Source organism: Dama dama, unplaced genomic scaffold (assembly GCF_033118175.1).
Source record: "Dama dama isolate Ldn47 unplaced genomic scaffold, ASM3311817v1 ptg000036l, whole genome shotgun sequence".
Classification (NCBI taxonomy): Eukaryota; Metazoa; Chordata; class Mammalia; order Artiodactyla; family Cervidae; genus Dama; species Dama dama.
The window spans coordinates 1,683,194-1,827,372 of NW_026870878.1; positions in this window are offsets into that span (position 1 = coordinate 1,683,194).

Sequence of the window (144,179 nt, forward strand, 5' to 3'; positions counted from 1 at the left end):
GCCGCCGCCTGTCCCGCTCCCTCCCCCTCCTCTCGCAGAAGCGCCTTTGATTCCAACAGCACCAGTATATGTTCCATCTAGCCTAAAAAGGCCAGTCCTTTCACCACTACAAATGGCTGTGAAAACAGCCCGAGAACAGGGTGAAAATCTTGAGGGATATTCTATGATTTTTCCTGTTTTTCAAGATGCTAATCATCGGAGGTATCATGAGCCTCTGCCTCTTAAACAACTGAAACAAGATTGCGCCCAATACGGGCCTACTGCACCATTTTCTCCAGCCATAACTGAAAGTCTTTCATCTCAGGACTTGCCTCCTAATGGTTGGAAGGCAGTTGCGCGAGCCTGTCTCTCAGGAGGTGATTATCTCTTGTGGCGCTCAAAATAAGGCGAGGTCTGTAACATCATTGAAGACCGTAACCACCGCAATGGGCTGCAGGTTACTTTTGACATGCTAATGCAGGAAAGACAATTTAGAGACCTCAATCAACAACTGACCCTTCCTCCCCTAAAATACTAAACGATGAGGGGCGAGCTGCTCTGGCCTTAATTGAAGAGGCCCTCTCTCAGCATTTTGCTACCTACTGTGATTTTTCTCAACCGTGGGGACTATATGTGTTTCCCTCTAAACATACCCCGACGGCAGTGTTATATCAAAATGCTCCCTTACAGTGGATCCATTTACCTGTATCGCCTTCAAAAGTTCTTACTCCTTTTTTTGATTTCATTAGCCTCCTCGTTGCCAAAGGAAGGCGTCTTTCCAGAGAAATGTTGGGAGCCGATCCTGCTTACATTTATGTGCCCTATACCAAAGAACAGCAGGAATGGCTTTTTCAGTTTAATGACTCGTGGGCTTTGGCCTTTTCCTCCTTTACAGGTCAAATTATTAATCATTTACCTTCTGATAAACTTTTGCATTTTGCCAGCCAGCATTCATTTATTTTTCCAAAGAATGTTTCTAATGTTCCTATTCAAGAGGCTCTTACGATCTTTACTGATGGATCCTCCAATGGAACTGCTGCCTTTGTGGTTAATGATACCCCTTTCTCCTGGCAGACGAACTATACATCGGCTCAAGAAGTAGAACTTTCAGCCATCCATAAAGTATGCTCACGATATTCCTCACAGTCTTTTAATTTGTTTACTGATAGCAAATACATTGCTCATGCTTTGCAATATATAGAAACTGTTCCCTTTATTTCTACTGTGAATTCTAACATTCAAAATTTGTTACGTTCAATTCAGTCTCTGCTGCAACAGCGCACCTTATCCTGCTTCTTTGGACATTTACGTGCCCACACTGGGCTTCCTGGACCTCTATCTATGGGAAATCAGATGGCTGATTCTCACACTAGAGTTTTTCTTTCACAGGTGGAAGCAGCACAGCAATCACATGCGCTACATCACCAAAATAGTAATACTCTTCGTTTGCAGTTTCAAATTCCTCGAGAGACTGCACGACAAATTGTTAAATCTTTTTCTGTTTGCCCTAAGTTTCTTCCAGTTCCACATCTTGGCGTTAATCCTCGCGGGCTTCTACCGAATCATCTTTGGCAAATGGATGTCACTCATGTCCCTTCCTTTGGTCGTTTAAAGTACGTTCATGTATCTATTGACACCTTTTCAGGATATATTGTGGCATCCTTACAGACTGGTGAAGCCGCAAAACATTCTATCTCACATTGTCTTTATGCTTTTTCCATTTTAGGCACGCCAAAGATTATAAAAACTGATAATGGCCCCGGCTATGTCTCCTCTGCCTTCAAAAATTTTTGTTCCTCTTTTTCTATCACCCTAAAAACAGGCATTCCTTATAATCCACAGGGTCAAGGCATCGTAGAACGTGCTAATCAAACTTTGAAACTACAGCTTCAAAAAATACAGAGGGGGAAGCTCTACCCCCTTCTACCCAGAAATTACCTTAATCACGCTTTATATATTTTAAATTTTTTAATTTTAGATAAAGAAGGACATTCAGCCGCGCAGAGATTTTGGGACCCTCAGATTTCCAGCATAAAGCCGATGGTCTTGTGGAAAGACCCGCTGGATAATAACTGGCATGGCCCAGATCCCGTGTTAATTTGGGGGAGGGGTCAGGTGTGTGTTTTTCCACAGGATGCCGAAGCACCGCGCTGGCTCCCAGAAAGGCTGGTACGCCAGACGGAGGAGATTACTGAATCAGCAATTAGGTCAGCTGACTTTACAGCAGAGGAATCTTCTCCCGACAAATCAGCAGATGCATGAGTGTTAATGCGTACTTATATTACGAAAATAGATCTGTTTCTTCTCCTAATGATTTTAATCGATTTGAGGGTGACTACTACCAAGTTTGGGATGAATATTTCTGGATGACCCCTGAAAAAGGACAGCTACTGACCCCTGCTGACATTTGCTGGGAGCAAAAGACTCATGTACCAACATTTGGAGGCCGAGAATTTCCAGGATATCACATGAAACATATGGGACTATTGCCTACCCACAAATGTAAGACTGTAATGGATGTAACGTTTATTGTCAACAAGTCTGTTATTTGGCCAGGGACAGATTGGGAAAATAGCCCTGGTATAAGATGGGTAGCCCCAAATAACACTCGATGGATTTGTGGATACACCCTTTGGCCCTGGTTCCCTGTAGGATGGGTGGGGAGATGTACCCTAGGGTTTGTGTTTGCCCCTGGGAGAATTCATAAGCAAAAAATTAGTCAACCTGTTAATTTACCTTATGTTAAAGCCCGGTGGTCACGCTCTGTTTTTCATTGGTATGATTATTTAGCCTCAATTTTCGTGCCCTCTTTAGGAGCCACTGATATTATGCTCAGGGTAGAGGCTTTGAACAATTTTACAAAACAAGCTTTGACAGATACTAGAAGAGCTTTAGAGGCTCTTAATGAAGAACAAAAACAGATGAGAAAAGCCGTTCTACAAAATCGTATGGCTCTGGATATTCTAACAGCCTCTCAAGGGGGAACATGTGCCTTAATAAAAATGGAGTGTTGTGTATATATTCCTGATTATTCCTCAAATGTTTCTGATGCTTTAGAAGATATGAAACAACAAGTAGCCGCTATGGATTTTCCTGACTCCAGCATTTGGAGTCAGATATCTGCCTGGTTTCATAGTGGTTGGTGGAAATCTATAATTTTTATCATTATATGCATATTGTTATTGCTGTGTTTTGGCCCTTGCATTTGTCAATGCATATCTGAGATGATAAATAAAAGATTGCTGATGTTTTCCCGTTTGCAAATGCGGCCATTTCCTTCGAGGGAGATATAATGGCCATTAGTCAAAAGAAAAGGGGGAGATGCGGGAAGCCGGCCTGACTGCTCAGGACCCTTCTCGGCCCTGAGAGAGATCAAAAGGTCAGTCTCTGTCCCGCCACCCCTGATTTGTTAAAGTGCAAATTGGCCTTTCTCACCTCCCTCAAGGAAATCGCTGCAGCCACCATTTGCCCATTTTCCTGACTCTGATAAGATTATCGGGCTCCTGTGAATGGCTTATGTCTAGGTAGTCTTTACCTGATTGGAAGACCCTGGTGCCATGCTCTGCTGGAGTTAAGATAAAACTCCTGAGCTAAAACTAGTGTCTGCAGTTCTGCACGTATGCAAGTCTTTGATCTAAAATTTGGTGAATCCTGTTAGTATATATATGTATGTTACCCCTCAATAAAGTCGTCGGAATGAGTCACAAGCTGACTCCGTCCCTCTCAACCCCATCTTTCTTAGTCTTTTATTTCTCAGGTGCTGTGGTGATTGCGTCCTCGACCTGTTCATCTAGCCGGCAGGCCCGGCAAGGGTTTTGAAAAACATGAAGAGCTTCAAAAGGTTTGAAAAATATGAGGAGCATGAAACGGTCTGCAATATAGGAGGAGAATGAAATGGTGTTGAAAAACATGAAGAGCTTCAAAAGGTGTCAAAAATATGAAGAGCTTGAAATGGTCTGAAAAATAGGACGAGCATGAAACGGTGTTGAAAAACATGAAGAACATGAAAAGGTGTGAAAAATATAAAGAGCCTCAAAAGGTGTCAAAATTATGAGGAGCATGAAACTGTCTGAAAAATATGAGGAGCATGAAATGGTGTGAAAAATATGAGGAGCACGAAAATGTCTGATAAATAGGAGGAGCATGAAACGGCGTTGAAAAACATGAAGAGCTTCAAAAGTTGTCAAAAATATGAGGAGCATGAAAAGGTCTGAAAAATATGAGGAGCACGAAACTGTCTGAAAAATAGGAGGAGCATGAAACAGCGTTGAAAAACATGAAGAGCTTCAAAAGGTGTCAAAAATATGAGGAGCATGAAACTGTCTGATAAATAGGAGGAGCATGAAACGGTGTGAAAAATATGAGGAGCACGAAACTGTCTGATAAATAGGAGGAGCATGAAACGGCGTTGAAAAACACGAAGAGCTTCAAAAGTTGTCAAAAATATGAGGAGCATGAAAAGGTCTGAAAAATAGGAGGAGCATGAAGAGGTGTTCAAAAACATGAAGAGTCGGGAAAGTGTGAAAAATATGAAGAGCTTCAAAAGGTGTCAAAAATATGAGGAGCATGAAACGGTCTGAAAAATAGGAGGAGCATGAAGAGGTGTTCAAAAACATGAAGAGCCTGAAAAAGTGTGAAAAATATGAAGAGCTTCAAAAGGTGTGAAATATATTAAGAGCTTCAAAAGGTGTGAAAAATATGAGGAGAATGAAACTTTGTGAAAAATAAAAGGAGCATGAAATGATATTGAAAATAAGAAGAACCTGAAAAGGTGTGAAAAATATGAAGAGCTTCAAAAGGTGTGAAAAATATGAAGAGCTTCAAAAGGTGTGAAAAATATGAGGAGCATGAAACGGTCTGAAAAATAGGAGGAGCATGAAGTGGTGTTGAAAAGCATGAAGAGTCTGAAAAATTGTGAAATATATGAAGAGCTTCAAAAGGTGTCAAAAATATGAGGAGCATGAAACGGTCTGAAAAATAGGAGCAGCATGAAACGGTTTTGAAAAACACGAAGAGACAGAAAAGGAGTGAAATACATGAAGAGCTTCAAAAGGTGTCAAAAATATGAGGAGCATGAAATGGTCTGAAAAATATGAGGAGCATGAAGTGGTGTTGAAAAACATGAAGAGCCTGAAAAGGTGTGAAATATATGAAGAGCTTCAAAAGGTGTGAAAAATATGAGGAGCATGATACGGTCTGAAAAATAGGAGCAGCATGAAACGGTGTTGAAAAACACGAAGAAACTGAAAAGGAGTGAAATACATGAACAGCTTCCAAAGGTGTCGAAAATATGAGGAGCATGAAACGGTCTGTAAATTAGGAGGACCATGAAGCGATGTGGAAAAGCATGAAGAGTCTGAAAAGGTGTGAAAAATATGAAGTGCTTCAAAAGGGGTCAAAAAAAAGAGGAGCAAGAAACGGTCTGAAAAATAGGAGGAGCTTGAAACGGTGTTCAAAAACATGAAGAGCCTGAAAAGGTGTGAATTTTCTCAAGAGCTTCAAAAGGTGTCAAAAATTCGAGGAGCATTAAACGGTCTGAAAAATAGGAGCATGAAGCGGTGTTCAAAAATATGAAGAGCCTGTAAAGATGTGAAAAATATGAAGATCTTCAAAAGGTGTGGAAAATATGAGGAGCATTAAAAGGTCTGAAAAATATGAGGAGCATGAAGCGGTGTTGAAATACATGAAGAGCCTGAAAACGTGTGAAAAATATGAAGAGCTTCAAAAGGTGTCAAAAATATGAGGAGCCTGAAACGGTGTGAAAAATAGGAGCAGCATGAAACGGTGTTGAAAAACACGAAGAGTCTGAAAAGGAGTGAAATACATGAAGAGTTTCAAAAGGTGTGGAAAATATGAGGAGCAGGAAGCGTTGTTGAAAAACATGAAGAGCCTGAAAAGGTGTGAAATATATGAAGAGCTTCAAAAGGTGTCAAAAATATGAGGAGCAGGAAGCGATGTTGAAAAATATGAAGAATATGAAAAGGGGTGAAAAATATGAAGAGCTTCAAAAGGTGTGAAAAATATGAAGAGGTTCAAAAGGTGTGAAAAATATGAGGAGCATGAAACGGTCTGAAAAATAGGAGGAGCATAAAGCGTTGATGAAAAACATGAAGAGCCTGAAAACGTGTGAAAAACATGAAGAGCCTGAAAAAGGGTGAAAAATATGAAGAGCTTCAAAAGGTGTGAAAAATATGAAGAGCTTCAAAAGGTGTGAAAAATATGAGGAGCATGAAACTTTCTGAAAAATAAGGGTAGCATGAAATGGTGTTGAAAATTTGAAGAGTCTGAAAAGGTGTAAAAAATATGAAGAGCTTCAAAAGGTGTGAAAAATATGAGGAGCATGAAACGGTCCTAAAAATAGGAGGAGCATGAAGCGGTGTTCAAAAACATGAAGAGCCTAAAAAGGTGTGAAAAATATGAAGAGCTTCAAAAGGTGTGAAAAATATGAAGAGCTTCAAAAGGTGTTAAAAAGATGAGGAGCATGAAACGATCTGAAAAATAGGAGGAGCATGAAACGGTGTTGAAAAACATGAAGAGCCTGAAAAGCTGTGAAATATAAGAAGAGCTTCAAAAGGTGTCAAAAATATGAGAAGCATGAAACAGTCTATAAAATAGGAGGAGCATTAAGCGGTGTTCAAATACATGAAGAGCCTGAAAAGGTGTGAAAAATATGAAGAGCTTCCAAAGGTGTGGAAAATATGAAGAGCTTCAAATGGTGTCAAAAGTATGAGGAGCATGAAACGGTCTGAAAAATAGGAGGAGCATGAAACGGTGTTGAAAAACATGAAGAGCATGAAATGGTGTGAAAAATATGAAGAGCTTCAAAAGGTGTCAAAGAAAGGAATAGCATGAAACGGTGTTCAAAAAGATGAAGAGCCAGAAAAGGTGTGAAAAATATGAAGAGCTTAAAAAGGTGTCAAAAATATGAGGTGCATGAAACAGTCTGAAAAATAGGAGGAGCATGAAACGGTGTTGAAAAACATGAAGAGCATGAAATGGTGTGAAAAATATGAAGAGCTTCAAAAGGTGTCAAAAAAAGGAATAGCATGAAACGGTGTTCAAAAAGATAAAGAGCCTGAAAAGGTGTGAAAAATATTAAGAGCTTAAAAAGGTGTCAAAAATATGAGGAGTATGAAACAGTCTTAAAAGTAGGAGGAGCATGAAAAGGTGTTCAAAAACATGAAGAGCATGAAAATGTGTGAAAAATATGAAGAGCTTAAAAGGTGTCAAAAATATGAGGAGCATGAAACAGTCTTAAAAGTAGGAGGAGCATGAAAAGGTGTTCAAAAACTTGAAGTGCCTGAAAAGGTGTGAAAAATATGAAGAGCTTAAAAGGTGTCAAAAATATGAGGAGCATGAAACGGTCTGAAAAATAGGAGGAGCATGAAGCAATGTTGAAAAACATGAAGAGTCTGAAAAGGTGTGAAAAATATGAAGAGCTCAAAACGGTGCCAAAAATATGAGGAGCATGAATCGTTCTGAAAAATAGGGGGAGCATGAAGCGGTGTTCAAAAACATGAAGAGCCTGACAACGTGTGAAAAATATAAAGAGCTTCAAAAGATGTCAAATATATGAGGAGCATGAAACGGTCTGAAAAATAGGAGGAGAATGCAGCGATATTCAGAACCATGAAGATCCTGAAAATGTATGAAAAATATCAAGAGCTTCAAAAGGTGTGAAAAATATGAGGAGCATGAAACGGTCAGAAAAATAGGAGGAGCATGAAGAGGTGTTCAAAAATATGTAGAGCCTGAAAGGTGTGAAAAATATGAAGAGCTTCAAAAGGTGTGAAAAATATGAGGAGCATGAAACGGTCTGAAAAATAGGAGGAGCATGAAGAGGTTTTCAAAAACATGAAGAGCCTGAAAAGGTGTGAAAAATATGAAGAGTTTCAAAAGGTGTGAAATATATGGAGAGCTTCAAAAGGTGTGAAAAATATGAGGAGAATGAAACATTCTGAAAAATAAAAGGAGCATGAAATGATGTTGAAAATATGAAGAACCTGAAAAGGTGTGAAAAATATGAAGAACTACAAAAGTTGTGAAAAATATGAAGAGCTTCAAAAGGTGTGAAAAATATGAGGAGCATGAAACGGTCTGAAATAGGAGGAGCATAAAGCGGTGATGAAAAACATGAAGAGACTGAAAACGTGTGAAAAATATGAAGAGCTTCAAAAGGTGTGAAAAATATGAAGAGCTTCAAAAGGTGTGAAAAATATGAAGAGCTTCAAAAGGTGTGAAAAATATGAGGAGCATGAAACGGTCTGAAAAATAGGAGGAGCACGAAGTGGTGTTGAAAAGCATGAAGAGTCTGAAAAATTGTGAAATATGTGAAGAGCTTCAAAAGGTGTCAAAAATATGAGGAGCATGAAACGGTCTGAAAAATAGGAGCAGCATGAAACGGTTTTGAAAAACAAGAAGAGACAGAAAAGGAGTGAAATACATGAAGAGCTTCAAAAGGTGTCAAAAATATGAGGAGCATGAAATGGTCTGAAAAATATGAGGAGCATGAAGTGGTGTTGAAAAACATGAAGAGCCTGAAAAGGTGTGAAATATATGAAGAGCTTCAAAAGGTGTGAAAAATATGAGGAGCATGATACGGTCTGAAAAATAGGAGCAGCATGAAACGGTGTTGAAAAACACGAAGAAACTGAAAAGGAGTGAAATACATGAAGAGCTTCCAAAGGTGTCGAAAATATGAGGAGCATGAAACGGTCTAAAAAATAGGAGGAGCATGAAGTGGTGTTGAAAAGCATGAAGAGTCTGAAAAATTGTGAAATATATGAAGAGCTTCAAAGGTGTCAAAAATATGAGGAGCATGAAACGGTCTGAAAAATAGGAGCAGCATGAAACGGTGTTGAAAAACACGAAGAAACTGAAAAGGAGTGAAATACATGAATAGCTTCCAAAGGTGTCAAAAATATGAGGAGCATGAAACGGTCTGAAAAATAGGAGCAGCATGAAATGGTGTTGAAAAACACGAAGAGTCTGAAAAGGACTGAAATACATGAAGAGCTTCAAAAGGTGTCGAAAATATGAGGAGCATGAAACGGTCTGTAAATTAGGAGGACCATGAAGCGATGTGGAAAAGCATGAAGAGCCTGAAAAGGTGTGAAAAATATGAAGTGCTTCAAAAGGGGTCAAAAAAATGAGGAGCAAGAAACGGTCTGAAAAATAGGAGGAGCATGAAACGGTGTTCAAATACATGAAGAGCCTGAAAAGGTGTGAATTTTGTCAAGAGCTTCAAAAGGTGTCAAAAATTTGAGGAGCATTAAACGGTCTGAAAAATAGGAGCATGAAGCAATGTTCAAAAATATGAAGAGCCTGTAAAGGTGTGAAAAATATGAAGATCTTCAAAAGGTGTGGAAAATATGAGGAGCATTAAAAGGTCTGAAAAATATGAGGAGCATGAAGCGGTGTTGAAATACATGAAGGGCCTGAAAACGTGTGAAAAATATGAAGAGCTTCAAAAGGTGTCAAAAATATGAGGAGCCTGAAACGGTCTGAAAAATAGGAGCAGCATGAAACGGTGTTGAAAAACACGAAGAGTCTGAAAAGGAGTGAAATACATGAAGAGCTTCATAAGGTGTCGAAAATATGAGGAGCATGAAACGGTCTGAAAAATAGGAGCAGCATGAAACGGTGTTGAAAAACACGAAGAGTCTGAAAAGGAGTGAAATACATGAAGAGTTTCAAAAGGTGTCGAAAATATGAGGAGCATGAAACAGTCTATAAACTAGGAGGAGCATTAAGCGGTGTTCAAAAACATGAAGAGCCTGAAAAGGTGTGAAAAATATGAAGAGCTTCAAAAGGTGTGAAAAATATGAGGAGCATGAAACTTTCTGAAAAATAAGGGTAGCATGAAATGGTGTTGAAAATTTGAAGAGTCTGAAAAGGTGTAAAAAATATGAAGAGCTTCAAAAGGTGTGAAAAATATGAGGAGCATGAATCGTTCTGAAAAATAGGGGGAGCATGAAGCGGTGTTCAAAAACATGAAGAGCCTGACAACGTGTGAAAAATATAAAGAGCTTCAAAGGATGTCAAATATATGAGGAGCATGAAACGGTCTGAAAAATAGGAGGAGAATGCAGCGATATTCAGAACCATGAAGATCCTGAAAATGTATGAAAAATATCAAGAGCTTCAAAAGGTGTGAAAAATATGAGGAGCATGAAACGGTCAGAAAAATAGGAGGAGCATGAAGAGGTGTTCAAAAATATGTAGAGCCTGAAAGGTGTGAAAAATATGAAGAGCTTCAAAAGGTGTGAAAAATATGAGGAGCATGAAACGGTCTGAAAAATAGGAGGAGCATGAAGAGGTTTTCAAAAACATGAAGAGCCTGAAAAGGTGTGAAAAATATGAAGAGTTTCAAAAGGTGTGAAATATATGGAGAGCTTCAAAAGGTGTGAAAAATATGAGGAGAATGAAACATTCTGAAAAATAAAAGGAGCATGAAATGATGTTGAAAATATGAAGAACCTGAAAAGGTGTGAAAAATATGAAGAACTACAAAAGGTGTGAAAAATATGAAGAGCTTCAAAAGGTGTGAAAAATATGAGGAGCATGAAACGGTCTGAAATAGGAGGAGCATAAAGCGGTGATGAAAAACATGAAGAGACTGAAAACGTGTGAAAAATATGAAGAGCTTCAAAAGGTGTGAAAAATATGAAGAGCTTCAAAAGGTGTGAAAAATATGAAGAGCTTCAAAAGGTGTGAAAAATATGAGGAGCATGAAACGGTCTGAAAAATAGGAGGAGCACGAAGTGGTGTTGAAAAGCATGAAGAGTCTGAAAAATTGTGAAATATGTGAAGAGCTTCAAAAGGTGTCAAAAATATGAGGAGCATGAAACGGTCTGAAAAATAGGAGCAGCATGAAACGGTTTTGAAAAACAAGAAGAGACAGAAAAGGAGTGAAATACATGAAGAGCTTCAAAAGGTGTCAAAAATATGAGGAGCATGAAATGGTCTGAAAAATATGAGGAGCATGAAGTGGTGTTGAAAAACATGAAGAGCCTGAAAAGGTGTGAAATATATGAAGAGCTTCAAAAGGTGTGAAAAATATGAGGAGCATGATACGGTCTGAAAAATAGGAGCAGCATGAAACGGTGTTGAAAAACACGAAGAAACTGAAAAGGAGTGAAATACATGAACAGCTTCCAAAGGTGTCGAAAATATGAGGAGCATGAAACGGTCTAAAAAATAGGAGGAGCATGAAGTGGTGTTGAAAAGCATGAAGAGTCTGAAAAATTGTGAAATATATGAAGAGCTTCAAAGGTGTCAAAAATATGAGGAGCATGAAACGGTCTGAAAAATAGGAGGAGCATGAAGTGGTGTGGAAAAGCATGAAGAGTCTGAAAAATTGTGAAATATATGAAGAGCTTCAAAAGGTGTCAAAAATATGAGGAGCATGAAACGGTCTGAAAAATAGGAGCAGCATGAAACGGTGTTGAAAAACACGAAGAAACTGAAAAGGAGTGAAATACATGAATAGCTTCCAAAGGTGTCGAAAATATGAGGAGCATGAAACGGTCTGTAAATTAGGAGGACCATGAAGCGATGTGGAAAAGCATGAAGAGCCTGAAAAGGTGTGAAAAATATGAAGTGCTTCAAAAGGGGTCAAAAAAATGAGGAGCAAGAAACGGTCTGAAAAATAGGAGGAGCATGAAACGGTGTTCAAATACATGAAGAGCCTGAAAAGGTGTGAATTTTGTCAAGAACTTCAAAAGGTGTCAAAAATTTGAGGAGCATTAAACGGTCTGAAAAATAGGAGCATGAAGCAATGTTCAAAAATATGAAGAGCCTGTAAAGGTGTGAAAAATATGAAGATCTTCAAAAGGTGTGGAAAATATGAGGAGCATTAAAAGGTCTGAAAAATATGAGGAGCATGAAGCGGTGTTGAAATACATGAAGGGCCTGAAAACGTGTGAAAAATATGAAGAGCTTCAAAAGGTGTCAAAAATATGAGGAGCCTGAAACGGTCTGAAAAATAGGAGCAGCATGAAACGGTGTTGAAAAACACGAAGAGTCTGAAAAGGAGTGAAATACATGAAGAGCTTCATAAGGTGTCGAAAATATGAGGAGCATGAAACGGTCTGAAAAATAGGAGCAGCATGAAACGGTGTTGAAAAACACGAAGAGTCTGAAAAGGAGTGAAATACATGAAGAGTTTCAAAAGGTGTCGAAAATATGAGGAGCATGAAACAGTCTATAAACTAGGAGGAGCATTAAGCGGTGTTCAAAAACATGAAGAGCCTGAAAAGGTGTGAAAAATATGAAGAGCTTCAAAAGGTGTGAAAAATATGAGGAGCATGAAACTTTCTGAAAAATAAGGGTAGCATGAAATGGTGTTGAAAATTTGAAGAGTCTGAAAAGGTGTAAAAAATATGAAGAGCTTCAAAAGGTGTGAAAAATATGAGGAGCATGAAACGGTCCTAAAAATAGGAGGAGCATGAAGCGGTGTTCAAAAACATGAAGAGCCTAAAAAGGTGTGAAAAATATGAAGAGCTTCAAAAGGTGTGAAAAATATGAAGAGCTTCAAAAGGTGTTAAAAAGATGAGGAGCATGAAACGATCTGAAAAATAGGAGGAGCATGAAACGGTGTTGAAAAACATGAAGAGCCTGAAAAGCTGTGAAATATAAGAAGAGCTTCAAAAGGTGTCAAAAATATGAGGAGCATGAAACAGTCTATAAAATAGGAGGAGCATTAAGCGGTGTTCAAAAACATGAAGAGCCTGAAAAGGTGTGAAAAATATGAAGAGCTTCCAAAGGTGTGGAAAATATGAAGAGCTTCAAAAGGTGTCAAAAGTATGAGGAGCATGAAACGGTCTGAAAAATAGGAGGAGCATGAAACGGTGTTGAAAAACATGAAGAGCATGAAATGGTGTGAAAAATATGAAGAGCTTCAAAAGGTGTCAAAGAAAGGAATAGCATGAAACGGTGTTCAAAAAGATGAAGAGCCAGAAAAGGTGTGAAAAATATGAAGAGCTTAAAAAGGTGTCAAAAATATGAGGAGCATGAAACAGTCTGAAAAATAGGAGGAGCATGAAACGGTGTTGAAAAACATGAAGAGCATGAAATGGTGTGAAAAATATGAAGAGCTTCAAAAGGTGTCAAAAAAAGGAATAGCATGAAACGGTGTTCAAAAAGATAAAGAGCCTGAAAAGGTGTGAAAAATATTAAGAGCTTAAAAAGGTGTCAAAAATATGAGGAGTATGAAACAGTCTTAAAAGTAGGAGGAGCATGAAAAGCTGTTCAAAAACATGAAGAGCATGAAAAGGTGTGAAAAATATGAAGAGCTTAAAAGGTGTCAAAAATATGAGGAGTATGAAACAGTCTTAAAAGTAGGAGGAGCATGAAAAGGTATTCAAAAACTTGAAGTACCTGAAAGGTGTGAAAAATATGAAGAGCTTAAAAGGTGTCAAATATATGAGGAGCATGAAACGGTCTGAAAAATAGGAGGAGCATGAAGCAATGTTGAAAAACATGAAGAGTCTGAAAAGGTGTGAAAATTATGAAGAGCTTAAAAAGGTGCCAAAAATATGAGGAGCATGAATCGTTCTGAAAAATAGGGGGAGCATGAAGCGGTGTTCAAAAACATGAAGAGCCTGAAAACGTGTGAAAAATATAAAGAGCTTCAAAAGATGTCAAATATATGAGGAGCATGAAACGGTCTGAAAAATAGGAGGAGAATGCAGCGATATTCAGAACCATGAAGATCCTGAAAAGGTATGAAAAATATCAAGAGCTTCAAAAGGTGTGAAAAATATGAGGAGCATGAAACGGTCAGAAAAATAGGAGGAGCATGAAGAGGTGTTCAAAAATATGTAGAGCCTGAAAAGGTGTGAAAAATATGAAGAGCTTCAAAAGGTGTGAAAAATATGAGGAGCATGAAATGGTCTGAAAAATAGGAGGAGCATAAAGCGGTGATGAAAAACATGAAGAGACTGAAAACGTGAGAAAAATATGAAGAGCTTCAAAAGGTGTGAAAAATATGAAGAGCTTCAAAAGGTGTGAAAAATATGAAGAGCTTCAAAAGGTGTGAAAAATATGAGGAGCATGAAACGGTCTGAAAAATAGGAGGAGCATGAAGTGGTGTTGAAAAGCATGACGAGTCTGAAAAATTGTGAAATATATGAAGAGCTTCAAAAGGTGTCAAAAATATGAGGAGCATGAAACGGTCTGAAAATTAGGAGCAGCATGAAACGGTGTTGAAAAACACGAAGAAACTGAAAAGGAGTGAAATACATGAACAGCTTCCAAAGGTGTCGAAAGTATGAGGAGGATGAAACGGTCTGAAAAATAGGAGCAGCATGAAACGGTGTTGAAAAACACGAAGAAACTGAAAAGGAGTGAAATACATGAACAGCTTCCAAAGGTGTCGAAAATATGAGGAGCATGAAACGGTCAGAAAAATAGGAGGAGCATGAAGAGGTGTTCAAAAATATGTAGAGCCTGAAAAGGTGTGAAAAATATGAAGAGCTTCAAAAGGTGTGAAAAATATGAGGAGCATGAAACGGTCTGAAAAATAGGAGGAGCATGAAGAGGTTTTCAAAAACATGAAGAGCCTGAAAAGGTGTGAAAAATATGAAGAGCTTCAAAAGGTGTGAAAAATATGGAGAGCTTCAAAAGGTGTGAAAAATATGAGGCGAATGAAACATTCTGAAAAATAAAAGGAGCATGAAATAATGTTGAAAATATGAAGAACCTGAAAAGGTGTGAAAAATATGAAGAACTACAAAAGGTGTGAAAAATATGAAGAGCTTCAAAAGGTGTGAAAAATATGAGGAGCATGAAACGGTCTGAAAAATAGGAGGAGAATAAAGCGGTGATGAAAAACATGAAGAGACTGAAAACGTGTGAAAAATATGAAGAGCTTCAAAAGGTGTGAAAAATATGAAGAGCTTCAAAAGATGGGAAATATAAGGAGCATGAAACTTTCTGAAAAATAAGAGGAGCATGAAATGTTTTGAAAATATGAAGAGCCTGAAAAGGTGTGAAAAATATGAAGAGCTTCAACAGGGGTCAAAAATATGAGGAGCATGAAACGGTCCTAAAAATAGGAGGAGCATGAGGCGGTGTTGAAAAACATGAAGAGCCTGAAAACGTGTGAAAAATATGAAGAGCGTCAAAAGGTTAGAAACATATAAAGAGCTTTAAAAGGTGTGAAAAATATGTGGAGCATGAAACGATCTGAAAAATAGGAGGAGCATTAAACGGTGTTGAAAAACATTAAGATCCTGAAAGTTGTGAAAAATATGAAGAGCTTCAAAAGGTGTCAAAAATATGACGAGCATGAAACGGTCTGAAAAATAGGAGGAGCATGAAGTGGTGATCAAAAAAATGTAGGGCCTTAAAAATGTGTGAAAAATATGAAGAGCTTCGAAAAGTGTCAAAAATATGAGGAGCATGAAACGGTCAGAAAAATAGGAGGAGCATGAAGCGGTGTTCAAAAACATGAAGAGCCTGAAAACGTGTGAAAAATATGAAGAGCTTCAAAAGGTATGAAAAATATGAAGAGCTTCAAAAGGTGTGAAAAGTATGAGAAGCATGAAACGGTCTGAAAAATAGGAGGAGCATGAAGTGGTGATCAAAAACATGTAGGGCCTTAAAAAGGTGTGAAAAATATGAAGAGCTTCTAAAGGTGTCAAAAATATGAGAAGCATGAAACGGTCAGAAATATAGGAGGAGCATGAAGCGGTGTTCAAAAACATGAAGAGCCTGAAAATTTGTGACAAATATGAAGAGCTTCAAAAGGGGTCAAAAATATGAGGAGCATGAAACGGTCAGAAAAATAGGAGGAGCATGAATTGGTGTTGAAAAGCATGAAGAGCCTGAAAATTTGTGAAAAATATGAACAGCTTCAAAAGGTGTCAAAAATATGAGAAGCATTAAATGGTCTGAAAAATAGGAGGAGAATGAAGAGGTGTTCAAAAACATGTAGAGCTTGTAAAGATGTGACAAATATGAATAGCTTCGAAAGGTGTCAAAAATATGAGGAGCAGGAAACGGTCAGAAAAATAGGAGGAGCATGAAGAGGTGTTCAAAAACATGAAGAGCCTGAAAAGGTGTGAAAAATATGAAGAGCTTCAAAAGGTGTGAAAAATATGAGGAGCATGAAAAGGTCTGAAATATATGAGAGCATGAAGCGGTGTTGAAATATATGAAGGGCCTGAAAACGTGTGAAAAATATGAAGAGCTTCAAAAGGTGTCAAAAATATGAGGAGCCTGAAACGGTCTGAAATATAGAAGCAGCATGAAACGGTGTTGAAAAACATGAAGAGCCTGAAAACGTGTGAGAAATATGAAGACCTCCAAAAGGTGTATAAAATATGAAGAGCTTCAAACAGTGTGAAAAGTATGAGTAGCATGAAACGGTCTGAAATATAGGAGGAGCATGAAGTGGTGTTGAAAAACATGAAGAGCCTGAAATGTTGTGAAAAATAAGAAGAGCCTCAAAAGGTGTCAAATATATGTGGAGCAGGAAACGGTCAGAAAAATAGGAGGAGTATGAGTAGTGTTGAAAAACATGAAGACCCTAAAAAGGTGTGAAAAATATGAAGATCTTCAAAAGTTGTCAAAAATTTGAGGAGCAAGAAACGGTCTGAAATATAGGTGGAGCAGGAAGTGGTGTTGAAAAACATGAAGAGACTGAAAATGTGTGAAAATATGAAGAGCTTCAAATGGTGTCAAAAATATGAGGAGCATGAAACGGTCTAAAAAATAGGAGGACCATTAAGCGGTGTTCAAAAACATGAAGAGCCTGAAAAGGTGTGAAATATATGAAGAGCTTCAAAAGGTGTCAAAAATATGAGGAGCATGAGAGTCTGAAAAATGGGAGGAGCATGAAACGGTGTTGAAAAACATGAAGAGCCTGAAAAAGTGTGAAAAATATGAAGAGCTAAAAAAGGTGTCAAAAATATGAAGAGCATGAAACGGGCTGAAAAATAGGAGGAGGATGAAGTGGTGTTGAAAAGCATGAAGAGCCTGAAAAGGTGTGAAATATATGAAGAGCTTTAAAAGGTGTCAAATATATGAGGAGCATGAAACGGTCTGAAATATAGGAGGAGCATGAAACGGTGATGAAAAATATGAAGAGCATGAAAAGGTGTGAGAAATATGAAGAGCTTAAAAGGTGTCAAAAATATGAGGAGCATGAAACGGTCTGAAAAATAGGAGGAACATGAAACGGTGTTCAAAAATATGAAGAGCCTGAAATGGTGTGAAAAATATGAAGAGTTTCAAAAGGTGTCAAAAATATGAAGAGCATAAAATGGTCTGAAAAATAGGTGGAGCATGAAGCAGTGTTCAAAACTTGAAGATCCTGAAAAGGTGTGAAAATTATGAAGAGTTTCAAAAGGTGTCAAAAGTATGAGGAGCATGAAACGGTTTGAAAAATAGTAGGAACATGAAGCGGTGTTGGAAAACATGAAGAGCCTGAAAAGGTGTGAAAAATATGAAGAGCTTCAAAATGTATCAAAAATATGAGGAGCATGAAACGTTCTCAAAAATAGGAGGAGCATGAAACGGTGTTCAAAAACATGAAGAGCATGAAAAGTTGTGAAATAATGAAGAGCTTAAAAAGGTGTGAATAATATGAAGAGCTTCAAAAGGTGTGAAAATATGAAGAGCTTCAAAACGTGTGAAAATATGAAGAGCTTCAAAATGTTTCAAAAATATTAGGAGCATGAAAATTTCTGAAAAATAGGATGAGCGTGAAGTGGTGTTGAAAAATATGAAGAGCCTAAAAGGTGTGAAAAATATGAAGAGCTTCAAAAGGTGTCAAAAATATGAGGAGCATGAAACGTTCTGAAAAATAGGAGGAGCATGAAGCGCTGTTGAAAAACATGAAGAGCCTGAAAAGGTGTGGGAAATATGAAGACATCCAAAAGTTATAAAATATGAAGAGCTTCAAAAGGTGTGAAAAATATGAGGAGCATGAAACGGTCTGAAAAATAGGAGGAGCATGAAGTGGTGTTGAAAAACATGAAGAGCCTGAAAATCTGTGAAAAATATGAAGAGCTTCAAAAGGCGTCAAAAATATGAGGAGCATGAAACGGTCTGAAAAATAGGAGGAACATGAAACGGTGTTCAAAAATATGAAGAGCCTGAAATGGTGTGAAAAATATGAAGAGTTTCAAAAGGTGTCAAAAATATGAAGAGCATGAAACGGTCTGAAAAATACGAGGAGCATGAAGCAGTGTTCAAAACATGAAGATCCTGAAAAGGTGTGAAAACTATGAAGAGTTTCAAAAGGTGTCAAAAATATGAGGAGCATGAAATGGTCTGAAAAATAGTAGGAACATGAAGCGGTGATGTAAAACATGAAGAGCCTGAAAATGTGTGAAAAATATGAAGAGCTTCAAAATGTGTCACAAATATGAGGAGCATGAAACCTTCTCAAAAATAGGAGGAGCATGAAGCGGTGTTCAAAAACATGAAGAGCATGAAAAGGTGTGAAATATTGAAGAGCTTAAAAAGGTGTGAATAATATGAAGAGCTTCTAAAGGTGTGACAATATGAAGAGCTTCAAAATGTTTCAAAAATATTAGGAGCATGAAACTTTCTGAAAAATAGGATGAGCGTGAAGTGGTGTTGAAAGATACGAAGAGCCTAAAAGGTGTGAAAAATATGAAGAGCTTCAAAAGGCGTCAAAAATATGAGGAGCATGAAACGGTCTGAAAAATAGGAGGAGAATGAAGCGGTGTTGAAAAACAGGAAGAGCCTGAAAAGGTGTGAAAAATATGAAGAGCTTCAAAAGGTTTGAACAATATGAGGATCATGAAACGGTCTGAAATATAGGAAGAGCATGAAACGGTGTTGAAAAACATGAAGAGCCTGAAAAGGTGTGAGAAATATGAAGACCTCCAAAAGGTGTATAAAATATGAAGAGCTTCAAACGCTGTGAAAAGTATGAGTAGCATGAAACGGTCTGAAATATAGAAGGAGCATGAAGTGGTGTTGAAAAACATGAAGAGACAGAAAAGGTGTGAAAATATGAAGAGCTTCAAAAGGTGTCAAAAATATGAGGAGCATGAAAGAGTCTGAAAAATGGGAGGAGCATGAAACGGTGTTGAAAAACATGAAGAGCCTGTAAAGTTGGGAAAATATGAAGACTTTCAAAAGGTGTCAAAATTAGGAGTAGCATGAAACGGTGCACAAAAACATGAAGAGCCTGAATAGGAGTGAAAAATATGAAGAGCTTCAAAAGGTGGCAAAAAATATGTGGAGCATGAAACAGTCTGAAAATAGGAGGAACATGAAGTAGTGTTGAAAAACATGAAAAGACTGAAATGCTGTGAGAAATATGAAGTGCTGCAAAAGGTGTGAAAAATATGAAGAGCTTCAAAAGGTGTGAAAAATGTGAGGAGAAAGAAACGGTCTGAAAAATAGGAGGAGCATGAAGTGGGGTTGAAAATATGAAGAGCCTGAAAGGAGTGAATAATATGAAGAGCTTCAAAAGGTGTCAAAAATGTGAGCAGCAAGAAACGGTCTGAAAAATAAGAGGAGCATGAAACCGCGTTCAACAACATGAAGAGCCTGAAAAGGTGTGAAAATATGAAGAGCTTCAAACACGTCAAAAATATGAGGAGCATGAAACAGCCTGAAAAATAGGAGGAGCATGAAATGGTGTTGAAAAACATGAAGAGCCTGAAAAGGTGTGAAATACCTTAAGAGCTTCAAAAGGTGTCTAAAATATGACGAGCATGACACGGTCTGAAAAATAGGAGGAGCATGAAGTGGTGTTGAAAACATGAAGAGCCTAAAAAGGTGTGAAAAATATAAGTGCTTTCAAAAGGCGTCAAAATTATGAGGAGCATGAAACGGTCTGAAAAATAGGAGGAGAATGAAGCGGTGTTCAAAAACACGAAGAGACTGAAAAGGTGTGAAAAATATGAAGAGCTTCAAAAGGTGTCAAAAATATGAGGAGCATGAAACAGTCTGAAAAATAGGAGGAGCATGAAGCGGTGTTGAAAAACCTGAAGAGCCTGAAAAGGTGTGAAAAATATGAAGAGCTTCAAAAGGTTTGAAAAATATGAGGAGCATGAAACGGTCTGAAATATAGGAAGAGCATGAAACGGTGTTGAAAAACATGAAGAGCCTGAAAACGTGTGAGAAATATGAAGACCTCCAAAAGGTGTATAAAATATGAAGAGCTTCAAACGGTGTGAAAGTATGAGTAGCATGAAATGGTCTGAAATATCGGAGGAGCATGAAGTGGTGTTGAAAAACATGAAGAGCCTGAAAAGGTGTGAAAAATAAGAAGAGCTTCAAAAGGTGTCAAATATATGTGGAGCAGGAAACGGTCTGAAAAGTAGGAGGAGCATGAGTAGTGTTGAAAAACATGAAGAGCCTGAAAAGGTGTGAAAAATATGAAGAGCTTCAAAAGTTGTCAAAAATTTGAAGAGCAAGAAACGGTCTGAAATATAGGTGGAGCAGGAAGTGGTGTTGAAAAACATGAAGAGATTGAAAAGGTGTGAAAATATGAAGAGCTTCAAAAGGTGTCAAAAATATGAGGAGCATGAAACGGTCTAAAAAATAGGAGGACCATTAAGCGGTGTTCAAAAACATGAAGAGCCTGAAAAGGTGTGAAAAACATGAAGAGCCTGAAAAGGGGTGAAAAATACGAAGAGCTTCAAAAGCTGTCAAAAATAGGAGTAGCATGAAACGGTGTTCAAAAACATGAAGAGCCAGAAAAGGTGTGAAAAATATGAAGAACTTAGAAAGGTGTCAAAAATATGAGGAGCATGAAACGGTCTGAAAAATAGGAGGAGCATTAAGCCGTGTTGCAAAACATGAAGTGCCTGAAAATGTGAGAAATATATGAAGAGCTTGAAAAGTTGCCAAAAATATGAGGAGCATGAAACGGTCTGAAAAATAGGAGGAGTACGAAGCCGTGTTTAAAAACATGATGAGCCTGAAGAGGTGTGAAAAATATGAAGAGGTTCAAAAGGTGTGAAAAATATGAGGAGCATGAAAAGTTCTGAAAAATAGGAGGAGTATGAAACGGTGTTGAGAAACCCGAAGAGCCTGAAAAGAAGGGAAATATATTTAGAGCTTCAAAAGGTGTGAAAAATATGAGGAGCATGAATCGGTGTTCAAAAACATGACGAGCCTGAAAAGGTGTGAAAAATATGAAGAGCTTCAAAAGGTATCAAAAACATGAGGAGCTTGATTAGGAGTTCAAAAACATGAAGAGCATGAAACGGTGTGAAAAATATGAAGAGATTCAAAAGGTGTCAAAAATATGAGGAGCAAGAAACGGTCTGAAAAATAGGAGGAGCATGAAACGGTGTTCAGAAACATGAAAAGCCTGAAAAGGTGTGAAAAGTATGAAGAGCTTCAAAACGTGTCAAATGTATGAGGAGCATGAAACGGTCTGAAAAATAGGAGGAGCATGAAGCAGTGTTGAAAAACATGAAGACCCTGAAAAGGTGTGAAAAATATGATGAGCTTCAAAAGGTGTCAAAAATTTGAGGAGTATGAAACGGTCTGAAAAATAGGAGGAGCATGAAGTGGTGTTGAAAAAGATGAAGAGCCTGAAAAGGTGTGTAAAATCTGAAGAGCTTCAAAAGGTGTCAAAAATATGAGGAGCATGAAACGGTCTGAAAAATAGGAGAAGCATGAAGCGGTGTTGAAAAACATGAAGAGCCTGAAAAGTTGTGAATTATATGAAGAACTTCAAAAGGTGTCAAAAATATGAGGAGCATGAAACGATCTGAAAAATAGGCGGAGCATGAAGCAGTGTTCAAAAACATGAAGAGCCTGAAAAGGTGTGAAAAATATGAAGAGCTTCAAAAGGTGTGAAAAATATGAGGAGCATGAAGCGGTGTTCAAAAACTTGAAGTGCTTGAAAAGGTGTGAAATATGTGAAGAGCTTCAAAAGCTGTGAAAAATAGGAGGAGCATGAAGTGATGTTCAAAAACATGAAGAGCCTGAAAAGTTGTGAAAAATATGAGGAGCATGAAACGGTGTTCAAAAACATGAAGAGTCTGAAAAGGGGTGAAAAACATGAAGTGTTTCAAATGAATTCAACAATATGAGGAGCATGAAACAGTCTGAAATTTAAGAAGAGCATGAAACGGTGTTGAAGAACATGAAGAGCCTGAAAATGTGTGAAAAATATGAAGAGATTCAAAACCTGTCAAAAATATGAGGACCATGAAACAGTCTGAAAAATACGAGGATCATGAAGTGATGTTGAAAAACATGAAGAGCCTGAAAAGGTGTGAAAAAATGAAGAGCTTCAAAAGGTGTGAAAAATATGAGGAGCATGAAACGGTCTGAAAAATAGGAGGAGCATGAAGCAGTGTTGAAAAACATGAAGAGCCTGAAAAGTTGTGAAAAATATGAGGAGCATGAAACGGTCTGAAAAATAGGTGGCGTATGAAGCGGTGTTCAAAAACATGAAGAGCCTGAAGAGGTGTGAAAAATATGAAGAGCTTGAAAATGTGTGAAAAATATCAAGAGCTTCAAACATTGTGAAAAATATGAGGAGCATGATACTGTTCTGAAAAATAGGAGCAGCATAAAACGGTGTTAAAAACATGAAGAGGGTGAAAATGTGTGAAATATATGAAGAGCTTTAAAAAGTGTCAAAAATAAGAGGAGCATGAAACGGACTGAAAAATAGGAGGAGCATGAAGCGGTGTTGAAAAGCCTGAAGAGCCTGAAAAGGTGTGAAAAATATGAAAAGCTTGAAAACGTGTGAAAAATATGGGAGCATGAAACGGTCTGAAAAATAGGAGGAGGATTAAGCGGTGTTCAAAAAAATGAAGAGCCTGAAAAGGTGTGAAAAATATGAAGAGTTTCAAAAGATGTGAAAAATATGAGGAGCATGAAACGGTCTGAAATACAGGAGGTGCATGAAGCGGATTTGAAAAACATGGGAGCCTGAAAAGGTGGGAAATATATGAAGAGCTTCAAAAGTTGTTAAAAATACGAGGAGCATGAAATGGTCTGAAAAATAGGAGGAGCATTAAGCGGTGTTGAAAAACATGAAGAGCCTGAAAAGGTGTGAAAAACATGAAGAGCCTGAAAAGGTGTGAAATATATGAAGAGCTTCAAAAGGTGTCAAAAATATGAGGAGCATGAAACGGTCTGAAAAATAGGAGGAGCATGAAGCCGTGTTGCAAAACATGAAGTGCCTGAAAATGTGAGAAATATATGAAGAGCTTGAAAAGTTGTCAAAAATATGAGGAGCATGAAACGGTCTGAAAAATAGGAGGAGTACGAAGCCGTGTTTAAAAACATGACGAGCCTGAAGAGGTGTGAAAAATATGAAGAGGTTCAAAAGGTGTGAAAAATATGAAGAGCTTGAAAACGTGTCAAAAATTTGAGGAGAATGAAACAGTCTGAAAAATAGGAGAGGCATGAAGCGGTGTTCAAAAATATGAAAGCCTGAAAAGGTGTGAAAATATGAAGAGCTTCAAAAGATGTCAAATATATGAGGAGCATGAAACAGTCTAAAAATAGGAGGATCCTGAGATGGTGTTGAAATACAGGAAGAGCATGAAAAGGTGTGAAAAATATGAAGAGCCTTAAAAGGTGTTAAAAAAAGGAATAGCATGAAACGGTGTTCAAAAAGATGAAGATCCTCAAAAAGTGTGAAACATAGGAAGAGCTTCAAAAGGTGTCAAAAATATGGGGAGCATGACACAGTCTGACAAATAGCAGGAGCTTGAAGCGGTGTTGAAAAACATGAAGAGCCAGAAAAGGTGTGAAAAATATGAAGAGCTTCAACAGCTGTAAAAAATAGGAGTAGCATGAAACGGTGTGCAAAACCATGAAGAGCATGAAAAGGTGTGAAAAATATGCAGAGCTAAAAAAGGTGTGAAAAATATGAAGAGCATGAAACGGGCTCAAAAATAGGAGGAGGATGAAGTGGTGTTGAAAAGCATGAAGAGCCTGAAAAGGTGTGAAAAATATGAACAGCTTCAAAAGATGTCACAAATATGAGGAGCATGAAACGGTTTGAAATATAGGAGGACCATGAAGGGTTGTTGAAAAACATGAAGAGCCTGAAAAGGTGTGAAAAATGTGAAGAGCTTCAAAAGGTGTGAAAAATATGAGGAGCATGATACGGTCTCAAAAATAGGAAAAGCATGAAGCGGTGTTCAAAACATGAAGAGCATGAAAAGGTGTGAAATAATGAAGAGCTTAAAAAGGTGTCAAAAATATGAGGAGCATGAAACGGTCTGAAAAATAGGAGGAACATGAAACGGTGTTCAAAAATATGAAGAGCCTGAAATGGTGTGAAAAATATGAAGAGTTTCAAAAGGTGTCAAAAATATGAAGAGCAAGAAACGGTCTCAAAAATAGGAAAAGCATGAAGCGGTGTTCAAAACATGAAGAGCATGAAAAGGTGTGAAATAATGAAGAGCTTAAAAAGGTGTGAATAATATGAAGAGCTTCAAAAGGTGTGAAAATATGAAGAGCTTCAAAAGTTGTGAAAATATGAAGAGCTTCAAAAGGTGTCAAAAATATTAGCAGCATGAAACTTTCTGAAAAATAGGATGAGCGTGAAGTGGTGTTGAAAAATATGAAGAGAATAAAAGGTGTGAAAAATATGAAGAGCTTCAAAAGGTGTCAAAAATATGAGGAGCATGAAACGTTCTGAAAAATAGGAGGAGCATGAAGCGCTGTTGAAAAACATGAAGAGCCTGAAAAGGTGTGAGAAATATGAAGAGCTTCAAAAGGTGCCAAAAAAATGAGGAGCATGAAAAGGTCTGAAAAATAGAAGGAGCATGAAGGCATGTTCAAAAACATGAAGAGCCTCAAAAGGTGTGAAAAATTCGACGAGCTTGAAAATGTGTCAAAAATATCAGGAACATGAAACGGTCTGAAAAATAGCAGGAGCATGAAGTGGGGTTAACAACATGACGAGCATGAAAAGGGCTGAAAAATATGAAGAGGCTCAAAACGTGTGAAAAATTTGAGGAGCATGAAACGGCTGAAAAATAGGTGGAGCATGAAGTGGTGTTGAAAACATTATGAGCCTGAAAAGGTGTGAAAAATATGAAGAGCTTCAAAAGTTGTCAAAAATATGAGGAGTATAAAACGGTCTGAAAAATAGGAGGAGCATGAACTGGTGTTAAAAAACATGAAGAGCTTGAAAATCTGTGAGAAATATGAAGTGCTAAAAAGGTGTGAAAAATATGAAGAGCTTCAAAAGGTGTCAAAAATGTGAGGAGAAAGAAACGGTCTGAAAAATAGGAGGAGCATGAAGTGGGGTTGAAAATATGAAGAGCCTGAAAGGAATGAATAATATGAAGAGCTTCAAAAGGGGTCAAAAATGTGAGGAGCAAGAAACGGTCTGAAAAATAAGAGGAGCATGAAACCGCGTTCAACAACATGAAGAGCCTGAAAAGGTGTGAAAAATATGAAGAGCTTCAAAACGTGTCAAAAATATGAGGAGCATGAAACAGCCTGAAAAATAGGAGGACCATGAAATAGTGTTGAAAAACATGAAGAGCCTGAAAAGGTGTGAAATACATTAAGAGCTTCAAAAGGTGTCAAAAATATGAGGAGCATGACACGGTCTGAAAAATAGGCGGAGCATGAAGTGGGGTTGAAAACATGAAGAGGCTAAAAAGGTGTGAAAAATATAAAGAGCTTCAAAAGGCGTCAAAAATATGAGGAGCATGAAACGGTCTGAAAAATAGGAGGAGAATGAAGCGGTGTTCAAAAACACGAAGAGCCTGAAAAGGTGTGAAAAATATGAAGAGCTTCAAAAGGTGTCAAAAATATGAGGAGCATGAAACAGTCTGAAAAATAGGAGGAGCATGAAGCGGTGTTGAATAACATGAAGAGCCTGAAAAGGTGTGAAAAATATGAAGAGCTTCAAAAGGTTTGAAAAATATGAGGAGCATGAAACGGTCTGAAATATAGGAAGAGCATGAAACGGTGTTGAAAAACCTGAAGAGCCTGAAAAGGTGTGAGAAATATGAAGACCTCCAAAAGGTGTATAAAATATGAAGAGCTTCAAACGGTGTGAAAAGTATGAGTAGCATGAAACGGTCTGAAATATAGGAGGAGCATGAAGTGGTGTTGAAAAACATGAAGAGCCTGAAAAGGTTTGAAAAATATGAAGAGCTTCAAAAGGTGTCAAAAATATGAGCAGCATGAAACGGTCTGAAAAATAGGAGGAGTATGAAGCGGTGTTGAAAAACATGAAGAGCCTGAAAAGGCGTGAAAAATATGAAGAGCTTCAAAATGTATGAAAAATATGAGTAGCATGAAACAGTCTGAAAAATAGGAGGAGCATGAAACGGTGTTGAAATCATGAAGAGCCTGAAATGGTGTGAAAAATATGAAGAGCTTCAAAAGGTGTCAAAAATATGAGGAGCATGAAACGGTCTGAAAATAGGAGGAGCATGAAGAGGTGTTCAAAAACATGAAGAGACTGAAAAGGTGTGAAAAATATGAAGAGCTTCAAAAGGTATCAAAATATTAAGAGCATGAAACGGTTTGAAAAATCGGAGGGGCATGATGCGGTTTTGAAAAACATGAAGAGCCTGAAAAGGTGTGAAAAAAATGAAGAGCTTCAAAAGGTGTGAAAAATATGAAGAGCTTGAAAAAGTGTCAAAAATATGAGGAGAATGAAACAGTCTGAAAAATAGGAGAGGCATGAAGCGGTGTTCAAAAATATGAAAGCCTGAAAAGGTGTGAAAATATGAAGAGCTTCAAAAGATGTCAAATATATGAGGAGCATGAAACAGTCTAAAAATAGGAGGATCCTGAGATGGTGTTGAAATACAGGAAGAGCATGAAAAGGTGTGAAAAATATGAAGAGCCTTAAAAGGTGTTAAAAAAAAGGAATAGCATGAAACGGTGTTCAAAAAGATGAAGGTCCTCAAAAAGTGTGAAACATATGAAGAGCTTCAAAAGGTGTCAAAAATATGGGGAGCATGACACAGTCTGACAAATAGCAGGAGCTTGAAGCGGTGTTGAAAAACATGAAGAGCCAGAAAAGGTGTGAAAAATATGAAGAGCTTCAACAGCTGTAAAAAATAGGAGTAGCATGAAACGGTGTGCAAAACCATGAAGAGCATGAAAAGGTGTGAAAAATATGCAGAGCTAAAAAAGGTGTGAAAAATATGAAGAGCATGAAACGGGCTCAAAAATAGGAGGAGGATGAAGTGGTGTTGAAAAGCATGAAGAGCCTGAAAAGGTGTGAAAAATATGAACAGCTTCAAAAGATGTCACAAATATGAGGAGCATGAAACGGTTTGAAATATAGGAGGACCATGAAGCGTTGTTGAAAAACATGAAGAGCCTGAAAAGGTGTGAAAAATGTGAAGAGCTTCAAAAGGTGTGAAAAATATGAGGAGCATGATACGGTCTGAAATATAGCAGGAGCATGAAACGGTGTTCAAAAACATGAAGAGCCTGAAAAGGTGTGAAATATATGAAGAGCTTCAAAAGGTGTCAAAAATATGAGGAGCATGAAACGGTCTGAAAAATAGGAGGAGCATGAAACGGTGATGAAAAACATGAAGAGCATGAAAAGGTGTGAGAAATATGAAGAGCTTAAAAGGTGTCAAAAATATGAGGAGCATGAAACGGTCTGAAAAATAGGAGGAACATGAAACGGTGTTCAAAAATATGAAGAGCCTGAAATGGTGTGAAAAATATGAAGAGTTTCAAAAGGTGTCAAAAATATGAAGAGCAAGAAACGGTCTCAAAAATAGGAAAAGCATGAAGCGGTGTTCAAAACATGAAGAGCATGAAAAGGTTTGAGAAATATGAAGAGCTTCAAAAGGTGCCAAAAAAATGAGGAGCATGAAAAGGTCTGAAAAATAGAAGGAGCATGAAGGCGTGTTCAAAAACATGAAGAGCCTCAAAAGGTGTGAAAAATTCGACGAGCTTGAAAATGTGTCAAAAATATCAGGAACATGAAACGGTCTGAAAACGAGGAGGAGCATGAAGTGGGGTTAACAACATGACGAGCATGAAAAGGGGTTAAAAATATGAAGAGGCTCAAAAGGTGTGAAAAATTTGAGGAGCATGAAACGGCTGAAAAATAGGTTGAGCATGAAGTGGTGTTGAAAACATTAAGAGCCTGAAAAGGTGTGAAAAATATGAAGAGCTTCAAAAGTTGTCAAAAATATGAGGAGCATAAAACGGTCTGAAAAATAGGAGGAGCATGAACTGGTGTTAAAAAACATGAAGAGCTTGAAAATCTGTGAGAAATATGAAGTGCTGCAAAAGGTGTGAAAAATATGAAGAGCTTCAAAAGGTGTCAAAAATGTGAGGAGAAAGAAACGGTCTGAAAAATAGGAGGAGCATGAAGTGGGGTTGAAAACATGAAGAGCCTGAAAAGGCGTGAAAAATATGAAGAGCTTCATAAGGTATGAAAAATATGAGTAGCATGAAACAGTCTGAAAAATAAGAGGAGCATGAAACGGTGTTGAAATCATGAAGAGCCTGAAATGGTGTGAAAAATATGAAGAGCTTCAAAAGGTGTCAAAAATATGAGGAGCATGAAACGGTCTGAAAATAGGAGGAGCATGAAGAGGTGTTAAAAAACATGAAGAGCCTGAAAAGGTGTGAAAAATATGAAGAGCTTCAAAAGGTATCAAAATATTAAGAGCATGAAACGGTTTGAAAAATCGGAGGGGCATGATGCGGTTTTGAAAAACATGAAGAGCCTGAAAAGGTGTGAAAAAAATGAAGAGCTTCAAAAGGTGTGAAAAATATGAAGAGCTTGAAAACGTGTCAAAAATATGAGGAGAATGAAACAGTCTGAAAAATAGGAGAGGCATGAAGCAGTGTTCAAAAATATGAAAGCCTGAAAAGGTGTGAAAACTATGAAGACTTTCAAAAGGTGTCAAAAATAGGAGTAGCATGAAACGGTGCTCAAAAACATGAAGAGCCTGAATAGGAGTGAAAAATATGAAGAGCTGCAAAAGGTGGCAAAAAATATGAGGAGCATGAAACGGTCTGAAAATAGGAGGAACAAGAAGTAGTGTTGAAAAACATGAAAAGACTCAAAAGCTGTGAGAAATATGAAGTGCTGCAAAAGGTGTGAAAAATATGAAGAGCTTCAAAAGGTGTCAAAAATGTGAGGAGAAAGAAACGGTCTGAAAAATAGGAGGAGCATGAAGTGGGGTTGAAAATATGAAGAGCCTGAAAGGAGTGAATAATATGAAGAGCTTCAAAAGGTGTTAAAAATGTGAGGAGTAAGAAACGGTCTGAAAAATAAGAGGAGCATGAAACCGCGTTAAACAACATGAAGAGCCTGAAAAGGTGTGAAAAATATGAAGAGCTTCAAAACGTGTCAAAAATATGAGGAGCATGAAACAGCCTGAAAAATAGGAGGAGCATGAAATGGTGTTGAAAAAATGAAGAGGCTAAAAAGGTGTGAAAAATATAAAGAGCTTCAAAAGGCGTCAAAAATATGAGGAGCATGAAACGGTCTGAAAAATAGGAGGAGAATGAAGCAGTGTTCAAAAACACGAAGAGCCTGAAAAGGTGTGAAAAATATGAAGAGCTTCAAAAGGTGTCAAAAATATGAGGAGCATGAAACAGTCTGAAAAATAGGAGGAGCATGAAGCGGTGTAGAAAAACATGAAGAGCCTGAAAAGGTGTGAAAAATATTAAGAGCTTCAAAAGGTTTGAAAAATATGAGGAGCATGAAACGGTCTGAAATATAGGAAGAGCATGAAACGGTGTTGAAAAATATGAAGAGCCTGAAAACGTGTGAGAAATATGAAGACCTCCAAAAGGTGTATAAAATATGAAGAGCTTCAAACAGTGTGAAAAGTATGAGTAGCATGAAACGGTCTGAAATATAGGAGGAGCATGAAGTGGTGTTGAAAAACATGAAGAGCCTGAAAAGTTGTGAAAAATAAGAAGACCTTAAAAGGTGTCAAATATATGAGGAGCATGAAACAGTCTGAAATATAGGAAGAGCATGAAACGGTGATGAAAAACATGAAGAGCATGAAAAGGTGTGAGAAATATGAAGAGCTTAAAAGGTGTCAAAAATATGAGGAGCATGAAACAGTCTGAAAAATAGGAGGAACATGAAACGGTGTTCAAAAATATGAAGAGCCTGAAATGGTGTGAAAAATATGAAGAGTTTCAAAAGGTGTCAAAAATATGAAGAGCATGAAATGGTCTGAAAAATAGGAGGAGCATGAAGCAGTGTTCAAAACATGAAGATCCTGAAAAGGTGCGAAAACTATGAAGAGTTTCAAAATGTGTCAAAAATATGAGGAGCATGAAACGGTCTGAAAAATAGTAGGAACATGAAGCGGTGTTGGAAAACATGAAGAGCCTGAAAAGGTGTGAAATATATGAAGAGCTTCAAAAGGTGTCAAAAATATGAGGAGCATGAAAGAGTCTGAAAAATGGGAGGAGCATGAAACGGTATTGAAAAACATGAAGAGCCTGTCAAGTTGTGAAAAATATGAAGAGCTTCAAAAGGTGTCAAAAATATGAATAGCACGAAAGAGTCTGAAAAATAGGAGGAGCATGAAGCGGTGTAGAAAAACATGAAGAGCCTGAAAAGGTGTGAAAAATATTAAGAGCTTCAAAAGATTTGAAAAATATGAGGAGCATGAAACGGTCTGAAATATAGGAAGAGCATGAAACGGTGTTGAAAAATATGAAGAGCCTGAAAACGTGTGAGAAATATGAAGACCTCCAAAAGGTGTATAAAATATGAAGAGCTTCAAACAGTGTGAAAAGTATGAGTAGCATGAAACGGTCTGAAATATAGGAGGAGCATGAAGTGGTGTTGAAAAACATGAAGAGCCTGAAAAGCTGTGAAAAATAAGAAGAGCCTCAAAAGGTGTCAAATATATGTGGAGCAGGAAACGGTCAGAAAAATAGGAGGAGCATGAGTAGTGTTGAAAAACATGAAGAGCCTAAAAAGGTGTGAAAAATATGAAGATCTTCAAAAATTGTCAAAAATTTGAGGAGCAAGAAACGGTCTGAAATATAGGTGGAGCAGGAAGTGGTGTTGAAAAACATGAAGAGACTGAAAAGGTGTGAAAATATGAAGAGCTTCAAATGGTGTCAAAAATATGAGGAGCATGAAACGGTCTAAAAAATAGGAGGACCATTAAGCGGTGTTCAAAAACATGAAGAGCCTGAAAAGGTGTGAAATATATGAAGAGCTTCAAAAGGTGTCAAAAATATGAGGAGCATGAGAGTCTGAAAAATGGGAGGAGCATGAAACGGTGTTGAAAAACATGAAGAGCCTGAAAAAGTGTGAAAAATATGAAGAGCTAAAAAAGGTGTCAAAAATATGAAGAGCATGAAACGGGCTGAAAAATAGGAGGAGGATGAAGTGGTGTTGAAAAGCATGAAGAGCCTGAAAAGGTGTGAAATATATGAAGAGCTTTAAAAGGTGTCAAATATATGAGGAGCATGAAACGGTCTGACATATAGGAGGAGCATGAAACGGTGATGAAAAACATGAAGAGCATGAAAATGTGTGAGAAATATGAAGAGCTTAAAAGGTGTCAAAAATATGAGGAGCATGAAACGGTCTGAAAAATAGGAGGAACATGAAACGGTGTTCAAAAATATGAAGAGCCTGAAATGGTGTGAAAAATATGAAGAGTTTCAAAAGGTGTCAAAAATATGAAGAGCATAAAATGGTCTGAAAAATAGGAGGAGCATGAAGCAGTGTTCAAAACATGAAGATCCTGAAAAGGTGTGAAAACTATGAAGAGTTTCAAAAGGTGTCAAAAATATGAGGAGCATGAAACGGTTTGAAAAATAGTAGGAACATGAAGCGGTGTTAAAAAAAAAAGAAGAGCATGAAAAGTTGTGAAATAATGAAGAGCTTAAAAAGGTGTGAATAATATGAAGAGCTTCAAAAGGTGTGAAAATATGAAGAGCTTCAAAAGGTGTGAAAATATGAAGAGCTTCAAAATGTTTCAAAAATATTAGGAGCATGAAAATTTCTGAAAAATAGGATGAGTGTGAAGTGGTGTTGAAAAATATGAAGAGCCTAAAAGGTGTGAAAAATATGAAGAGCTTCAAAAGGTGTCAAAAATATGAGGAGCATGAAACGTTCTGAAAAATAGGAGGAGCATGAAGCGCTGTTGAAAAACATGAAGAGCCTGAAAAGGTGTGGGAAATATGAAGACCTCCAAAAGTTATAAAATATGAAGAGCTTCAAAAGGTGTGAAAAATATGAGGAGCATGAAACGGTCTGAAAAATAGGAGGAGCATGAAGATGTTTTGAAAACAAGACGAGACTGAAAAAGTGTGAAAAATATGAAGAGCTTCCAAACGTGTCAAAAATATGAGGAGCATGAAACAGTCTGAAAAATAGGAGGAGCATGAAGTGGTGTTGAAAAACATGAAGAGCCTGAAAATCTGTGAAAAATATGAAGAGCTTCAAAAGGTGTCAAAAATATGAGGAGCATGAAACGGTCTGAAAAATAGGAGGAACATGAAACGGTGTTCAAAAATATGAAGAGCCTGAAATGGTGTGAAAAATATGAAGAGTTTCAGAAGGTGTCAAAAATATGAAGAGCATGAAACGGTCTGAAAAATACGAGGAGCATGAAGCAGTGTTCAAAACATGAAGATCCTGAAAAGGTGTGAAAACTATGAAGAGTTTCAAAAGGTGTCAAAAATATGAGGAGCATGAAATGGTCTGAAAAATAGTAGGAACATGAAGCGGTGATGTAAAACATGAAGAGCCTGAAAAGGTGTGAAAAATATGAAGAGCTTCAAAATGTGTCACAAATATGAGGAGCATGAAACCTTCTCAAAAATAGGAGGAGCATGAAGCGGTGTTCAAAAACATGAAGAGCATGAAAAGGTGTGAAATATTGAAGAGCTTAAAAAGGTGTGAATAATATGAAGAGCTTCTAAAGGTGTGAAAATATGAAGAGCTTCAAAAGGTGTGAAAATATGAAGAGCTTCAAAATGTTTCAAAAATATTAGGAGCATGAAACTTTCTGAAAAATAGGATGAGCGTGAAGTGGTGTTGAAAAATACGAAGAGCCTAAAAGGTGTGAAAAATATGAAGAGCTTCAAAAGGCGTCAAAATATGAGGAGCATGAAACGGTCTGAAAAAGAGGAGGAGAATGAAGCGGTGTTGAAAAACAGGAAGAGCATGAAAAGGTGTGAAAAATATGAAGAGCTTCAAAAGGTGTCAAAAATATGAGGTGTATGAAACGGCCTGAAAAATAGGAGGAGCATGAAACGGTGTTGAAAAACATGAAGAACAGGAAAAGGAGTGAAAAATATGATGGGCTTCAAAAGGCATCAAAAATATGAGGAGCATGAAACGGTCTGAAAAATAGGAGGATCATGAAACGGTGTTAAAAAATATGAAGAGCATGAAAAGGTGTGAAAAATATGAAGAGCTTCAAAAGGAGTCATATATATGAAGAGCATGAAACGTTCTGAAATATAGGAGGAGCTTGAAGCAGTGTTGAAAAACATGAAGAGCCTTAAAAGGTGTGAAAAATACAAAGAGCTTCAAAAGCTGTCTAAAATATCAGGAGCATGAAACTTATAAAAAATAGGAAGAGCATGAAGCGGTGTTCAAAAACATGAAGAGCCTGAAAAGGTGTGAAAAATATGAAGAGCTTCAAAAGGAGTCAAAAATATGAGAAGCATGAAACGGTCTGAGAAATAGGAGGAGCATGAAACAGTGTTGAAAAACACGAAGAGCCTTAAAAGGTGTGAAAAATAGTAAGGGCTTCAAAACGTGTCAAAAATATGAGGAGCAGGAAACGGTCTGAAAAATAGGAGGAGCAGAAATGGTCTGAAAAATAGGAGGAGCATGAAACGGAGATGAAAATCATGAAGAGTTTCAAAAGGTGTCAAAAATATGAGGAGCATGAAACGGTCTGAAAAATATGAGGAGCATGAAACGGTCTGCAAAATAGGAGGAGCACGAAACAGCGTTGAAAAACAATAGCTTCAAAAGGTGTAAAAATTATGAAGAGCATGAAACGAATTGAAAATTATGGGGAGCACGAAACGGTGTGAAAAATATGAGGAGCAGGAAACTGTGTTGAAAAACATGAACAGCCTGAAAATGTGTGAAAAATATGAAGAGCTTCAAACGGTGTAAAAAAAATGAGGAGCATGAAACGATCTGAAAAATAGGAGGAGCATGAAGCGGTGTTGAAAAACATGAAGAGCCTGAAATGGTGTGAAAAATATGAAGAGCTTCAAAAGGTGTCAAAAATATGAGGAACATGAAGTGGTGTTGAAAAACATGAAGAGCATGAAAAGGGGTGAAAAATATGAAGAGGTTCAAAAGGTGTGAAAAATATGAGGAGCATGAAATGGTCTGAAAAATCGGAGGAGCATGAAGTGATGTTCTAAAATATGAAGAGCCTGAAAAGGAGTGAAAAATATGAAGAGCTTCAAAAGGTGTGAAAAATATGAGGAGCATGGAACGGTCTGAAAAATAAGAGAAGTATGAAGTGGTGTTGAAAAACATGAAGAGCCTGAAAAGGTGTGAAAAATATGAAAAGCTTCAAAAGGTGTCAAAAATGAGATGAGCATGAAACGGTCTGAAAAATAGGAGGAGCATGAAGCGGTGTTGAAAAACATGAAGAGCCTGAAACGGTGTGAGAAATATGAAGAGCTTCAAAAGGTGTGAATAATATGAGGAGCATGAAACTGTCTGAAAAATAGAAGGAGCATGAAGCGGTGTTGAAAAACATGAAGAGCCTGAAAAGCTGTGAAAAATATGAAAAGCTTCAAAAGGTATCAAAAATGAGATGAGCATGAAACGGTCTGAAAAATAGGAGGAGCATGAAGCCGTGTTCAAAAATATGAAGAGTCTGAAAATGCGTGAAAAATATGAGGAGCTTCAAAAGGTGTGAAATACATGAGGAGCATAAAACGGTCTGAAAAATAGGAGGAGCATGAAGCGTTGTTCAAAAACATGAAGAGCCAGAAAACGTGTGAAATATATGAAGTGCTTCAAAAGGTGTGAAAAATATGAAGAGCATGAAACGGTCTAAAAATAGAAGCAGCATGAAACGGTGTTGAAAAAAATGAAGAGCCTGAAAACGTATGAAAAATATGAAGAGCTTCAAAAGGTGTGAAAAATATGAAGAGCTTCAAAAGGTGTCAAAATTATGAGGGGCAAGAATCAGTCTGAAAAATACGAAGAGCATGCAGTGGTGTTGAAAAACAAGAAGAGCCTGAAAACGTGTGAAAAATATGAAAAGCTTCAAACGATATGAAAAACATCAAGAGCTTCAAAAGGTGTCAAAATGAGATGAGCATGAAACGGTCTGAAAAATAGGAGGAGCGTGAAGTGGTGTTGAAAATAATGAAAAGCCTGAAAAGGTGTGAAATATATGAAGAGCTTCAAAATTTGTCAAAAATATGAGGAGAATGAAACGGTCTGAAAAATAGGAGGAGCATGAAGCGGTGTTGAAAAACATGAAGAGCCTGAAAACGTGTGAAAAATATGAAGAGCTTCAAAAGGTGCGAAAAATATGAAGAGCTTAAAAAGGTGTCAAAAATTAGATGAGCTTGAAGCGATCTGAAAAATAGGAGGAGCATGAAGCCGTGTTCAAAAACATCAAGAGCCTGAAAAGGCGCGAAAAATATGAGGAGCTTCAAAAGGTGTGAAATGCATGAGGAGCATAAAACGGTCTGAAAAATAGTAGGAGCATCAAGCGGTGTTGAAAAACATGAAGAGCCTGAAAACGTGTGAAAAATATGAAGAGATTCAAAAAGTGTGAAAAATGAAATGAGCATGAAACGGTCTGAAATATAAAAGGAGCATGAAGTGGTGTTGAAAAAAATGAAGAGACTGAAAAGGTGTGGAAAATATGAATAACTTCTAAAGGTGTCAAAAATATGAGGAGCATGAAACGGTCTGAAAAATAGGAGGAGCATGAAGCGGTGTTCAAAAACATGAAGAGCCTGAAAAGGTGTGAAAAATATGAACAGCTTCTAAAGGTGTCAAAAATATGAGGAGCATGAAACAGTTTGAAAAATAAAAGGAGCATGAAGTGATGTTGAAAAACATGAAGAGCCTGAAAAGTGTGAAAAATATGAAGAGCTTCAAAAGGTGTCAAAATTATGAGGGGCATGAATCGGTTTAAAAAATAAGAAGAACATGAAGTGGTGTTGAAAAACAAGAAGAGCCTGAAAAGGTGTGAAGTATATGAAGAGCTTCAAAAGGTGTCAAATATAGGAGGAGCATGAAACGGTCTGAAAAATAGGAGGAGGATGAAGCGGTGTTGAAAAACATGAAGAGCCTGAAACGGTGTGAGAAATATGAAGAGATTCAAAAGGTGTCAAAATATGAGTAGCATGAAACGGTCTGAAAAATGGGAGGAGCATGAAACGGTGATGAAAAACATGAAGAGCCTGAAAAGGTGTGAGAAATATGAAGAGCTTCAAAACGTTTCAAAAATATGGGGAGCATGAAAAGGTCTGAAAAATAGGAGGAGCATGAAACGGTGATGAAAAACATGAAGAGCCTGAAAAGGTGTGAGAAATATGAAGAGCTTCAAAAGGTGTCAAAAATATGAGGAGCATGTAACGGTCTGAAAAATAGGCGGAGCAAGAAGGGGTGTTGAAAAACATGAAGAGCCTGAAAATGTGTGAAAAGTATAAAGAGCTTCAAAAGATGTGAAAAATATGAAGAGCTTCAAAAGGTGTCAAAAATGAGATGAGCATGAAACGGTCTGAAAAATAGGAGGAGCATGAAGCGGTGTTGAAAATCATGAAGACCCTGAAAAGGTGTGAAAAATATGAAGAGCTTCTAAAGGTTTCAAAAATATGAGGAGCATAAAAAGGCCTGAAAATAGGAGGAGCATGAAGTGGTGCTGAAAAACATGAAGAGCCTGAAAAGGTGTGAACTATATGTAGAGCTTCAAAATGTGTCGAATATATGAGGAGCATGAAACGGTCTGAAAAAAAGTAGGAGCAGGAAACGGTGTTGAAAAACATGAAGATCGTGAAAAGATGTGAAAAATATGAAGAGATTCAAAAGGTGTCAAAAATATGAGGAGCATGAAACGGTCTGAAAAATAGGAGGACCATGAAGCTGTGTTCAAAAACATGAAGAGTCTCAAAAGGTGTGAAAAATATGAAGAGCTTCAAAAGGTGTGAAAAATATGAGGAGCGTGAAACGATCTGAAAAATAGAAGCAGCAGGAAACGTTGTTGAAAAACATGAAGAGCCTGAAAAGGTGTGAAAAATATGAAGAGCTTCAAAAGGTGTGAAATACATGAGGAGCATGAAAGAGCTGAAAAAATGGAGAAGCATGAAGTGTTGTGGAGAAACATGAAGAGCCTGAAAAGGTGTGAAAAATATGAAGAGCTTCAAAAGGTGTGAAATACATGAGGAGCATGAAACGGTCTGAAATATAGGCGGAGCAAGAAGGGGTGTTGAAAAACATGAAGAGCCTGAAAATGTGTGAAAAATATAAAGAGCTTCAAAAGATGTGAAAAATATGAAGAGCTTCAAAAGGTGTCAAAAATGAGATGAGCATGAAACGGTCTGAAAAATAGCAGGAGCATGAAGCGGTGTTGAAAAACATCAAGAGCCTGAAAAGATGTCTTAATTATGAAGAGGTTCTAAAGGTGTCAAAAATATGAGGAGCATGAAACGGTCTTAAAAATATGAGGAGAATGAAGTGGTGTTGAAAAACATGAAGAGCCTGAAAAGGTGTGAACTATATGAAGAGCTTCAAAAGGTGTCGAATATATGAGGAGCATGAAACGGTCTGAAAAAAAGAAGGAGCATGAAACGGTGTTGAAAAACATGAAGAGCGTGAAAAGATGTGAAAAATATGAAGAGCTTCAAAAGGTGTCAAAAATATGAGGAGCATGAAACGGTATGAAATATAGGAGGAGCATGAAGCTGTGTTCAAAAACATGAAGAGTCTGAAAAGGTGTGAAAAATATGAAGAGCATGAAACTGTCTGAAAAAGAGAAGCAGCATGAAACGGTGTTGAAAAACATGAAGAGCCTGAAAAGGTGTGAAAAATATGAAGAGCTTCAAAAGGTGTGAAAAATATGAGGAGCATGAAACGATCTGTGAAACAGAAGCAGCAGGAAACGGTGTAGAAAAACATGAAGAGCCTGAAAAGGTGTGAAAAATATGAAAAGCTTCAAAAGGTTTGAAAAATATGAAGAGCTTCCAAAGGTGTCAAAAATATGAGGAGCATGAAACGGTCTGAAAAATAGGAGGATCATGAAGCGGTGTTGAAAAACATGAAGAGCGTGAAAAGGTGTGAAAAATATGAAGAGCTTCAAAAGGTGTGAAATACATGAGGAGCATGAATCAGTCTGAAAAATAGGAGGAGCATGAAGTGTTGTTGAAAGTCATGAAGAGGCTGAAAAGGGGTGAAAAATATGAAGAGCTTCAAAATGTGTCAAAACTATGAGGAGCATGAAACGGTCTGAAAAATAGCAGAAGCATGAAGCGGTGTTCAAAAACATGAAGAGCCTGAAAAGGTGTGAAAAATATGAAGAGCTTCAAAAGGTGTCAAAACTATGAGGAGCATGAAACGCTCTGAAAAATAGCAGAAGCATGAAGCGGTGTTCAAAAACATGAAGAGCCTGAAAAGCGGTGAAAAATATGAAGAGCTTCAAAAGGTGTCAAAATTATGAGGAGCATTAAACGGTGTGAAAAATAGGAGGAGCATGAAGCGGTGTTGAAAAACATGAAGAGCCTGAAAAGGTGTGAAAAATATGAAGAGCTTCAAAAGGTGTCAAAAATATGAGGAGCAGGAAATGGTCTGAAAAATAGGAGGAGCATTAAGCGGTGTTCAAAAATATGAAGAGCCTGAAAAGAGGGGAAAAATATGAAGAGCTTCAAAATGTGTGAAAAATATGAGGAGCATGAAACGGTCTGAAAATTAGGAGGAGCATGAAGCGGTGTTGAAAAACATGAAGAGCCTGAAAATGTGAGAAAAATATGAAAAGCTTCAATAATGTGAAAAATATGAAGAGCTTCCAAAGGTGTTAAAAATGAGATGAGCATGAAACGGTCTGAAAAATAGGAGGAGCATAAAACGTTGTTGAAAAACATGAAGAGCCTGATAACGTGTGAAAAATATGAAGAGCTTCAAAAGGTGTCAAAATTATGAGGAGCATTAATCGGTCTGAAAAATATGAGGAGCATGAAGAGGTCTTCAAAAACATGAAGACCCTGAAAAGGTGCGAAAAATATGAAGAGCCAGAAATGGTGTGAAAAATATGAAGAGCTTCAAAAGGTGTGAAAAATATGAAGAGCTTCAAAAGGAGTCAAAAATGAGATAAGCATGAAACGGTCTGAAAAATAGGAGGAGCATGAAGCAGTGTTGAAAAACATGAAGTGACTGAAAAGGTGTGAGAAATATGAAGAGCTTCAAAAGGTGTCAAAAATATGAGGAGCATGAAATTGTCTGAAACATAGGAGGAGCATGAAACGGTGATCAAAAACATGGAGAGCCTGAAAAGGTGTGAAATTTATGAAGAGCTTCAAAAGGTTTGAAAAATATGAAGACCTTCAAAAGCTGTCATAAATATGAGGACGATGAAACGGTCTGAAATATACGAGGAGAATCAAGTGGTGTCCAAAACCTGAACAGTTGAAAAGGTGTGAAAAATATGAAGAGTTTCAAAAGTTGTGAAAAATATGAAGAGCTTCAAAAGTTGTGAAAAATATGAAGAGCTTCAAAAGTTGTGAAAAATATGAAGAGCTTCAAAAGGTGTCTAAAATTAGATTAGCATGAAAGGTTATGAAAAATAGGAGGAACATGAAGTGGTGTTGATAAACATGAAGAGCTTGAAAAGGTGTGAAATATATGAAGAGCTTCAAAAGGTGTAAAAAATATGAAGACCTTCAAAAGGTGTCAAAAATATGAGGAGCATGAAACGGTCTGAAAAATAGGAGGAGCATGAAGCGGTGTTGAAAAAAATGAAGAGCTTGAAAAGGTGTGAAATATATGAAGAGCTTCAAAAGGTGTCAAAATTATGAGGAGCATGAAACGGTCTGAAAAATAGGAGGATCATGAAGCGGTGTTGAAAAACATGAAGAGCGTGAAAAGGTGTGAAAAATATGAAGAGCTTCAAAAGGTGTGAAATACATGAGGAGCATGAATCAGTCTGAAAAATAGGAGGAGCATGAAGTGTTGTTGAAAGTCATGAAGAGCCTGAAAAGGTGTGAAAAATATGAAGAGCTACAAAAGTTGTGAAACATATGAAGAGCTTCAAAAGGTGTCAAAAATATGAGGAGAATGAAAGGGTCTGAAAAATAGGAGGAGCATGAAACAGTGTTCAAAAACATGAAGAGCCTGAAAAGGTGTGAAAAATATGAAGAGCTTCTAAAAGTGTCAAAAATATGAGGAGCATTAAACGGTCTGAAAAAGAGGAGGAGCAAGATGCAGTATTGAAAAACATGAAGAGCCTGAAAACGTGTGAAAAATATGAAGAGCTTCTAAAGGTGTGAAAAATATGAAGAGCTTCAAAAGCTGTCAAAAATGAGATGAGCATGAAACGGTCTGAAAAATAGGAGGAGCATGAAGCGGTTTTGACAAACATGAAGAGCCTGAAAAGGGGTGAAAAATATGAAGAGCTTCAAAATGTTTCAAAACTATGAGGAGCATGAAACAGTCTGAAAAATAGCAGAAGCATGAAGCGGTGTTCAAAAACATGAAGAGCTTCAAAAGGTGTCAAAAATGAGGTGAGCATGAAACGGTCTGAAAAATAGGAGGAGCATGAAGCGGTGCTGAAAATCATGGAAAGCCTGAAAAGGTGTGAAATTTATGAAGCGCTTCAAAAGGTTTGAAAAATATGAAGAACTTCAAAAGCTGTCATAAATATGAGGACCATGAAACGTTCTGAAATATACGAGGAGCATCAAGTGGTGTCCAAAACCTGAACAGCCTGAAAAGGTGAGAAAAATATGAAGAGCTTCAAAATGTGTGAAAAATATGAAGAGCTTCAAAAGGTGTCTAAAATTAGATTTGCATGAAAGGTTATGAAAAATAGGAGTAGCATGAAGTGGTGTTGATAAACATGAAGAGCTTGAAAAGGTGTGAAATATATGATGAGCTTCAAAAGGTGTAAAAAATATGAAGACCTTCAAAAGGTGTCAAAAATATGAGGAGCATGAAACGGTCTGAAAAATAGGAGGAGCATGAAGCGGTGTTGAAAAAAATGAAGAGCTTGAAAAGGTGTGAAATATATGAAGAGCTTCAAAAGGTGTCAAAATTATGAGGAGCATGAAACGGTCTGAAAAATAGGAGGATCATGAAGCGGTGTTGAAAAACATGAAGAGCGTGAAAAGGTGTGAAAAATATGAAGAGCTTCAAAAGGTGTGAAATACATGAGGAGCATGAATCAGTCTGAAAAATAGGAGGAGCATGAAGCGGTGTTCAAAAACATGAAGAGCCTGAAAAGGTGTGAAAAATATGAAGAGCTTCAAAAGGTGTGAAAAATATGAAGAGCTTCAAAAGGTGTCAAAAATTAGATGAGCATGAAAAGGTCTGAAAAATAGGAACATGAAGAGCCTGAAAAGGTGTGAAATATATGAAGAGGTTCAAAATTGTGAAAAATATGAAGAGCTTCAAAAGCTGTCAAACATATGAGGAGCATGAAACTGTCTGAAAAATAGGAGGAGCATGAATCGGTGTTCAAAAACATGAAGAGCCTGAAAACATGTGAAAAATGTGAAGAGGTTCAAAAGGTGTGAAAAATATGAAGAGCTTCAAAAGGTGTCAAATATATGAGGAGTATGAAACGGTCTGAAAAATAGGAGGAGCATGAAGCCGTGTTCAAAAACATGAAGAGCCTGAAAAGGTATGAAAATTATGAAGAGCTTCAAAATGTGTCAAAAATATGACGAGCCTGAAACCCGCTTAAAAATAGAAGGAGGATGAAGCTGTATACAAAAACATGAAGAGCCTGAAAAGGTGTGAAAAATATGAAGAGATTCAAAAGGTGTGAAAAATATGAAGAGCTTCAAAAGGTGTCAAAAATGAGATGAGCATGAAACGGTTTGAAAAATTGGAGGAGCATGAAGCGGTGTTCAAAAAAATGCAGAGACTGCAAAGGTGTGACAAATATGAAGAGCTTCAAAAGGTGTAAAAAATAGGAGGAGCATGAAACGTTCTGAAAAATAAGACGAGCATGAACCTGTGTTCAAAAACATGAAGCGCATGAAAAGGTGTGAAAAATATGAAGAGGTTCATAAGGTGTCAAAATTAGATTAGCATGAAAGGGGCTGAAAAATAGGAGGAGCATGAAGTGGTGTTGAAAACATGAAGAGCCTGAAAAGGTGTGAAATATATGAAGAGGTTCAAAAGGTGTGAAAAATATGAAGAGCATCAAAAGGTGTCAAAAATATGAGGAGCATGAAACGGTCTGAAAAATAGGAGGAGCATGAAGCGGTGTTCAAAAACATGAAGAGCCTGAAAAGGTGTGAAAAATATGAATAGCTTTAAAAGTTGTCAAAAATATTAGGAGCATGAAACTTTCTGAAAAATAGGAGGATCAGAAACGGTGTTCAAATTCGTGAAGAGCCTGAATAGGTGTGAAAAATATGAAGAGCCTCAAAACGTGTCAAAAATATGAGGAGGATGTAACGGTCTGAAAAATAGCAGGAGCATGAAGCGTTGTTCAAAAACATGAAGAGCCTGAAAAGGTGTGAAAAATATGAAGATCCTCAAAACGTGTCAAAAATATGAGGAGTATGTAACGGTCTGAAAAATAGCAGGAGCATGAAGCTGTGTTTAAAATCATGAAGAGCTTGAACAGGTGTGAAAAATATGAAGAGCTTCGAAAATGTGAAAAATATAAAGAGCTTCAAAAGGTGTGAAAAATATGAAGAGCTTCAAAAGGTGTCAAAAATTAGATGAGCATGAAAAGTTCTGAAAAATAGGAGCATGAAGTGGTGTTGAAAAATATGAAGAGCCTGAAAAGGTGTGAAATATATGAAGAGGTTCAAAATTGTGAAAAATATGAAGAGCTTCAAAAGGTGTCAAAAATATGAGGAGCATGAAACGGTCTGAAAAATAGGAGGAGCATGAAACGGTGTTCAAAAACATGAAGAGCCTGAAAAGGTGTGAAAAATGTGAAGAGCTTCAAAAGGTGTGAAAAATATAAAGAGCTTCAAAAGGTGTGAAATACATGAGGAGCATTAAACGGTCTGAAAATAGGAGGAGCATGAAGCGGTGTTCAAAAACATGAAGAGCCTGAAAAGGTGTGAAAAATATGAAGAGCTTCATAAGGTGTGAAATACATCAGGAGCATGAAACATTCTGAAAATTAGGAGGAGTATGATGCGGTGTTCAAAAACATGAAGAGCCTGAAAAAGTGTGAAAAATATGAAGAGCTTCAAAAGGTGTGATATACACGAGGAGCATGAAACATTCTGAAAAATAGGAGGAGCATAATGCCGTGTTCAAAAACATGCAGAGACTGAAATCTTGTAAATAATATGAAGAGCTTCAAAAGGTGTGAAAATATGAAGAGCTTCAAAAGGTGTCAAAAATGAGATGAGCATGAAACAGTCTGAAAAATAGGAGGAGCATGAAGTGGTGTTGAAAAAAATGAAGATCCTGAAAAGGTGTGAAATATTTGAAGAGCTTCAAAGGTGTGAAAAATATGAGGAGCATGATACGGTCTGAAAAACAGGAGGAGCGTGAAGTGGTTTTGAAAAACATGAAGACCCTGGAAATGTGTGCAAAATATGAAGAGCTTCAAAACGTGTGAAATACATGAGGAGCATGAAACGGTCTGAGAAATAGGAGGAGCATGTCGTGCTGTTCAAAAATATGCAGAGACTGAAAAGGTGTGAAAAATATGAAGAGCTTCAAAAAGTGTCAAAAATTAGATTAGCATGAAAGGGTCTGAAAAATAGGAGGAGCATGAAGTGGTGTTGAAAAACATGAAGAGCCTAAAACGTGTGAAAATATGAAGAGCTTCAAAAACATGAAAAATATGAAGAGCTTCAAAAGGTGTGAAAAATATGAAGAGCTTCAAAAGGTGTCAAATATTAAATGAGCTTGAAACAGTCTGAAAAATAGGAGGAGTGTGAAGTGGTGTTGAAAATAATGAAAAGCCTGAAAAGGTGTGAAATATATGAAGAGCTTCAAAATTTGTCAAAAATATGAGGAGAATGAAACGGTCTGCAAAATAGGAGGAGCATGAATTGGTGTTCAAAAACATGAAGAGCCTGTAAAGGTGTGAAAAATATGAAGCGCTTCAAAGGGTGTGAAATACATGTGGAGCATGAAACGGTCTGAAAAATAGGAGAAGCATGAAGCGGTGTTGAAAAACATGAAGCGCCTGAAAACGTGTGAAAAATATGAAGAGTTTCAAAAGGTGTGAAAAATATGAAGAGCTTCAAAAGGTGTCAAAAATGAGATGAGCATGAAACGGTGTGAAAAATAGGAGGAGCATGAAGCGGTGTTGAAAAATGAAGAGCCTGAAAAGTTGTGAAAAATATGAAGAGCATCAAAAGGTGTCAAAAATATGAGGAGCATGAAACGGTCTGCAAAAAAGGAGGAGCACGAAGTGGTGTTGATCAACTTGAAGAGCCTGAAAAGTTGTGAAAAATACGAAAAACTTCAAAAGGTGTCAAAAATATGAGGAGCATGAAACGGTCTGAAAAATAAGAGGAGCATGAAGAGGTGTTCAAAAACATGAAGAGCCTGAAAAGGTGTGAAAAATATGAAGAGATTCAAAAGGTGTGAAAAATATGAAGAGCTTCAAAAGGTGTCAAAAATGAGATGAGCATGAAACGGTTTGAAAAATTGGAGGAGCATGAAGCGGTGTTCAAAAAAATGCAGAGACTACAAAGGCGTGACAAATATGAAGAGCTTCAAAAGGTGTAAAAAATAGGAGGAGCATGAAACGTTCTGAAAAATAAGACGAGCATGAACCTGTGTTCAAAAACATGAAGCGCATGAAAAGGTGTGAAAAATATGAAGAGGTTCATAAGGTGTCAAAATTAGATTAGCATGAAAGGGGCTGAAAAATAGGAGGAGCGTGAAGTGGTGTTGAAAACATGAAGAGCCTGAAAAGGTGTGAAATATATGAAGAGGTTCAAAAGGTGTGAAAAATATGAAGAGCATCAAAAGGTGTCAAAAATATGAGGAGCATGAAACGGTCTGAAAAATAGGAGGAGCATGAAGCGGTGTTCAAAAACATGAAGAGCCTGAAAAGGTGTGAAAAATATGAATAGCTTTAAAAGGTGTCAAAAATATTAGGAGCATGAAACTTTCTGAAAAATAGGAGGATCATGAAACGGTGTTCAAATTCGTGAAGAGCCTGAAAAGGTGTGAAAAATATGAAGAGCCTCAAAACGTGTCAAAAATATGAGGAGGATGTAACGGTCTGAAAAATAGCAGGAGCATGAAGCGTTGTTCAAAAACATGAAGAGCCTGAAAAGGTGTGAAAAATATGAAGATCCTCAAAACGTGTCAAAAATATGAGGAGTATGTAACGGTCTGAAAAATAGCAGGAGCATGAAGCTGTGTTTAAAATCATGAAGAGCTTGAACAGGTGTGAAAAATATGAAGAGCTTCGAAAATGTGAAAAATATGAAGAGCTTCAAAAGGTGTGAAAAATATGAAGAGCTTCAAAAGGTGTCAAAAATTAGATGAGCATGAAAAGTTCTGAAAAATAGGAGCATGAAGTGGTGTTGAAAAATATGAAGAGCCTGAAAAGGTGTGAAATATATGAAGAGGTTCAAAATTGTGAAAAATATGAAGAGCTTCAAAAGGTGTCAAAAATATGAGGAGCATGAAACGGTCTGAAAAATAGGAGGAGCATGAAACGGTGTTCAAAAACATGAAGAGCCTGAAAAGGTGTGAAAAATGTGAAGAGCTTCAAAAGGTGTGAAAAATATAAAGAGCTTCAAAAGGTGTGAAATACATGAGGAGCATTAAACGGTCTGAAAATAGGAGGAGCATGAAGCGGTGTTCAAAAACATGAAGAGCCTGAAAAGGTGTGAAAAATATGAAGAGCTTCATAAGGTGTGAAATACATCAGGAGCATGAAACATTCTGAAAATTAGGAGGAGTATGATGCGGTGTTCAAAAACATGAAGAGCCTGAAAAAGTGTGAAAAATATGAAGAGCTTCAAAAGGTGTGATATACACGAGGAGCATGAAACATTCTGAAAAATAGGAGGAGCATAATGCGGTGTTCAAAAACATGCAGAGACTGAAATCTTGTAAATAATATGAAGAGCTTCAAAAGGTGTGAAAATATGAAGAGCTTCAAAAGGTGTCAAAAATGAGATGAGCATGAAACAGTCTGAAAAATAGGAGGAGCATGAAGTGGTGTTGAAAAAAATGAAGATCCTGAAAAGGTGTGAAATATTTGAAGAGCTTCAAAAGGTGTGAAAAATATGAGGAGCATGATACGGTCTGAAAAACAGGAGGAGCGTGAAGTGGTTTTGAAAAACATGAAGACCCTGGAAATGTGTGCAAAATATGAAGAGCTTCAAAACGTGTGAAATACATGAGGAGCATGAAACGGTCTGAGAAATAGGAGGAGCATGTCGTGCTGTTCAAAAATATGCAGAGACTGAAAAGGTGTGAAAAATATGAAGAGCTTCAAAAAGTGTCAAAAATTAGATTAGCATGAAAGGGTCTGAAAAATAGGAGGAGCATGAAGTGGTGTTGAAAAACATGAAGAGCCTAAAACGTGTGAAAATATGAAGAGCTTCAAAAACATGAAAAATATGAAGAGCTTCAAAAGGTGTGAAAAATATGAAGAGCTTCAAAAGGTGTCAAATATTAAATGAGCTTGAAACAGTCTGAAAAATAGGAGGAGTGTGAAGTGGTGTTGAAAATAATGAAAAGCCTGAAAAGGTGTGAAATATATGAAGAGCTTCAAAATTTGTCAGAAATATGAGGAGAATGAAACGGTCTGCAAAATAGGAGGAGCATGAATTGGTGTTGAAAAACATGAAGAGCCTGAAAAGGTGTTGAAAAATATGAAGAGTTCAAAATGTGTGAAAAATATGAAGAGCTTCAAAAGGATTCAAAAATGAGATGAGCATGAAAGGGTCTGAAAAATAGGAGGAGCATGAAGCGGTGTTGAAAATCATGAAGAGCCTGAAAAGGTGTGAAAAATATGAAGAGCTTCAAAAGGTGTCAAAATGAGATGAGCATGAAACGGTCTGAAAAATAGGAGGAGCATGAAGTGATGTTGAAAAAAATGAAAAGCCTGAAAATGTGTGAAATACATGAAGAGCTTCAAAAGGTGTGAAAAATATGAAGAGCTTCAAAAGGATTCAAAAATGAGTTGATCATGAAAGGGTCTGAAAAATAGGAGGAGCATGAAGTGGTGTTGAAAAAAATGAAGAGCCTGAAAAGGTGTGAAATATTTGAAGAGCTTCAAAAGGTATGAAAAATATGAAGAGCTTCAAAAGATGTCAAAAATATGAGGAGCATGAAACGGTCCGAAAAATAGGAGGATCATGAAGCGGTGTTGAAAACCATGAAGAGCCTGAAAAGGTGGGCAAAATATGAACAGCTTCAAAAGGTGTGAAAAATATGAGGAGCATGAAACGGTCTGTAAATTAGGAGGAGCGTGAAGCGGTGTTGAAAAACATGAAGAGAGTGAAAAGGTGGGAAAATATGAAGAGCTTCAAAAGGTTTCAAAAATATGAGGAGCATGAAATGATCTGATAAATAGGAGGAACATGAAACGGTGTTGAAAATCATGAAGAGCCTCAAAAGGTGTGAAAAATATGAAGAGCTTCAAAAGGTGTCAAAAATATGAGGAGCAAGAAACGGTCTGAAAATTATGAGGAGCATGAACCGGTATTCAAATACATGAAGAGCCTGAAAAGGTGTGAAAAATATGAAGAGCTTCAAAAGATGTGAAAAATATGAGGAGCATGAAAAGGTCTGAAAAATAGGAGGAGCATGAAGTGGTGTTCAATAACGTGAAGAGCCTGAAAAGTTGTGAAAAATATGAAGAGCTTCAAAAGGTGTGAAACATATGAAGAGCTTCAAAGGGTGTCAAAAATAGATTAGCATGAAAGGGTCTGAAAAATAGGAGGAGCATGAAGTTGTGTTGAGAAACATGAAGAGCCTTAAAAGGTGTGAAAAATATGAAGAGCTTCAAAAGCTGTGAAACATATGAAGAGCTTCAAAACATGTCAAAATTTAGATTTGCATGAAATGGTCTGAAAAATAGGAGGAGCTTGAAGTGGTGTTGATAAACATGAAGAGCCTTAAAAGGTGTGAAAAATATTAAGAGCTTCAAAAGGTGTGAAAATTATGAGGAGCATGAAACGGTCTGAAAAATAGGAGGAGCAAGAAGCGGTGATCAAAAACATGAAGAGCCTGAAATGGTGTGAAAAATATGAAGAGCTTCAAATGGTGTCAAGAATATGAGGAGCATGAAACTGTCTGAAAAATAGGAGCAGCATGAAGCGGTGTTGAAAAACATGAAGGGCCTGAAAACGTGTGAAAAATATGAAGAGCTTCAAAAGGTGTGAAAAATATGAAGAGCTTCAAAAGGTGTCAAAAATGAGATGAACATGAAACGTTCTGAAAAATAGGTGAAGCATGAAGTGGTGTTGAAAACCATGAAGAGCCTGAAAAAGTATGAAAAATATGAAGAGCTTCAAAAGGTGTCAAAAATGAGATGAACATGAAACGTTCTGAAAAATAGGAGGAGCACGAAGTGGTGTTGAACACCATGAAGAGCCTGAAAAGGTGTGAGAAAATGAAAAGCTTCTAAAGTGTCAAAAATATGACGAGAATGAAACGGTCTGAAAAATAGGAGGACCATGAAGCGGTGTTCAAAAACATGAAGAGCCTGAAAACGTGAGAAAAATATGAAGAGCTTCTAAATGTGTCAAAAATATGAGGAGCATGAAACGGTCTGAAAAATAGGAGGAGCATGAAACTGTGTTCAAAAACATGAAGAGTCTGAAAAGGTGTGAATAATATGAAGAGCTTCAAAGGTGTGAAAAATATGAGGAGCATGAATGTGTCTGAAATAGGAGGAGCAAGAAGCGGTGTTCAAAAATATGAAGAGCCTGAAAAGGTGTTAAAAATATGAAGAGCTTCAAAAGGTGTGAAAAATATGAAGAGCTTCAAAAGGTGTCCAAAAATAGATGAGCATGAAACGGTCTGAATTATAGGAGGAGCGTGTAGTGGTGTTGAAGAACATGAAGAGCCTGAAATGGTGTGAAATATATGAAGAGCTTTAAAAGGTGTCAAAAATATGAGGAGCATGAAACAGTCTGAAAAATTTAGGAGCATGAAGCCGTGTTGAAAAACATGAAGAGCCAGAAAAGGTGTGAAAAATACGAAGAGCTTCAAAAGGTGTGAAAAATATGAGGAGCATGAAACGGTCTGAAAAATAGGAGGAGCATGAAGCGGTGTTGAAAAACTTGAAGAGGCTGAAAAGGTGTGAAAAAGATGAAGAGCTTCAATAGGTTTCAAAAATATGAGGAGCATGAAACGGTCTGAAAAATATGAGCAGCTTGACACGGTGTTCAAAAACATGAAGAGCCTGAAAAGTTGTGAAAAATATGAGGAGATTCAAAACGTGTCAAAATTATGAGGAGCATGAAACGGTCTGAAAAATAGGAGGAGCATGAAGTGGTTGTGAAAAACATGAACAGCCTGAAAACCTGTGCAAAATATGAAGAGCTTCAAAAAGTATGAAATACACGAGGAGCATGAAACGTTCTGAAAAATAGGAGGAGCATGAAGTGGTGTGGAAAAACAAGAAGAGTCTGAAATCGTGTGAAAAATATGAAGAGCTTCAAAAATGTGAAAAATAAGAAGAGCTTCAAAAGGTGTGAAAATTATGAAGAGCTTCAAATGGTGTGAAAAATGAGATGAGCATGAAACGGTCTGAAAAATAGGAGGAGCATGAAGCGGTGTTGAACATCTTGAAGAGAATGAAAAGGTGTGAAAAATATGAAGAGCTTCAAAAGTTGTCAAAATGAGATGAGCATGAAACGGTCTGAAAAATAGGAGGAGCATGAAGTGGTGTTGAACAATATAAAGATCCCGAAAAGGTGTGAAATATATGAAGAGCTTAAAAAGGTGTCAAAAATATGAGGAGAATGAAACGGTCTGAAAAATAGGAGGAGCATGAAACGGTGTTTAAAAACATGAAGGGCCTGAAAAGTTGTGAAAAATATCAAAAGCTTCAAAAGGTGTCAAATATATGAGGAGCATGAAACGGTCTGAAAAATAGCAGGATCATGAAGCGGTGTTGAAAAACATTAAGAGTCTGAAAACGCTTGAAAATATGAAGAGCTTCAAAAATATGAAAAAAATGAAGAGCTTCAAAAGGTGTGAAAAATAAGAAAAGCTTCAAAACATATCAAAAATGAGATGAGCATGAATCGGTCTGAAAAATACGAGGAGCATGAAGAGGTGTTGAAAATCATGAAGCGCCTGAAAAGGTGTGAAAAATATGAAGAGCTTCAAAAGAGGTGAAAAATATTAAGAACTTCAAAAGGTGTCAAAATGAGATGAGCACGAAATGGTCTGAAAAGGAGGAGGAGCATGAAGCGGTGTTGAAAATCATGAAGAGCCTGAAAAGGTGTGAAAAATATGAAAAGCTTCAAAAGATACGAAAAATATGAAGAGCTTCAACAGGTGTCAAAATGAGATGAGCATGAAACGGTCTGAAAAATAGGAGGAGCATGAAGTGGTGTTGAAAATAATGAAAAGCCTGAAAAGGTGTGAAATATATGAAGAGCTTCAAAAGTTGTCAAAAATATGAGGAGAATGAAACGGTTGCAAAATATGAGGAGCATGAAATGGTGTTCAAAAACATGAAGAGCCTGAAAATGTTTGAAAAATCTGAAGAGCTTCAAAAGATGTGAGAAATATTAAGAGCTTCAAAACGTGTCAAAATGAGATGAGCATGAAACGGTCTGAAAAAGAGGAGGAGCATGAAGCGGTGTTGAAAAACATGAAGAGCCTGAAAACGTGTGAAAAATATGAATAGCTTCAAAAGGTGTGAATAATATGAAGAGCTTCAAAAGGTGTCAAAAATTAGATGAGATTGAAACGGTCTGAAAAATAGGAGGAGCATGAATTGGTGTTGAAAAAATGAAGAGCCTGAAAAGGTGTGAAAAATATGAAAAGCTTCAAAAGGTGTCAAAAATATAAGGAGCATGAAACTGTCTCAAAAATTGGAGAAACATGAAGCGGTGTAAAAAACAAGAAGAGCCTGAAAATGTGTGAAAAATATGAAGAGTTTCAAAAGGTGTGAAATACATGAGGAGCATGAAACGAGCTGAAAAATAGGAGAAGCATGAAGGGGTGTGGAGAAACATTAAGAGCCTGAAAAGGTGTGAAAAAATGAAGAGCTTCAAAAGGTGTGAAAAATATGAGGAGCATGATATGGTTTGAAAAATTGGATTAGCATGAAGCGATGTTCAAAGACATGAAGAGCCTGAAAAGTCGTGAAAAATATGAAAAGCTTCAAAAGGTGTCAAAAATATGAGGATCATGAAACGGTCTGAAAAATAGGAGGAGCATGAAGCGGTGTTCAAAAACATGAAAAGCCTGAAAAGTTGTGAAAAATATCAAAAGCTTCAAAAGATGTCAAAAATATGAGGAGCATGAAACGGTCTGAAAAATCGGAGGAGCATGAAGCGGTGTTGAAAAACATGAAGAGCCTGAAAACGAGTGAGAAATATGAAGAGGTTCAAAAGGTTTCAAAAATATGAGTCGCATGATACGGTCTGCAAAAAAGGAGCATGAAACGGTGTTCAAAAACATGAAGAGCCTGAAAACGTGTGAAAAATATGAAGAGCTTCAAAAGGTGTGAAAAATATGAAGAGCTTCAAAAGGTGTGAAACACATGAGGAGCATGAAACGGTCTGAAAAATAAAGGAGCATGAAGAGTTGTTATAAAACATGAACAGCCAGAAAAGGTGTGAAAAATATGAAGTGCTTCAAAAGGTGTCAAAAATATGAGGAGCATGAAATGGTTTGAAAAATAGGAGAAGCATGAAGCGGAGTTGAAAAACATGAAGAGCATGAAAAGGTGTGAAAAATATGAAGAGGTTGAAAAGGTGTGAAAAATATGAAGAGCTTCAAAAGGTGTGAAATACATGAGGAGCATGAAACGGTCTGAAAAATAGGAGGGACATGAAGCGGTGTTCAAAAACATGAAGAGCCTGAAAAGGTGTGAAAAATAGGAAGAGCTTCAAAAGGTGTGAAATACATGTGGAGCATGAAACGGTCTGAAAAATAAAGGAGCATGAAGAGTTGTTATCAAACATGAACAGCCAGAAAAGGTGTGAAAAATATGAAGAGCTTCAAACGGTGTCAAAAATATGAGGAGCATGAAACGGTCTGAAAAATAGAAGGAGCATGAAGCAGTGTTCAAAAACATGAAGAGCCTGAAAAGGTGTGAAAAATATGAAGAGGTTCAAAAGGTGTGAAAAATAGGAGGAGCATGAAGCGGTGTTCAAAAACATGAAGAGCCTGAAAAGGTGTAAAAAATATGAAGAGCTTCAAAAGCTGTGAAAAATATGAAGAGCTTCAGAAGGTGTCAAAAATGAGATAAGCATGAAACGGTCTGAAAAATAGTAGGAGCATGAAGTGGTCTTCAAAGAAATGAAGAGCCTGGCAAGGTGTGAAAAAAAATGAAGAGCTTCAAAATGTGTCAAATATATGAGGAGCATGAAACGGTCTGAAAAATAGGAGTAGCATGAAGTGGTGTTGAAAAACATGAAGACCCTGAAAAGGTGTGAAAAATATGAAAAGCTTCAAAAGGTGTGAAATACTTGAGGAGCATGAAACGGTCTGAAAAATAGGAGGATCATGAAGCGGTGTTGAAAAAACATGAACAGCCTGAAAAGGTGTGAAAAATATGAAGAGATTCAAAAGCTTTAAAATATATGAGGAGCATGAAACGGTCTGAAAAATAGGAGGAGCATGAAACCTTGTTCAAAAACATGAAGAGCCTGAAAAGATGTAAAAATATGAAGAGCTTCAAAAGGTGTGAAATACATGAGGAGCATGAAATGGTCTGAAAAATAGGAGGAGCATGAAGCGGTGTTCAAAAATATGAAGATCCTGAAAAGTTGTGAAAAATGTGAAGAACTTCAAAAGGTGTGAAAAATTTGAGGAGCATGAAACGGTATGAAAATTAGGAGGAGCATGAAGCGGTGTTGAAAAACATAAAGAAACTGAAAAGGTGTTAAAAATATGAAGAGCTTCAAAAAGTGTGAAATACATGAGGAGCATGAAACTGTTTGAAAAATAGGAGAAGCATGAAGTGGTGTTCAAAAACATGAAGAGCCTGAAAAGGTGTGAAAAATATAAAGAGCTTAAAAGGTGTGAAAAAGAGGAGGAGCATGAAGCGGTGTTCAAAACCATGAAGAGCCTGAAAAGGTCTGAAAAATATGAAGAGCTTCAAAAGGTGTCAAAAATATGAGGAGCATGATACGGTCTGAAAAATAGGAGGAGCAAGAAGCAGTGTTGAAAAACATAAAGAGCATGAAAACGTATGAAGAATATGAAGAGCTTCAAAAGGTGTGAAAAAAATGAAGAGCTTCAAAAGGTTTCAAAAATGAGATGAGCATGAAACGATCTGAAAAATAGGAGGAGCATGAAATGGTGTTGAAAAATATAAAGAGCCTGAAAAGGTGTGAAATATATGAAGAGCTTCAAAAGGTGTCAAAAATATGAGGAGCATGAAAGGTCTGAAAAACAGGAGGAGCATGAAACGGTGTTCAAAAACATGAAGACCCTGAAAAGGTGTGAAAAATATGAAGAGCTTCAAAATGTGTCAAAAATATTAAGGGCATGAAACGGTTTGAAAAATAGGAGGAGCATTAAGCGGTGTTCAAAAACCTGAAGAGCCTGAAAAGGTGTCAAAAATATGAGGAGCATGAAACAGTCTGAAAAATAGGAGGGACATGAAGCGGTGTTCAAAAACATGAAGATCCTGAAAAGGTGTGAAAAATATGAAGACCTTCAAAATGTGTGAAAAATATAAGGAGCATGAAATGGTATGAAAAATACGATTAGCATGAAGCGGTGTTGAAAAACATGAAGAGCCTGAAAAGGTGTGAAAAATATGAAGACCTTCAAAAGGTGTCAAAAAGATGAGGAGCATGAAACGGTCTGAAATTTAGGAGGAGCATGAAGCGGTGTTCAAAAACATGAAGAGCCTGAAAAGGTGTGAAAAATATGAAGAGCTTCAAAAGCTGTCAATAATATGAAGAGCATGAAACGGTCTGAAAATTAGGAGGAGCATAAAGCGGTGTTCAAAAACATGAAGAGCCTGAAAAGGTGTGAAAAATATGAAGAGCTTCACAAGGTGTGAAATACATGAGGAGCATGAAACGGTCTGAAAAATCTGAGGAGCATGAAGCGGTGTTGAAAAACATGAAGAGACTGAAAAGGTGTGAAAAATATGAAGAGCTTAAATAGTTGTGAAAAATAGGAGGAGCTTGAAGCATTGTTCAGAAACATGAAAAGCGTGAAAATGTGGGAAAAATATGAAGAGCTTCAAAAGGTGTCAAAAATATGAGGAGCATGAAACGTTCTGAAAAATAGGAGGAGAATGAAGCGGTGTTGACAAACATGAACAGCCTGAAAAGGTGTGAAAAATATGAAGAGCTTCAAAAGGTGTGAAAATTAGGAGGAGCATGAAGCGGTGTTGAAAAACATGAAGAGCCTGAAAACTTGTGAAAAATATAAAGAGCTTCAAAAGTTGCGAAAAATATGAACAGCTTCAAAAAGTGTCAAAAATGAGATGAGCATGAAGCGGTCTGAAATATAAGAGGATCATGAATTGTTGTTGAAAAACATGAAGAGCCTGAAAAGGTGTGAAAATATGAAGAGCTTCAAAAGGTGTGAAATACATGAGGAGCATTAAACGCTCTGAAAAATAGGAGGAGCATGAAGCCTTGTTGAAAAACATGAAGAGCCTGAAAAGGTGTGAAAAATATGAAGAGCTTCAAAAGGTGTGAAATATAGGAGGAGCATGAAGAGGTGTTCAAAAACATGAAAAGTCTGAAAAGTTGTAAAAAATATGAAGAGCTTCAAAAGGTGTCAAATATATGAGGAGCATGAAACGGTCTGAAAAATAGGAGGAACATGAAGCGGTGTGCAAAACATGAAGAGCCTGAAAAGGTGTGAAAAATATGAAGACCTTCAAAATGTGTGAAAAATATAAGGAGCATGAAATGGTATGAAAAATACGATTAGCATGAAGCGGTGTTGAAAAACATGAAGAGCCTGAAAAGGTGTGAAAAATATGAAGACCTTCAAAAGGTGTCAAAAAGATGAGGAGCATGAAACGGTCTGAAATTTAGGAGGAGCATGAAGCGGTGTTCAAAAATATGAAGAGCCTGAAAAGGTGTGAAAAATATGAAGAGCTTCAAAAGCTGTCAATAATATGAAGAGCATGAAACGGTCTGAAAATTAGGAGGAGCATAAAGCGGTGTTCAAAAACATGAAGAGCCTGAAAAGGTGTGAAAAATATGAAGAGCTTCACAAGGTGTGAAATACATGAGGAGCATGAAACGGTCTGAAAAATCTGAGGAGCATGAAGCGGTGTTGAAAAACATGAAGAGACTGAAAAGGTGTGAAAAATATGAAGAGCTTAAATAGTTGTGAAAAATAGGAGGAGCTTGAAGCATTGTTCAGAAACATGAAAAGCGTGAAAATGTGGGAAAAATATGAAGAGCTTCAAAAGGTGTCAAAAATATGAGGAGCATGAAACGTTCTGAAAAATAGGAGGAGCATGAAGCGGTGTTGGAAAATATGAAGAGCCTAAAAAGGTGTGAAAAAATGAAGAGTTTCTAAAAGTGTCAAAAATACGAGGAGCATGATACGGTCTGAAAAATAGGAGGAGCATGAATTGGTGTTGAAAAACATGAAGAGCCTGAAAAGGTGTGACAAATATGAAGAGCTTCAAAAGGTTTGACAAATATGAAGAGCTTGACAAGTTGTGAAGAATATAAAGAGCATCAAAAGGTGTGAAAAATATAAGGAGCAAGAAACGGTCTGAAAAATAGGAGGAGAATGAAGCGGTGTTGACAAACATGAACAGCCTGAAAAGGTGTGAAAAATATGAAGAGCTTCAAAAGGTGTGAAAATTAGGAGGAGAATGAAGCGGTGTTGAAAAACATGAAGAGCCTGAAAACTTGTGAAAAATATAAAGAGCTTCAAAAGGTGCGAAAAATATGAACAGCTTCAAAAAGTGTCAAAAATGAGATGAGCATGAAGCGGTCTGAAATATAAGAGGATCATGAATTGTTGTTGAAAAACATGAAGAGCCTGAAAAGGTGTGAAAATATGAAGAGCTTCAAAAGGTGTGAAATACATGAGGAGCATTAAACGGTATGAAAAATAGGAGGAGCATGAAGCCTTGTTGAAAAACATGAAGAGCCTGAAAAGGTGTGAAAAATATGAAGAGCTTCAAAAGGTGTGAAATATAGGAGGAGCATGAAGAGGTGTTCAAAAACATGAAAAGTCTGAAAAGTTGTAAAAAATATGAAGAGCTTCAAAAGGTGTCAAATATATGAGGAGCATGAAACGGTCTGAAAAATAGGAGGAACATGAAGCGGTGTTCAAAAACATGAAGAGCCTGAAAAGGTGTGAAAAATATGAAGTGCTTCAAAAGGTGTCAAAAATATGAGGAGCATGAAATGGTTTGAAAAATAGGAGAATCATGAAGCGGAGTTGAAAAACATGAAGAGCCTGAAAAGGTGTGAAAAATATGAAGAGGTTGAAAAGGTGTGAAAAATATGAAGAACTTCAAAAGGTGTGAAATACATGAGGAGCATGAAACGGTCTGAAAAATAAAGGAGCATGAAGACTTGTTATAAAACATGAACAGCCAGAAAAGGTGTGAAAAATATGAAAAACCTCAAAAGATGTCCAAAATATGAGGAGCATGAAACGATCTGAAAAATAGGAGGAGCATGAAGCAGTGTTCAAAAACATGAAGAGCCTGAAAAGGTGTGAAAAATATGAAGAGGTTCAAAAGGTGTGAAAAATAGGAGGAGCATGAAGCGGTGTTCAAAAACATGAAGAGCCTGAAAAGGTGTAAAAAATATGAAGAGCTTCAAAAGCTGTGAAAAATATGAAGAGCTTCAGAAGGTGTCAAAAATGAGATAAGCATGAAACGGTCTGAAAAATAGTAGGAGCATGAAGTGGTCTTCAAAGAAATGAAGAGCCTGGCAAGGTGTGAAAAAAAATGAAGAGCTTCAAAATGTGTCAAATATATGAGGAGCATGAAACGGTCTGAAAAATAGGAGTAGCATGAAGTGGTGTTGAAAAACATGAAGACCCTGAAAAGGTGTGAAAAATATGAAAAGCTTCAAAAGGTGTGAAATACTTGAGGAGCATGAAACGGTCTGAAAAATAGGAGGATCATGAAGCGGTGTTGAAAAAACATGAACAGCCTGAAAAGGTGTGAAAAATATGAAGAGATTCAAAAGCTTTAAAATATATGAGGAGAATGAAACGGTCTGAAAAATAGGAGGAGCATGAAACCTTGTTCAAAAACATGAAGAGCCTGAAAAGATGTAAAAATATGAAGAGCTTCAAAAGGTGTGAAATACATGAGGAGCATGAAATGGTCTGAAAAATAGGAGGAGCATGAAGCGGTGTTCAAAAATATGAAGATACTGAAAAGTTGTGAAAAATGTGAAGAACTTCAAAAGGTGTGAAAAATTTGAGGAGCATGAAACGGTATGAAAATTAGGAGGAGCATGAAGCGGTGTTGAAAAATATAAAGAAACTGAAAAGGTGTTAAAAATATGAAGAGCTTCAAAAAGTGTGAAATACATGAGGAGCATGAAACTGTTTGAAAAATAGGAGAAGCATGAAGTGGTGTTCAAAAACATGAAGAGCCTGAAAAGGTGTGAAAAATATAAAGAGCTGAAAACGTGTGAAAAAGAGGAGGAGCATGAAGCGGTGTTCAAAACCATGAAGAGCCTGAAAAGGTCTGAAAAATATGAAGAGCTTCAAAAGGTGTCAAAAATATGAGGAGCATGATACGGTCTGAAAAATAGGAGGAGCAAGAAGCAGTGTTGAAAAACATAAAGAGCATGAAAACGTATGAAGAATATGAAGAGCTTCAAAAGGTGTGAAAAAAATGAAGAGCTTCAAAAGGTTTCAAAAATGAGATGAGCATGAAACGATCTGAAAAATAGGAGGAGCATGAAATGGTGTTGAAAAATATGAAGAGCCTGAAAAGGTGTGAAATATATGAAGAGCTTCAAAAGGTGTCAAAAATATGAGGAGCATGAAAGTTCTGAAAAACAGGAGGAGCATGAAACGGTGTTCAAAAACATGAAAACCCTGAAAAGGTGTGAAAAATATGAAGAGCTTCAAAATGTGTCAAAAATATGAAGGGCATGAAACGGTTTGAAAAATAGGAGGAGCATTAAGCGGTGTTCAAAAACCTGAAGAGCCTGAAAAGGTGTCAAAAATATGAGGAGCATGAAACAGTCTGAAAAATAGGAGGAACATGAAGCGGTGTTCAAAAACATGAAGATCCTGAAAAGGTGTGAAAAATATGAAGACCTTCAAAATGTGTGAAAAATATAAGGAGCATGAAATGGTATGAAAAATACGATTAGCATGAAGCAGTGTTGAAACATGAAGAGCCTGAAAAGGTGTGAAAAATATGAAGACCTTCAAAAGGTGTCAAAAAGATGAGGAGCATGAAACGGTCTGAAATTTAGGAGGAGCATGAAGCGGTGTTCAAAAACATGAAGAGCCTGAAAAGGTGTGAAAAATATGAAGAGCTTCAAAAGCTGTCAATAATATGAAGAGCATGAAACGGTCTGAAAATTAGGAGGAGCATAAAGCGGTGTTCAAAAACATGAAGAGCCTGAAAAGGTGTGAAAAATATGAAGAGCTTCACAAGGTGTGAAATACATGAGGAGCATGAAACGGTCTGAAAAATCTGAGGAGCATGAAGCGGTGTTGAAAAACATGAAGAGACTGAAAAGGTGTGAAAAATATGAAGAGCTTAAATAGTTGTGAAAAATAGGAGGAGCTTGAAGCATTGTTCAGAAACATGAAAAGCGTGAAAATGTGGGAAAAATATGAAGAGCTTCAAAAGGTGTCAAAAATATGAGGAGCATGAAACGTTCGGAAAAATAGGAGGAGCATGAAGCGGTGTTGGAAAATATGGAGAGCCTAAAAAGGTGTGAAAAAATGAAGAGTTTCTAAAAGTGTCAAAAATATGAGGAGCATGATACGGTCTGAAAAATAGGAGAAGCATGAATTGGTGTTGAAAAACATGAAGAGCCTGAAAAGGTGTGACAAATATGAAGAGCTTCAAAAGGTTTGACAAACATGAAGAGCTTGACAAGTTGTGAAGAATATAAAGAGCATCAAAAGGTGTGAAAAATATAAGGAGCAAGAAACGGTCTGAAAAATAGGAGGAGAATGAAGCGGTGTTGACAAACATGAACAGCCTGAAAAGGTGTGAAAAATATGAAGAGCTTCAAAAGGTGTGAAAATTAGGAGGAGCATGAAGCGGTGTTGAAAAACATGAAGAGCCTGAAAACTTGTGAAAAATATAAAGAGCTTCAAAAGGTGCGAAAAATATGAACAGCTTCAAAAAGTGTCAAAAATGAGATGAGCATGAAGCGGTCTGAAATATAAGAGGATCATGAATTGTTGTTGAAAAACATGAAGAGCCTGAAACGGTGTGAAAATATGAAGAGCTTCAAAAGGTGTGAAATACATGAGGAGCATTAAACGGTCTGAAAAATAGGAGGAGCATGAAGCCTTGTTGAAAAACATGAAGAGCCTGAAAAGGTGTGAAAAATATGAAGAGCTTCAAAAGGTGTGAAATATAGGAGGAGCATGAAGAGGTGTTCAAAAACATGAAAAGTTTGAAAAGTTGTAAAAAATATGAAGAGCTTCAAAATGTGTCAAATATATGAGGAGCATGAAACGGTCTGAAAAATAGGAGGAACATGAAGCGGTGTGCAAAAACATGAAGAGCCTGAAAAGGTGTGAAAAATATGAAGACCTTCAAAATGTGTGAAAAATATAAGGAGCATGAAATGGTATGAAAAATACGATTAGCATGAAGCGGTGTTGAAAAACATGAAGAGCCTGAAAAGTTGTGAAAAATATGAAGACCTTCAAAAGGTGTCAAAAAGATGAGGAGCATGAAACGGTCTGAAATTTAGGAGGAGCATGAAGCGGTGTTCAAAAACATGAAGAGACTGAAAAGGTGTGAAAAATATGAAGAGCTTCAAAAGCTGTCAATAATATGAAGAGCATGAAACGGTCTGAAAATTAGGAGGAGCATAAAGCGGTGTTCAAAAACATGAAGAGCCTGAAAAGGTGTGAAAAATATGAAGAGCTTCACAAGGTGTGAAATACATGAGGAGCATGAAACGGTCTGAAAAATCTGAGGAGCATGAAGCGGTGTTGAAAAACATGAAGAGACTGAAAAGGTGTGAAAAATATGAAGAGCTTAAATAGTTGTGAAAAATAGGAGGAGCTTGAAGCATTGTTCAGAAACATGAAAAGCGTGAAAATGTGGGGAAAATATGAAGAGCTTCAAAAGGTGTCAAAAATATGAGGAGCATGAAACGTTCGGAAAAATAGGAGGAGCATGAAGCGGTGTTGGAAAATATGAAGAGCCTAAAAAGGTGTGAAAAAATGAAGAGTTTCTAAAAGTGTCAAAAATATGAGGAGCATGATACGGTCTGAAAAATAGGAGGAGCATGAATTGGTGTTGAAAAACATGAAGAGCCTGAAAAGGTGTGAAAAATATGAAGTGCTTCAAAAGGTGTCAAAAATATGAGGAGAATGAAACGGTCTGAAAAATACGAGGAGCATGAAACGGTGATCAAAAACATGAAGAGCCTGAAAGGGTGTGAAAAATATGAAGAGCTTCAAAAGGTGTCAAAATATGAGGAGCATGAAACGATCTGAAAAATTGCAGGAGCATGAAGCGGTGTTGAAAAACATGAAGAGTCTGAATACAAGTGAAAATGTGAAGAGCTTCAAAAATATGAAATATATGAAGAGCTTCAAAAGTTGTGAAAAATATGAAGAGCTTCAAAAGGTGTCAAAAATATGAGGAGCATGAAACCGTCTGAAAAATATGAGGAGCATGAAGCGGTGTTGAAAATCATGAAGAACCTGAAAAGGTGTGAAAAATATGAAGAGCTTCAAAAGGTGTCAAAATGAGATGAGCATGAAACGCTCTGAAAAATAGGAGGAGCATGAAGTGGTGTTGAAAAAAATGAAATGCATGAAAACGTGTGAAACATATGAAGAGCTTCAAAAGGTGTCAAAAATATGAGGAGAATGAAACGATCTGCAAAATAGAGGGAGCTTGAAATGGTGTTCAAAATCATGAATAGCCTGAAAAGGTGTGAAAAATATGAATAGTTTCAAAACGTGTGAAATACATGAGGAGGATTAAATGGTCTGAAAATACGAGGAGCATGAAGTGGTGTTGAAAAACATGAAGAGCCTGAAAAGTTGTCAAATATATGAGGAGCATGAAGCGGTCTGAAAAATAGGAGGAGCATGAAGTGGTGTTGAAAAACATGAATAGCCTGAAAAGGTGTGAAAAATATGAAGAGCTTAAATATGTGTCAAATATATGAGGAGCATGAAACGGTCTGAAAAATAGGAGGAGCATGAAACGGTGTTCAAAAACATAAAGAGCCTGAAAAAGTGTGAAAAATATGAAGAGATTCAAAACGTGTCAAAAATATGAGGAGCATGAAACGGTCTGAAAAATAGAATCAGCATGAAGCGGTGTTGAAAAACCTTAAGAACCAGAAAACGTGTGAAAAATATGAAGAGCTTCAAAAGGCGTGAAAAATATGAAGAGCTTCAAAAAGTGTCAAAAATTAGACGAGCATGAAATGGTGTGAAAAATAGGAGGAGCATGAAATGGTGTTGAAAAAAATGAAGAGCATGAAAAGTGTGAAAAATATGAAGAGCTTCAGAAGGTGTCAAAAATATGAGGAGCATGAAACGGTCTGAAAAATAGGAGGAGCATGAAGCGGTGTTCAAAAACATAAAGAGCCTGAAAAGGTGTGAAAAATATGAAAAGTTTCAAAAGGTGTCAAATATATGAGGAGCATGAAACGGTCTGAAGAATAGGAGAAACATGAAGCGGTGTTGAAAAACATGAAGAGACTGAAAACGTGTGAAAATATGAAGAGCTTCAAAAATATGAAAAATATGAAGAGCTTCAAAAGTTGTGAAAAATATGAAGAGCTTCAAAAGGTGTCAAAAATGAGATGAGCATGAAACGGTTCGAAAAATATGAGGAGCATGAAGCGGTGTTGAAAATCATGAAGAGCCTGAAAAGGTGTGAAAAATATGAAAAGCTTCAAAAGTAGTGAAAAATTTGAAGAGCTTCAAAAGGTGTCAAAATGAGATGAGCATGAAACGGTCTGAAAAATAGGAGGAGCATGAAGTGGTGTTGAAAAAAATGAAAAGCATGAAAAGGTGTGAAATATATGAAGAGCTTCAAAAGCTGTCCAAAATATGAGGAGAATGAAACGGTTTCCAAAATAGGAGGAGCATGAAATGGTGTTCAAAAACATGAAGAGCCTGAAAATGTGTGAAAAATATGAAGAGCTTCAAAAGGTTTGAAATACATGAGGAGGATTAAACGGTCTGAAAAATAGGAGGAGCATGAAGCAGTGTTGAGAAATTTGAAGAGCCTGAAAACGTGTGAAAAATATGAAGAACTTCAAAAGGTGTGAAAAATATGAAGAGCTTCAAAATGTGTCAAAAATATGAAAAGCATGAAACGGTCTGAAAAATACGAGGATCATGAAGGGGTGTTCAAAAACATGAAGAGCCTGAAAAGATTTGAAAGATATGAAGAACTTCAAAAGGTGTCAAAAATATGAGGAGCATGAAACGGTCTGAAAAATAGGAGGAGCATGAAACGGTGATCAAAAACATGAAGAGCCTGAAAAGGTGTGAAAAATATGAAGAGCTTCAAAAAGTGTGAAATACATGAGGAGCATGAAACGGTCTGAAAAATATGAGATGCATGAATTTCTGTGGAAAAACATGAAGAGACTCAAAAGGTGTGAAAAATATGAAGAGCTTCAAAAGGTGTGAAATACATGAGGAGCATGAAACGGTCTGAAAAATATGAGGAACATGAAGCGGTGTTTAAAAACATGAAGAGCCTGAAAAGTTGTGAAAAATATGAAGGGCTTCAAAAGGTGTCAAAATGAGATGAGCATGAAACGCTCTGAAAAATAGGAGGAGCATGAAGTGATGTTGAAAAAAATGAAAGCCTGAAAATTTGTGAAACATATGAAGAGCTTCAAAAGGTGTCAAAAATATGAGGAGCATGAAACGGTCTGAAAAATATGAGGAGCATGAAGCGGTGTTTAAAAACATGAAGAGCCTGAAAAGGTGTGAAAAATATGAAGGTCTTCAAAAGCTGTCAAAATGAGATGAGCATGAAACGCTCTGAAAAATAGGAGGAGCATGAAGTGGTGTTGAAAAAAATGAAAAGCCTGAAAAGGTGTGAAACATATGAAGAGCTTCAAAAGGTGTCAAAAATATGAGGAGAATGAAACGATCTGCAAAATAGGAGGAGCTTGAAATGGTGTTCAAAATCATGAATAACCTGAAAAGGTGTGAAAAATATGAATAGTTTCAAAACGTGTGAAATACATGAGGAGAATTAAACGGTCTGAAAATAGGAGGAGCATGAAGTGGTGTTGAAAAACATGAAGAGCCTGAAAAGTTGTCAAATATATGAGGAGCATGAAGCGGTCTGAAAAATAGGAGGAGCATGAAGTGGTGTTGAAAAACATGAAGAGCCTGAAAACGTGTGAAAAATATGAAGAGCTTAAAAATGTGTCAAATATATGAGGAGCATGAAACGGTCTGAAAAATAGGAGGAGCATGAAACGGTGTTCAAAAACATGAAGAGCCTGAAAAAGGGTGAAAAATGTGAAGAGATTCAAAACGTGTCAAAAATGTGAGGAGCATGAAACGGTCTGAAAAATAGAATCAGCATGAAGCGGTTTTGAAAACGTTAAGAGCCAGAAAACGTGTGAAAAATATGAAGAGCTTCAAAAGGTGTGAAAAATATGAAGAGCTTCAAAAGGTGTCAAAAATTAGATGAGCATGAAACGGTGTGAAAAATAGGAGGAGCATGAAATGGTGTTGAAAAAAATGAAGAGCCTGAAAAGGTGTGAAAAATATGAAAATCTTCAAAAGGTGTCAAATATATGAGGAGCATGAAACGGTCTGAAAAATAGGAGGAGCATGAAGCAGTGTTCAAAAACATGAAGAGCCTCAAAAGGTGTCAAAAATCTGAGGAGCATGAAACGGTCTGAAAAATAGGAGGAGCATGAAGCAGTGTTCAGAAACATGAAGAGTCTGAAAAGGTGTGAAAAATATGAAAAGCTTCAAAAGTTGTCAAATATATGAGGAGCATGAAACGGTCTGAAAAATAGGAGGAGCATGAAGCAGTGTTCAAAAACATGAAGAGCCTCAAAATGTGTCAAAAATCTGAGGAGCATGAAACGGTCTGAAAATTGAATCAGCATGAAGCGGTGTTGAAAAACCTTACGAGCCTGAAAATGTGTGAAAAATATGAAGAGCTTCAAAAGGTGTGAAAAATATGAAGAGCTTCAAAAGGTGTCAAAAATGAGATGAGCATGAAACGGTCTGAAAAATAGGAGGAGCATGAAACAGTGTTGAAAATCATGAAGAGCCTGAAAAGGTGTGAAAAATATTAAAAGCTTCAAAAGTAGTGAAAAATATGAAGAGCTTCAAAAGGTGTCAAAATGAGATGAGCATGAAACGTTCTGAAAAATATGAGGAGCATGAAGTGGTGTTGAAAAAAATGAAAAGCCTGAAAAGGTGTGAAATATATGAAGAGCTTCAAAAGGTGTCCAAAATATGAGGAGAATGAAACGGTCTCCAAAATATAAGGAGCATGAATTGGTGTTCAAAACATGAAGAGCCTGAAAAGGTGTGAAAAATATGAAGAGCTTCAAAAGGTGTGAAATACATGAGGAGGATTAAACGGTCTGAAAAATAGGAGTAGCATGAAGCGGTGTTGAAAAACATGAAGAGCCTGAAAAGGTGTGAAAAATATGAAGAGGTTCAAAAGGTGTCAAAAATATGAGGAGTATGAAACGGTCTGAAAAATAGGAGGAGCTTGAAGCGGTGTTGAAAAACATGAAGAGCCTGAAAAGGTGTGAAAAATATGAAGAGCTTCAAAACTTGTCAAAAATATGAGGAGCATGAAACAGTCTGATAATTAGGATGAGAATGAAACTGTTTTGAAAAAGATGAAGAGCATGAAAAGGTGTGAAAAATATGAATATTTTCAAAAGGTGTTAAAGATATGAGAAGCATGAAACGGAATGAAAATAGAGCAGCATGAAGCGTTGTTGAAAAACATGAAATCATGAAAAGCTGTGAAATATATGAAGAGCTTGAAAAGGTGTCAAAAATATGAGGAGCATTTAACGGTCTGAAAAATAGGAGGAGCATGAAGCGGTTTTTTAAAAGATGAAGGGCATGAAAAGTTGTGAAAAATATGAAGAGCTTCAAAATGTGTAAAAAATTTGAGGAGCATGAAACGGTCTGAAAAATAGGAGGAGCATGAAACGGTGTTCAAAAACATAAAGAGCCTGAAAACGTGTGAAATATATGAAGAGATTCAAAACGTGTCAAAAATATGAGGAGCATGAAACGGTCTGAAAAATAGAATCAGCATGAAGCGGTGTTGAAAAACCTCAAGAGCCAGAAAACGTGTGAGAAATATGAAGAGCTTCAAAAGGTGTGAAAAATATGAAGAGCTTCAAAAGGTGTCAAAAATTAGATGAGCATGAAACGGTGTGAAAAATAGGAGGAGCATGAAATGGTGTTGAAAAAAATGAAGCGCCTGAAAAGTTGTGAAAAATATGAAAAGCTTCAAAAGGTGTGAAATACATGAGGCGGATTAAACGGTCTGAAAAATAGGAGGAGCATGAAGCGGTGTTGAGAAACTTGAAGAGCCTGAAAACGTGTGAAAAATATGAAGATCTTCAAAAGGTGTGAAAAATATGAAGAGCTTCAAAAGGTGTCAAAAATATGAAAAGCATGAAACGGTCTGAAAAATAGGAGGATCATGAAGCGGTGTTCAAAAACATGAAGAGCCTGAAAAGATTTGAAAGATATGAAGAACTTCAAAAGGTGTCAAAAATATGAGGAGCATGAAACGGTCTGAAAAATAGGAGGAGCATGAAACGGTGATCAAAAACATGAAGAGCCTGAAAAGGTGTGAAAAATATGAAGAGCTTCAAAAGGTGTGAAATACATGAGGAGCATGAAACGGTCTGAAAATATGAGATGCATGAAGTTCTGTGGAAAAACATGAAGAGACTGAAAAGGTGTGAAAAATATGAAGAGCTTCAAAAGGTGTGAAATACATGAGGAGCAAGAAACGGTCTGAAAAATAGGAGGAGCATGAAGCGGTGTTGAAAAACATGAAGAGCCAGAAAAGGTGTGAAAAATATGAAGAGCTTCAAAAGGTGTCAAAAATATGATTAGCATGAAACGGTCTGAAAAATATGAGGAGCATGAAGCGGTGTTTAAAACATGAAGAGCCTGAAAAAGTGTGAAAAATATGAAGAGCTTCAAAAGGTGTCAAAATATGAGGAGCATTTAACGGTCTGAAAAATAGGAGGAGCATGAAGCGGTTTTTTAAAAGATGAAGGGCATGAAAAGTTGTGAAAAATATGAAGAGCTTCAAAATGTGTAAAAAATTTGAGGAGCATGAAACGGTCTGAAAAATAGGAGGAGCATGAAATGCTGTAGAAAAACATGAAAAGCCTGAAAAGGTGTGAAAAATAAGAGGAGCATGAAACGTTCTGAAAAATAGGAGGAGCATGAAACGGTGTTCAAAAACATGAAGACCCTGAAAAGATGTGAAAAATATGAAGAGCTTCAAAAGGTGAAAAAATATGAGGAGCATGAAACAGTCTGAAAAATAGGAGGAGCATGAAGCGGTGTTGAAAAACATGAAGAGACTAAAACCGTTTGAAAAATATGAAGACATTCAAAAGGTGTGAAAATTCTGAAGAGCTTCAAAAAGTGTCAAAAATGAGATGACCATGAAACAGTTTGACAAATAGGAGGAACATGAAGTGGTGTTGAAAAACATGAAGAGCCTGAAAAGGTGTGAAAAATATGAAGAGCTTCAAAAGGTGTCAAAATTATGAGGAGCATGAAACGGTCTGAAAAATGGGAGGAGCATGAAACGGTCTGAAAAATAGGAGGAGCATGAAGCGGTGTTGAAAAACATGAAGAGCCTGAAAAGGTGTGAAAATTATGAAGAGTTTCAAAAGGTTTCAAAAATAGGATTAGCATGAAACGGTATGAAAAATAGGAGGAGCATGAAGCGGTGCCCAAAAACATGAAGAGTCTGTATACATGTGAAAAATATGAAGAGCTTCAAAGGTGTCAAAAATATGAGGAGCATGAAATGGTCAGAAAATTAGGAGGAGCTTGAAACGGTCTGAAAAATAGGAGGAGAATGAAATGGTGTTGAAAAACATGAAGAGCCTGAAAAGCTGTGAAAAATAAGAGGAGCATGAAACGTTCTGAAAAATAGGAGGAGAATGGAACGGTGTTCAAAAACATGAAGAGCCTGAAAAGGTGTGAAAAATATGAAGAGCTTCAAAAGGTGTCAAAAATTTGAGGAGCATGAAACGGTCTGAAAAATAGGAGGAGCATGAAACGGTGTTCAAAAACATGAAGAGCCTGAAAAGGTGTGAAAAATATGAACAGCTTCAAAAGGTGTCAAATATATGAGGACCATGAAACGGTCTGAAAAAAAGGAGGAGCATGAAACGGTCTGAAAAATAGGAGGAGGATGAAATGGTGTTGAAAAACATGAAGAGCCTGAAAAGGTGTGAAAAATATGAAGAGCTTCAAAAGGTGTTAAAAATATGAGGAGCATGTAAAGGTCTGAAAAATAGGAGGAGCATGAAGCGGTGTTCAAAAACATGAAGAGCCTGAAAAGGTGTGAGAAATATGAAGTGCTTCAAAAGCTGTCAAAAATATGAGGAGCATGAAACGGTCTGAAAAATAGGAGGAGAATGAAGAGGTCTGAAAAAGTTGAAGAGCCTGAAAAGGTGTGAAAAATATGAAGAGCTTCAAAAGGTGTGAAATACATGAGGGGAATGAAACTCTCTGCAAAATACGAGCAGCATGAAGCGGTGTTCAAAAACATGAAGAGACTGAAAAGGTGTGAAACATGTGAAGATCTTCAAAACGTGTGAAAAACATGAGGAGCATGAAACAGTCTTAAAAATAGGAGGAGCAAGAAGCAGTGTTGAAAAACATGAAGAGCTTGAAAAGGTGTGAAAAATATGAAGAGCTTCAAAAGGTGTCAAAAATATGAGGATCATGAAACACTCTGAAAAAGAGGAGGAGCATGAGGCGGTGATGTAAAACATGAAGAGCCTGAAAAGGTGTGAAAAATATGAAGAGCTTCAAAAGGTGTCAAAAATATGAGGAGCATGAAACAGTCTGAAAAATAGGAGGAGCATGAAACGGTGTTCAAAAATATGAAGAGCCTGAAATGATGTGAAAAATATGAAGAGACTCAAAACGTGTCAAACATATGAGGAGCATGAAACGGTCTGAAAAATATGAGTAGCATGAAGTGGTGTTGAAAAACATGAAGAGCGTGAAAAGGTGTGAAATATATGAAGAGCTTCAAAAGGTGTGAAAAATATGAGAAGATTCAAAAAGTGTCAAAAATATGAAGAGCATGACATGGTCTGAAAAATAGGAGTAGCATGAAACGGTGTTAAAAAACATTAAGAGCCTGAAAAGTTGTGAAAAATATGAAGAGCTTCAAACGGTGTCAAAAATATGAGGAGCATGAAACGGTCTGAAAAATAGGAGGAGCACGAAGCGGTGTTCAAAAACATGAAGAGCCTGAAAAGGTGTGAAAAATATGAAGAGATTCAAAAGCTTTAAAAAATATGAGGAGCATGAAATGGTCTGAAAAATAGGAGGAGTATGAAGCGGTGTTCAAAAACATGAACAGCCTGAAAAGGTGTGAAAAATATGAAGAGATTCAAAAGGTGTGAAACATATAAGGAGCATGAAGTGGTCTGAAAAATAGGAGGAGCATGAAGCTGTGTTCAAAAACATGAGACCCTGAAAAGGTGTGAAAAATATGAAGAGATTCAAAATGTGTGAAACATATGAGGAGCATGAAACGGTCTGAAAAATAGGAGCAGCATAAAAAGGTGTTCAAAAACATGAAGAGCCTGAAATGGTGTGAAAAATAGGAAGAGCTTCAAAAGGTGTGAAACATATGAGGAGCATGAAATGGTCTGAAAAATAGGAGGAGCATGAAGCTGTGTTCAAAAACATGAGACCCTGAAAAGGTGTGAAAAATATGAAGAACTTCAAAAGGTGTGAAAAATATGTACAGCTTCCAAAGGTGTCAAAAATGAGATGAGCATGAAACGGTCTGAAAAATAGGAGGAGCATGAAGCGGTGTTGAAAAACATGAAGAGCCTGAAAACGTCAGAGAAATATGAAGACCTTCAAAAGGTGTCAAAAAAATGACAAGCATGAAGCGGTCTGAAAAATAGGAGGAGCATGAAGCGGTGTTGAAAAACATGAAGAACCTGAAAAGGTGTGAAATATATGAAGAGCTTCAAAAGGTATGCAATACATGAGGTGCATGTAACAACCTTGAAAACTGGACAAGCATGAAGCTGTGTTCAAAACATGAGAGCCTGAAAAGATGTGAAAAATATGAAGAGTTTCAAAAGGTGTGAAATACGTGAGGAGCATGAAACGGTCTGAAAAATAGGAGGAACCTGAAGCAGTGTTCAAAAATATGAAAAGCCTGAAAAGGTGTGAAAAATATGAAGAGCTTCAAAAGATGTCAAAAATATGAGTAGCATGAAACATTCTGAAAAATAGGAGGAGTATGAAGCGGTGTTCAAAAACGTGAAGAGCCTGAAAATGTGTGAAAAATATGAAGAGCTTCAAAAGGTGTGAAAAATATGAAGAGCTTCAAAAGGTGTCAAAAATGAGATGAGCATGAAACGGTCTGAAAAATAGGAGGATCATGAAGTGGTTTTGAAAAAAATGAAGAGCCTGAAAAGGTGTGAAATATATGAAGAGCTTCAAAAGGTGTCAAAAATATGAGGAGAATGAAACAGTCTGAAAACTAGGAGGAGCATGAAGCGGTGTTGAAAAACATGAAGAGCCTGAAAAGGTGTGAAAAATATGAAGAGCTTCAAACGGTGTCAAAAATATGAGGAGCATGAAACGGTCTGAAAAATACGAGGAGCATGAAACGGTGATCAAAAACATGAAGAGCCTGAAAGGGTGTGAAAAATATGAAGAGCTTCAAAAGGTGTGAAATACATGAGGAGCATGAAATTGTCTGAGAAATAGGAGGATTATGAAACGGTGTTCAAAAACATGAAGAGCCTGAAAAGCTGTGAAAAATAGGAAAAGCTTCAAAACGTGTCAAAATATGAGGAGCATGAAACGATCTGAAAAATTGCAGGAGCATGAAGCGGTGTTGAAAAACATGAAGAGTCTGAATACATGTGAAAATATGAAGAGCTTCAAAAATATGAAATATATGAAGAGCTTCAAAAGTTGTGAAAAATATGAAGAGCTTCAAAAGGTGTCAAAAATCTGAGGAGCGTGAAACGGTCTGAAAAATAGGAGGAGCATGAAGCGGTGTTCAAAAACATGAAGAACCTGAAAAGGTGTGAAAAATATGAAGAGTTTCAAAAGGTGTCAAAAATATGAGGAGCATGAAACGGTCCGAAAAATAAGAGGAGCATGAAGCGGTGTTCAAAAACATAAAGAGCCTGAAAAGGTGTGAAAAATATGAAAAGCTTCAAAAGGTGTCAAATATATGAGGAGCATGAAACGGTCTGAAGAATAGGAGAAACATGAAGCGGTGTTGAAAAACATGAAGAGACGGAAAACGTGTGAAAATATGAAGAGCTTCAAAAATATGAAAAATATGAAGAGCTTCAAAAGTTGTGAAAAATATGAAGAGCTTCAAAAGGTGTCAAAAATGAGATGAGCATGAAACGGTCTGAAAAATAGGAGGAGCATGAAGCGGTGTTGAAAATCATGAAGAGCCTGAAAAGGTGTAAAAAATATGAAAAGCTTCAAAAGTAGTGAAAAATATGAAGAGCTTCAAGAGGTGTCAAAATGAGATGAGCATGAAACGGTCTGAAAAATAGGAGGAGCATGAAGTGGTGTTGAAAAAAATGAAAAGCATGAAAAGGTGTGAAATATATGAAGAGCTTCAAAAGCTGTCCAAAATATGAGGAGAATGAAACGGTTTCCAAAATAGGAGGAGCATGAAATGGTGTTCAAAAACATGAAGAGCCTGAAAAGGTGTGAAAAATATGAAGAGCTTCAAAAGGTTTGAAATACATGAGGAGGATTAAACGGTCTGAAAAATAGGAGGAGCATGAAGCGGTTTTCAAAAACATGAAGAGCCTCAAAAGGTGTCAAAAATCTGAGGAGCATGAAATGGTCTGAAAAATAGGAGGGGCATGAAGCGGTGTTCAAAAATATGAAGAGCTTCAAAAGGTGTCAAAAATATGAGGAGCATGAAACGGTCTGAAAAATAGGAGGAGCATGAAGCGGTGTTCAAAAATATGAAGAGCTTCAAAAGGTGTCAAAAATATGAGGAGCATGAAACGGTCTGAAAAATAGGAGGAGCATGAAACGTTGTTCAAAAACATGAAGAGCCTGAAAAAGTGTGAAAAATATGAAGAGATTCAAAACGTGTCAAAAATATGAGGAGCATGAAACGGTCTGAAAAATAGAATCAGCATGAAGCGGTATTGAAAAACCTTACGAGCCTGAAAACGTGTGAAAAATTTGAAGAGCTTCAAAAGGTGTGAAAAATATGAAGAGCTTCAAAAGGTGTCAAAAATGAGATGAGCATGAAACGGTTTGAAAAATAGCAGGAGCATGAAACAGTGTTGAAAATCATGAAGAGCCTGAAAAGGTGTGAAAAATATTAAAAGCTTCAAAAGTAGTGAAAAATATGAAGAGTTTCAAAAGGTGTCAAAATGAGATGAGCATGAAACGTTCTGAAAAATAGGAGGAGCATGAAGTGGTGTTGAAAAAAATGAAAAGCCTGAAAAGGTGTGAAATATATGAAGAGCTTCAAAAGGTGTCCAAAATATGAGGAGAATGAAACGGTCTCCAAAATAGAAGGAGCATGAATTGGTGTTCAAAAACATGAAGAGCCTGAAAAGGTGTGAAAAATATGAAGAGCTTCAAAAGGTGTGAAATACCTGAGGAGGATTAAACGGTCTGAAAAATAGGAGGAGCATGAAGCGGTGTTGAAAAACATGAAGAGCCTGAAAAGGAGTGAAAAATATGAAGAGGTTCAAAAGGTGTCAAAAATATGAGGACTATGAAACGGTCTGAAAAATAGGAGGAGCTTGAAGCGGTGTTGAAAAACACGAAGAGCCTGAAAAGGTGTGAAAAATATGAAGAGCTTCAAAACTTGTCAAAAATATGAGGAGCATGAAACGGTCTGAAAAATAGGAGGAACATGAAACGGTGTTGAATAACATGAAGAGCCTGAAAAGTTGTGAAAAATATGAAGAGCTTCAGAGGGTGTGAAATACATGAGGAGAATGATACGGTGTGTAAAATAGGATTAGCATGAAGCGGTGTTCAAAAACATGAAGAGCCTGGAAAGGTGTGAAAAATATGAAGAGCTTCAAAAGGTGTGAAATACATGAGGAGCATGAAATGGTCTGAAAAATAGGAGGAGCATGAAGCGGTGTTCAAAAATATGAAGATACTGAAAAATTGTGAAAAATGTGAAGAACTTCAAAAGGTGTGAAAAATTTGAGGAGCATGAAACGGTATGAAAATTAGGAGGAGCATGAAGCGGTGTTGAAAAACATAAAGAAACTGAAAAGGTGTTAAAAATATGAAGAGCTTCAAAAAGTGTGAAATACATGAGGAGCATGAAAGTGTTTGAAAAATAGGAGAAGCATGAAGTGGTGTTCAAAAACATGAAGAGCCTGAAAAGGTGTGAAAAATATAAAGAGAATAAAAGGTGTGAAAAAAAGGAGGAGCATGAAGCGGTGTTGAAAAACATAAAGAAACTGAAAACGTGTGAAAAATATGAAGAGCTTCAAAAGGTGTGAAAAATATGAACAGCTTCAAAACGTGTCAAAAATATGAGGAGCATGAACCGGTCTGAAAAATAGGAGGAGCATGAAGTGGTGCTGAAAACATGAAGAGCCTGAAAAGGTGTGAAATATATGAAGAGCTTCTAAAGGTGTCAAAAATATGAGGAGCATGAAATGGTGTGTAAAAGAGGAGGAGCATGAAGCGATGTTGAAAAACATGAAAGGCCTGAAAAGGTGTGAAAAATATGAAGAGCTTCAAAAGGTGTCAAAAATATGAGGAGCACGAAACGGTCTGAAAAATAGGAGGAGCATGAAGCGGTGTTGAAAAACTTGAAGAGCCTGAAAAGGTGTGAAAAATATGAAGAGCTTCAAAAGGTGCCAAAAATATGAGGAGCATGAACCGGTCTGAAAAATAGAAGGAGCATGAAGCGGTGTTGAAAAACATGAAGAGCCTGAAAAGGTGTGAAAAATATGAAGAGCTTCAAGGTGTGAAATACATGAGGAGTATGAAACGGTCTGACAAATAGGAGCAGCATGAAGCGCTGTTCAAAAATATGAAGAGCCTGAAAAGGTGTAAAAAATATGAAGAGCTTCAAAAGGTGGGAAATACATGAGGAGCATGAAACGGTGTATAAAATAGGAAGAGCATGAAACGGTGTTCAAAAACATGAAGAGCCTGAAAAGGTGTGAAAAATCTGAAGAGCTTCAAACGGTGTCAAAAATATGAGGAGCATGAAACGGTCTGAAAAATAGGAGGAGCATGAAGCGGTGTTCAAAAACATGAGACCCTGAAAAGGTGTGAAAAATATGAAGAGATTCAAAACCTTGAAAATATATGAGGAGCATGAAACGGTCTGAAAAATATGAGCAGCATAAAAGGTGTTCAAAAACATGAAGAGCCTGAAATGGTGTGAAAAATAGGAAGAGCTTCAAAAGGTGTGAATCATATGAGGAGCATGAAATGGTCTGAAAAATAGGAGGAGCATGAAGCTGTGTTCAAAAACATGAGACCCTGAAAAGGTGTGAAAAATATGAAGAACTTCAAAAGGTGTGAAAAATATGTACAGCTTCCAAAGGTGTCAAAAATGAGATGAGCATGAAACGGTCTGAAAAATAGGAGGAGCATGAAGCTGTGCTGAAAAACATGAAGAGCCTGAAAACGTGTGAGAAATATGAAGACCTTCAAAAGGTGTCAAAAAAATGACAAGCATGAAGCGGTCTGAAAAATAGGAAGAGCATGAAGCGGTGTTAAAAAACATGAAGAACCTGAAAAGGTGTGAAATATATGAGGAGCTTCAAAAGATGTGAAATATATGAGGAGCATGCAACGGTCTGAAAAGTAGGAGGATCATGAAGTGGTTTTGAAAAAAATGAAGAGCCTGAAAAGGTGTGAAATATATGAAGAGCTTCAAAAGGTGTCAAAAATATGAGGAGAATGAAACAGTCTGAAAACTAGGAGGAGCATGAAGCGGTGTTGAAAAACATGAAGAGCCTGAAAAGGTGTGAAAAATATGAAGAGCTTCAAACGGTGTCAAAAATATGAGGAGCATGAAACGGTCTGAAAAATACGAGGAGCATGAAACGGTGATCAAAAACATGAAGAGCCTGAAAGGGTGTGAAAAATATGAAGAGCTTCAAAAGGTGTGAAATACATGAGGAGCATGAAATGGTCTGAAAAATAGGAGGATTATGAAACGGTGTTCAAAAACATGAAGAGCCTGAAAAGCTGTGAAAAATAGGAAAAGCTTCAAAACGTGTCAAAATATGAGGAGCATGAAACGATCTGAAAAATTGCAGGAGCATGAAGCGGTGTTGAAAAACATGAAGAGTCTGAATACAAGTGAAAATATGAAGAGGTTCAAAAATATGAAATATATGAAGAGCTTCAAAAGTTGTGAAAAATATGAAGAGCTTCAAAAGGTGTCAAAAATATGAGGAGCATGAAACGGTCTGAAAAATATGAGGAGCATGAAGCGGTGTTGAAAATCATGAAGAGCCTGAAAAGGTGTGAAAAATATGAAGAGCTTCAAAAGGTGTCAAAATGAGATGAGCATGAAACGCTCTGAAAAATAGGAGGAGCATGAAGTGGTGTTGAAAAAAATGAAATGCCTGAAAACGTGTGAAACATATGAAGAGCTTCAAAAGGTGTCAAAAATATGAGGAGAATGAAACGATCTGCAAAATAGAGGGAGCTTGAAATGGTGTTCAAAATCATGAATAGCCTGAAAAGGTGTGAAAAATATGAATAGTTTCAAAACGTGTGAAATACATGAGGAGGATTAAACGGTCTGAAAATAGGAGGAGCATAAAGTGGTGTTGAAAAACATGAAGAGCCTGAAAAGTTGTCAAATATATGAGGAGCATGAAGCGGTCTGAAAAATAGGAGGAGCATGAAGTGGTGTTGAAAAACATGAATAGCCTGAAAAGGTGTGAAAAATATGAAGAGCTTAAATATGTGTCAAATATATGAGGAGCATGAAACGGTCTGAAAAATAGGAGGAGCATGAAACGGTGTTCAAAAACATAAAGAGCCTGAAAAAGTGTGAAAAATATGAAGAGATTCAAAACGTGTCAACAATGTGAGGAGCATGAAACGGTCTGAAAAATAGAATCAGCATGAAGCGGTGTTGAAAAACCTTAAGAACCAGAAAACGTGTGAAAAATATGAAGAGCTTCAAAAGGTGTGAAAAATATGAAGAGCTTCAAAAAGTGTCAAAAATTAGACGAGCATGAAATGGTGTGAAAAATAGGAGGAGCATGAAATGGTGTTGAAAAAAATGAAGAGCATGAAAAGTGTGAAAAATATGAAGAGCTTCAAAAGGTGTCAAAAATATGAGGAGCATGAAACGGTCTGAAAAATAGGAGGAGCATGAAGCGGTGTTCAAAAACATAAACAGCCTGAAAAGGTGTGAAAAATATGAAAAGCTTCAAAAGGTGTCAAATATATGAGGAGCATGAAACGGTCTGAAGAATAGGAGAAACATGAAGCGGTGTTGAAAAACATGAAGAGACTGAAAACGTGTGAAAATATGAAGAGCTTCAAAAATATGAAAAATATGAAGAGCTTCAAAAGTTGTGAAAAATATGAAGAGCTTCAAAAGGTGTCAAAAATGAGATGAACATGAAACGGTTCGAAAAATATGAGGAGCATGAAGCGGTGTTGAAAATCATGAAGAGCCTGAAAAGGTGTGAAAAATATGAAAAGCTTCAAAAGTAGTGAAAAATATGAAGAGCTTCAAAAGGTGTCAAAATGAGATGAGCATGAAACGGTCTGAAAAATAGGAGGAGCATGAAGTGGTGTTGAAAAAAATGAAAAGCATGAAAAGGTGTGAAATATATGAAGAGCTTCAAAAGCTGTCCAAAATATGAGGAGAATGAAACGGTTTCCAAAATAGGAGGAGCATGAAATGGTGTTCAAAAACATGAAGAGCCTGAAAATGTGTGAAAAATATGAAGAGCTTCCAAAGGTTTGAAATACATGAGGAGGATTAAACGGTCTGAAAAATAGGAGGAGCATGAAGCAGTGTTGAGAAATTTGAAGAGCCTAAAAACGTGTGAAAAATATGAAGAACTTCAAAAGGTGTGAAAAATATGAAGAGCTTCAAAATGTGTCAAAAATATGAAAAGCATGAAACGGTCTGAAAAATACGAGGATCATGAAGGGGTGTTCAAAAACATGAAGAGCCTGAAAAGATTTGAAAGATATGAAGAAATTCAAAAGGTTTCAAAAATATGAGGAGCATGAAACGGTCTGAAAAATAGGAGGAGCATGAAACGGTGATCAAAAACATGAAGAGCCTGAAAAGGTGTGAAAAATATGAAGAGCTTCAAAAAGTGTGAAATACATGAGGAGCATGAAACGGTCTGAAAAATATGAGATGCATGAATTTCTGTGGAAAAACATGAAGAGACTCAAAAGGTGTGAAAAATATGAAGAGCTTCAAAAGGTGTGAAATACATGAGGAGCATGAAACGGTCTGAAAAATATGAGGAGCATGAAGCGGTGTTTAAAAACATGAAGAGCCTGAAAAGTTGTGAAAAATATGAAGGGCTTCAAAAGGTGTCAAAATGAGATGAGCATGAAACGCTCTGAAAAATAGGAGGAGCATGAAGTGGTGTTGAAAAAAATGAAAGCCTGAAAATTTGTGAAACATATGAAGAGCTTCAAAAGGTGTCAAAAATATGAGGAGCATGAAACGGTCTGAAAAATATGAGGAGCATGAAGCGGTGTTTAAAAACATGAAGAGCCTGAAAAGGTGTGAAAAATATGAAGGGCTTCAAAAGCTGTCAAAATGAGATGAGCATGAAACGGTCTGAAAAATAGGAGGAGCATGAAGTGGTGTTGAAAAAAATGAAAAGCATGAAAAGGTGTGAAATATATGAAGAGCTTCAAAAGCTGTCCAAAATATGAGGAGAATGAAACGGTTTCCAAAATAGGAGGAGCATGAAATGGTGTTCAAAAACATGAAGAGCCTGAAAATGTGTGAAAAATATGAAGAGCTTCAAAAGGTGTCAAAAATATGAGGAGAATGAAACGATCTGCAAAATAGGAGGAGCTTGAAATGGTGTTCAAAATCATGAATAGCCTGAAAAGGTGTGAAAAATATGAATAGTTTCAAAACGTGTGAAATACATGAGGAGGATTAAACGGTCTGAAAATAGGAGGAGCATGAAGTGGTGTTGAAAAACATGAAGAGCCTGAAAAGTAGTCAAATATATGAGGAGCATGAAGCGGTCTGAAAAATAGGAGGAGCATGAAGTGGTGTTGAAAAACATGAAGAGCCTGAAAACGTGTGAAAAATATGAAGAGCTTAAAAATGTGTCAAATATATGAGGAGCATGAAACGGTCTGAAAAATAGGAGGAGCATGAAACGGTGTTCAAAAACATGAAGAGCCTGAAAAAGGGTGAAAAATATGAAGAGATTCAAAACGTTTCAAAAATGTGAGGAGCATGAAACGGTCTGAAAAATAGGAGGAGCATGAAACCGTGTTCACAAACATTAAGAGCCTGAAAAGGTGTGAAAATTATAAAAAGCTTCAAAAGTTGTGAAATACATGAGGAGCATAAAACGGTCAGAAAAATAGGAGAAGCTTGAAGCGGTGTTGAAAAACATGTAGAGCCTGAAAAGGTGTGAAAAATATGATTAGCTTCAAAAGGTGTCAAAAATATGAGGAGCATGAAACGGTCTGAAAAATAGGAGGAGCATGAACCGGTGTTCAAAACCATGAAGAGACTGAAAAGGTGTGAAAAATATGAAGAGCTTCAAAAGTTGTAAAATACATAGGAGCATAAAACGGTCAGAAAAATAGGAGGAGCATGAAGCAGTGTTGAAAAACTTGAGGAGCATGAAAACGTGTGAAAAATATGAAGAGCTTCAAGAGGTGTAAAAAATATGAGGAGAATGAAACGGTCTGAAAATTAGGAGGAGCATGAAGCGGTGTTCAAAAATATGAAGAGCCTGAAAAAGTGTGAAAAATATGAAGAGCACGAAAAGTGTCAAAAATATGAGGACGATGAAACGGTCTGAAAAATAGGAGGACCATGAAGCGGTGTTGAAAAACATTAAGAGCCTGAAAAGTTGTGAAAATTATGAAGAGCTTCAAAAGATGTGAAAAATATGAAGAGCTTCAAAAGGTTTCAAAAATGAGATGAGCATGAAAAGGTCTGAAAAAGATGAGGAGCTTGAAGCGGTGTTCAAAAATATGAAGAACCAGAAAAGGTGTGAGAAATATGAAGAGCTTCAAAAAATGTCAAAAATATGAGGAGCATGAAACGGTCTGCAAAAAAGGAGGAGCATGAAGTGGTGTTTAAAGACATGAAGAGCCTGAAAAGGTGTGCAAAATTTGAAAAGCTTCAAAAGGTGTCAAAAATATGAGGAGCATGAAATGGTCTGAAAAATAGGAGGAGCATGAAGCGGTGTTCAAAAACATGAAGAGCCTTAAAAGGTGTGAATAATATGAAGAGCTTCAAAAGATGTCAAAAATGAGATGAGCATGAAACGGTCTGAAAAATAGGAAGAGCATGAAGCGGTGTTGAATATCATGAAGAGCCTGAAAAGGTGAGAAATATCTGAAGAGCTTCAAAAGGAGTCAAAAATATGAGGAGAATGAAACGGTCTGAAAAATAGGACGAGCATGAAGCGGTGTTCAAAAACATGAAGTGCCTGAAAAGGTGTGAAAAATATGAAAAGCTTCAAAAGCTGTCAAAAATATGAGGAGCATGAAACGGTCTGAAAAATAGGAGGAGCATGAAGTAGTGCTCAAAAACATGAAGAGCCTGAAAAGGTGTGAAAAATATGAAGAGCCTGAAAAGGTGTGAAAAATATGAAGAGCTTCAAAAGGTGTCAAAAATATGAAGAGCTTCAAAAGGTGTCAAAAATATGAGGAGCATGAAACGGTCTGAAAAATAGGAGGAGTATGATGCGGTGTTGAAAAATATGAAGAGCTTCAAAAGCTGTCAAAAATGAGATGACCATGAAACGGTCTGAGAAATAGAAGGAGCATGAAATTCTTTTCAAAAAAATGAAGAACCTGAAAAGGTGTGAAGTATATGAAGATTTCAAAAGGTGTCAAAAATATGAGGAGAATGAAACGGTCTGAAAAATAGGAGGAGCATGAAGTCATGTTGAAAAACATGAAGAGCCTGAAAATGTGAGAAAAATACGAAGAGCTTCAAAAGGTGTCACAAATATGAGGAGCATGAAACGGTCTGCAAAATAGGAGGAGCATGAAGTGGTGCTGAAAAACATGAAAGCCTGAAAAGGTTTGAAAAATATGAAGAGCTTCAAAAGGTGTGAAAAATATGAGGAGCATGAATCGGTCTGAAAAATAGGAGAAGCATGAAGCGGTGTTCAAAAACATGAAGAGCCTGAAGAGGTGTGAAAAATATGAAGAGCTTCAAAAGGTGTCAAAAATAGATGAGCATGAAACGGTCTGAAAAAAAGGAGGAGCATGAAGCGGTGTTCAAAATCAAGAAGTGCCTGAAAAGGTGTGAGAAATAGGAAGAGCTTCAAAGGATGTGAAATATATGAGGAGCATGAAACGGCTTGAAAAATAGGAAGAGCATGAAGCTGGGCTCAAACACATGAAGAGCCTGAAAAGTTGTGAAAAATATGAAGAGCTTCAAAAGGTGTCAATATTATGAGGAGCAGGAAACGGTCTGAAAAATAGGAGGAGCATGAAGTGGTGTTGAAAAACAGGAAGAGCCTGAAAAGGTGTGAAATATATGAAGAGCTTCAAAATGTGTCAAAATATTAGGAGCATGAAACGGTTTGAAAAATTGGAGGAGCATGAAGCGGTGTTCAAAAACATGAAGAGCCTGAAAAGGTGTGAAAAATATGAAAAGCCTAAAAACCTGTCAAAATTATGAAGAGCATGAAACGGTCTGAAAAATAGCAGGAGCATGAAGCGGTGTTGAAAAACATGAAGAGTCTGAAAACGTGTGAAAATACGAAGAACTTCAAAAATATGAAAAATATGAAGAGCTTGAAAAGGTGTGAAAAATATGAAGAGCTTCAAAAGGTGTAAAAATGAGATGAGCATGAAACGGTCTGAAAAATAGGAGGAGCATGAAGTGGTGTTGAAAAAATGAAAAGCCTGAAAAGGTGTGAAATATACGAAGAGCTTCAAAAGGTGTAAAAATATGAGGAGAATGAAACGGTCTGCAAAATAGGAAGAGCATGAAATGGAGTTCAAAAACATGAAGAGCATGAAAAGGTGTGAAATATATGAAGAGCTTCAAAATGTGTCAAAATATTAGGAGCATGATACTGTCTGAAAAATAGGAGAAGCATGCAGTGGTGTTCAAAAACATGAAGAGCCTGAAAAGTTGTGAAAAATACGCATAGCTTCAAAGGGTGTCAAAAATTAGATGAGCATGAAACGGTCTGAAAAATTGGAGGAGCAAGAAGTAGTGTTGAAAAATATGAAGAGCCTGAAAAGGTGTGAAAAATATGAAGAGCTTCAAAAGGTGTGAAATACATGAGGAGCATGAAACTCTCTGAAAAATAGGAGGAGCATGAAGTGGTGTTGAAAAACATGAAGAGCCTGAAATGGTGTGAAATATATGAAGACCTTCATAACGTGTGAAAAATATGAGGAGCTTCAAAAAGTGTCAAAATTATGAGGAGCATGAAACGGTCTGAAAAATAGGAGGAGCATGAAGCGGTGTTGAAAAATACGAGGAGCATGAAGAGGTGTTGAAAAAAATGAAGAGCCTGAAAAGGTGTGAAAAATATGAAGAGCTTCTAAAGGTGTCAAAATATGAGGAGCATGAAAAGGTCTGAAAAATAGGAGGAGCATGAAGTGGTGTTGAAAAACATGAAGAGCCTGAAAAGTGTGAAAAATATGAAGAGCTTCATAAGGTGTCAAAATATGAGGAGCATGAAACGGTCTGAAAAAGAGGAGGAGCATGAAGGGAAGTTGAAAAAGATGAAGGGCCTGAAAAGTTGTCAAAAATATGAAGAGCTTCAAAAGGTGTCAAAATATGAGGAGCATGAAACGGTCTGAAAAATAGGAGGAGCATGAAGCGGTGTTGAAAAACATGAAGAGCCTGAAAAGTTGTGAAAAATAGGAAGATCTTCAAAAGGTGTCAAAAATATGAGGAGCATGAAACGGTCTGAAAAATAGGAGGAGAATGAAACGGTGTTCAAAAAGAAGAAGAGCCTGAAAAGGTGTGAAAAATATGAAGAGCTTCAAAAGGTGTCAAAATATGAGGAGCATGAAACCATCTGAAAAGAAGGAGGAGCATTAAGCGGTGCTGAAAAACATGAAGAGCCTGAAAAGGTGTGAAAAATAGGAAGATCTTGAAAAGGTGTCAAAAATATGAGTAGCATGAAACGGTCTGAAAAATAGGAGGAGCATGAAGTCGTGATGAAAAACATGAAGAGCCTGAAAAGGTGTGAAAAATATGAAGAGCTTCCAAAATTGTGAAAATATGAGGAGAATGAAACGGTTTGAAAAATAGGAGGAGCATGAAACGGTCTGAAAAATAGGAGGAGCATGATGCGGTGTGGAAAAACAAGAAGAGCCTGAAAAGGTGTGAAAAATATGAAGAGCTTCAAAAGGTGTGAAAAATATGAAGAGCTTCAAAAGGTTTCAAAATTAAGAGGAGCAATAAACCGTTTGAAAAATATGAAGGAGCATGAAACGGTTTGAGAAATAGGACGAGCATGAAACGTGATGAAAAATATGAAGAGCTTCAAAAGGTGTGAAAAATATTAGATCATGAAACGATCTGAAAAATAGGAGGAGCATGAACTGGTCTTGAACAACATGAAGAGCATGAAAAGGTGTGAAAAATATGAAGAGCTTAAAAAGGTGTCAAAAATATGAGTAGCACGGAATGGTCTGAAAAATAGGAGAACCACGAAGCTGTGTTGAAAAACATGACAGCATGAAAAGGTGTGAAAAATATGAAGGGCTGCAAAAGTTGTGAAAAATATGAAGAGCTTGAAAAGGTCTGAAAAATAGGAGGAGCATGAAGCGCTGTTGAAAAACATGAAGTGCCTGAAAAGTTGTGAAGAATATGAAGAGCTTCAAAAGGTGTCAAAAATATGAGGAGCATGAAATGGACTGAAAAATATGAGGTGCATGAATCGGTCTGATTAATAGGAGGAGCATGAAACGGTGTTGAAAAACATGAAGAGCATTGAAAGGTGTGAAAAATATGAAGAGCTTCAAAAGGTGTCAAAACTGTGAGGATCATGAAATGATCTGAAAGATAGGAGGAGCATGAACCGGTGGTCAGAAACATGAAGAGCCTGAAAAGGTGTGAAATATATGAAGAGCTTCAAAAGGTGTGAAAAATACGAATAGCTACAGAAGGTGTTAAAAATATGAGGAGCATGAAACGGTCTGAAAAATAGGTGGAGCATCAAAATGTGTTGATAAACATGAAGATCATGAAAGGTTTGAAAAATATGAAGAGCTTCAAAAGGAGTCAAAAATAGAAGTAGCATGAAACGGTGTTCAAAAACTTGAAGTGCCTGAAAATGTGTGAAAAATCTGAAGAGATTTAAAGGTGTCAAAAATATGAGGAACATGAAACGGTCTGAAAAATAGGAGGAGCAAGAAGCGGTGTTGAAAAACATGAAGAGCCTGAAACCGAGTGAAAAATATGAAGAGCTTCAAAAATGTGAAAAATATGAAGAGCTTCAAAAGGTGTGAAAAATATGAAGAGCTTCAAAAGTTGTCAAAAATGAGATGTGCATGAAACGGACTGAAATATAGCAGGAGCTTGAAGTGATGTTGAAAAACATGAAGAGCCTGAAAATGTGTGAAATATAGGAAGAGCTTCAAAAGGTGTCAAAAATATGAGGAGCATGAAACCGTCTGAAAACTAGGAGGAGCATGAAGCGGTGTTGAGAAACATGAAGAGCCTGAAAAGGTGTGAGAAATATGAAGAGCTTCAAAAGGTGTCAAAAATATGAGGAGCATGAAATGGTCTGAAATGTAGGAGGAGCATGAAGTGGTTGTGAAAAACTTCAAGAGCCTGAAAAGGTGTGCAAAATATGAAGAGCTTCAAAAGGTGTGAAATTCATGAGGAGATGAAACGGTCTGAAAAAGAGGAGGGGCATTAAGCGGTGTTCAAAAACATGCAGAGACTGAAAAGGTGTGAAAAATATGAAGAGCTTCAAAAGGTATGAAAAATATGAGGAGCATGCAACCGTCTGAAAAATAGGAGGAGCATGAACCGGTGTTCAAAAATATGAAGAGTCTGAAAAGGTGTGAAAAATATGAAGAGCTTCAAAAGGTGTCAAAAATATGAGGAGCATGAAACGGTCTGTAAAATAGGAGGAGCATAAAGCAGTGTTGAAAAACATGAAGAGCCTGAAAAGGTGTGAAAAATATGAAGAGCTTCAAAAGGTGTGAAATAAATGAGGAGCATGAAACGGTCTGAAAAATAGGAGGAGCATGAAGCGGTGTTGAAAAACATGAAGAGCCTGAAAACGTGTGAAAAATATGAAGGGCTTCAAAAATGTGAAAAATATGAAGAGCTTCAAAAGGTGTGAAAAATACGAAGAGCTTCAAATGTGTCAAAATGAGATGAACATGAAACGGTCTGAAACATAGGAGGAGCATGAAGCTTTGTTCAAAAACATGAAGAGCCTGAAAGGTGTGAAAAATATGAAAAGCTTCAAAAGTTGTGAAAAATATGAAGAGTTTGAAAAGGTGTCAAAAATATGAGGAGCATGAAACGGTCTGAAAAATAGGAGGAGCATGAAGCGGTGTTCAAAAACATGAAGAGCCTGAAAAGGTGTGAAAAATATGTGGAGCTTCAAAAGCTGTCAAAAATATGAGGAGCATGAAACGGTCTGAAAAATAGGAGGAGCATGAAGCGGTGTTCAAAAACATGAAGAGCTTGAATAGGTGTGAGAAATATGAAGAGCTTCCAAAGGTGTCAATAATATGAGGAGCATGAAACGGTCTGAAAAATATGAGGAGGATGAAGCGGTGTTCAAAAACATGAAGAGCCTGAAAAGATGTGAAAAATAGGAAGAGATTTAAAATGTGTGAAAAATATGAGGAGCATGAAACGTTCTGAAAAATAGGAGGAGCATGAAGCGGTGTTCAAAAACATGAAGAGACTGAAAAGGTGTGAAAAATATGAAGACTCTCAAAAAATATCAAAAATATGAGGAGTATGAAACGGTCTGAAAAATAGGAGGAGCATGAAGCGGTGTTGAAAAACATGAAAGCCTGAAAATAAGTGAAAAATATGAAGAGCTTCAAAAATGTGAAAAATATGAAGAACTTCAAAAGGTGTGAAAAATATGAAGAGCTTCAAAAGGTGTCATAAATGAGATGAGCATGAAACTGTCTGAAAAATGGGAGGAGCATAAAGCGGTGTTGCAAATCATGAAGAGCCTGAAAAGGTGTGAAAAATATGAAGAGCTTCAAAAGATGTGAAAAACATGAAGAGCTTCAAAAGGTGTCAAAATGAGATGAGCATGAAATGGTCTGAACAAGAGGAGGAGCATGAAGCGGTGTTGAAAAACATGAAGAGCCTGAAAAGGTGTGAAAAATATGAAGAGCTTCTAAAGGTGTCAAAAATATGAGGAGAATGAAACGGTCTGAAATATAGGAGGAGCATGAAGTGGTATTGAAAAACATGAAGAGCCTGAAAAGTGTAAAAAATACAAAGATCTTCAAAAAGTGTCAAAAATATGAGGTGCATGAAACGGTCTGAAAAATAGGAGGAGCATGAAGCGGTGTTGAAAAACATGAAGAGCCTGAAAACGTGTCAAAAATATGAAAAACTTCAAAAGCTGTGAAAAATGTGAAGAGCTTCAAAAGGTGTCAAAAATGAGATGAGCATGAAACGGTCTGAAAAATAGGAGGAGCATGAAGTGGTGTTGAAAAAAATGAAGAGCCTGAGAAGGTGTGAAAAATATGAAGAGTTTCAAAAGATGTGAATAATATGAAGAGCTTCAAAAGGTGTCAAAAATAAGATGAGCATGAAACGGTCTGAAAATAAGAAGGAGCATGAAGCGGTGTTCAGAAACATGAAGAGCCTGAAAAGGTGTGAAAAATATGAGGAGCTTCACAAGGTGTCAAAAATATGAGGAGCATGAAATGGTCTGGAAAATAGAGGAGCATGAAGCGGTGTTGAAAAACATGAAGAGCCTGAAAAGGTGTGAAAAATATGAAGAGCTTCAAAAGGTGTCAAAAATATGAGGAGCATGAAACGGTCTGAAAAATAGGAGGAGCATGAAGCGGAGTTGAAAAACTTGAAGAGCCTGAAAACGTGTGAAAAATATGAAGAGCTTCAAAAGGTGTGAAATATATGAAGAGCTTCAAAAAGTGTCAAAAATATGAGGAGAATGAAACGGTCTGAAATATAGGAGGAGCATGAAGTGGTATTGAAAAACATGAAGAGCCTGAAAAGTGTAAAAAATACAAAGATCTTCAAAAAGTGTCAAAAATATGAGGTGCATGAATCGGTCTGAAACATAGGAGGAGCATGAAGCGGTGTTGAAAAACATGAAGAGCCTGAAAACGTGTGAAAAATACGAAGAACTTCAAAAGGTGTGAAAAATGTGAAGAGCTTCAAAAGGTGTCAAAAATGAGATGAGCATGAAACGGTCTGAAAAATAGGAGGAGCATGAAGTGGTGTTGAAATAAATGAAGAGCCTGAGAAGGTGTGAAAAATATGAAGAGTTTCAAAAGATGTGAATAATATGAAGTGCTTCAAAAGGTGTCAAAAATAAGATGAGCATGAATCAGTCTGAAAATAAGAAGGAGCATGAAGCGGTGTTCAGAAACATGAAGAGGCTGAAAAGGTTTGAAAAATATGAGGAGCTTCAAAAGGTGTCAAAATATGAGGAGCAGGAAACGGTCTGAAAAATAGGAGGAGCATGAAGTGCTGTTCAAAATCATGAAGATCCTGGAAAGTTGTGAAAAATATGAAGAGCTTCAAAAAGTGTGAAATACATGAGGAGCATGAAACGGTCTGAAAAATAGGAGTAGCATGAAGCGGTGTTCAAAAACATGAAGATCCTGAAAAGGTGTGAAAAATATGAAGACTTTCAAAAGGTGTGAAAATAGGAGGAGCATGAAGGGGTGTTCAAAAACATGATAAGCCTGAAAAGGTGTAAAAAACATGAAGAGTTTCAAAAGGTGTCAAAAATGAGATGAGCATGAAACGGTCTGAAAAATAGGAGGATCATGAAGCGGTGTTCAAAAAGATGAAGAGCCTGAAAAGGTGTGAAAAACATGAAGAGTTTCAAAAGGTGTCAAAAATATGAGGAGCATGAAACGGTCTGACAAAGAGGAGGAGCATAAAGTGGTGTTTAAAAACATGAAGGGCCTGAAAAGGTGTGAACAGTATGAAGAGCTTCAAAAGCTGTCAAAAATGATATGAGCATGAAACGGTCTGAAAAATAGGAGGAGCATGAAGCGGTGTTCAAAAACATGAAGAGCCTGAAAAGGTGTGAAAAATATGAAGAGCTTCAAAAGGTGTGAAATACATGAGGAGCATGAAACGGTCTGAAAAATAGGAGGAGCATGAAGCGGTGTTCAAAAACATGAAGTGCTGAAAAGGTGTGAAAAATATGAAGAGCTTCAAAAGGTGTGAAATACATGAGGAACATTAAACGTTCTGAAAAATAGGAGGAGCATGAAGTGGTGTTGAAAAACATGAAGAGCCTGAAAAGGTGTGAAAAATATGAAGAGCTTCAAAAAGTGTGAAAAATAGGAGGAGCATGAAGCGGTGTTCAAAAACATGAAGAGCCTGAAAAGGTTTGAAAAATATGAAGAGCTTCAAACGGTCTGAAATACATGAGGAGCATGAAACGGTCTGAAAAATAGGAGGAGAATCAAACGGTGTTTAAAAATAAGAAGAGCCTGAAAAGCTGTGAAAAATATGAAGACTTTCAAAAGGTGTCAAAATTATGAGGAGCATGAATCGGTCTGAAAAATAGGAGTAGCATGAAGCGGTGTTCAAAAACATGAAGATCCTGAAAAGGTGTGAAAAATATAGAGCTTCAAAAGGTGTCAAAGATATGAGGAGCATGAAAAGGTCTGAAAAATAGGAGGAGCATGAAACGGTGTTCCAAAACATCAATAGCCTGAAAAGGTGTGAAAAATATGAAGAGCATCAAAAGGTGTGAAAAATATCAGGAGCATGAAACGGTCTGAAAAATAGGAGGAGCGTGAAGCGGTGTTCAAAAACATGAAGAGCCTGAGAACGTGTGAAAAATATGAAGAGCTTCAAAAGGTGTGAAATACATGAGAGAAATGAAACTATCTGAAAAATAGGAGGAGCATGAAGCCGTGTTGAAAAACATGAAGAGCCTGAAAAGGTGTGAAAAGTATGAAGAGCTTCTAAAGGTGTCAAAAATAAGAGGAAAATGAAACGGTCTGGAAAATAGGAGGATCATGAAGTGTGTTGAATATGATGAAGAGCCTGAAAAGGTGTGAAATATATGAGGAGCTTGAAAATGTGTCAAAAATATGAGGAGCATGAAACGATCTGAAAAATAGGAGGTGCACGAAGTGGTGTTGAAAAACATGAAGAGCCTGAAAAGGTGTGAAAAATATGAAGAGCTTCAAAAGGTGTCAAAAATGACATGAGCTTGAAACGGTCTGAAAAGTTGGAGGAGCATGAAGCGATGTTGAAAAACATGAAGTCCTGAAAAAGTGTGAAAAATATGAAGAGCTTCAAAAGGTGTTAAATATATGAGGAGCAAGAAACGGTCTCAAAAATAGGAGGAGCATGAAGCGGTGTTCAAAACCATGAAGAGCCTGAAAAGGTGTGAAAAATATGAAGAGGTTCAAAAATGTGAAAAATATGAAGAGCTTCAAAGGTGTCAAATATATGAAGAGCTTCAAACGGTGTCCAAATTATGAGGAGCATGAAACGGTCTAAAAAATAGGAGGAGCATGAAGCGGGGTTGAAAAACATGAAGAGCCTGAGAACGTGTGAAAAATATGAAGAGCTTCAAAGTGTGTGAAAAATATGAGGAGCTTCAAAATGTGTCAAAAATATGAGGAGCATTAAACGGTCTGAAAAATAGGAGGAGCATGATGCAGTGTTGAAAAATATGAAGAGCCCGAAAACGTGTGAAAAATATGAAGATCTTCAAAAGGTATGAAAAATATGAAGAGCTTCAAAAGTTGTCAAAAAAGAGATGAGCATGAAACGGTCTGAAAAATAGGAGGAGCATGAAATTGTGTTCAAAAAAATGAAGAGCCTGAAAAGGTGTCTAGTATATGAAGATTTCAGAAGGTGTCAAAATATGAGGAGCATGAAAAGGTCTGAAAAATAGGAGGAGCATGAAGTGATGTTGAAAAACATGAAGAGCCTGAAAACGTGTGAAAAATAGGAGGAGCTTCAAAAGGTGTCAAAAATATGAGGAGCATGAAACGGTCTGAAAAATAGGAGGAGCAAGAAGCGGCGTGCAAAAACATGAAGAGCCTGAAAAGGTGTGAAAAATATGAAGAGCTTCAAAAGGTGTGAAAAATGAAAGGAGCATGAAACGGTATGAAAAATAGAAGGAGCATGAAGTGGTGTTGAAAAAAAAGAAGAGCCTGAAAATGTGTGAAAAATATGAAGAGCTTCAAAAGGTGCGAAATATAGGAGGAGCATGAAGCGGTGTTCAAAAACATGAAGAGCCTGAAAAGGTTTGAAAAATATGAAGAGCTTGAAACGGTCTGAAGTACATGAGGAGCATGAAACGGTCTGAAAAATAGGAGGAGAATCAAACGGTGTTCAAAAATAAGAAGAGCCTGAAAAACTGTGAAAAATATGAAGTGCTTCAAAAGGTGTCAAAATTATGAGGAGCATGAATCGGTCTGAAAAATAGGAGTAGCATGAAGCGGTGTTCAAAAACATGAAGATCCTGAAAAGGTGTGAAAAATATAGAGCTTCAAAAGGTGTCAAAGATATGAGGAGCATGAAACGGTCTGAAAAATAGGAGGAGCATGAAACGGTGTTCGAAAACATGAACAGCCTGAAAAGTTGTGAAAAATATGAAGAGCTTCAAAAGGTGTCAAAAATATGAGGAGCATGAAAAGGTCTGAAAAATAGGAGGAGCATGAAACGGTGTTCCAAAACATGAATAGCCTGAAAAGGTGTGAAAAATATGAAGAGCATCAAAAGGTGTGAAAAATATGAGGAGCATGAAACGGTCTGAAAAATAGGAGGAGCATGAAGCGGTGTTCAAAAACATGAAGAGCCTGAGAACGTGTGAAAAATATGAAGAGCTGCAAAAGGTGTGAAATACATGAGGAGCATGAAACTGTCTGAAAAATAGGAGGAGGATGAAGTGGTGTTCAAAAACATGAAGAGCCTGAAAAGGTGTGAAAATATGAAGAGCTTCAAAAGGTGTGAAATACATGAGAGAAATGAAACTATCTGAAAAATAGGAGGAGCATGAAGCCGTGTTGAAAAACATGAAGAGCCTGAAAAGGTGTGAAAAATATGAAGAGCTTCTAAAGGTGTCAAAAATATGAGGACAATGAAACGGTCTGGAAAATAGGAGGAGCATGAAGTGGTGTTGAATATGATGAAGAGCCTGAAAAGGTGTGAAATATATGAGGAGCTTGAAAATGTGTCAAAAATATGAGGAGCATGAAACGATCTGAAAAATAGGAGGTGCACGAAGTGGTGTTGAAAAACATGAAGCCTGAAAAGGTGTGAAAAATATGAAGAGCTTCAAAAGGTGTCAAAAATGAAATGAGCTTGAAACGGTCTGAAAAATTGGAGGAGCATGAAGCGATGTTGAAAAACATGAAGAGCCTGAAAAAGTGTGAAAATTATGAAGAGCTTCAAAAGGTGTTAAATATATGAGGAGCAAGAAACGGTCTGAAAAATAGGAGGTGCATGAAGTGGTGTTGAAAAACATGAAAAGGTGTGAAAAATATGAAGAGCTTCAAAAGGTGTCAAAAATATGAGGAGCATGAAACGATCTGAAAAATAGGAGAATCATGCAGTGGTGTTGAAAAACATGAACAGCCTGAAAAGGTGTGTAAAATATGAAGAGCTTGATAAGGTGTCATAAATATGAGGAGCATGAAACGGTCGGAAAAATAGGAGGAGCATGAAACGGTGTTCAAAAACATAAAGAGCCTGAAAAGGTGTGAAAAATATGAAGAGCTTCAAAAGGTGTCAAAAATATGAGGAGTATGAAACGGTCTGAAAAATAGGAGGAGCATGAAGCGGTGTTCAAAAACATGAAGAGACTGAAAAGTTGTGAAAAATATCAAGAGCTTCAAAAAGTGTCAAAAATATGAGGAGCATGAAACGGTCTGAAAAATAGGAGGAGCATGAAGCGGTGTTGAAAAACATGAAGAGCCTGAAAACGTGTCAAAAATATGAAGAGCTTCAAAGGTGTGAAAAATATGAAGCACTTCAAAAGGTGTCAAAAATTAGAAGAGCATGAAACGGTCTGGAAAATAGGAGGAGCATGAAGTGGTGTTGAAAAATATGAAGAGACTGAAAAGGTGTGAAAAATATGAAGAGCTTCAAAAGGTGTCAAAAATGACATGAGCTTGAAACGGTCTGAAAAATTGGAGGAGCATGAAGCGATGTTGAAAAACATGAAGTCCTGAAAAAGTGTGAAAAATATGAAGAGCTTCAAACGGTCTGAAATACATGAGGAGCATGAAACGGTCTGAAAAATACGAGGAGAATCAAACGGTGTTTAAAAATAAGAAGAGCCTGAAAAGCTGTGAAAAATATGAAGACTTTCAAAAGGTGTCAAAATTATGAGGAGCATGAATCGGTCTGAAAAATAGGAGTAGCATGAAGCGGTGTTCAAAAACATGAAGATCCTGAAAAGGTGTGAAAAATATAGAGCTTCAAAAGGTGTCAAAGATATGAGGAGCATGAAAAGGTCTGAAAAATAGGAGGAGCATGAAACGGTGTTCCAAAACATCAATAGCCTGAAAAGGTGTGAAAAATATGAAGAGCAACAAAAGGTGTGAAAAATATCAGGAGCATGAAACGGTCTGAAAAATAGAAGGAGCGTGAAGCGGTGTTCAAAAACATGAAGAGCCTGAGAACGTGTGAAAAATATGAAGAGCTTCAAAAGGTGTGAAATACATGAGAGAAATGAAACTATCTGAAAAATAGGAGGAGCATGAAGCCGTGTTGAAAACCATGAAGAGCCTGAAAAGGTGTGAAAAGTATGAAGAGCTTCTAAAGGTGTCAAAAATAAGAGGAAAATGAAACGGTCTGGAAAATAGGAGGAGCATGAAGTGGTGTTGAATATGATGAAGAGCCTGAAAAGGTGTGAAATATATGAGGAGCTTGAAAATGTGTCAAAAATATGAGGAGCATGAAACGATCTGAAAAATAGGAGGTGCACGAAGTGGTGTTGAAAAACATGAAGAGCCTGAAAAGGTGTGAAAAACATGAAGAGCTTCAAAAGGTGTCAAAAATGACATGAGCTTGAAACGGTCTGAAAAATTGGAGGAGCATGAAGCGATGTTGAAAAACATGAAGTCCTGAAAAAGTGTGAAAAATATGAAGAGCTTCAAACGGTCTGTAATACATGAGGAGCATGAAACGGTCTGAAAAATCGGAGGAGAATCAAACGGTGTTTAAAAATAAGAAGAGCCTGAAAAGCTGTGAAAAATATGAAGACTTTCAAAAGGTGTCAAAATTATGAGGAGCATGAATCGGTCTGAAAAATAGGAGTAGCATGAAGCGGTGTTCAAAAACATGAAGATCCTGAAAAGGTGTGAAAAATATAGAGCTTCAAAAGGTGTCAAAAATATGAGGAGCATGAAAAGGTCTGAAAAATAGGAGGAGCATGAAACGGTGTTCCAAAACATCAATAGCCTGAAAAGGTGTGAAAAATATGAAGAGCATCAAAAGGTGTGAAAAATATCAGGAGCATGAAACGGTCTGAAAAATAGGAGGAGCGTGAAGCGGTGTTCAAAAACATGAAGAGCCTGAGAACGTGTGAAAAATATGAAGAGCTTCAAAAGGTGTGAAATACATGAGAGAAATGAAACTATCTGAAAAATAGGAGGAGCATGAAGCCGTGTTGAAAACCATGAAGAGCCTGAAAAGGTGTGAAATGTATGAAGAGCTTCTAAAGGTGTCAAAAATAAGAGGAAAATGAAACGGTCTGGAAAATAGGAGGAGCATGAAGTGGTGTTGAATATGATGAAGAGCCTGAAAAGGTGTGAAATATATGAGGAGCTTGAAAATGTGTCAAAAATATGAGGAGCATGAAACGATCTGAAAAATAGGAGGTGCACGAAGTGGTGTTGAAAAACATGAAGAGCCTGAAAAGGTGTGAAAAATATGAAGAGCTTCAAAAGGTGTGAAATATAGGAGGAGCATGAAGCGGTGTTCAAAAACATGAAGAGCCTGAAAAGGTTTGAAAAATATGAAGAGCTTCAAAAGGTGTCAAAAATGACATGAGCTTGAAACGGTCTGAAAAATTGGAGGAGCATGAAGCGATGTTGAAAAACATGAAGTCCTGAAAAAGTGTGAAAAATATGAAGAGCTTCAAAAGGTGTTAAATATATGAGGAGCAAGAAACGGTCTCAAAAATAGGAGGAGCATGAAGCGGTGTTCAAAACCATGAAGAGCCTGAAAAGGTGTGAAAAATATGAAGAGGTTCAAAAATGTGAAAAATATGAAGAGCTTCAAAGGTGTCAAATATATGAAGAGCTTCAAACGGTGTCCAAATTATGAGGAGCATGAAACCGTCTAAAAAATAGGAAGAGCATGAAGCGGGGTTGAAAAACATGAAGAGCCTGAGAACGTGTGAAAAATATGAAGAGCTTCAAAATGTGTGAAAAATATGAGGAGCTTCAAAATGTGTCAAAAATATGAGGAGCATGAAACGGTCTGAAAAATAGGAGGAGCATGATGCAGTGTTGAAAAATATGAAGAGCCCGAAAACGTGTGAAAAATATGAAGATCTTCAAAAGGTATGAAAAATATGAAGAGCTTCAAAAGTTGTCAAAAAAGAGATGAGCATGAAACGCTCTGAAAAATAGGAGGAGCATGAAATTGTGTTCAAAAAAATGAAGAGCCTGAAAAGGTGACTAGTATATGAAGATTTCAGAAGGTGTCAAAATATGAGGAGCATGAAAAGGTCTGAAAAATAGGAGGAGCATGAAGTGATGTTGAAAAACATGAAGAGCCTGAAAACGTGTGAAAAATAGGAGAAGCTTCAAAAGGTGTCAAAAATATGAGGAGCATGAAACGGTCTGAAAAATAGGAGGAGCAAGAAGCGGCATGCAAAAACATGAAGAGCCTGAAAAGGTGTGAAAAATATGAAGAGCTTCAAAAGGTGTGAAAAATGAAAGGAGCATGAAACGGTATGAAAAATAGAAGGAGCATGAAGTGGTGTTGAAAAACAAGAAGAGCCTGAAAATGTGTGAAAAATATGAAGAGCTTCAAGAGGTGTGAAATATAGGAGGAGCATGAAGCGGTGTTCAAAAACATGAAGAGCCTGAAAAGGTTTGAAAAATATGAAGAGCTTCAAACGGTCTGAAGTACATGAGGAGCATGAAACGGTCTGAAAAATAGGAGGAGAATCAAACGGTGATCAAAAATAAGAAGAGCCTGAAAAGCTGTGAAAAATATGAAGACCTTCAAAAGGTGTCAAAATTATGAGGAGCATGAATCGGTCTGAAAAATAGGAGTAGCATGAAGCAGTGTTCAAAAACATGAAGATCCTGAAAAGGTGTGAAAAATATAGAGCTTCAAAAGGTGTCAAAGATATGAGGAGCTTGAAACGGTCTGAAAAATAGGAGGAGCATGAAACGGTGTTCGAAAACATGAACAGCCTGAAAAGTTGTGAAAAATATGAAGAGCTTCAAAAGGTGTCAAAAATATGAGGAGCATGAAAAGGTCTGAAAAATAGGAGGAGCATGAAACGGTGTTCCAAAACATGAATAGCCTGAAAAGGTGTGAAAAATATGAAGAGCATCAAAAGGTGTGAAAAATATGAGGAGCATGAAACGGTCTGAAAAATAGGAGGAGCATGAAGTGGTGTTCAAAAACATGAAGAGCCTGAGAACGTGTGAAAAATATGAAGAGCTGCAAAAGGTGTGAAATACATGAGGAGCATGAAACTGTCTGAAAAATAGGAGGAGGATGAAGTGGTGTTCAAAAACATGAAGAGCCTGAAAAGGTGTGAAAATATGAAGAGCTTCAAAAGGTGTGAAATACATGAGAGAAATGAAACTATCTGAAAAATAGGAGGAGCATGAAGCCGTGTTGAAAAACATGAAGAGCCTGAAAAGGTGTGAAAAATATGAAGAGTTTCTAAAGGTGTCAAAAATATGAGGACAATGAAACGGTCTGGAAAATAGGAGGAGCATGAAGTGGTGTTGAATATGATGAAGAGCCTGAAAAGGTGTGAAATATATGAGGAGCTTGAAAATGTGTCAAAAATATGAGGAGCATGAAACGATCTGAAAAATAGGAGGTGCACGAAGTGGTGTTGAAAAACATGAAAAGGTGTGAAAAATATGAAGAACTTCAAAAGGTGTCAAAAATGAAATGAGCTTGAAAGGGTCTGAAAAATTGGAGGAGCATGAAGCGATGTTGAAAAACATGAAAAGGTGTGAAAAATATGAAGAGCTTCAAAAGGTGTCAAAAATATGAGGAGCATGAAACGATCTGAAAAATAGGAGAATCATGCACTGGTGTTGAAAAACATGAACAGCCTGAAAAGGTGTGTAAAATATGAAGAGCTTGATAAGGTGTCATAAATATGAGGAGCATGAAACGGTCGGAAAAATAGGAGGAGCATGAAGCGGTGTTCAAAAACATGAAGAGCCTGAAAAGGTGTGAAAAATATGAAGAGCTTCAAAAGGTGTCAAAAATATGAGGAGTATGAAACGGTCTGAAAAAAAGGAGGAGCATGAAGCGGTGTTCAAAAACATGAAGAGACTGAAAAGTTGTGAAAAATATCAAGAGCTTCAAAAAGTGTCAAAAATATGAGGAGCATGAAACGGTCTGAAAAATAGGAGGAGCATGAAGCGGTGTTGAAAAACATGAAGAGCCTGAAAACGTGTCAAAAATATGAAGAGCTTCAAAGGTGTGAAAAATATGAAGCACTTCAAAAGGTGTCAAAAATTAGAAGAGCATGAAACGGTCTGAAAAATAGGAGGAGCAAGAAGCGGCATGCAAAAACATGAAGAGCCTGAAAAGGTGTGAAAAATATGAAGAGCTTCAAAAGGTGTGAAAAATGAAAGGAGCATGAAACGGTATGAAAAATAGAAGGAGCATGAAGTGGTGTTGAAAAAAAGAAGAGCCTGAAAATGTGTGAAAAATATGAAGAGCTTCAAAAGGTGTGAAATATAGGAGGAGCATGAAGCGGTGTTCAAAAACATGAAGAGCCTGAAAAGGTTTGAAAAATATGATGAGCTTCAAACGGTCTGAAGTACATGAGGAGCATGAAACGGTCTGAAAAATAGGAGGAGAATCAAACGGTGTTCAAAAATAAGAAGAGCCTGAAAAGCTGTGAAAAATATGAAGACCTTCAAAAGGTGTCAAAATTATGAGGAGCATGAATCGGTCTGAAAAATAGGAGTAGCATGAAGCGGTGTTCAAAAACATGAAGATCCTGAAAAGGTGTGAAAAATATAGAGCTTCAAAAGGTGTCAAAGATATGAGGAGCATGAAACGGTCTGAAAAATAGGAGGAGCATGAAACGGTGTTCGAAAACATGAACAGACTGAAAAGTTGTGAAAAATATGAAGAGCTTCAAAAGGTGTCAAAAATATGAGGAGCATGAAAAGGTCTGAAAAATAGGAGGAGCATGAAACGGTGTTCCAAAACATGAATAGCCTGAAAAGGTGTGAAAAATATGAAGAGCATCAAAAGGTGTGAAAAATATGAGGAGCATGAAACGGTCTGAAAAATAGGAGGAGCATGAAGCGGTGTTCAAAAACATGAAGAGCCTGAGAAAGTGTGAAAAATATGAAGAGCTGCAAAAGGTGTGAAAAAATGAGGAGCATGAAACTGTCTGAAAAATAGGAGGAGGATGAAGTGGTGTTCAAAAACATGAAGAGCCTGAAAAGGTTTGAAAAATATGAAGAGCTTCAAAGGTGTCAAAATTATGAGGAGCATGAAACGGTCTGAAAAATAGGAGGAGCATGAAGCGGGGTTGAAAAACATGAAGAGCCTGAGAACGTGTGAAAAATATGAAGAGCTTCAAAAGGTGTGAAAAATGAAAGGAGCATGAAACGGTATGAAAAATAGAAGGAGCATGAAGTGGTGTTGAAAAAAAAGAAGAGCCTGAAAATGTGTGAAAAATATGAAGAGCTTCAAAAGGTGTGAAATACATGAGGAACATTAAACGTTCTGAAAAATAGGAGGAGCATGAAGCGGTGTTGAAAAACATGAAGAGCCTGAAAAGGTGTGAAAAATATGAAGAGCTTCAGAAAGTGTGAAAAATAGGAGGAGCATGAAGCGGTGTTCAAAAACATGAAGAGCCTGAAAAGGTTTGAAAAATATGAAGAGCTTCAAACGGTCTGAAATACATGAGGAGCATGAAACGGTCTGAAAAATAGGAGGAGAATCAAACGGTGTTCAAAAATAAGAAGAGCCTGAAAAGCTGTTGAAAATATGAAGACCTTCAAAAGGTGTCAAAATTATGAGGAGCATGAATCGTTCTGAAAAATAGGAGTAGCATGAAGCGGTGTTCAAAAACATGAAGATCCTGAAAAGGTGTGAAAAATATAGAGCTTCAAAAGGTGTCAAAGATATGAGGAGCTTGAAACGGTCTGAAAAATAGGAGGAGCATGAAACGGTGTTCGAAAACATGAACAGCCTGAAAAGTTGTGAAAAATATGAAGAGCTTCAAAAGGTGTCAAAAATATGAGGAGCATGAAAAGGTCTGAAAAATAGGAGGAGCATGAAACGGTGTTCCAAAACATGAATAGCCTGAAAAGGTGTGAAAAATATGAAGAGCATCAAAAGGTGTGAAAAATATGAGGAGCATGAAACGGTCTGAAAAATAGGAGGAGCATGAAGTGGTGTTCAAAAACATGAAGAGCCTGAGAACGTGTGAAAAATATGAAGAGCTGCAAAAGGTGTGAAATACATGAGGAGCATGAAACTGTCTGAAAAATAGGAGGAGGATGAAGTGGTGTTCAAAAACATGAAGAGCCTGAAAAGGTGTGAAAATATGAAGAGCTTCAAAAGGTGTGAAATACATGAGAGAAATGAAACTATCTGAAAAATAGGAGGAGCATGAAGCCGTGTTGAAAAACATGAAGAGCCTGAAAAGGTGTGAAAAATATGAAGAGTTTCTAAAGGTGTCAAAAATATGAGGACAATGAAACGGTCTGGAAAATAGGAGGAGCATGAAGTGGTGTTGAATATGATGAAGAGCCTGAAAAGGTGTGAAATATATGAGGAGCTTGAAAATGTGTCAAAAATATGAGGAGCATGAAACGATCTGAAAAATAGGAGGTGCACGAAGTGGTGTTGAAAAACATGAAAAGGTGTGAAAAATATGAAGAGCTTCAAAAGGTGTCAAAAATGAAATGAGCTTGAAAGGGTCTGAAAAATTGGAGGAGCATGAAGCGATGTTGAAAAACATGAAGAGCCTGAAAAAGTGTGAAAATTATGAAGAGCTTCAAAAGGTGTTAAATATATGAGGAGCAAGAAACGGTCTGAAATATAGGAGGTGCATGAAGTGGTGTTGAAAAACATGAAAAGGTGTGAAAAATATGAAGAGCTTCAAAAGGTGTCAAAAATATGAGGAGCATGAAACGATCTGAAAAATAGGAGAATCATGCACTGGTGTTGAAAAACATGAACAGCCTGAAAAGGTGTGTAAAATATGAAGAGCTTGATAAGGTGTCATAAATATGAGGAGCATGAAACGGTCGGAAAAATAGGAGGAGCATGAAGCGGTGTTCAAAAACATGAAGAGCCTGAAAAGGTGTGAAAAATATGAAGAGCTTCAAAAGGTGTCAAAAATATGAGGAGTATGAAACGGTCTGAAAAAAAGGAGGAGCATGAAGCGGTGTTCAAAAACATGAAGAGACTGAAAAGTTGTGAAAAATATCAAGAGCTTCAAAAAGTGTCAAAAATATGAGGAGCATGAAACGGTCTGAAAAATAGGAGGAGCATGAAGCGGTGTTGAAAAACATGAAGAGCCTGAAAACGTGTCAAAAATATGAAGAGCTTCAAAGGTGTGAAAAATATGAAGCACTTCAAAAGGTGTCAAAAATTAGAAGAGCATGAAACGGTCTGAAAAATAGGAGGAGCAAGAAGCGGCATGCAAAAACATGAAGAGCCTGAAAAGGTGTGAAAAATATGAAGAGCTTCAAAAGGTGTGAAAAATGAAAGGAGCATGAAACGGTATGAAAAATAGAAGGAGCATGAAGTGGTGTTGAAAAAAAGAAGAGCCTGAAAATGTGTGAAAAATATGAAGAGCTTCAAAAGGTGTGAAATATAGGAGGAGCATGAAGCGGTGTTCAAAAACATGAAGAGCCTGAAAAGGTTTGAAAAATATGAAGAGCTTCAAACGGTCTGAAGTACATGAGGAGCATGAAACGGTCTGAAAAATAGGAGGAGAATCAAACGGTGTTCAAAAATAAGAAGAGCCTGAAAAGCTGTGAAAAATATGAAGACCTTCAAAAGGTGTCAAAATTATGAGGAGCATGAATCGGTCTGAAAAATAGGAGTAGCATGAAGCGGTGTTCAAAAACATGAAGATCCTGAAAAGGTGTGAAAAATATAGAGCTTCAAAAGGTGTCAAAGATATGAGGAGCATGAAACGGTCTGAAAAATAGGAGGAGCATGAAACGGTGTTCGAAAACATGAACAGACTGAAAAGTTGTGAAAAATATGAAGAGCTTCAAAAGGTGTCAAAAATATGAGGAGCATGAAAAGGTCTGAAAAATAGGAGGAGCATGAAACGGTGTTCCAAAACATGAATAGCCTGAAAAGGTGTGAAAAATATGAAGAGCATCAAAAGGTGTGAAAAATATGAGGAGCATGAAACGGTCTGAAAAATAGGAGGAGCATGAAGCGGTGTTCAAAAACATGAAGAGCCTGAGAAAGTGTGAAAAATATGAAGAGCTGCAAAAGGTGTGAAAAAATGAGGAGCATGAAACTGTCTGAAAAATAGGAGGAGGATGAAGTGGTGTTCAAAAACATGAAGAGCCTGAAAAGGTTTGAAAAATATGAAGAGCTTCAAAGGTGTCAAAATTATGAGGAGCATGAAACGGTCTGAAAAATAGGAGGAGCATGAAGCGGGGTTGAAAAACATGAAGAGCCTGAGAACGTGTGAAAAATATGAAGAGCTTCAAAAGGTGTGAAAAATGAAAGGAGCATGAAACGGTATGAAAAATAGAAGGAGCATGAAGTGGTGTTGAAAAAAAAGAAGAGCCTGAAAATGTGTGAAAAATATGAAGAGCTTCAAAAGGTGTGAAATACATGAGGAACATTAAACGTTCTGAAAAATAGGAGGAGCATGAAGCGGTGTTGAAAAACATGAAGAGCCTGAAAAGGTGTGAAAAATATGAAGAGCTTCAGAAAGTGTGAAAAATAGGAGGAGCATGAAGCGGTGTTCAAAAACATGAAGAGCCTGAAAAGGTTTGAAAAATATGAAGAGCTTCAAACGGTCTGAAATACATGAGGAGCATGAAACGGTCTGAAAAATAGGAGGAGAATCAAACGGTGTTCAAAAATAAGAAGAGCCTGAAAAGCTGTTGAAAATATGAAGACCTTCAAAAGGTGTCAAAATTATGAGGAGCATGAATCGTTCTGAAAAATAGGAGTAGCATGAAGCGGTGTTCAAAAACATGAAGATCCTGAAAAGGTGTGAAAAATATAGAGCTTCAAAAGGTGTCAAAGATATGAGGAGCATGAAACGGTCTGAAAAATAGGAGGAGCATGAAACGGTGTTCGAAAACATGAACAGCCTGAAAAGTTGTGAAAAATATGTAGAGCTTCAAAAGGTGTCAAAATATGAGGAGCATGAAAAGGTCTGAAAAATAGGAGGAGCATGAAACGGTGTTCGAAAACATGAACAGCCTGAAAAGTTGTGAAAAATATGTAGAGCTTCAAAAGGTGTGAAAAATATGAGGAGCATGAAACGGTCTGAAAAATAGGAGGAGCATGAAGCGGTGTTCAAAAACATGAAGAGCCTGAGAACATGTGAAAAATATGAAGAGCTGCAAAAGGTGTGAAATACATGAGGAGCATGAAACTGTCTGAAAAATAGGAGGAGGATGAAGTGGTGTTCAAAAACATGAAGAGCCTGAAAAGGTGTGAAAATATGAAGAGCTTCAAAAGGTGTGAAATACATGAGAGAAATGAAACTATCTGAAAAATACGAGGAGCATGAAGCCATGTTGAAAAACATGAAGAGCCTGAAAAGGTGTGAAAAATATGAAGAGCTTCTAAAGGTGTCAAAAATATGAGGACAATGAAACGGTCTGGAAAATAGGAGGAGCATGAAGTGGTGTTGAATATGATGAAGAGCCTGAAAAGGTGTGAAATATATGAGGAGCTTGAAAATGTGTCAAATATATGAGGAGCATGAAACGATCTGAAAAACAGGAGGTGCACGAAGTGGTGTTGAAAAACATGAAGAGCCTGAAAAGGTGTGAAAAATATGAAGAGCTTCAAAAGGTGTTAAATATATGAGGAGCAAGAAACGGTCTCAAAAATAGGAGGATCATGAAGCGGTGTTCAAAACCATGAAGAGCCTGAAAAGGTGTGAAAAATATGAAGAGGTTCAAAAATGTGAAAAATATGAAGAGCTTCAAAGGTGTCAAATATATGAAGAGCTTCAAACGGTGTCCAAATTATGAGGAGCATGAAACGGTGTGAAAAATAGGAGGAGCATGAAGCGGGATTGAAAAACATGAAGAGCCTGAGAACGTGTGAAAAATATGAAGAGCTTCAAAATGTGTGAAAAATATGAGGAGCTTCAAAAGGTGTCAAAAATATGAGCAGCATGAAACGGTCTGAAAAATAGGAGGAGCATGATGCAGTGTTGAAAAATATGAAGAGCCCGAAAACGTGTGAAAAATATGAAGAGCTGCAAAAGGTGTGAAATACATGAGGAGCATGAAACTGTCTGAAAAATACGAGGAGGATGAAGTGGTGTTCAAAAACATGAAGAGTCTGAAAAGGTGTGAAAATATGAAGAGCTTCAAAAGGTGTGAAATACATGAGAGAAATGAAACTATCTGAAAAATAGGAGGAGCATGAAGCCGTGTTGAAAAACATGAAGAGCCTGAAAAGGTGTGAAAAATATGAAGAGCTTCTAAAGGTGTCAAAAATATGAGGACAATGAAACGGTCTGGAAAATAGGAGGAGCATGAAGTGGTGTTGAATATGATGAAGAGCCTGAAAAGGTGTGAAATATATGAGGAGCTTGAAAATGTGTCAAAAATATGAGGAGCATGAAACGATCTGAAAAATAGGAGGTGCACGAAGTGGTGTTGAAAAACATGAAGCCTGAAAAGGTGTGAAAAATATGAAGAGCTTCAAAAGGTGTCAAAAATGAAATGAGCTTGAAACGGTCTGAAAAATTGGAAGAGCATGAAGCGATGTTGAAAAACATGAAGAGCCTGAAAAAGTGTGAAAATTATGAAGAGCTTCAAAAGGTGTAAAATATATGAGGAGCAAGAAACGGTCTGAAAAATAGGAGGTGCATGAAGTGGTGTTGAAAAACATGAAAAGGTGTGAAAAATATGAAGAGCTTCAAAAGGTGTCAAAAATATGAGGAGCATGAAACGATCTGAAAAATAGGAGAATCATGCAGTGGTGTTGAAAAACATGAACAGCCTGAAAAGGTGTGTAAAATATGAAGAGCTTGATAAGGTGTCATAAATATGAGGAGCATGAAACGGTCGGAAAAATAGGAGGAGCATGAAGCGGTGTTCAAAAACATGAAGAGCCTGAAAAGGTGTGAAAAATATGAAGAGCTTCAAAAGGTGTCAAAAATATGAGGAGTATGAAACGGTCTGAAAAATAGGAGGAGCATGAAGCAGTGTTCAAAAACATGAAGAGACTGAAAAGTTGTGAAAAATATCAAGAGCTTCAAAAAGTGTCAAAAATATGAGGAGCATGAAACGGTCTGAAAAATAGGAGGAGCATGAAGCGGTGTTGAAAAACATGAAGAGCCTGAAAACGTGTCAAAAATATGAAGAGCTTCAAAGGTGTGAAAAATATGAAGCACTTCAAAAGGTGTCAAAAATTAGAAGAGCATGAAACGGTCTGGAAAATAGGAGGAGCATGAAGTGGTGTTGAAAAATATGAAGAGACTGAAAAGGTGTGAAAAATATGAAGAGCTTCAAAAGGTGTCAAAAATATGAGGAGCAAGAAACGGTCTGAAAAATAGGAGAATCAGGCAGCGGTGTTGAAAACTATAAACAGCCTGAAAAAGTGTGAAAAATATGAAGAGCTTCAAAAGGTGTCAAAAATATGAGTATAATGAAACGATCTGAAAAATAGGAGGAGCATAAAGCGGTGTTCAAAAATATGAAGAGCCTGAAAAGGTGTGAAAAATATGAACAGCCTCAAAACATGTCAAATATATGAGGAGCATGAAACGGTCTGAAAAATATGAGCAGTATGAAACGGTGTTCAAAAACATGAAGAGCCTGAAAAGGTGTGACAAATATGAAGAGGTTCAAAAAGTGTGAAATTCATGAGGAGTATGAAACGGTCTGAAAAATAGGAGGAGCATGGAGCGGTGTTCAAAAACATGAAGAGCATGAAAAGGTGTGAAAAATATGAAGAGCTTCAAAAGGTGTGAAAAATATGAGGAGCTTCAAAAGGTGTCAAAAATATAAGGAGCAAGAAACGGTAGGAAAAATAGGAGGGACATGAAGCGGTGTTCAAAATCATGAAGAGCCTGAAAAGCTGAGAAATATATGAAGAGCTTCAAAGGGTGTCAAAATTATGAGGAGCATGAAACGGTCTGAAAAATACGAGAAGCATGAAACAGTGTTGACAAATATGAAGAGCCTGAAAAGGTGTGCAAAATATGAAGAGCTTCAAAACCTGTCAAAAATATGAGAAGCATGACACGGTCTGAAAAATAGGAGGACCATGAACCGGTGTTCAAAAACATGAAGAGACTGAAAAGGTGTGAAAAATATGAGGAGCTTCAAAAGGTGTGAAAAATATGAAGATCTTCAAAAGGTGTCAAAAATGAGATGAACATGAAACGGTCTGAAAAATAGGAGGAGCATGAAGTGGTGTTGATAAACATGAAGAGCCTGAAAAGGTGTGAAATATATGAGGAGCTTGAAAAGGTGTCAAAAATATGAGGAGCATGAAACGGTCTGAAAAATAGGAGGTGCATGAAGTGGTGTTGAAAAACATGAAGAGCCTGAAAAGGTTTGAAAAATATGAAGAGCTTCAAAGGTGTCAAAATTATGAGGAGCATGAAACGGTCTGAAAAATAGGAGGAGCATGAAGCGGGGTTGAAAAACATGAAGAGCCTGAGAACGTGTGAAAAATATGAAGAGCTTCAAAAGGTGTGAAAAATGAAAGGAGCATGAAACGGTATGAAAAATAGAAGGAGCATGAAGTGGTGTTGAAAAAAAAAAAGAGCCTGAAAATGTGTGAAAAATATGAAGAGCTTCAAAAGGTGTGAAATACATGAGGAACATTAAACGTTCTGAAAAATAGGAGGAGCATGAAGCGGTGTTGAAAAACATGAAGAGCCTGAAAAGGTGTGACAAATATGAAGAGCTTCAAAAAGTGTGAAAAATAGGAGGAGCATGAAGCGGTGTTCAAAAACATGAAGAGCCTGAAAAGGTTTGAAAAATATGAAGAGCTTCAAACGGTCTGAAATACATGAGGAGCATGAAACGGTCTTAAAAATAGGAGGAGAATCAAACGGTGTTCAAAAATAAGAAGAGCCTGAAAAGCTGTTGAAAATATGAAGACCTTCAAAAGGTGTCAAAATTATAAGGAGCATGAATCGGTCTGAAAAATAGGAGTAGCATGAAGCGGTGTTCAAAAACATGAAGATCCTGAAAAGGTGTGAAAAATATAGAGCTTCAAAAGGTGTCAAAGATATGAGGAGCATGAAACGGTCTGAAAAATAGGAGGAGCATGAAACGGTGTTCGAAAACATGAACAGCCTGAAAAGTTGTGAAAAATATGTAGAGCTTCAAAAGGTGTCAAAAATATGAGGAGCATGAAAAGGTCTGAAAAATAGGAGGAGCATGAAACGGTGTTCCAAAACATGAATAGCCTGAAAAGGTGTGAAAAATATGAAGAGCATCAAAAGGTGTGAAAAATATGAGGAGCATGAAACGGTCTGAAAAATAGGAGGAGCATGAAGCGGTGTTCAAAAACATGAAGAGCCTGAGAACGTGTGAAAAATATGAAGAGCTGCAAAAGGTGTGAAATACATGAGGAGCATGAAACTGTCTGAAAAATAGGAGGAGGATGAAGTGGTGTTCAAAAACATGAAGAGCCTGAAAAGGTGTGAAAATATGAAGAGCTTCAAAAGGTGTGAAATACATGAGAGAAATGAAACTATCTGAAAAATACGAGGAGCATGAAGCCGTGTTGAAAAACATGAAGAGCCTGAAAAGGTGTGAAAAATATGAAGAGCTTCTAAAGGTGTCAAAAATATGAGGACAATGAAACGGTCTGGAAAATAGGAGGAGCATGAAGTGGTGTTGAATATGATGAAGAGCCTGAAAAGGTGTGAAATATATGAAGAGCTTGAAAATGTGTCAAAAATATGAGGAGCATGAAACGATCTGAAAAATAGGAGGTGCACGAAGTGGTGTTGAAAAACATGAAGAGCCTGAAAAGGTGTGAAAAATATGAATAGCTTCAAAAGGTGTCAAAAATGACATGAGCTTGAAACGGTCTGAAAAATTGGAGGAGCATGAAGCGATGTTGAAAAACATGAAGAGCCTGAAAAAGTGTGAAAAATATGAAGAGCTTCAAAAGGTGTTAAATATATGAGGAGCAAGAAACGGTCTCAAAAATAGGAGGAGCATGAAGCGGTGTTCAAAACCATGAAGAGCCTGAGAACGTGTGAAAAATATGAAGAGCTGCAAAAGGTGTGAAAAAATGAGGAGCATGAAACTGTCTGAAAAATAGGAGGAGGATGAAGTGGTGTTCAAAAACATGAAGAGCCTGAAAAGGTTTGAAAAATATGAAGAGCTTCAAAGGTGTCAAAATTATGAGGAGCATGAAACGGTCTGAAAAATAGGAGGAGCATGAAGCGGGGTTGAAAAACATGAAGAGCCTGAGAACGTGTGAAAAATATGAAGAGCTTCAAAAGGTGTGAAAAATGAAAGGAGCATGAAACGGTATGAAAAATAGAAGGAGCATGAAGTGGTGTTGAAAAAAAAGAAGAGCCTGAAAATGTGTGAAAAATATGAAGAGCTTCAAAAGGTGTGAAATACATGAGGAACATTAAACGTTCTGAAAAATAGGAGGAGCATGAAGCGGTGTTGAAAAACATGAAGAGCCTGAAAAGGTGTGAAAAATATGAAGAGCTTCAGAAAGTGTGAAAAATAGGAGGAGCATGAAGCGGTGTTCAAAAACATCAAGAGCCTGAAAAGGTTTGAAAAATATGAAGAGCTTCAAACGGTCTGAAATACATGAGGAGCATGAAACGGTCTGAAAAATAGGAGGAGAATCAAACGGTGTTCAAAAATAAGAAGAGCCTGAAAAGCTGTTGAAAATATGAAGACCTTCAAAAGGTGTCAAAATTATGAGGAGCATGAATCGTTCTGAAAAATAGGAGTAGCATGAAGCGGTGTTCAAAAACATGAAGATCCTGAAAAGGTGTGAAAAATATAGAGCTTCAAAAGGTGTCAAAGATATGAGGAGCATGAAACGGTCTGAAAAATAGGAGGAGCATGAAACGGTGTTCGAAAACATGAACAGCCTGAAAAGTTGTGAAAAATATGTAGAGCTTCAAAAGGTGTCAAAAATATGAGGAGCATGAAAAGGTCTGAAAAATAGGAGGAGCATGAAACGGTGTTCGAAAACATGAACAGCCTGAAAAGTTGTGAAAAATATGTAGAGCTTCAAAAGGTGTGAAAAATATGAGGAGCATGAAACGGTCTGAAAAATAGGAGGAGCATGAAGCGGTGTTCAAAAACATGAAGAGCCTGAGAACATGTGAAAAATATGAAGAGCTGCAAAAGGTGTGAAATACATGAGGAGCATGAAACTGTCTGAAAAATAGGAGGAGGATGAAGTGGTGTTCAAAAACATGAAGAGCCTGAAAAGGTGTGAAAATATGAAGAGCTTCAAAAGGTGTGAAATACATGAGAGAAATGAAACTATCTGAAAAATAGAAGGAGCATGAAGCCATGTTGAAAAACATGAAGAGCTTGAAAAGGTGTGAAAAATATGAAGAGCTTCTAAAGGTGTCCAAAATATGAGGACAATGAAACGGTCTGGAAAATAAGAGGAGCATGAAGTGGTGTTGAATATGATGAAGAGCCTGAAAAGGTGTGAAATATATGAGGAGCTTGAAAATGTGTCAAATATATGAGGAGCATGAAACGATCTGAAAAACAGGAGGTGCACGAAGTGGTGTTGAAAAACATGAAGAGCCTGAAAAGGTGTGAAAAATATGAAGAGCTTCAAAAGGTGTTAAATATATGAGGAGCAAGAAACGGTCTCAAAAATAGGAGGATCATGAAGCGGTGTTCAAAACCATGAAGAGCCTGAAAAGGTGTGAAAAATATGAAGAGGTTCAAAAATGTGAAAAATATGAAGAGCTTCAAAGGTGTCAAATATATGAAGAGCTTCAAACGGTGTCCAAATTATGAGGAGCATGAAACGGTGTGAAAAATAGGAGGAGCATGAAGCGGGATTGAAAAACATGAAGAGCCTGAGAACGTGTGAAAAATATGAAGAGCTTCAAAATGTGTGAAAAATATGAGGAGCTTCAAAAGGTGTCAAAAATATGAGCAGCATGAAACGGTCTGAAAAATAGGAGGAGCATGATGCAGTGTTGAAAAACATGAAGAGCCTGAAAAGGTGTGAAAAATATGAAGAGCTTCTAAAGGTGTCAAAAATATGAGGACAATGAAACGGTCTGGAAAATAGGAGGAGCATGAAGTGGTGTTGAATATGATGAAGAGCCTGAAAAGGTGTGAAATATATGAGGAGCTTGAAAATGTGTCAAAAATATGAGGAGCATGAAACGATCTGAAAAATAGGAGGTGCACGAAGTGGTGTTGAAAAACATGAAGCCTGAAAAGGTGTGAAAAATATGAGGAGCTTCAAAAGGTGTCAAAAATATGAGCAGCATGAAACGGTCTGAAAAATAGGAGGAGCATGATGCAGTGTTGAAAAATATGAAGAGCCCGAAAACGTGTGAAAAATATGAAGAGCTGCAAAAGGTGTGAAATACATGAGGAGCATGAAACTGTCTGAAAAATACGAGGAGGATGAAGTGGTGTTCAAAAACATGAAGAGTCTGAAAAGGTGTGAAAATATGAAGAGCTTCAAAAGGTGTGAAATACATGAGAGAAATGAAACTATCTGAAAAATAGGAGGAGCATGAAGCCGTGTTGAAAAACATGAAGAGCCTGAAAAGGTGTGAAAAATATGAAGAGCTTCTAAAGGTGTCAAAAATATGAGGACAATGAAACGGTCTGGAAAATAGGAGGAGCATGAAGTGGTGTTGAATATGATGAAGAGCCTGAAAAGGTGTGAAATATATGAGGAGCTTGAAAATGTGTCAAAAATATGAGGAGCATGAAACGATCTGAAAAATAGGAGGTGCACGAAGTGGTGTTGAAAAACATGAAGCCTGAAAAGGTGTGAAAAATATGAAGAGCTTCAAAAGGTGTCAAAAATGAAATGAGCTTGAAACGGTCTGAAAAATTGGAGGAGCATGAAGCGATGTTGAAAAACATGAAGAGCCTGAAAAAGTGTGAAAATTATGAAGAGCTTCAAAAGGTGTAAAATATATGAGGAGCAAGAAACGGTCTGAAAAATAGGAGGTGCATGAAGTGGTGTTGAAAAACATGAAAAGGTGTGAAAAATATGAAGAGCTTCAAAAGGTGTCAAAAATATGAGGAGCATGAAACGATCTGAAAAATAGGAGAATCATGCAGTGGTGTTGAAAAACATGAACAGCCTGAAAAGGTGTGTAAAATATGAAGAGCTTGATAAGGTGTCATAAATATGAGGAGCATGAAACGGTCGGAAAAATAGGAGGAGCATGAAGCGGTGTTCAAAAACATGAAGAGCCTGAAAAGGTGTGAAAAATATGAAGAGCTTCAAAAGGTGTCAAAAATATGAGGAGTATGAAACGGTCTGAAAAATAGGAGGAGCATGAAGCGGTGTTCAAAAACATGAAGAGACTGAAAAGTTGTGAAAAATATCAAGAGCTTCAAAAAGTGTCAAAAATATGAGGAGCATGAAACGGTCTGAAAAATAGGAGGAGCATGAAGCGGTGTTGAAAAACATGAAGAGCCTGAAAACGTGTCAAAAATATGAAGAGCTTCAAAGGTGTGAAAAATATGAAGCACTTCAAAAGGTGTCAAAAATTAGAAGAGCATGAAACGGTCTGGAAAATAGGAGGAGCATGAAGTGGTGTTGAAAAATATGAAGAGACTGAAAAGGTGTGAAAAATATGAAGAGCTTCAAAAGATGTCAAAAATATGAGGAGCAGGAAACGGTCTGAAAAATAGGAGAATCAGGCAGTGGTGTTGAAAACTATAAACAGCCTGAAAAAGTGTGAAAAATATGAAGAGCTTCAAAAGGTGTCAAAAATATGAGTATAGTGAAACGATCTGAAAAATAGGAGGAGCATAAAGCGGTGTTCAAAAATATGAAGAGCCTGAAAAGGTGTGAAAAATATGAACAGCCTCAAAACATGTCAAAAATATGAGGAGCATGAAACGGTCTGAAAAATATGAGCAGTATGAAACGGTGTTCAAAAACATGAAGAGCCTGAAAAGGTGTGACAAATATGAAGAGGTTCAAAAAGTGTGAAATTCATGAGGAGTACGAAACGGTCTGAAAAATAGGAGGAGCATGAAGCGGTGTTCAAAAACATGAAGAGCATGAAAAGGTGTGAAAAATATGAAGAGCTTCAAAAGGTGTGAAAAATATGAGGAGCTTCAAAAGGTGTCAAAAATATAAGGAGCAAGAAACGGTAGGAAAAATAGGAGGGACATGAAGCGGTGTTCAAAATCATGAAGAGCCTGAAAAGCTGAGAAATATATGAAGAGCTTCAAAGGGTGTCAAAATTATGAGGAGCATGAAACGGTCTGAAAAATACGAGAAGCATGAAACAGTGTTGACAAATATGATGAGCCTGAAAAGGTGTGCAAAATATGAAGAGCTTCAAAACCTGTCAAAAATATGAGAAGCATGACACGGTCTGAAAAATAGGAGGAGCATGAACCGGTGTTCAAAAACATGAAGAGACTGAAAAGGTGTGAAAAATATGAGGAGCTTCAAAAGGTGTGAAAAATATGAAGATCTTCAAAAGGTGTCAAAAATGAGATGAACATGAAACGGTCTGAAAAATAGGAGGAGCATGAAGTGGTGTTGATAAACATGAAGAGCCTGAAAAGGTGTGAAATATATGAGGAGCTTGAAAAGGTGTCAAAAATATGAGGAGCATGAAACGGTCTGAAAAATAGGAGGTTCATGAAGTGGTGTTGAAAAACATGAAGAGCCTGAAAAGGTTTGAAAAATATGAAGAGCTTCAAAGGTGTCAAAATTATGAGGAGCATGAAACGGTCTGAAAAATAGGAGAAGCATGAAGCGGGGTTGAAAAACATGAAGAGCCTGAGAACGTGTGAAAAATATGAAGAGCTTCAAAAGGTGTGAAAAATGAAAGGAGCATGAAACGGTATGAAAAATAGAAGGAGCATGAAGTGGTGTTGAAAAAAAAGAAGAGCCTGAAAATGTGTGAAAAATATGAAGAGCTTCAAAAGGTGTGAAATACATGAGGAACATTAAACGTTCTGAAAAATAGGAGGAGCATGAAGCGGTGTTGAAAAACATGAAGAGCCTGAAAAGGTGTGAAAAATATGAAGAGCTTCAAAAAGTGTGAAAAATAGGAGGAGCATGAAGCGGTGTTCAAAAACATGAAGAGCCTGAAAAGGTTTGAAAAATATGAAGAGCTTCAAACGGTCTGAAATACATGAGGAGCATGAAACGGTCTGAAAAATAGGAGGAGAATCAAACGGTGTTCAAAAATAAGAAGAGCCTGAAAAGCTGTTGAAAATATGAAGACCTTCAAAAGGTGTCAAAATTATGAGGAGCATGAATCGTTCTGAAAAATAGGAGTAGCATGAAGCGGTGTTGAAAAACATGAAGATCCTGAAAAGGTGTGAAAAATATAGAGCTTCAAAAGGTGTCAAAGATATGAGGAGCATGAAACGGTCTGAAAAATAGGAGGAGCATGAAACGGGGTTGAAAAACATGAACAGCCTGAAAAGTTGTGAAAAATATGTAGAGCTTCAAAAGGTGTGAAAAATGAAAGGAGCATGAAACGGTATGAAAAATAGAAGGAGCATGAAGTGGTGTTGAAAAAAAAGAAGAGCCTGAAAATGTGTGAAAAATATGAAGAGCTTCAAAAGGTGTGAAATACATGAGGAACATTAAACGTTCTGAAAAATAGGAGGAGCATGAAGCGGTGTTGAAAAACATGAAGAGCCTGAAAAGGTGTGAAAAATATGAAGAGCTTCAGAAAGTGTGAAAAATAGGAGGAGCATGAAGCGGTGTTCAAAAACATGAAGAGCCTGAAAAGGTTTGAAAAATATGAAAAGCTTCAAACGGTCTGAAATACATGAGGAGCATGAAACGGTCTGAAAAATAGGAGGAGAATCAAACGGTGTTCAAAAATAAGAAGAGCCTGAAAAGCTGTTGAAAATATGAAGACCTTCAAAAGGTGTCAAAATTATGAGGAGCATGAATCGTTCTGAAAAATAGGAGTAGCATGAAGCGGTGTTCAAAAACATGAAGATCCTGAAAAGGTGTGAAAAATATAGAGCTTCAAAAGGTGTCAAAGATATGAGGAGCATGAAACGGTCTGAAAAATAGGAGGAGCATGAAACGGTGTTCGAAAACATGAACAGCCTGAAAAGTTGTGAAAAATATGTAGAGCTTCAAAAGGTGTCAAAAATATGAGGAGCATGAAAAGGTCTGAAAAATAGGAGGAGCATGAAACGGTGTTCGAAAACATGAACAGCCTGAAAAGGTGTGAAAAATATGAAGAGCATCAAAAGGTGTGACAAATATGAGGAGCATGAAACGGTCTGAAAAATAGGAGGAGCATGAAGCGGTGTTCAAAAACATGAAGAGCCTGAGAACATGTGAAAAATATGAAGAGCTGCAAAAGGTGTGAAATACATGAGGAGCATGAAACTGTCTGAAAAATAGGAGGAGGATGAAGTGGTGTTCAAAAACATGAAGAGCCTGAAAAGGTGTGAAAATATGAAGAGCTTCAAAAGGTGTGAAATACATGAGAGAAATGAAACTATCTGAAAAATAGAAGGAGCATGAAGCCATGTTGAAAAACATGAAGAGCCTGAAAAGGTGTGAAAAATATGAAGAGCTTCTAAAGGTGTCAAAAATATGAGGACAATGAAACGGTCTGGAAAATAGGAGGAGCATGAAGTGGTGTTGAATATGATGAAGAGCCTGAAAAGTTGTGAAATATATGAGGAGCTTGAAAATGTGTCAAATATATGAGGAGCATGAAACGATCTGAAAAACAGGAGGTGCACGAAGTGGTGTTGAAAAACATGAAGAGCCTGAAAAGGTGTGAAAAATATGAAGAGCTTCAAAAGGTGTTAAATATATGAGGAGCAAGAAACGGTCTCAAAAATAGAAGGAGCATGAAGCGGTGTTCAAAACCATGAAGAGCCTGAAAAGGTGTGAAAAATATGAAGAGGTTCAAAAATGTGAAAAATATGAAGAGCTTCAAAGGTGTCAAATATATGAAGAGCTTCAAACGGTGTCCAAATTATGAGGAGCATGAAACGGTGTGAAAAATAGGAGGAGCATGAAGCGGGATTGAAAAACATGAAGAGCCTGAGAACGTGTGAAAAATATGAAGAGCTTCAAAATGTGTGAAAAATATGAGGAGCTTCAAAAGGTGTCAAAAATATGAGCAGCATGAAACGGTCTGAAAAATAGGAGGAGCATGATGCAGTGTTGAAAAATATGAAGAGCCCGAAAACGTGTGAAAAATATGAAGAGCTGCAAAAGGTGTGAAATACATGAGGAGCATGAAAATGTGTTAAAAATATGAGGAGCATGAAACGATCTGAAAAATAGGAGGTGCACGAAGTGGTGTTGAAAAACATGAAGCCTGAAAAGGTGTGAAAAATATGAAGAGCTTCAAAAGGTGTGAAATACATGAGAGAAATGAAACTATCTGAAAAATAGGAGGAGCATGAAGCCGTGTTGAAAAACATGAAGAGCCTGAAAAGGTGTGAAAAATATGAAGAGCTTCTAAAGGTGTCAAAAATATGAGGACAATGAAACGGTCTGGAAAATAGGAGGAGCATGAAGTGGTGTTGAATATGATGAAGAGCCTGAAAAGGTGTGAAATATATGAGGAGCTTGAAAATGTGTCAAAAATATGAGGAGCATGAAACGATCTGAAAAATAGGAGGTGCACGAAGTGGTGTTGAAAAACATGAAGCCTGAAAAGGTGTGAAAAATATGAAGAGCTTCAAAAGGTGTCAAAAATGAAATGAGCTTGAAACGGTCTGAAAAATTGGAAGAGCATGAAGCGATGTTGAAAAACATGAAGAGCCTGAAAAAGTGTGAAAATTATGAAGAGCTTCAAAAGGTGTTAAATATATGAGGAGCAAGAAACGGTCTGAAAAATAGGAGGTGCATGAAGTGGTGTTGAAAAACATGAAAAGGTGTGAAAAATATGAAGAGCTTCAAAAGGTGTCAAAAATATGAGGAGCGTGAAACGATCTGAAAAATAGGAGAATCATGCAGTCGTGTTGAAAAACATGAAAAGCCTGAAAAGGTGTGTAAAATATGAAGAGCTTGATAAGGTGTCATAAATATGAGGAGCATGAAACGGTCGGAAAAATAGGAGGAGCATGAAGCGGTGTTCAAAAACATGAAGAGCCTGAATAGGTGTGAAAAATATGAAGAGCTTCAAAAGGTGTCAAAAATATGAGGAGTATGAAACGGTCTGAAAAATAGGAGGAGCATGAAGCGGTGTTCAAAAACATGAAGAGACTGAAAAGTTGTGAAAAATATCAATAGCTTCAAAAAGTGTCAAAAATATGAGGAGCATGAAACGGTCTGAAAAATAGGAGGAGCATGAAGCGGTGTTGAAAAACATGAAGAGCCTGAAAACGTGTCAAAAATATGAAGAGCTTCAAAGGTGTGAAAAATATGAAGCACTTCAAAAGGTGTCAAAAATTAGAAGAGCATGAAACGGTCTGGAAAATAGGAGGAGCATGAAGTGGTGTTGAAAAATATGAAGAGACTGAAAAGGTGTGAAAAATATGAAGAGCTTCAAAAGGTGTCAAAAATATGAGGAGCAAGAAACGGTCTGAAAAATAGGAGAATCAGGCAGCGGTGTTGAAAACTATAAACAGCCTGAAAAAGTGTGAAAAATATGAAGAGCTTCAAAAGGTGTCAAAAATATGAGTATAATGAAACGATCTGAAAAATAGGAGGAGCATAAAGCGGTGTTCAAAAATATGAAGAGCCTGAAAAGGTGTGAAAAATATGAACAGCCTCAAAACATGTCAAAAATATGAGGAGCATGAAACGGTCTGAAAAATATGAGCAGTATGAAACGGTGTTCAAAAACATGAAGAGCCTGAAAAGGTGTGACAAATATGAAGAGGTTCAAAAGGTGTGAAATTCATGAGGAGTATGAAACGGTCTGAAAAATAGGAGGAGCATGAAGCGGTGTTCAAAAACATGAAGAGCATGAAAAGGTGTGAAAAATATGAAGAGCTTCAAAAGGTGTGAAAAATATGAGGAGCTTCCAAAGGTGTCAAAAATATAAGGAGCAAGAAACGGTAGGAAAAATAGGAGGGACATGAAGCGGTGTTCAAAATCATGAAGAGCCTGAAAAGCTGAGAAATATATGAAGAGCTTCAAAGGGTGTCAAAATTATGAGGAGCATGAAACGGTCTGAAAAATACGAGAAGCATGAAACAGTGTTGACAAATATGAAGAGCCTGAAAAGGTGTGCAAAATATGAAGAGCTTCAAAACCTGTCAAAAATATGAGAAGCATGACACGGTCTCAAAAATAGGAGGACCATGAACCGGTGTTCAAAAACATGAAGAGACTGAAAAGGTGTGAAAAATATGAGGAGCTTCAAAAGGTGTGAAAAATATGAAGATCTTCAAAAGGTGTCAAAAATGAGATGAACATGAAACGGTCTGAAAAATAGGAGGAGCATGAAGTGGTGTTGATAAACATGAAGAGCCTGAAAAGGTGTGAAATATATGAGGAGCTTGAAAAGGTGTCAAAAATATGAGGAGCATGAAACGGTCTGAAAAATAGGAGGTGCATGAAGTGGTGTTGAAAAACATGAAGAGCCTGAAAAGGTTTGAAAAATATGAAGAGCTTCAAAGGTGTCAAAATTATGAGGAGCATGAAACGGTCTGAAAAATAGGAGGAGCATGAAGCGGGGTTGAAAAACATGAAGAGCCTGAGAACGTGTGAAAAATATGAAGAGCTTCAAAAGGTGTGAAAAATGAAAGGAGCATGAAACGGTATGAAAAATAGAAGGAGCATGAAGTGGTGTTGAAAAAAAAAAAGAGCCTGAAAATGTGTGAAAAATATGAAGAGCTTCAAAAGGTGTGAAATACATGAGGAACATTAAACGTTCTGAAAAATAGGAGGAGCATGAAGCGGTGTTGAAAAACATGAAGAGCCTGAAAAGGTGTGACAAATATGAAGAGCTTCAAAAAGTGTGAAAAATAGGAGGAGCATGAAGCGGTGTTCAAAAACATGAAGAGCCTGAAAAGGTTTGAAAAATATGAAGAGCTTCAAACGGTCTGAAATACATGAGGAGCATGAAACGGTCTGAAAAATAGGAGGAGAATCAAACGGTGTTCAAAAATAAGAAGAGCCTGAAAAGCTGTTGAAAATATGAAGACCTTCAAAAGGTGTCAAAATTATGAGGAGCATGAATCGGTCTGAAAAATAGGAGTAGCATGAAGCGGTGTTCAAAAACATGAAGATCCTGAAAAGGTGTGAAAAATATAGAGCTTCAAAAGGTGTCAAAGATATGAGGAGCATGAAACGGTCTGAAAAATAGGAGGAGCATGAAACGGTGTTCGAAAACATGAACAGCCTGAAAAGTTGTGAAAAATATGTAGAGCTTCAAAAGGTGTCAAAAATATGAGGAGCATGAAAAGGTCTGAAAAATAGGAGGAGCATGAAACGGTGTTCCAAAACATGAATAGCCTGAAAAGGTGTGAAAAATATGAAGAGCATCAAAAGGTGTGAAAAATATGAGGAGCATGAAACGGTCTGAAAAATAGGAGGAGCATGAAGCGGTGTTCAAAAACATGAAGAGCCTGAGAACGTGTGAAAAATATGAAGAGCTGCAAAAGGTGTGAAATACATGAGGAGCATGAAACTGTCTGAAAAATAGGAGGAGGATGAAGTGGTGTTCAAAAACATGAAGAGCCTGAAAAGGTGTGAAAATATGAAGAGCTTCAAAAGGTGTGAAATACATGAGAGAAATGAAACTATCTGAAAAATAGGAGGAGCATGAAGCCGTGTTGAAAAACATGAAGAGCCTGAAAAGGTGTGAAAAATATGAAGAGCTTCTAAAGGTGTCAAAAATATGAGGACAATGAAACGGTCTGGAAAATAGGAGGAGCATGAAGTGGTGTTGAATATGATGAAGAGCCTGAAAAGGTGTGAAATATATGAGGAGCTTGAAAATGTGTCAAAAATATGAGGAGCATGAAACGATCTGAAAAATAGGAGGTGCACGAAGTGGTGTTGAAAAACATGAAGAGCCTAAAAAGGTGTGAAAAATATGAATAGCTTCAAAAGGTGTCAAAAATGACATGAGCTTGAAACGGTCTGAAAAATTGGAGGAGCATGAAGCGATGTTGAAAAACATGAAGAGCCTGAAAAAGTGTGAAAAATATGAAGAGCTTCAAAAGGTGTTAAATATATGAGGAGCAAGAAACGGTCTCAAAAATAGGAGGAGCATGAAGCGGTGTTCAAAACCATGAAGAGCCTGAAAAGGTGTGAAAAATATGAAGAGGTTCAAAAATGTGAAAATATGAAGAGCTTCAAAGGTGTCAAATATATGAAGAGCTTCAAACGGTGTCCAAATTATGAGGAGTATGAAACGGTCTGAAAAATAGGAGGAGCATGAAGCGGGGTTGAAAAACATGAAGAGCCTGAGAACGTGTGAAAAATATGAAGAGCTTCAAAGGTGTCAAATATATGAAGAGCTTCAAACGGTGTCCAAATTATGAGGAGCATGAAACGGTGTGAAAAATAGGAGGAGCATGAAGCGGGATTGAAAAACATGAAGAGCCTGAGAACGTGTGAAAAATATGAAGAGCTTCAAAATGTGTGAAAAATATGAGGAGCTTCAAAGGTGTCAAAAATATGAGCAGCATGAAACGGTCTGAAAAATAGGAGGAGCATGATGCAGTGTTGAAAAGTATGAAGAGCCCGAAAACGTGTGAAAAATATGAAGAGATGCAAAAGGTGTGAAATACATGAGGAGCATGAAACTGTCTGAAAAATAGTAGGAGGATGAAGTGGTGTTCAAAAACATGAAGAGTCTGAAAAGGTGTGAAAATATGAAGAGCTTCAAAAGGTGTGAAATACATGAGAGAAATGAAACTATCTGAAAAATAGGAGGAGCATGAAGCCGTGTTGAAAAACATGAAGAGCCTGAAAAGGTGTGAAAAATATGAAGAGCTTCTAAAGGTGTCAAAAATATGAGGACAATGAAACGGTCTGGAAAATAGGAGGAGCATGAAGTGGTGTTGAATATGATGAAGAGCCTGAAAAGGTGTGAAATATATGAGGAGCTTGAAAATGTGTCAAAAATATGAGGAGCATGAAACGATCTGAAAAATAGGAGGTGCACGAAGTGGTGTTGAAAAACATGAAGCCTGAAAAGGTGTGAAAAATATGAAGAGCTTCAAAAGGTGTCAAAAATGAAATGAGCTTGAAACGGTCTGAAAAATTGGAGGAGCATGAAGCGATGTTGAAAAACATGAAGAGCCTGAAAAAGTGTGAAAAATATGAAGAGCTTCAAAAGGTGTAAAATATATGAGGAGGAAGAAACGGTCTGAAAAATAGGAGGTGCATGAAGTGGTGTTGAAAAACATGAAAAGGTGTGAAAAATATGAAGAGCTTCAAAAGGTGTCAAAAATATGAGGAGCATGAAACGATCTGAAAAATAGGAGAATCATGCAGTGGTGTTGAAAAACATGAACAGCCTGAAAAGGTGTGTAAAATATGAAGAGCTTGATAAGGTGTCATAAATATGAGGAGCATGAAACGGTCGGAAAAATAGGAGGAGCATGAAGCGGTGTTCAAAAACATGAAGAGCCTGAAAAGGTGTGAAAAATATGAAGAGCTTCAAAAGGTGTCAAAAATATGAGGAGTATGAAACGGTCTGAAAAATAGGAGGAGCATGAAGCGGTGTTCAAAAACATGAAGAGACTGAAAAGTTGTGAAAAATATCAAGAGCTTCAAAAAGTGTCAAAAATATGAGGAGCATGAAACGGTCTGAAAAATAGGAGGAGCATGAAGCGGTGTTGAAAAACATGAAGAGCCTGAAAACGTGTCAAAAATATGAAGAGCTTCAAAGGTGTGAAAAATATGAAGCACTTCAAAAGGTGTCAAAAATTAGAAGAGCATGAAACGGTCTGGAAAATAGGAGGAGCATGAAGTGGTGTTGAAAAATATGAAGAGACTGAAAAGGTGTGAAAAATATGAAGAGCTTCAAAAGGTGTCAAAAATATGAGGAGCAAGAAACGGTCTGAAAAATAGGAGAATCAGGCAGTGGTGTTGAAAACTATAAACAGCCTGAAAAAGTGTGAAAAATATGAAGAGCTTCAAAAGGTGTCAAAAATATGAGTATAGTGAAACGATCTGAAAAATAGGAGGAGCATAAAGCGGTGTTCAAAAATATGAAGAGCCTGAAAAGGTGTGAAAAATATGAACAGCCTCAAAACATGTCAAAAATATGAGGAGCATGAAACGGTCTGAAAAATATGAGCAGTATGAAACGGTGTTCAAAAACATGAAGAGCCTGAAAAGGTGTGACAAATATGAAGAGGTTCAAAAAGTGTGAAATTCATGAGGAGTACGAAACGGTCTGAAAAATAGGAGGAGCATGAAGCGGTGTTCAAAAACATGAAGAGCATGAAAAGGTGTGAAAAATATGAAGAGCTTCAAAAGGTGTGAAAAATATGAGGAGCTTCAAAAGGTGTCAAAAATATAAGGAGCAAGAAACGGTAGGAAAAATAGGAGGGACATGAAGCGGTGTTCAAAATCATGAAGAGCCTGAAAAGCTGAGAAATATATGAAGAGCTTCAAAGGGTGTCAAAATTATGAGGAGCATGAAAAGGTCTGAAAAATACGAGAAGCATGAAACAGTGTTGACAAATATGAAGAGCCTGAAAAGGTGTGCAAAATATGAAGAGCTTCAAAACCTGTCAAAAATATGAGAAGCATGACACGGTCTGAAAAATAGGAGGAGCATGAACCGGTGTTCAAAAACATGAAGAGACTGAAAAGGTGTGAAAAATATGAGGAGCTTCAAAAGGTGTGAAAAATATGAAGATCTTCAAAAGGTGTCAAAAATGAGATGAACATGAAACGGTCTGAAAAATAGGAGGAGCATGAAGTGGTGTTGATAAACTTGAAGAGCCTGAAAAGGTGTGAAATATATGAGGAGCTTGAAAAGGTGTCAAAAATATGAGGAGCATGAAACGGTCTGAAAAATAGGAGGTTCATGAAGTGGTGTTGAAAAACATGAAGAGCCTGAAAAGGTTTGAAAAATATGAAGAGCTTCAAAGGTGTCAAAATTATGAGGAGCATGAAACGGTCTGAAAAATAGGAGAAGCATGAAGCGGGGTTGAAAAACATGAAGAGCCTGAGAACGTGTGAAAAATATGAAGAGCTTCAAAAGGTGTGAAAAATGAAAGGAGCATGAAACGGTATGAAAAATAGAAGGAGCATGAAGTGGTGTTGAAAAAAAAGAAGAGCCTGAAAATGTGTGAAAAATATGAAGAGCTTCAAAAGGTGTGAAATACATGAGGAACATTAAACGTTCTGAAAAATAGGAGGAGCATGAAACGGTGTTCCAAAACATGAATAGCCTGAAAAGGTGTGAAAAATATGAAGAGCATCAAAAGGTGTGAAAAATATGAGGAGCATGAAACGGTCTGAAAAATAGGAGGAGCATGAAGCGGTGTTCAAAAACATGAAGAGCCTGAGAACGTGTGAAAAATATGAAGAGCTGCAAAAGGTGTGAAATACATGAGGAGCATGAAACTGTCTGAAAAATAGGAGGAGGATGAAGTGGTGTTCAAAAACATGAAGAGCCTGAAAAGGTGTGAAAATATGAAGAGCTTCAAAAGGTGTGAAATACATGAGAGAAATGAAACTATCTGAAAAATAGGAGGAGCATGAAGCCGTGTTGAAAAACATGAAGAGCCTGAAAAGGTGTGAAAAATATGAAGAGCTTCTAAAGGTGTCAAAAATATGAGGACAATGAAACGGTCTGGAAAATAGGAGGAGCATGAAGTGGTGTTGAATATGATGAAGAGCCTGAAAAGGTGTGAAATATATGAGGAGCTTGAAAATGTGTCAAAAATATGAGAAGCATGAAACGATCTGAAAAATAGGAGGTGCACGAAGTGGTGTTGAAAAACATGAAGCCTGAAAAGGTGTGAAAAATATGAAGAGCTTCAAAAGGTGTCAAAAATGAAATGAGCTTGAAACGGTCTGAAAAATTGGAAGAGCATGAAGCGATGTTGAAAAACATGAAGAGCCTGAAAAAGTGTGAAAATTATGAAGAGCTTCAAAAGGTGTTAAATATATGAGGAGCAAGAAACGGTCTGAAAAATAGGAGGTGCATGAAGTGGTGTTGAAAAACATGAAAAGGTGTGAAAAATATGAAGAGCTTCAAAAGGTGTCAAAAATATGAGGAGCGTGAAACGATCTGAAAAATAGGAGAATCATGCAGTCGTGTTGAAAAACATGAACAGCCTGAAAAGGTGTGTAAAATATGAAGAGCTTGATAAGGTGTCATAAATATGAGGAGCATGAAACGGTCGGAAAAATAGGAGGAGCATGAAGCGGTGTTCAAAAACATGAAGAGCCTGAATAGGTGTGAAAAATATGAAGAGCTTCAAAAGGTGTCAAAAATATGAGGAGTATGAAACGGTCTGAAAAATAGGAGGAGCATGAAGCGGTGTTCAAAAACATGAAGAGACTGAAAAGTTGTGAAAAATATCAATAGCTTCAAAAAGTGTCAAAAATATGAGGAGCATGAAACGGTCTGAAAAATAGGAGGAGCATGAAGCGGTGTTGAAAAACATGAAGAGCCTGAAAACGTGTCAAAAATATGAAGAGCTTCAAAGGTGTGAAAAATATGAAGCACTTCAAAAGGTGTCAAAAATTAGAAGAGCATGAAACGGTCTGGAAAATAGGAGGAGCATGAAGTGGTGTTGAAAAATATGAAGAGACTGAAAAGGTGTGAAAAATATGAAGAGCTTCAAAAGGTGTCAAAAATATGAGGAGCAAGAAACGGTCTGAAAAATAGGAGAATCAGGCAGCGGTGTTGAAAACTATAAACAGCCTGAAAAAGTGTGAAAAATATGAAGAGCTTCAAAAGGTGTCAAAAATATGAGTATAATGAAACGATCTGAAAAATAGGAGGAGCATAAAGCGGTGTTCAAAAATATGAAGAGCCTGAAAAGGTGTGAAAAATATGAACAGCCTCAAAACATGTCAAAAATATGAGGAGCATGAAACGGTCTGAAAAATATGAGCAGTATGAAACGGTGTTCAAAAACATGAAGAGCCTGAAAAGGTGTGACAAATATGAAGAGGTTCAAAAGGTGTGAAATTCATGAGGAGTATGAAACGGTCTGAAAAATAGGAGGAGCATGAAGCGGTGTTCAAAAACATGAAGAGCATGAAAAGGTGTGAAAAATATGAAGAGCTTCAAAAGGTGTGAAAAATATGAGGAGCTTCAAAAGGTGTCAAAAATATAAGGAGCAAGAAACGGTAGGAAAAATAGGAGGGACATGAAGCGGTGTTCAAAATCATGAAGAGCCTGAAAAGCTGAGAAATATATGAAGAGCTTCAAAGGGTGTCAAAATTATGAGGAGCATGAAACGGTCTGAAAAATACGAGAAGCATGAAACAGTGTTGACAAATATGAAGAGCCTGAAAAGGTGTGCAAAATATGAAGAGCTTCAAAACCTGTCAAAAATATGAGAAGCATGACACGGTCTGAAAAATAGGAGGACCATGAACCGGTGTTCAAAAACATGAAGAGACTGAAAAGGTGTGAAAAATATGAGGAGCTTCAAAAGGTGTGAAAAATATGAAGATCTTCAAAAGGTGTCAAAAATGAGATGAACATGAAACGGTCTGAAAAATAGGAGGAGCATGAAGTGGTGTTGATAAACATGAAGAGCCTGAAAAGGTGTGAAATATATGAGGAGCTTGAAAAGGTGTCAAAAATATGAGGAGCATGAAACGGTCTGAAAAATAGGAGTTGCATGAAGTGGTGTTGAAAAACATGAAGAGCCTGAAAAGGTTTGAAAAATATGAAGAGCTTCAAAGGTGTCAAAATTATGAGGAGCATGAAACGGTCTGAAAAATAGGAGGAGCATGAAGCGGGGTTGAAAAACATGAAGAGCCTGAGAACGTGTGAAAAATATGAAGAGCTTCAAAAGGTGTGAAAAATGAAAGGAGCATGAAACGGTATGAAAAATAGAAGGAGCATGAAGTGGTGTTGAAAAAAAAAAGAGCCTGAAAATGTGTGAAAAATATGAAGAGCTTCAAAAGGTGTGAAATACATGAGGAACATTAAACGTTCTGAAAAATAGGAGAAGCATGAAGCGGTGTTGAAAAACATGAAGAGCCTGAAAAGTTGTGAAAAATATGAAGAGCTTCAAAAAGTGTGAAAAATAGGAGGAGCATGAAGCGGTGTTCAAAAACATGAAGAGCCTGAAAAGGTTTGAAAAATATGAAGAGCTTCAAACGGTCTGAAATACATGAGGAGCATGAAACGGTCTGAAAAATAGGAGGAGAATCAAACGGTGTTCAAAAATAAGAAGAGCCTGAAAAGCTGTTGAAAATATGAAGACCTTCAAAAGGTGTCAAAATTATGAGGAGCATGAATCGGTCTGAAAAATAGGAGTAGCATGAAGCGGTGTTCAAAAACATGAAGATCCTGAAAAGGTGTGAAAAATATAGAGCTTCAAAAGGTGTCAAAGATATGAGGAGCATGAAACGGTCTGAAAAATAGGAGGAGCATGAAACGGTGTTCGAAAACATGAACAGCCTGAAAAGTTGTGAAAAATATGTAGAGCTTCAAAAGGTGTCAAAAATATGAGGAGCATGAAAAGGTCTGAAAAATAGGAGGAGCATGAAACGGTGTTCCAAAACATGAATAGCCTGAAAAGGTGTGAAAAATATGAAGAGCATCAAAAGGTGTGAAAAATATGAGGAGCATGAAACGGTCTGAAAAATAGGAGGAGCATGAAGCGGTGTTCAAAAACATGAAGAGCCTGAGAACGTGTGAAAAATATGAAGAGCTGCAAAAGGTGTGAAATACATGAGGAGCATGAAACTGTCTGAAAAATAGGAGGAAGATGAAGTGGTGTTCAAAAACATGAAGAGCCTGAAAAGGTGTGAAAATATGAAGAGCTTCAAAAGGTGTGAAATACATGAGAGAAATGAAACTATCTGAAAAATAGGAGGAGCATGAAGCCGTGTTGAAAAACATGAAGAGCCTGAAAAGGTGTGAAAAATATGAAGAGCTTCTAAAGGTGTCAAAAATATGAGGACAATGAAACGGTCTGGAAAATAGGAGGAGCATGAAGTGGTGTTGAATATGATGAAGAGCCTGAAAAGGTGTGAAATATATGAGGAGCTTGAAAATGTGTCAAAAATATGAGGAGCATGAAACGATCTGAAAAATAGGAGGTGCACGAAGTGGTGTTGAAAAACATGAAGAGCCTGAAAAGGTGTGAAAAATATGAATAGCTTCAAAAGGTGTCAAAAATGACATGAGCTTGAAACGGTCTGAAAAATTGGAGGAGCATGAAGCGATGTTGAAAAACATGAAGAGCCTGAAAAAGTGTGAAAAATATGAAGAGCTTCAAAAGGTGTTAAATATATGAGGAGCAAGAAACGGTCTCAAAAATAGGAGGAGCATGAAGCGGTGTTCAAAACCATGAAGAGCCTGAAAAGGTGTGAAAAATATGAAGAGGTTCAAAAATGTGAAAATATGAAGAGCTTCAAAGGTGTCAAATATATGAAGAGCTTCAAACGGTGTCCAAATTATGAGGAGTATGAAACGGTCTGAAAAATAGGAGGAGCATGAAGCGGGGTTGAAAAACATGAAGAGCCTGAGAACGTGTGAAAAATATGAAGAGCTTCAAAGGTGTCAAATATATGAAGAGCTTCAAACGGTGTCCAAATTATGAGGAGCATGAAACGGTGTGAAAAATAGGAGGAGCATGAAGCGGGATTGAAAAACATGAAGAGCCTGAGAACGTGTGAAAAATATGAAGAGCTTCAAAATGTGTGAAAAATATGAGGAGCTTCAAAGGTGTCAAAAATATGAGCAGCATGAAACGGTCTGAAAAATAGGAGGAGCATGATGCAGTGTTGAAAAGTATGAAGAGCCCGAAAACGTGTGAAAAATATGAAGAGATGCAAAAGGTGTGAAATACATGAGGAGCATGAAACTGTCTGAAAAATAGTAGGAGGATGAAGTGGTGTTCAAAAACATGAAGAGTCTGAAAAGGTGTGAAAATATGAAGAGCTTCAAAAGGTGTGAAATACATGAGAGAAATGAAACTATCTGAAAAATAGGAGGAGCATGAAGCCGTGTTGAAAAACATGAAGAGCCTGAAAAGGTGTGAAAAATATGAAGAGCTTCTAAAGGTGTCAAAAATATGAGGACAATGAAACGGTCTGGAAAATAGGAGGAGCATGAAGTGGTGTTGAATATGATGAAGAGCCTGAAAAGGTGTGAAATATATGAGGAGCTTGAAAATGTGTCAAAAATATGAGGAGCATGAAACGATCTGAAAAATAGGAGGTGCACGAAGTGGTGTTGAAAAACATGAAGCCTGAAAAGGTGTGAAAAATATGAAGAGCTTCAAAAGGTGTCAAAAATGAAATGAGCTTGAAACGGTCTGAAAAATTGGAGGAGCATGAAGCGATGTTGAAAAACATGAAGAGCCTGAAAAAGTGTGAAAAATATGAAGAGCTTCAAAAGGTGTAAAATATATGAGGAGGAAGAAACGGTCTGAAAAATAGGAGGTGCATGAAGTGGTGTTGAAAAACATGAAAAGGTGTGAAAAATATGAAGAGCTTCAAAAGGTGTCAAAAATATGAGGAGCATGAAACGATCTGAAAAATAGGAGAATCATGCAGTGGTGTTGAAAAACATGAACAGCCTGAAAAGGTGTGTAAAATATGAAGAGCTTGATAAGGTGTCATAAATATGAGGAGCATGAAACGGTCGGAAAAATAGGAGGAGCATGAAGCGGTGTTCAAAAACATGAAGAGCCTGAAAAGGTGTGAAAAATATGAAGAGCTTCAAAAGGTGTCAAAAATATGAGGAGTATGAAACGGTCTGAAAAATAGGAGGAGCATGAAGCGGTGTTCAAAAACATGAAGAGACTGAAAAGTTGTGAAAAATATCAATAGCTTCAAAAAGTGTCAAAAATATGAGGAGCATGAAACGGTCTGAAAAATAGGAGGAGCATGAAGCGGTGTTGAAAAACATGAAGAGCCTGAAAACGTGTCAAAAATATGAAGAGCTTCAAAGGTGTGAAAAATATGAAGCACTTCAAAAGGTGTCAAAAATTAGAAGAGCATGAAACGGTCTGGAAAATAGGAGGAGCATGAAGTGGTGTTGAAAAATATGAAGAGACTGAAAAGGTGTGAAAAATATGAAGAGCTTCAAAAGGTGTCAAAAATATGAGGAGCAAGAAACGGTCTGAAAAATAGAAGAATCAGGCAGTGGTGTTGAAAACTATAAACAGCCTGAAAAAGTGTGAAAAATATGAAGAGCTTCAAAAGGTGTCAAAAATATGAGTATAGTGAAACGATCTGAAAAATAGGAGGAGCATAAAGCGGTGTTCAAAAATATGAAGAGCCTGAAAAGGTGTGAAAAATATGAACAGCCTCAAAACATGTCAAAAATATGAGGAGCATGAAACGGTCTGAAAAATATGAGCAGTATGAAACGGTGTTCAAAAACATGAAGAGCCTGAAAAGGTGTGACAAATATGAAGAGGTTCAAAAAGTGTGAAATTCATGAGGAGTACGAAACGGTCTGAAAAATAGGAGGAGCATGAAGCGGTGTTCAAAAACATGAAGAGCATGAAAAGGTGTGAAAAATATGAAGAGTTTCAAAAGGTGTGAAAAATATGAGGAGCTTCAAAAGGTGTCAAAAATATAAGGAGCAAGAAACGGTAGGAAAAATAGGAGGGACATGAAGCGGTGTTCAAAATCATGAAGAGCCTGAAAAGCTGAGAAATATATGAAGAGCTTCAAAGGGTGTCAAAATTATGAGGAGCATGAAAAGGTCTGAAAAATACGAGAAGCATGAAACAGTGTTGACAAATATGAAGAGCCTGAAAAGGTGTGCAAAATATGAAGAGCTTCAAAACCTGTCAAAAATATGAGAAGCATGACACGGTCTGAAAAATAGGAGGAGCATGAACCGGTGTTCAAAAACATGAAGAGACTGAAAAGGTGTGAAAAATATGAGGAGCTTCAAAAGGTGTGAAAAATATGAAGATCTTCAAAAGGTGTCAAAAATGAGATGAACATGAAACGGTCTGAAAAATAGGAGGAGCATGAAGTGGTGTTGATAAACATGAAGAGCCTGAAAAGGTGTGAAATATATGAGGAGCTTGAAAAGGTGTCAAAAATATGAGGAGCATGAAACGGTCTGAAAAATAGGAGGTTCATGAAGTGGTGTTGAAAAACATGAAGAGCCTGAAAAGGTTTGAAAAATATGAAGAGCTTCAAAGGTGTCAAAATTATGAGGAGCATGAAACGGTCTGAAAAATAGGAGAAGCATGAAGCGGGGTTGAAAAACATGAAGAGCCTGAGAACGTGTGAAAAATATGAAGAGCTTCAAAAGGTGTGAAAAATGAAAGGAGCATGAAACGGTATGAAAAATAGAAGGAGCATGAAGTGGTGTTGAAAAAAAAGAAGAGCCTGAAAATGTGTGAAAAATATGAAGAGCTTCAAAAGGTGTGAAATACATGAGGAACATTAAACGTTCTGAAAAATAGGAGGAGCATGAAGCGGTGTTGAAAAACATGAAGAGCCTGAAAAGGTGTGAAAAATATGAAGAGCTTCAAAAAGTGTGAAAAATAGGAGGAGCATGAAGCGGTGTTCAAAAACATGAAGAGCCTGAAAAGGTTTGAAAAATATGAAGAGCTTCAAACGGTCTGAAATACATGAGGAGCATGAAACGGTCTGAAAAATAGGAGGAGAATCAAACGGTGTTCAAAAATAAGAAGAGCCTGAAAAGCTGTTGAAAATATGAAGACCTTCAAAAGGTGTCAAAATTATAAGGAGCATGAATCGGTCTGAAAAATAGGAGTAGCATGAAGCGGTGTTCAAAAACATGAAGATCCTGAAAAGGTGTGAAAAATATAGAGCTTCAAAAGGTGTCAAAGATATGAGGAGCATGAAACGGTCTGAAAAATAGGAGGAGCATGAAACGGTGTTCGAAAACATGAACAGCCTGAAAAGTTGTGAAAAATATGTAGAGCTTCAAAAGGTGTCAAAAATATGAGGAGCATGAAAAGGTCTGAAAAATAGGAGGAGCATGAAACGGTGTTCCAAAACATGAATAGCCTGAAAAGGTGTGAAAAATATGAAGAGCATCAAAAGGTGTGAAAAATATGAGGAGCATGAAACGGTCTGAAAAATAGGAGGAGCATGAAGCGGTGTTCAAAAACATGAAGAGCCTGAGAACGTGTGAAAAATATGAAGAGCTGCAAAAGGTGTGAAATACATGAGGAGCATGAAACTGTCTGAAAAATAGGAGGAGGATGAAGTGGTGTTCAAAAACATGAAGAGCCTGAAAAGGTGTGAAAATATGAAGAGCTTCAAAAGGTGTGAAATACATGAGAGAAATGAAACTATCTGAAAAATAGGAGGAGCATGAAGCCGTGTTGAAAAACATGAAGAGCCTGAAAAGGTGTGAAAAATATGAAGAGCTTCTAAAGGTGTCAAAAATATGAGGACAATGAAACGGTCTGGAAAATAGGAGGAGCATGAAGTGGTGTTGAATATGATGAAGAGCCTGAAAAGGTGTGAAATATATGAGGAGCTTGAAAATGTGTCAAAAATATGAGGAGCATGAAACGATCTGAAAAATAGGAGGTGCACGAAGTGGTGTTGAAAAACATGAAGAGCCTGAAAAGGTGTGAAAAATATGAATAGCTTCAAAAGGTGTCAAAAATGACATGAGCTTGAAACGGTCTGAAAAATTGGAGGAGCATGAAGCGATGTTGAAAAACATGAAGAGCCTGAAAAAGTGTGAAAAATATGAAGAGCTTCAAAAGGTGTTAAATATATGAGGAGCAAGAAACGGTCTCAAAAATAGGAGGAGCATGAAGCGGTGTTCAAAACCATGAAGAGCCTGAAAAGGTGTGAAAAATATGAAGAGGTTCAAAAATGTGAAAATATGAAGAGCTTCAAAGGTGTCAAATATATGAAGAGCTTCAAACGGTGTCCAAATTATGAGGAGTATGAAACGGTCTGAAAAATAGGAGGAGCATGAAGCGGGGTTGAAAAACATGAAGAGCCTGAGAACGTGTGAAAAATATGAAGAGCTTCAAAGGTGTCAAATATATGAAGAGCTTCAAACGGTGTCCAAATTATGAGGAGCATGAAACGGTGTGAAAAATAGGAGGAGCATGAAGCGGGATTGAAAAACATGAAGAGCCTGAGAACGTGTGAAAAATATGAAGAGCTTCAAAATGTGTGAAAAATATGAGGAGCTTCAAAAGGTGTCAAAAATATGAGCAGCATGAAACGGTCTGAAAAATAGGAGGAGCATGATGCAGTGTTGAAAAATATGAAGAGCCCGAAAACGTGTGAAAAATATGAAGAGATGCAAAAGGTGTGAAATACATGAGGAGCATGAAACTGTCTGAAAAATAGTAGGAGGATGAAGTGGTGTTCAAAAACATGAAGAGTCTGAAAAGGTGTGAAAATATGAAGAGCTTCAAAAGGTGTGAAATACATGAGAGAAATGAAACTATCTGAAAAATAGGAGGAGCATGAAGCCGTGTTGAAAAACATGAAGAGCCTGAAAAGGTGTGAAAAATATGAAGAGCTTCTAAAGGTGTCAAAAATATGAGGACAATGAAACGGTCTGGAAAATAGGAGGAGCATGAAGTGGTGTTGAATATGATGAAGAGCCTGAAAAGGTGTGAAATATATGAGGAGCTTGAAAATGTGTCAAAAATATGAGGAGCATGAAACGATCTGAAAAATAGGAGGTGCACGAAGTGGTGTTGAAAAACATGAAGCCTGAAAAGGTGTGAAAAATATGAAGAGCTTCAAAAGGTGTCAAAAATGAAATGAGCTTGAAACGGTCTGAAAAATTGGAGGAGCATGAAGCGATGTTGAAAAACATGAAGAGCCTGAAAAAGTGTGAAAATTATGAAGAGCTTCAAAAGGTGTAAAATATATGAGGAGCAAGAAACGGTCTGAAAAATAGGAGGTGCATGAAGTGGTGTTGAAAAACATGAAAAGGTGTGAAAAATATGAAGAGCTTCAAAAGGTGTCAAAAATATGAGGAGCATGAAACGATCTGAAAAATAGGAGAATCATGCAGTGGTGTTGAAAAACATGAACAGCCTGAAAAGGTGTGTAAAATATGAAGAGCTTGATAAGGTGTCATAAATATGAGGAGCATGAAACGGTCGGAAAAATAGGAGGAGCATGAAGCGGTGTTCAAAAACATGAAGAGCCTGAAAAGGTGTGAAAAATATGAAGAGCTTCAAAAGGTGTCAAAAATATGAGGAGTATGAAACGGTCTGAAAAATAGGAGGAGCATGAAGCGGTGTTCAAAAACATGAAGAGACTGAAAAGTTGTGAAAAATATCAAGAGCTTCAAAAAGTGTCAAAAATATGAGGAGCATGAAACGGTCTGAAAAATAGGAGGAGCATGAAGCGGTGTTGAAAAACATGAAGAGCCTGAAAACGTGTCAAAAATATGAAGAGCTTCAAAGGTGTGAAAAATATGAAGCACTTCAAAAGGTGTCAAAAATTAGAAGAGCATGAAACGGTCTGGAAAATAGGAGGAGCATGAAGTGGTGTTGAAAAATATGAAGAGACTGAAAAGGTGTGAAAAATATGAAGAGCTTCAAAAGGTGTCAAAAATATGAGGAGCAAGAAACAGTCTGAAAAATAGGAGAATCAGGCAGTGGTGTTGAAAACTATAAACAGCCTGAAAAAGTGTGAAAAATATGAAGAGCTTCAAAAGGTGTCAAAAATATGAGTATAGTGAAACGATCTGAAAAATAGGAGGAGCATAAAGCGGTGTTCAAAAATATGAAGAGCCTGAAAAGGTGTGAAAAATATGAACAGCCTCAAAACATGTCAAAAATATGAGGAGCATGAAACGGTCTGAAAAATATGAGCAGTATGAAACGGTGTTCAAAAACATGAAGAGCCTGAAAAGGTGTGACAAATATGAAGAGGTTCAAAAAGTGTGAAATTCATGAGGAGTACGAAACGGTCTGAAAAATAGGAGGAGCATGAAGCGGTGTTCAAAAACATGAAGAGCATGAAAAGGTGTGAAAAATATGAAGAGCTTCAAAAGGTGTGAAAAATATGAGGAGCTTCAAAAGGTGTCAAAAATATAAGGAGCAAGAAACGGTAGGAAAAATAGGAGGGACATGAAGCGGTGTTCAAAATCATGAAGAGTCTGAAAAGCTGAGAAATATATGAAGAGCTTCAAAGGGTGTCAAAATTATGAGGAGCATGAAAAGGTCTGAAAAATACGAGAAGCATGAAACAGTGTTGACAAATATGAAGAGCCTGAAAAGGTGTGCAAAATATGAAGAGCTTCAAAACCTGTCAAAAATATGAGAAGCATGACACGGTCTGAAAAATAGGAGGAGCATGAAGTGGTGTTGATAAACATGAAGAGCCTGAAAAGGTGTGAAATATATGAGGAGCTTGAAAAGGTGTCAAAAATATGAGGAGCATGAAACGGTCTGAAAAATAGGAGGTTCATGAAGTGGTGTTGAAAAACATGAAGAGCCTGAAAAGGTTTGAAAAATATGAAGAGCTTCAAAGGTGTCAAATATATGAAGAGCTTCAAACGGTGTCCAAATTATGAGGAGCATGAAACGGTGTGAAAAATAGGAGGAGCATGAAGCGGGATTGAAAAACATGAAGAGCCTGAGAACGTGTGAAAAATATGAAGAGCTTCAAAATGTGTGAAAAATATGAGGAGCTTCAAAAGGTGTCAAAAATATGAGCAGCATGAAACGGTCTGAAAAATAGGAGGAGCATGATGCAGTGTTGAAAAATATGAAGAGCCCGAAAACGTGTGAAAAATATGAAGAGATGCAAAAGGTGTGAAATACATGAGGAGCATGAAACTGTCTGAAAAATAGTAGGAGGATGAAGTGGTGTTCAAAAACATGAAGAGTCTGAAAAGGTGTGAAAATATGAAGAGCTTCAAAAGGTGTGAAATACATGAGAGAAATGAAACTATCTGAAAAATAGGAGGAGCATGAAGCCGTGTTGAAAAACATGAAGAGCCTGAAAAGGTGTGAAAAATATGAAGAGCTTCTAAAGGTGTCAAAAATATGAGGACAATGAAACGGTCTGGAAAATAGGAGGAGCATGAAGTGGTGTTGAATATGATGAAGAGCCTGAAAAGGTGTGAAATATATGAGGAGCTTGAAAATGTGTCAAAAATATGAGGAGCATGAAACGATCTGAAAAATAGGAGGTGCACGAAGTGGTGTTGAAAAACATGAAACCTGAAAAGGTGTGAAAAATATGAAGAGCTTCAAAAGGTGTCAAAAATGAAATGAGCTTGAAACGGTCTGAAAAATTGGAGGAGCATGAAGCGATGTTGAAAAACATGAAGAGCCTGAAAAAGTGTGAAAATTATGAAGAGCTTCAAAAGGTGTAAAATATATGAGGAGCAAGAAACGGTCTGAAAAATAGGAGGTGCATGAAGTGGTGTTGAAAAACATGAAAAGGTGTGAAAAATATGAAGAGCTTCAAAAGGTGTCAAAAATATGAGGAGCATGAAACGATCTGAAAAATAGGAGAATCATGCAGTGGTGTTGAAAAACATGAACAGCCTGAAAAGGTGTGTAAAATATGAAGAGCTTGATAAGGTGTCATAAATATGAGGAGCATGAAACGGTCGGAAAAATAGGAGGAGCATGAAGCGGTGTTCAAAAACATGAAGAGCCTGAAAAGGTGTGAAAAATATGAAGAGCTTCAAAAGGTGTCAAAAATATGAGGAGTATGAAACGGTCTGAAAAATAGGAGGAGCATGAAGCGGTGTTCAAAAACATGAAGAGACTGAAAAGTTGTGAAAAATATCAAGAGCTTCAAAAAGTGTCAAAAATATGAGGAGCATGAAACGGTCTGAAAAATAGGAGGAGCATGAAGCGGTGTTGAAAAACATGAAGAGCCTGAAAACGTGTCAAAAATATGAAGAGCTTCAAAGGTGTGAAAAATATGAAGCACTTCAAAAGGTGTCAAAAATTAGAAGAGCATGAAACGGTCTGGAAAATAGGAGGAGCATGAAGTGGTGTTGAAAAATATGAAGAGACTGAAAAGGTGTGAAAAATATGAAGAGCTTCAAAAGGTGTCAAAAATATGAGGAGCAAGAAACGGTCTGAAAAATAGGAGAATCAGGCAGTGGTGTTGAAAACTATAAACAGCCTGAAAAAGTGTGAAAAATATGAAGAGCTTCAAAAGGTGTCAAAAATATGAGTATAGTGAAACGATCTGAAAAATAGGAGGAGCATAAAGCGGTGTTCAAAAATATGAAGAGCCTGAAAAGGTGTGAAAAATATGAACAGCCTCAAAACATGTCAAAAATATGAGGAGCATGAAACGGTCTGAAAAATATGAGCAGTATGAAACGGTGTTCAAAAACATGAAGAGCCTGAAAAGGTGTGACAAATATGAAGAGGTTCAAAAAGTGTGAAATTCATGAGGAGTACGAAACGGTCTGAAAAATAGGAGGAGCATGAAGCGGTGTTCAAAAACATGAAGAGCATGAAAAGGTGTGAAAAATATGAAGAGCTTCAAAAGGTGTGAAAAATATGAGGAGCTTCAAAAGGTGTCAAAAATATAAGGAGCAAGAAACGGTAGGAAAAATAGGAGGGACATGAAGCGGTGTTCAAAATCATGAAGAGCCTGAAAAGCTGAGAAATATATGAAGAGCTTCAAAGGGTGTCAAAATTATGAGGAGCATGAAAAGGTCTGAAAAATACGAGAAGCATGAAACAGTGTTGACAAATATGAAGAGCCTGAAAAGGTGTGCAAAATATGAAGAGCTTCAAAACCTGTCAAAAATATGAGAAGCATGACACGGTCTGAAAAATAGGAGGAGCATGAAGTGGTGTTGATAAACATGAAGAGCCTGAAAAGGTGTGAAATATATGAGGAGCTTGAAAAGGTGTCAAAAATATGAGGAGCATGAAACGGTCTGAAAAATAGGAGGTTCATGAAGTGGTGTTGAAAAACATGAAGAGCCTGAAAAGGTTTGAAAAATATGAAGAGCTTCAAAGGTGTCAAAATTATGAGGAGCATGAAACGGTCTGAAAAATAGGAGAAGCATGAAGCGGGGTTGAAAAACATGAAGAGCCTGAGAACGTGTGAAAAATATGAAGAGCTTCAAAAGGTGTGAAAAATGAAAGGAGCATGAAACGGTATGAAAAATAGAAGGAGCATGAAGTGGTGTTGAAAAAAAAGAAGAGCCTGAAAATGTGTGAAAAATATGAAGAGCTTCAAAAGGTGTGAAATACATGAGGAACATTAAACGTTCTGAAAAATAGGAGGAGCATGAAGCGGTGTTGAAAAACATGAAGAGCCTGAAAAGGTGTGAAAAATATGAAGAGCTTCAAAAAGTGTGAAAAATAGGAGGAGCATGAAGCGGTGTTCAAAAACATGAAGAGCCTGAAAAGGTTTGAAAAATATGAAGAGCTTCAAACGGTCTGAAATACATGAGGAGCATGAAACGGTCTGAAAAATAGGAGGAGAATCAAACGGTGTTCAAAAATAAGAAGAGCCTGAAAAGCTGTTGAAAATATGAAGACCTTCAAAAGGTGTCAAAATTATAAGGAGCATGAATCGGTCTGAAAAATAGGAGTAGCATGAAGCGGTGTTCAAAAACATGAAGATCCTGAAAAGGTGTGAAAAATATAGAGCTTCAAAAGGTGTCAAAGATATGAGGAGCATGAAACGGTCTGAAAAATAGGAGGAGCATGAAACGGTGTTCGAAAACATGAACAGCCTGAAAAGTTGTGAAAAATATGTAGAGCTTCAAAAGGTGTCAAAAATATGAGGAGCATGAAAAGGTCTGAAAAATAGGAGGAGCATGAAACGGTGTTCCAAAACATGAATAGCCTGAAAAGGTGTGAAAAATATGAAGAGCATCAAAAGGTGTGAAAAATATGAGGAGCATGAAACGGTCTGAAAAATAGGAGGAGCATGAAGCGGTGTTCAAAAACATGAAGAGCCTGAGAACGTGTGAAAAATATGAAGAGCTGCAAAAGGTGTGAAATACATGAGGAGCATGAAACTGTCTGAAAAATAGGAGGAGGATGAAGTGGTGTTCAAAAACATGAAGAGCCTGAAAAGGTGTGAAAATATGAAGAGCTTCAAAAGGTGTGAAATACATGAGAGAAATGAAACTATCTGAAAAATAGGAGGAGCATGAAGCCGTGTTGAAAAACATGAAGAGCCTGAAAAGGTGTGAAAAATATGAAGAGCTTCTAAAGGTGTCAAAAATATGAGGACAATGAAACGGTCTGGAAAATAGGAGGAGCATGAAGTGGTGTTGAATATGATGAAGAGCCTGAAAAGGTGTGAAATATATGAGGAGCTTGAAAATGTGTCAAAAATATGAGGAGCATGAAACGATCTGAAAAATAGGAGGTGCACGAAGTGGTGTTGAAAAACATGAAGAGCCTGAAAAGGTGTGAAAAATATGAATAGCTTCAAAAGGTGTCAAAAATGACATGAGCTTGAAACGGTCTGAAAAATTGGAGGAGCATGAAGCGATGTTGAAAAACATGAAGAGCCTGAAAAAGTGTGAAAAATATGAAGAGCTTCAAAAGGTGTTAAATATATGAGGAGCAAGAAACGGTCTCAAAAATAGGAGGAGCATGAAGCGGTGTTCAAAACCATGAAGAGCCTGAAAAGGTGTGAAAAATATGAAGAGGTTCAAAAATGTGAAAAATATGAAGAGCTTCAAAGGTGTCAAATATATGAAGAGCTTCATACGGTGTCCAAATAATGAGGAGCATGAAACGGTCTGAAAAATAGGAGGAGCATGAAGCGGGGCTGAAAAACATGAAGAGCCTGAGAACGTGTGAAAAATATGAAGAGCTTCAAAAGGTGTGAAAAATATGAGGAGCTTCAAAAGGTGTCAAAAATATGAGGAGCATGAAACGGTCTAAAAAATAGGAGGAGCATGATGCAGTGTTGAAAAATATGAAGAACCCGAAAACGTGTGAAAAATATGAAGATCTTCAAAAAGTATGAAAACTATGAAGAGCTTCAAAAGTTGTCAAAAAAGAGATGAGCATGAAACGGTCTGAAAAATAGGAGGAGCATGAAATTGTGTTCAAAAAAATGAAGAGCCTGAACAGGTGTGTAGTATATGAAGATTTCAGAAGGTGTCAAAATATGAGGAGCATGAAAAGGTCTGAAAAATAGGAGGAGCATGAAGTGATGTTGAAAAACATGAAGAGCCTGAAAAGATGTGAAAAATACGAAGAGCTTCAAAATGTGTCAAAAATATGAGGAGCATGAAACGGTCTGAAATGTATGAGGAGCATGAACCGGTGTTCAAAAACATGAAGGCCTGAAAAGGTGTGAAAAATATGAGGAGCTTCAAAAGGTGTGAAAAATATGAAGAGCTTCAAAAGGTGTCAAAAATGAGATGAGCATGAAAAGGTCTGATAAATAGGAGGAGTATGAAGTTGTGTTGAAAAACATGAAGAGCCTGAAAAGGTGTGAAATATATGAGGAGCTTGAAAAGGTGTCAAAAATATGAGGAGCATGAAACGATCTGAAAAATAGGAGGTGCATGAAGTGGTGTTGAAAAACATGAAAAGGTGTGAAAAATATGAAGAGCTTCAAAAGGTGTCAAAAATATGAGGAGTATGAAACGGTCTGAAAAATAGGAGGAGCATAAAGCGGTGTTCAAAAACATGAAGAGACTGAAAAGGTGTGAAAAATATCAAGAGCTTCAAAAAGTGTCAAAAATATGAGGAGCATGAAACGGTCTGAAAAATAGGAGGAGCATGAAGCGGTGTTGAAAAACATGAAGAGCCTGAAAACGTGTCAAAAATATGAAGAGCTTCAAAGGTGTGAAAAATATGAAGCACTTCAAAAGGTGTCAAAAATTAGAAGAGCATGAAACGGTCTGGAAAATAGGAGGAGCATGAAGTGGTGTTGAAAAACATGAAGAGACTGAAAAGGTGTGAAAAATATGAAGAGCTTCAAAAAGTGTCAAAAATATGAGGAGCAAGAAACGGTCTGAAAAATAGGAGAATCATGCAGCGGTGTTGAAAACAATAAACAGCCTGAAAAAGTGTGAAAAATATGAAGAGCTTCTAAAGGTGTCAAAAATATGAGTATCATGAAACGATCTGAAAAATAGGAGGAGCATAAAGCGGTGTTCAAAAATATGAAGAGCCTGAAAAGGTGTGAAAAATATGAACAGCCTCAAAACGTGTCAAAAATATGAGGAGCATGAAACGGTCTGAAAAATATGAGCAGTATGAAACGGTGTTCAAAAACATGAAGAGCCTGAAAAGGTGTGACAAATATGAAGAGGTTCAAAAGGTGTGAAATTCATGAGGAGTATGAAACGGTCTGAAAAATAGGAGGAGCATGAAGCGGTGTTCAAAAACATGAAGAGCCTGAAAAGGTGTGAAAAATATGAAGAGCTTCAAAAGGTGTGAAAAATATGAGGAGCTTCAAAAGGTGTCAAAAATATAAGGAGCAAGAAACGGTAGGAAAAATAGGAGGGACATGAAGCGGTGTTCAAAATCATGAAGAGCCTGAAAAACTGAGAAATATATGAAGAGCTTCAAAGGGTGTCAAAATTATGAGGAGGATGAAACGGTCTGAAAAATACGAGAAGCATGAAACAGTTTTGAAAAATATGATGAGCCTGAAAAGGTGTGCAAAATATGAAGAGCTTCAAAACCTGTCAAAAATATGAGAAGCATGAAACGGTCTAAAAAATAGGAGGAGCATCAACCGGTGTTCAAAAACATGAAGAGACTGAAAAGGTGTGAAAAATATGAGGAGCTTCAAAAGGTGTGAAAAATATGAAGATCTTCAAAAGGTGTCAAAAATGAGATGAGCATGAAACGGTAAGAAAAATAGAAGAAGCATGAAGTGGTGTTGATAAACATGAAGAGCCTGAAAAGGTGTGAAATATATGAGGAGATTGAAAAGGTGTCAAAAATATGAGGAGCATGAAACGGTCTGAAAAATAGGAGGTGCATGAAGTGGTGTTGAAAAACATGAAGAGCCTGAAAAGGGTTGAAAAATATGAAGAGCTTCAAAGGTGTCAAAATTATGAGGAGCATGAAACGGTCTGAAAAATAGGAGGAGCATGAAGCAGGGTTGAAAAACATGAAGAGCCTGAAAATGTGTGAAAAATATGAAGAGCTTCAAAAGGTGTGAAAAATGAAAGGAGCATGAAACGGTAAGAAAAATAGAAGGAGCATGAAGTGGTGTTGAAAAAAAAAGAAGAGCCTGAAAATGTGTGAAAAATATGAAGAGCTTCAAAAGGTGTGAAATACATGAGGAACATTAAACGTTCTGAAAAATAGGAGGAGCATGAACCGGTGTTCAAAAACATGAAGAGCCTGAAAAGGTGTGAAAAATATGAAGAGCTTCAAAAAGTGTGAAAAATAGGAGGAGCATGAAGCGGTGTTCAAAAACATGAAGAGCCTGAAAAGGTTTGAAAAATATGAAGAGCTTCAAACGGTCTGAAATACATGAGGAGCATGAAACGGTCTGAAAAATAGGAGGAGAATCAAACGGTGTTCAAAAAAAGAAGAGCCTGAAAAGCTGTGAAAAATATGAAGACCTTCAAAAGGTGTCAAAATTATGAGGAGCATGAATCGGTCTGAAAAATAGGAGTAGCATGAAGCGGTGTTCAAAAACATGAAGATCCTGAAAAGGTGTGAAAAATATAGAGCTTCAAAAGGTGTCAAAGATATGAGGAGCATGAAAAGGTCTGAAAAATAGGAGGAGCATGAAACGGTGTTCAAAACATGAATAGCCTGAAAAGGTGTGAAAAATATGAAGAGCATCAAAAGGTGTGAAAAATATGAGGAGCATGAAACGGTCTTAAAAATAGGAGGAGCATGAAGCGGTGTTCAAAAACATGAAGAGCCTGAGAACGTGTGAAAAATATGAAGAGCTGCAAAAGGTGTGAAATACATGAGGAGCATGAAAATGTCTGAAAAATAGGAGGAGGATGAAGTGGTGTTCAAAAACATGAAGAGCCTGAAAAGGTGTGAAAATATGAAGAGCTTCAAAAGGTGTGAAATACATGAGAGAAACTAAACTATCTGAAAAATAGGAGGAGCATGAAGCCGTGTTGAAAAACATGAAGAGCCTGAAAAGGTGTGAAAAATATGAAGAGCTTCAAAAGTGTCACAAATAGGAGGAGCATGAAACGGTGTTCAAAAACATGAAGAGCCAGTAAAGGTGTGAAAAATATGAATAGCTTCCAAATGTGACAAAAATAAGATGAGCATGAAACGGTCTGAAAAATAGGAGGAGCATGAAGCGGTGTTGAAAAACATGAAGAGCCTGAAAAGGTGTGAAATATATGAAGAGGTTCAAAAGGTGTCAAAAATGCGAGGAGCATGAAACGACTGAAATATAGGAGGAGCATGAACTGGTGTTGAAAAACATGAATAGCCTGAAAAGGTGTGAAATATATGAAGAGTTTCAAAAGGTGTGTAAAATATGAAGAGCTTCAATAGGTTGAAAAATATGAAGAGCTTAAAAAGATGTGAAACACATGAAGAGCTTCAAAAGGTGTCAAAAATGAGAGGAGCATGAAACGGTCTGAAAAAAAGGAGGAGCATGAAGTGGTGTTGAAAATCATGAAGTGCCTGAAAATGTGTAAAAAATATGAAGAGCTTGAAAAGGTGTCAAAAATATGAGGAGCATGAAACGGTCTAAAAAATAAATGGAGCATGAAACGGTGTTAAAAAACATCAAGAGCCTGAAAACGTGTGAAAAATATGAAGAGCTTCAAAAGGTGTGTAAAATATGAAGAGCTTCAATAGGTTGAAAAATATGAAGAGCTTCAAAAGATGTGAAAAACATGAAGAGCTTCAAAAGGTGTCAAAAATGAGAGGAGCATGAAAAGGTGTTAAAAAACATGAAGAGCCTGAAAAGGGGTGAAAAATATGAAGAGCTTCAAAAGGTGTCAAAAGTACGAGGAGCATGAAATGGTCAGAAAAATAAGAGGAGCATGAAGCGGTGTTGAAAAACATGAAGAGCCTGAAACTGTGTGAAATATATGAAGAGCTTCAAAAGGTATCAAAAATATGAGGAGCATGAAAAGTTCTAAAATATAGGAGGAGCATGAAGCGGTGTTGAAAAACATGAAGAGCCTGAAACTGTGTGAAATATATGAAGAGCTTCAAAAGGTATCAAAAATATGAGGAGCATGAAAAGTTCTAAAATATAGGAGGAGCATGAAGCGGTGTTGAAAAACATGAAGAGCCTGAAAAGGTGTGAAATATATGAAGAGCTTCAAAAGGTGTGAAAAATATGAGGAGCATTAAACGGTCTGAAAAATACGAGGAGAATGAAGCGGTGTTGAAAAACATGAAGAGCCTGAAAAGGTGTGAAAAATATGAAGAGCTTCAAAAGTTGTCACAAATAGGAGGAGCATGAAGCGGTGTTGAAAAACATGAAGAGCCTGTAAAGGTGTGAAATATATGAAGAGGTTCAAAAGGTGTCAAAAATGCGAGGAGCATGAAACGACTGAAATATAGGAGGAGCATGAACTGGTGTTGAAAAACATTAATAGCCTGAAAAGGTGTGAAATATATGAAGAGTTTCAAAAGGTGTGTAAAATATGAAGAGCTTCAATAGGTTGAAAAATATGAAGAGCTTAAAAAGATGTGAAACACATGAAGAGCTTCAAAAGGTGTCAAAAATGAGAGGAGCATGAAACGGTCTGAAAAAAAGGAGGAGCATGAAGTGGTGTTGAAAATCATGAAGTGCCTGAAAATGTGTAAAAAATATGAAGAGCTTGAAAAGGTGTCAAAAATATGAGGAGCATGAAACGGTCTAAAAAATAAATGGAGCATGAAACGGTGTTAAAAAACATCAAGAGCCTGAAAACGTGTGAAAAATATGAAGAGCTTCAAAAGGTGTGTAAAATATGAAGAGCTTCAATAGGTTGAAAAATATGAAGAGCTTCAAAAGATGTGAAAAACATGAAGAGCTTCAAAAGGTGTCAAAAATGAGAGGAGCATGAAAAGGTGTTAAAAAACATGAAGAGCCTGAAAAGGGGTGAAAAATATGAAGAGCTTCAAAAGGTGTCAAAAGTACGAGGAGCATGAAATGGTCAGAAAAATAAGAGGAGCATGAAGCAGTGTTGAAAAACATGAAGAGCCTGAAACTGTGTGAAATATATGAAGAACTTCAAAAGGTATCAAAAATATGAGGAGCATGAAAAGTTCTAAAATATAGGAGGAGCATGAAGCTGTGTTGAAAAACATGAAGAGCCTGAAACTGTGTGAAATATATGAAGAGCTTCAAAAGGTATCAAAAATATGAGGAGCATGAAAAGTTCTAAAATATAGGAGGAGCATGAAGCGGTGTTGAAAAACATGAAGAGCCTGAAATTGTGTGAAATATATGAAGAGCTTCAAAAGGTATCAAAAATATGAGGAGCATGAAAAGTTCTAAAATATAGGAGGAGCATGAAGCGGTGTTGAAAAACATGAAGAGCCTGAAAAGGTGTGAAATATATGAAGAGCTTCAAAAGGTGTGAAAAATATGAGGAGCATTAAACGGTCTGAAAAATACGAGGAGAATGAAGCGGTGTTGAAAAACATGAAGAGCCTGAAAAGGTGTGAAAAATATGAAGAGCTTCAAAAGTTGTCACAAATAGGAGGAGCATGAAACGGTGTTCAAAAACATGAAGAGCCTGAAAAGGTGTGAAAAATATGAAGAGCTTCAAAGGGTGTGAAAAATATGAAGAGTTTCAAAAGGTGAGAAAAATATAAAGAGCTTCAAAAGGTGTCAAAAATTAGAGGAGCAAGAAACGGTCTGAAAAATAGGAGGATCATGAAGTGGTGTTGAAAAACATGAAGAGCCTGAAAAAGTGTGAAATATATGAAAATCTCCAAAAGGTGTCAAAAATATGAGGAGCATGAAATGGTCTGAAAAATAGGAGGAGCATGAAACGATGTTGAAAAAAATGAAGAGCCTGAAAAGGTGTGAAAAATATGACGAGCTTCAAAAGGTGTCAAAAATATGAGGATCATGAAACGGTCAGAAATATAGGAGGAGTATGAAACGGTGTTGAAAAACATAAAGAGCATGAAAAGGTGTGAAAAATATGAAGAGCTTCAAAAGGTTTCAAAATTATTAGTCGCATGAAACGGGTAAAAAAAATAGGAGGAGCATGAGACGGTGTTGAAAAACATGAAGATCCTGAAAAGGTGTGAATTATATGAAGAGCTTCAAAAGTTTTCAAAAAAAGGAGGAGCATGAGACGCTGTTGCAAAACATGAAGAGCATGAAAAGGTGTGAAAAATATGAAGAGGTTCAAAAGTTATCAAAAATATGAGGAGCATGAAAGGGACTGAAAAGAGGAGGAGCATGAAACTTTGTATGTATACATGAAGAGCATGAAAAGGTGTGAAAAATTTGAAGAGCTGCAAAAGGTGTCAAAAATATGAGGAGCATGTAACGGTGTTGAAAAACATGAAGAGGATTAAAAGTGTGAAAAATATGAAGAGTTTCAAAAGGTGTCAAAAATATGAGGAGCATGGAACGGTCTCAAAAATAGTAGGAGCATGAGATGGTGTTGAAAAACATGAAGAACCTGAAATGCTGGAAATATATGAAGAGCTTTCAAGGTGTCAAAAATATGAGGAGCATGAAACGGTCTGAAAAATAGGAGGAGCATGAAACGGTGTTGAAAAACATGAAGAGCATGATAAGTGTTAAAAATATAAAGAGCTTCAAAAGGTGCCAAAATTTGAGGAGCATGAAACGTTCTGAAAAATAGGAGGAGCATGAAACGGTCTGAAAAATAGGAGGAGCATGAAACCATGTTGAAAAACATGAAGAGCCTAAAAATGTGTGAGAAATATGAATAGCTTCAAAAAGAGTCAAAAATATTAGGAGCATGAAACGGTCTGAAATATAGGAGGAGCATGAAGCGGTATTCAAATACATGAAGAGCATGAAAAGGTGTGCAAAATATTAAGAGCTTCAAAAGGAGTCAAATATACGCGGAACATGAAACGGTGTTAAAAAACATAAAAACAATTAAAAGTGTGAAAAATATAAAGAGCTTCAAAAGCTGTCAAAATTATGAGGAGCAAGAAACGGTCTGAAAAATAGAAGGAGCATGAAACGGTGTTGAAAAACATGAAGAGAATGAAAAGGTGTGAAAAATATGAAGAGCTTCAAAAGGTGTCAAAAATATGAGGAGCATGAAACGGTCTGAAAAACACGAGGAGCATGAAAACGTGTTGAAAAATATGAACAGCATGAAAAGGTGTGAAAAATATGAAAAGCTTCAAAAGGTGTCAAACAAAAGAGGAGCATGAAACTGTCTGAAAAATAGGAACAGCATGAAACGGTGGTGAAAAACATGAAGAGCATGAAAAGGTGTGAAAAATATGAAGAGCTTCAAAAGGTGTCAAAAATATGAGGAGCATGCAACTGTCTGAAAAATAGGAGGAGCATTAAACAGTGTTTAAACATGAAGAGCCTGAAAAGGTGTGAAATATATCAAGAGTTCAAAAGGTGTCAAAAATATGAGGAGCATGAAACGGTGTTCAAAATCATGAAAAGCCTGAAAAGGTGAAAAATATGAAGAGCTTCAAAAGGTGTCAAATATATGAGGAGCATGAAACGGTGTTGAAAAACATGAGGAGCATTAAAAGTGTGAAAAATATAAACAGCTTCAAAAGCTGTCAAAAATATGAGGAGCAAGAAACGGTCTGAAAAATAGGAGGAGCATGAAATGTTGTTCAAAAACATGAAGGGCTTGAAATGATGTGAAAAATATGAAGACTTTCAAAAGGTGTCAAAATTATGAGGGGCATGAAAAGGTCTGAAAAATAGGACGAGCATCAAACGGTGTTGAAAAATATGAAGAGCCTGAATAGGTGTGAAAAATATGAAGAGCTTCAAAAGTGTCACAAATAGGAGGAGCATGAAACGGTGTTCAAAAACATGAAGAGCCAGTAAAGGTGTGAAAAATATGAATAGCTTCCAAATGTGACAAAAATAAGATGAGCATGAAACGGTCTGAAAAATAGGAGGAGCATGAAGCGGTGTTGAAAAACATGAAGAGCCTGAAAAGGTGTGAAATATATGAAGAGGTTCAAAAGGTGTCAAAAATGCGAGGAGCATGAAACGACTGAAATATAGGAGGAGCATGAACTGGTGTTGAAAAACATTAATAGCCTGAAAAGGTGTGAAATATATGAAGAGTTTCAAAAGGTGTGTAAAATATGAAGAGCTTCAATAGGTTGAAAAATATGAAGAGCTTAAAAAGATGTGAAACACATGAAGAGTTTCAAAAGGTGTCAAAAATGAGAGGAGCATGAAACGGTCTGAAAAAAAGGAGGAGCATGAAGTGGTGTTGAAAATCATGAAGTGCCTGAAAATGTGTAAAAAATATGAAGAGCTTGAAAAGGTGTCAAAAATATGAGGAGCATGAAACGGTCTAAAAAATAAATGGAGCATGAAACGGTGTTAAAAAACATCAAGAGCCTGAAAACGTGTGAAAAATATGAAGAGCTTCAAAAGGTGTGTAAAATATGAAGAGCTTCAATAGGTTGAAAAATATGAAGAGCTTCAAAAGATGTGAAAAACATGAAGAGCTTCAAAAGGTGTCAAAAATGAGAGGAGCATGAAAAGGTGTTAAAAAACATGAAGAGCCTGAAAAGGGGTGAAAAATATGAAGAGCTTCAAAAGGTGTCAAAAGTACGAGGAGCATGAAATGGTCAGAAAAATAAGAGGAGCATG